Here is a 144,179-nt window from a genome sequence, read left to right on the forward strand (position 1 = left end):
ATAATTGGTTCATTTCGCTGGCACGGGGGCTGGGTGTATGTGCTGTCTTCATCATCATTTCATCCTCATCACAACTCGCAGGTCGCGTACGGGAGTCAAATTAAAAGATCTGCATCTGGCGAGCCGAACTTGTCCTCGGACATTCCCGGCACTAAAAGCCATACGCCATTTCATTTTATTTTTTCAGTACAGGGAGCAGCTATATTGGGGACTGGAATCGCGAAGAGTCGATTCAATATGCCTGGGGAATCGGGGTACCCGATTCTGGAATCGATTCCGGGTAACTACTAACACCATAGAAGGCAGTTCGGGTTTAGGAAAGGTTATTCCACTGAAGCTCAACTTATAGGAATCCAGTAAGATATAGCAGATAACTTGGATTCAGGAGGTCAAATGGACTGTATCGCGATTGACCTGTCTAAAGCATTTGATAGGGTGAATCATGTGAGACTACTTGCAAAAATTAGTGCAATTGGACTAGACAAAAGAGTGACTGAATGGGTTGCAATATTTCTAGAAAATAGATCTCAGAGAATTAGAGTAGGCGAGGCCTTATCTGACTCTGTAATAATTTAGAGGGAATTCCTCAAGACAATTCATGGAGGATTCCATCGATAGACATGTCGGGAAAGTGTGTGGAGGATAGGGTACCAGGGTAGAGTGTTATCCAGGAATTAGGTTAAGGCAAATGTTGAGGAAAGTGGAAGGGAAGGAGGAGGGAAAGGAGAAGGTGGTAGTGTTTCACGTTGGTACTAACAACGTAAGACAAGCAGGTATAAGTACCGACATAGTTGGGGATGTGTGGACCTGGTAAATGCAGCACGAGTGAAGTTTAAGGAAGCGGAGATTGTTATAATTGGAATACTCTGTAGGAGTGATTGAGGATTTAAATGAGACTATGGAGTGGGTATGTGGGAAACTGGGAGTGAGATTTCTAGATCCTGACGGGTGGGTAGGAGATAGGGATCTGCGCTCAGATGACCTTCACTCAAACCGCAGTGGTACATATAAGTTAAGAAATTTGTTTAGAAGATTTATAGGGAGGTATATTCCGGGAGACGGGGTGGCCTAGGGAGCGGTGATAAGGGAACAGGGAACTGGAAATCAAGTAGGGATGACATAAATATGTTAGTGCTCAACTGTAGAAGTATTGTAAAGAAAGGAATAGAATTAAGTAATTTTATAGATATATATTTACCAGATATTCTAATAGGAGACGAATCATGGCTGAGAAATGATATAATGGATGCAGAAATTTTCTCACGGAACTGGAGGGTGTATCGTAGAGATAAGATAGGAATGGTAGTGGGGAGAGTATTCATTCTGTTGAAAAAAACCTTTTAAGCTACGAAAAACTTAAAGATGACAAACACGAAATTCTAGGGGTAAGGCTCATATCTAAAGATAATAGGCAACTTGATGTCTTTGGAGTCTACAGACCAGGAAAGGGTAGCGCAGGCGCTGATTCAAAATTATTTGATAAGACAATCAGCTATGTGGGAAACGATAAGGAAAGGAACGTGATTGTAGCGGGTGATCTCAATTTACCAAATGTCAGTTGGGAAGGTAATGCAAACGACAGAAATCATGAAGACAAAGGGCAAAGAAGTTAATATGGGAAGGGCATTTGATTCAGAAAGTGATGGAACCAACCAAGGGGAAGAATATTCTGGATGTGGTGTTGGTAAAACCAGATGAGCTCTATAGAGAAACCGAAGAAATAGATGGTATTAGTGAGCACGAGGCTGTTTTTGTCGTAGTAAAATATAAATGTGAAAGAAAAGAAGATATTAAGATCAGGACTATTAGGCAGTAACAAATGCCTAATAAAATAGGCATGAGGGAGTTTTTAATAAGTAACCACGATCGGTGGAAAATCTATCTATATATATATATATATATAAAAGTCATTGTATGTATGTGGGTGGGTGGGTGGGTTTGTACCACATCTCCTCCCAAACCATTGGAGCGATTTCAACCAAATTTGATACACTTATGACCTGGTATTAGGAGCCAAACCGCGTGGGGGTAAGACATCTCAAACACCCCTGGAGGCGGGGGGACAAGGGGGTCATATATAAAAATAAATGAAAATAGTGTCGAATCCATACTTTTCGGGGTCGCTGAGATGAATAGTGACACCCCAATTTTTTTTAAGTCCACGTTCAGCCCCCTTTGGGGTGGGGGCGATGGAGGACTGATATATACAAATAATTGAAAACAGTGTCGAATACATAGTTTTCGGGGTCACCAAAGTGAATAGCGACACTGCGGATTTTTAGTTTCAGGAGACAAACCACGTGGGAGTAAGACACCCCAGGAACCCTTAGCTGCGGGGGGCGATGGGGGTCATAAATAATAATAAACGAAAATAGTGTGGAATCCATACTTTTCGGGGTAGCTGAGATGAATAGTGACACTCCGAATTTTTTAAAAGTCCAAGTTCAGCCCTCTTTGGGGTGCGTGTGAGGGGGGAGTGATATATATACAAATAATGGAAAATAGTGTCGAATACATAGTTCTCGGGGTCGCCAAAGTTAATAGCGACACTCCGGATTTTTTAGTATCAGGAGACAAACCACGTGGGGGTAAGACACCCCAGGAACCCTTAGGGGCGGGGGGCGAGGGGGGTCATATATAAAAATAACGAAAATAGTGTCGAATCCATACTTTTCGGGGTCGCTGAGATGAATAGTGACACTCCGCACTTTCTTAAAAGTCCTAGTTCAGCCCCCTTTAGGGTGGGGGTGAGGGGGGAGTGATATATATACAAATAATGGAAAATAGTGTCGAATACATAGTTCTCGGGGTCGCCGAAGTGAATAGCGACACTCCGGATTTTTTTTATCAGGAGACAAACCACGTGGGGGTAAGACACCCCAGGAACCCTTAGGGGCGGGGGCGAGGGGGGTCATATATAAAAATAACGAAAATAGTGTCGAATCCATACTTTTCGGGGTCGCTGAGATGAATAGTGACACTCCGAATTTTTTTAAAGTCCATGTTCAGCCCCCTTTGGGGTGGGGGGCTAGGGTGGAGTGATATATACACACATAATCGAAAATAGTGTCGAATCCATACTTTTCGTGGTCGCTTAGATGAATAGTGACATCCCGGGAATTTTTAAATTCCAAGTTCAGCCCCCTTTAGGAGTGGGGGAGGGAGGGAGGGAGTGATATATTAAAATAATAGAAAAGAGTGTCGAGTACTCTTCGGGGTCGCTGAGATGAATAGTGACACTCCGAATTTTTACTATCAGGAGATAAACCACGTGGGGATAGGGCACCCCAGGAACCCTTAAGGGCGGGGGGCGAAGGGGTGAGATATAAAGATCATCGAAAGTAGTGTCGAATGCATAATTTCGGGGTCGCTGAGATGAATAGTGACATTCCAATTTTTTTTTTTTAAGTCCAAGTTCAGACCCCTTTGAGGTGGGGAACAAGGGGGGTGAGATATAAAAATAATCGTATTTAGTGTCGAATATATAGTTTACGGGGTCGCCGAGGTGAATAGTAACACTCCGGAATTTTAGTATCGGGAGACAAACCACATGGGGATAGGACACCCCAGGAACCCTTAGGGGCGGGGGGCAAGTGGGTCATATATAAAAATAAACGAAAATAGGGTCGCTTAGATAAACAGTGACTTCCCGGGAATTTTTTAATTCCAAGTTCAACCCCCTTTAGGGTGGGGGCAAGGGGGAGTGATATATATATATATAATCGTAATTAGTGTCGAATCCATAGTTTTTGGGGTCGCTGAGTTCAATGGCGGCAGTCCGGAATTTTAGTATCATGAGACAAACCACGTGAGGGTAAAGCACCCCAGGCGCCCTTAGGGGCAGGGCGGGGGGGGGGGGGCGATGGGGCTGATATATAAAAATCATCGAAAGTATTGTCCAATCCATACTTTTCGGGGTCACTGAGATGGACAGTGACACTACGGAATCTTTTAAACCAAGTTCAGCCCCCTTCCGGGTAGGGGGCGAGATATATAAAATTATCGAAAATAGTGTCGAATCCATAGTTTTCGGGGTCGCTGAGATGAATAGTGACACTTACTGTATAATCTTTTTAAAATCCACGTTCAGTCCCCTTTGGGGTGGGGGACGAGGGGTGAGTATATATAGAAATAATCGGAAATAGTATCGAACCGTGCGAGTTGGCCGTGCGCGTAGAGGCGCGCGGCTGTGAGCTTGCATCCGGGAGATAGTAGGTTCGAATCCCACTATCGGCAGCCCTGAAAATGGTTTTCCGTGGTTTACCATTTTCACACCAGGCAAATGCTGGGGCTGTACTTTAATTAAGGCCACGGCCGCTCCCTTCCAACTCCTAAGCCTTTCCTATCCCATCGTCGCCATAAGACCTATCTGTGTCGGTGCGACGTAAAGCCCCTAGCAAAAAAAAAAAAAATAGTATCGAATGCACAGTTTTCTGGGTCGCTGAGATGAATAGTGCCACTCTGGACCTTTAAAGTCCAAATTCAGGCCCCTTTGTGGTGGGGGGGTTAGGGGGAGTTAGATATAAAATAATCGAAAATAATGTCACATCCATGGTTTTAGGTGTCGCTGAAATGAGGAGTGACACTCCGGTTGTCGTTTAAGTCCAAGTTGATCCCCAATTGCCAGGCGGGTGAGAAGGAGTCAAGAACAGAAAATATCCAAATGACCGAGATTAAGGATGTTTTTTGTACGTTCCAGTATAACTGTCAGCAGAACAAATATTACCTACTACCTGAAAAAAATACCGAGGGCGAAAGACACCCCTAGAAGCTATAGATGAGGGGACGAAATGTAATTATGACTGAAAATGACCGATATTAGTGTTGAATCCACACGTTTCGGGACTACGGAGCAATTTCAAACAAACTTGGTCACTATGACTTATTATCAGGAGACAAACTGCGTGGAGGTATAACAACTCTAGCACACCTACGACGGGGTGAGATGTAGAAATAATCGAAAATAGTGTCGAATCCATTCTTTTCGGGGTCGCTGAGACGAATAGTAGATGAATAGAAGCCCATTTTCTGCCTCCTTTCGCATAGCGGTGGGAAAAAGTGAAAAACAAAATTTCGAAAATGACTGAGAGAATGGACGCATGTGTGTATACTGGACCTACTGTCTGGAAAAATATACCTTAGGGGTAAGAGACTCCTAGCCCCTAAAGTAGGGGCGAAATGATAAATTAACCGAAAACAACCGAAATTTGTGTCTAATCCATAGTTTTCGGGGTCGCTGAGATGAACTGTGACACTCTGGATGCCGTTTAAGATAAAGCTCAGTCCTAATCGGCAGGCGGATGAGAACTGGCAAAAAATTGAAAACGTCCAAAGGGACAGAGTTTAAGGATGTATGTTTGTATGTTCTAGCATATCTCTCAATCAAACTTGGCATACACATGACTTACTACATAGAAAACATTACTGTGGAGGTCAGATACACCTAGCCCCCGCTGGTGTTCGGAAATGAGAGGGGCTGACGTGCAAAAATAAGGAAAATAACCAATATTAATGTCGAAATCCATTGTTTATGTGTCGCTAATACGAACTGTGACGCTGTGGATACCGTTAAAGTCCACGTTCATCCTCCATCGAGGCAGGAGCTGAGAAGAGCTTAAAAGTAAATAGTATGAAATGACCGAGATTAGTGTTTACTCGATAATTAAATAATCTAAAACTTGAAATCAGATACATCTAAAAAACTCTAAAACTACATAATAAGTAGTAAAATCAACATCTCAAAAAGAATTCTATAAGCATTCACTTCACACTTAACTAACTGGTAATACAAATATTAAAGGTAAACATTCAAAAACTATCCGGGCAACGCCGGGTACTAAAGCTAGTGGTAAATAAAAATCTAAACAGACTCTGCAATGGGTTTAAAGCAATTGTTGAGGAATGTGAAAATAGGTTTGTACCTTTAAAGGTGGTAAAGAATGGTAAAGATCCACTATATTATAACAGGGAAATAAAGAGACTAAGAAGGAGGTGCAGGTTGGAAAGAAGCAGAGTTAGAAATGGCTGTGGAAGTAAGAATAAATTGAAGGAACTTACTAGGAAATTGAATCTAGCAAAGAAGTCAGCTAAGGATAACATGATGGCAAGCGTAATTGGAGCCGTACAAATTTGAGTGAAAAATGGAAGAGTATGTATAGGTACTTTAAGGCAGAAACAGGTTCCAAGAAGGATATTCCAGGAATCATTGATGAACAAGGGGCGTGTGTATGCGAGGATCTTCAAAAGGCAGAAGTATTCAGTCAGCAGTATGTAAAGATTGTTGGTTACAAGGATAATGTCCAGATAGAGGAGGTGACTAATACTAAAGAAGCATTATAATTTACCTATGACAGCAACGACATTTGCAGTAAGATACAACTGTTGAAAACGAGAAAAGCAGCTGGAATTGATAAGGTTTTGGGGGATATACTAAAGACAATGAGTTGGGGTATAGTACCATATCTGAAGTACTTATTTGATTATTGTTTGCATGAAGGAACTATACCAAATTAATGTAGAGTTATTATAGTAGCCCCTTTGTATAAAGGAAAGGATGATAGACATAAAGCTGAAAATTACAGGCCAATCAGTTTGTCATGCATTGCATGTAAGCTTTGGGAAAGCATTCTTTCTGATTATATAAGACTTGTTTGCAAAATACGTAACTGGTTTGATAGAAGTCAGTTTGGGTTTAGGAAAGGTTATTCCACTGAAGCTCAACTTGTAGGATTCCAGCGATGGAGTCAAGCGGTCAATTGGATTGGATTGCGATTGACCTATCTAAGGCATTTGATAGGGTAGATCATGGGAGACTACTGGCAAAAATGAGTGCAATTGGACTTGACAAAAGAGTGACTGAATGGGTGGCTCTGTTTCTAGAAAACAGAACTCAGAAAATTAGAGTAGGCGAAGCTTTATCTGTTCCTGTAATAATTAAGAGGGAAATTCCTCAAGGCAGTATTATTGGACCTTTATGTTTTCTTATATATTCAATGATATGTGTAAAGAAGTGGAATCAGTGATAAGACTTTTGCTGATGATGTTATTCTGTACAGAGTAATAAATAAGTTACGAGATTATGAGCAACTGCAAAATGACCTCGATAATGTTGTGAGATGGACAGTAGGCAATGGTAGATGATAAACGGGATTAAAAGTCAGGTTGTGATTTTCACAAATAGGTGAAGTCCTCTCCGTTTTAATTACTGCGTCGATGGGGTGAAAGTTCATTTTGGAGATCATTGTAAGTATCTGGGTGTTAACATAAGGAAAGATCTGCACTGGGTTAATCAGATAAATGGGATTTTAAATAAAGGGTACAGATCTCTGCACATGGTTATGAGGGTATTTAAGGGTTGTAGTAAGGATGTAAAGGAGAGGGCATATGTCCCTGGTAAGACCCCAATGTTGCAAAGTTTGGGCTGGAAAGACTTGGGAGAAAGGAGACGAGCTGCTCGAGTAAGTGGTATGTTCCGAGCTGTCAGTGGAGAGACGGCGTGGGAGGACATCAGTAGACGAATAAGTTTGAGTGTTGTCTTTAAAAGTAGGAAAGATCACAATATGAAGATAAAGTTGGAATTCACGATGACAAATTGGAGCAAATACTGTATTCGTTTAGAGGAAAGGGAGTTAGAGATCTGAATAACTTACTAAGGGAGATGTTCAATAAATTTCCAATTTCTTTGCAATCATTTAAGAAAAATCTAGGAAAACAGCAGATAGGGAATCTGCCACCTGGGCGACTGCCCTAAATGCAGATCAGTAGTAATTGATAGCGATTGATAGTGATTGATAGAACCGAAACCGTGGTTTTGCACTCCCACAATATATACACAACCAAATTTAATGGGAATCTACTTGCCTTGATGGAAATCAATTTCTAAACCTTTTTTCTCATACGCATCATTTTGATACAAAATAAGGGGGATAACATTAATGGACCGTTTTTCGGTAACCGGACTTAACTCAAGAGCGGGTGCGTGTAAAGCCTGTTTCTTATAACTTGAAAACTAGGAGATACAGTATGTCAACCAAACTTCATATTTAGCATCCACCTGTCCAAAGGTACGTTTTGTCGTCCATGCTTTATTGGGAACCGAAATGGTGATTTTACTCTCCCACAATATATACAAGACTAACCTGACTCGAATTCGACCAACCTTGATGGATATTCATTTTGAAAACTTTTTTCTCATGTGCATTTTTTCGATAGGAGGATTAATAATGGAGAAATCATGAACGATTGGTTTTGCAGGCTATGTACAGCGGACATGGCCCAAAAGGTGCTGTACGTAGAGCAGATTTTTTATATATATAAATAAAATCGCAACGACCGTGTGTCTGTACATTGACTATTTTGGTGAAAGTTTCGTACAGTTACCTGTTTCAAGTGTAATAATGACTATCTGCATATTTGTTAGCTTTAGTTTCCTGAAAGTCCTCATTTTAACCACTCCCTCAAAGCAGAATTGAGGCACAGTCTGACACACGAGCTAGACAATTTAAATTTAGTAAATTATATGTCTTAGCTTGTAATCGATGGAAAGCTTCCAAGGTCCTTAAATATTTCATGTTTACCCCCGAAAAATTTCGGAATATTGAGGAAATTTTAATGTCCGTGCAGACCATTTCGAGGAATTTCACGGCTAAACGGTAAGTCGTATCACAAAACGGATCGCACAATCTCGGTTTTAATTTGGAGTGATCTACAACTTCGGTCCTATGACATTTTGTCGTAACTCTCTCCCTTATACGTTAGATTTGGCTGTATTTCTGGAGTGTTTGTAAATTTGGTGATTTTTACACGTATATATCATTGTTTGATACACTTATGGAAAAGATAGAGTTATCAAGTTTGGTGCGCGCATTGACACAGTAGAAGGCCATATGTGGACTAAATTTCATGATTCTAGCTTATACATAAGTGTGCAAAAATAATATGAAGCGTTAAAAATGTACCCAAATTTCACCCTATTCAAATTTTCGATCTCAGTTTAACCCATAAATATGGGAGATAAGGGAAATGTTTTCAAATCAAAATGTAGAAGAAAGAATGGCGTGTCTGATGGTGCAAACCCTTTGTTCATATTATGTACCGTTTAGGAGTAGTGAATCTCGAAGTGGAGGTCAGAACTCTTAAAGGATGTTCATGCTTATCTGTCATCTATATATATAAAAGCAAGTCGGTCTGGAGTGATATCCCCATGGCACTACAGCCCTAGAAGGGCCTTGGCCTACCAAGCGACCGCTGCTCAGCCCGAAGGCCTGCAGATTACGAGGTGTCGTGTGGTCAGCACGACAAATCCTCTCGGGCGTTTTTCTTGGCAGAGCGATCTATATAAACATATAAAAATGAAAATAGACGTGAAGTAATGAGGTACGGTACTTTCAGATATCTCAGAAATTTTAAACTTGGTGCCGGAGAAGCTGATGACCCCAGGATCCCTAGAAAAATCGAAAATTCTCAAAATTCCCTGAAGGGGGCATGCTGGCGGGTGCATCAAATTTTGGGCTCAGCTTAATAACGCAGTCGTATAAGTTATCCAAAGCGACAACCTACATTTTCGTGGGCTTAAACATTTTCAGGAATTTCCTCATTTTTATCCCCCTTCCCCCCATATCAAGTTGAGGGCACAATCTGCCAGACGAGCTAGAAAATTGAAATTTGGAGAAATTATACCTTTTAGCCTGCAACGGCAGAAAAAATCCAAGATGTTCAAGTTTTTCACCTTTTACCCCCGATAAATATCAAAATACGGACGCAATTTTAATGACTGTACAGACGTTCTTCTTGAGGTATTTGTTGGCTAAACGGTAAGTCGTATCACAAAACGGATGGCACAATCTCCATTTCATTTGGAGTGACCTACAACTTTGGTCCTATGACGTTTCGACGTATCTATTCTTTATATGTTAGATTTGCTTCTTTTTCTAGATTATACCTACATTTTGTTCTTTGTATACATATAATTCGTAGTTCGAATCACTTATACGAAATATAGAATCATCTAATTCTGCACGAACATCTGCCCACCCAATATCCGTACGGGATCCAAATTCTATGTTTGTAGCTGTCATATTGGTACCCGAGAGTAATCCACTGTGAGGAAAGCTTACCCAAATTTCACCCTATTCAACGTTTGTAACTCAATTTTACCCATAAATAGATGAGACAGGAGAAAATGTCTTAAGACCTGCCATTTAGACCGCTAAATGAGGCGTCTTATGGTACAATCCGTTTGTCGATATGATGTATCGTTTAGCAACAGTTAATCTGTAAACGAAGGCTTGCAATATTGTAAACATTCATATATTTCGTATGTCGATTTATATACTGTATATTCATTGACGTCGATTTGTAGCGATGTGGAAATGGTGTGTTTGCCGTTATAATTAATATTTTACATCGATGGTGACTCAGAACAGTAGGGCGTGTGCTATTGTAATCATTACTCTCCACATCGACTTTGACTGGCACGAGGAATGCGATCTTTCTCCAACTCTCTGTTACCAGCGTTAGTAAGGAGGGACTGCCATTTTAATTAATAATTCCCTTCTCGATTTGACTTGGCAGAAGTCAAGGGAGCATGCAATTTTGTTCAATACTCCCCTAACTGATTGTGTTTGGGAGTAGGCATGTGTGCCTGCCATTATAAACAAATTTACCCATCTATAAAGTGACTGGCATTAGGCATAGTGGCCTTGCTATTATAATGCAAACCCACCAACTCGGTGTGACTGTCATTAAGAAAAGGGGCCTGTCATTATAATGATAACAGCACAACTCAATTTTGACTGGCAATAGGGAAGGTGCCTGCTATTCTAATAACAACTCCTCAACTTTAATCTGTCTGGAAGTAGGAAAGGGCGCCTTCAATTTTAATGAAAACTTCCCAAAATCGACTGTGGCCGCACATTAGGTAATGGGGCCTTCCATTATAATGAAAATTTACCTATTCTATTGTGAATGGTAGTAGGTAAGTGAGCCTGCCGTTATCATCAGTACTCCGTAAATCGCAACTTACATTGGAAACAACGTATGAGAACTTCCCCCTGCTGTTTCTGGATAACGCTAAGAGAAATGCAATTTTAAAAAGTCTTATTCACTGCATGTACAGTAATTTACTTGATATCTGTATACAGTTTAGAATACCGTAGCGAAGCGCGGGTACATTTGCTAGTAGATTAATAAATAAGTTACAAGATTGCGAGCAACTGCAAAATGACCTTCATAATGTTGTGAGGTGGACAGCAGGCAATGGTATGATAAATGAAATGACGTATGGCTTTTAGTGCCAGGATGTGTCCGAGGACTTCAGCTCGCCAGGTGCAGGTCTTTTGATTTGATGCGCATAGACGACCTGCGCGTCATGATGATGATGATGGTGAAGATGACACATACACCCAGCCCTCAGGGCAGCGGAATTAACCAATTATGGTAATCGCCTTTGCTGGCGAGATGTAGTGTTTACAGTGCACTATGTCTTCTGATATGGGCTATATCAAATTTGTTACTTTCGTTGACCTGTCACAGTCTCATCCTTGGCTTTGACTATATGAAAGTGACTGAGGTATGAGTGATGCTAGTAATACCATTCCTTATGCAGCCAGTTCCTATTATGAATGGTGTGAAAATATCGCTCATAGGGTCAGTTGGTGCATACATTTCAGTGAGCTTGGCAGACTGATATGTAAGAGCAACTGCTGGCTCGGTGAGGAAAGCAACGGGAAACTACATCACTCCTCGTTTCCCTAGTACGCCTCTTCAGTGACGCCTAGGCTATTTATGACAGCTGTTGGCGAAGCTGCAGAGGATCAAACCAGCCTTCGGGCTGATTACCAACATACATACATGGTTATAATTACCGACCCTGCCGGGAATCGAACTCGGGACCCCTGTAACCAAAGGCCAGAACGTTTACCATTTAGCCATGGAGCCGGACACAATGGTATGATGATAAACAGGGTTAAAAGTCATGTTGTGAGTTTCACAAACAGGAAAATTCCTCTCTGTTTTAATTACTGCGTTGATGGGGTGAAAGATCATTGTAAGTATCTAGGTGTTAATATAAGGAAAGATCTTCATAGGGGTAATCACATAAATGAGATTGTAGATAAAGGGTATAGATCTCTGAACATGGTTATGGGGGTGTTTAGGGTTTGTAGTAAGGATGTAAAGGAGAGGGCATATAAATCTCTGGTAAGACCCCACCGGGATTACTTGACTCATGAACTGGAAAAATCCAAAGAAAAGCAGCTCGATTTTTTCTGGATGATTTCCGACAAAAGAGTAGTGTTACAAAAATGTTGCAACGTTCGGGGTGGGAAGACTTGGGAGAAAGAAGACGAGCTGCTCGACTAAGTGGTATATTCCGAGCTGTCAGCGGAGAGTTGACATGGAATGACATTAGCAGAAGAATTTGAGTGGTGTCTTTAAAAGTAGGAAAGATCACAATATGAAAATAAAGTTGGAATTCAAGAGGACATATTAGGGCACATATTAGTTTATTGGAAGGGGAGTTAGGGATTGGAATAACTTACCAAGGGAGATGTTCGATAAATTTCCAATTTCTTCGAAATCATTTAAGAAAATGATAGGAAACAATAGATAGGGAATCTGCCACCTGGGCGACTGCCCTAAATACAGATCAACCGGGCGAGTTGGCTGTGCGCGAAGAGGCGCGTGGCTGTGAGCTTGCATCCGGGAGATCGTGGGTTCGAGCCCCACTGTCGGCAGCTCTGAAGATGGTTTTCCGTGGTTTCCCATTTTCACACCAGGCAAATGCTGGGGCTGTACCTTAATTAAGACCACGGCCGCTTCCTTCCAACTCCTAGGCCTTTCCTATTCCATCATCGCCATAAGACCTATCTGTGTCGGTGCGACGTTAAGCAACTAACAAAAAAATTACAGATCAGTATTCATTGTTTGATCTTTGAAGCAGATACATAAACACGTGTAGCACGAATGTGTTCTGTAATGCGAGTTCGTTTTGGTTTATAAACAGATCACTCTACATGCCATGCCTGCTCTTTTTATAGTGCCCTGCAGTTATATACCTAAATACGACAGTAATTTGATCAGAATATATGATTCTCTGTTTGAAACTAATCAAATTATTTGGATTGACAATAAATAAAAACTTGTACGGGGGTTATGACACAGTATAATACTATTCTTTCAACAAAATACAATTGCACTAAAGAGACAAACTTAGCTAGTGTTAAGCAGTGATGAAAAAAATAATAATTCTAACATTCTCATAATAATATTTAGTAGTAGTATGAAATGTTCATCGCAAATTAAATGTAACGGAAGACAAGTGCGCTACCAAACAAGTAGTGTGCTTATTAGAAATGTGACTTAGTTTCACAGACTTTATACGTTTATACCAGCGATATTTGAAAACCACATTAGATGCAGATTAAAATAAGCATAAATAACAACGTCGATGTGTTTAAGGTTATTTACAGACTACAAAATTAAATTGTTATTTCATTATTATATGGCATAATTCATTCATAACAACCAATAAGACATTTAATTCTGCAACGATTGTGAACAACCGGGTAACTGACAGTGCACTTCCTAACCATTCACGCCTCTCAACCACGTACGGATATGCAGTCCATCAGAACAATTATAGTCGTTGTGCTCATTTTCATATGCTTATGTGTACAGGAAAATGAACCTTACATACCTTGTAGCATAGGCCTGCTGCAGAAATGTACGCATGATTCCCTCCCACAGTATAATGTATGTAAGGTTCATTTTCTGTACACATAGGCATATGAATATGAACACAAGGACAATTGTTCTGATGGACTGCATATCCATACGTAGCTGAGAGGCATGACCAATTTTAAGGAAAATAATGGTTAGGAAGTACATTGTGAGTTACCCGGTTTTTCACAATCGTTACAGAATTTAAGTGGATGTTATGCCAGACTATGATGTGTACAAAATAAGTAATAAATATTGCACGTTCGAATTTGCCACACTTATACATGGACGACTCACTGAGTGCGCCCAGCACACTCTGGTGACGTCATCGGGGAACTGATTCCTCGCATGCGACATTGAGTGCAGCCTCGGAGTCGTAGGAACCGATTCTCGCGATTCCAGGCGTCATCCGCGCACTTCACTATTGATAAGGCTGTGTGCCAAGTGACACAGTTCTCTTAAGTCCGGAGTTCTTATAGTAGCGTTTTTGTGGTAGTGTACGATTACATAATGGGCAGAAATGTGGAACAACGAACTAACGCAATATTTTGCGTTGAAATGGGGAAATCGGCCACAGAGATATTGAACATGTTTTGGCAAGCATTTGGCGATAAGTCAATGAGTTGTACTCTATGTTTCGAATGACAAAGATGCTTCACAGGTGGAGGAATATCCCCTGAAGACGAGAAGCAATCTGGAAGACCTTTCACGAGCACTACCCCCGAAAATGTCGAACGAGTTCGAGAACTTGAGCGCGGGAATGATCAACGACATTGCAGACGAACCGTACGAGTCGGTGCAGACAATCCTAACGTCAGAATTGAACATATGGCGTATCGCTTCCAAGATTGTCCCCCGATTGCTGACCCCTGAGGAGAACAACATAGCGTAGCAGTGCAGGTCAAGACTTTACGTCCCACTAAGTACTTGTTACGGTTTTCGGAGACGCCGTGGTGCCAGAATGTTGTCCCTCATGGGTTCTTTTACGAGCCAGTAAATCTACCGACACGAAGCTGACATATTTGAGCACCTTCAAATACCACCGGACTGAGTCAGGATCGAACCTGCCAACTTGCGGTCAGAAGGACAGCGTCTCAACCATCTGAGCCACTCAGCATGGCTGTCAAGATTTCCGTGAGCGTGCTGTCTTAAGACTGGTCTCGGATCTACAGGTACGACCCTGAAACAAGGTTCAACGAAGCATGTGTAATGTATTTGTGCCCGATTCGTCCACTTTAAAGCTAAATTTCATGTTGCTTATTATTCTAACTTTTTGTCAATGATGTAGGCCTAATGGCTGACTGCCGTACACACTTGCTCACAAAAACACCACCATAACAACTCCCGATGTTGACACAGCGATGTCTGGTGGTATACTGCCTTATCAAGGATGAACGTCATACAAACCCTGCTGTCTTTTTAATTTCTTTAAATATTAAAACAATTACTTAGCGGAAATACGCACAAAATGACATTCGATATAATAATTTTGTGTCGCTATTTCTAGCCGAGTGCAGCCCCTGTAAGGCAGACCCTCCGATGCGGGTGCGCGACATCTGCCATGTGTAGGTAACTGTGTGTTATTGTGGTGGAGGTAGTGTTATGTGTGTGTTGCATGGATGTTGGGGCAGCACAAACACCCAGCCTCCGGACCACTGGAATTTACCAATAAAGGTTAACATCCCCGACCGGGCCGGGAATCGAATCCGGGACCCTCTGAACCAAAGGCCAGTACGCTGACCATTCAGACAACGAGGCGGACATGTCATTCGATGCAGTTAGCCGATTCGTACAGAGCCACACCAAGTAGTGGGGACTCGCACAGCAGTGTGTGGATGAGCGATTACTATCTGCTGGCACAAAACGTTAGTTGCGCACTAAATCAGTTCTACGTAGTACAGTCATTAAGTTCTGAGGCTTGACGCCTGGAGGATAGGCACCCACACGACTCTGTATGTTGCACACGATGCTGCATTACACGGCGCACATCTACACAGAACCACATCCACCCTCAAAATAGTCCCCATTGGCTATTAACCACGTAAACAGAACCAAATTCACCCTCAAAATAGTCGTCGTTGGCCGTTATGCACGTTTGCCAAAGTTGGTATAGCTGCTGGAAGCACCGCTGAAAGGAAATACCATGTTTCGTCTCCAGTTATTATCCGGTTGAGAAACGTCGGATCATCGTCAGCACTACTGATGAGGTCACCAAAAATCGTCATGCGATCATCACGTTGGTCTTGTGACAGGATTCGTGGCACACTTGCTGCGTAACACGAGCCATGTTGAGGTCATCCGTCAGAATTTTGTGGCAAGTACCATGGCTGACCCCTATTGGTGCTGCGAGATCGTCTACCGATTGGGAGTGGTTAGCACGCACACAATGTTGCAACTTCTTGGATCTCGCGTCCCTTTCAAAATGTTTGTGGCCGACCAGTACGCACATCATCTTCCAAAATGTCCCGTCCTTGCACAAAACGTCGGTGCCACCTAAAATCAACACTGTGACCCAATGCGTCCTTACCGTAAACCTGCTATATCATTTCAAACGTTTCGGCAGCGGTTTTGCCTAATTTCTGACAGAACTTGATGTTTGCCTGTTGCTAAAACTGTGACATGTCAAGGTCCGACGGGCGCATTCAAATCACCGTCACACAAACGACCGTACGTCTGCTTCCATTGCATGCATTCAATTGTATCTTGGAGGGACAAGAGACGAACTGACATGCTACCATACCACTGCGCCACCTATGCGCCATAGTGCATCACAGCGCCATCATGCGGTCAGTCTCAGAACTTAATGACTATACTCCGTATATGCGGACAAGTCCATGTGCTGCAGTTGCTACGGAAGTGTTCACATTGACTCCTCGCGACTACATTAAGGGCAACAAGGCTTCATTTCACTCCCAATAGCTCAGTAGTAGTCATCCCATCCACTACCTTCCTTCTGCTTCTTCCTCCTCCAAGTTCGAGACCTCGAGGTTTGTGCCATCAGATAGTAATTTCACTTCTAGTAGGTGCTGTGAGAATGGGTACCAGGGGTATATTTTTTTCCAAGGCCACGGACAAAGGTATGATTCACCCGCTTGCCGTGCGCAATCGTCAGTGCAGGCAGTCTCGCTCAGTCAATGTGTCTGTGTAGTTCTACAAGTGTTTTTCTTTCTTAAAGTGTATTACAAACTATCCACTTCAAGTCCGTATCGATATGACAATAAGAATCAAAGAATTATTTAGCCACCTAATCGATACCTTTATTTGCCTTTGGAAATTTTATAAAATCATTAGTAGTACATGTTTCGACTACTTCGCAATTGTCATCAGCTACATTCACGTATGGTTAGGTATGAATAAGGTAAAAGTAAGCAAAATATTTCTCGTATTAGCCTAGATATATTCTCACGGGAAACTTAAACTTTTTGTCTTTTGGAGGAGAATGTCGGTGGTGAGGGGGAAGGTTGGACGGGTGGGGAAGAATGCTTAAAAAGTGATTAAAAACTTGTCCTTACCTACAATATTCTTAGAATTGTTTTATTAGTATTTTAGTTAATAATAAGTTCTAGTTATACTTAAATTACATCTCAAGTAATTAGATGACAAAAAGTTAATAGGTGTGTTTTCAAATACGCTTCCGAACAGAAGCTTAGAAAGAGACTTAAAGGACGTTTTTATCTTCTTATTGGAAGAAAATTTCTAACAATATTCTAGTTAAGGACAAGTTATTAATCACTTTTTAAGCATTCTTCCCCACCCCTCCAAACCCCCCAACCCCTCAACGTAATCATACTCCCCCAAGAGACAAAAAATTTTAAGTTTCCCACGAGAAAATAATCACACCGGACTTTTATTTAATTGTAATACTTGCGTAATTGTTCCTTTAGTGAAAGTTTTATTGTATAGTACTGAATCAATGTCTCAAAAAACTATTATTACCGCAGTTAAATAGGTAAACTGTCACCCTTTACTATTCTGTCAAAATTCACTCAGAGAGCATCGTTTTTAATTTTGCTGTCTGCAAACTGTTGCCCCACCCCTCCTGGAACTCAATTGCCGCTACTGTCTGCTAGCGCATTACAGACCTAGTCCGGGAACTTCTTGATCCGAACTTGTATCTTCAAAGTGGTTCCGCTTCTACTTATTCTCTCATTCCTGATCCTGTCTCTTACTGTATTATGCAGTACCTGCTTTCATGATTTTCAGTCTTCGGCAAACTTTCACATACTTACTGTATATTAGAACTGGGGCAAAGACAGTTTTGAATATTTGGTATTGCCTTTCCTTTAATTTTTTCCTCCCTAGAATAGTTTTACTAATCAAGCAGCAAATTCCGCTTGTCTTCTTAATCTTCTTAATTTTGTTTGATGTATTCTTGAATGTTTCCTATCGGCAAAGTTCGTTCCTTACATCATAACTAAATAACCAGAACTTGCTCATATTTCATTTTAATTTATTTTATATACATTTTATTTACACAACAATAATGACAATAATGACTTTGCATTTTCCAAGGAGTTTTACTGAAAAAATTACAAAAGGTGCTCAAAATGTGTCCCACCTGCTTGTATACACAAACGTGCACGTCTTACAACATTTTCACGCACTCGCCGTAGCATATCAACAGTCACAGAGGCAATAGAAGATTTGATGCTGTCCAATAGATCATCAACACTTTTGTATGGCTTCTTATAGACTACATTTTTTAAGTGATTCCATAAAAAGAATTCAACGGGATTTAAATCTGGTGAACGAGGTGGCCAAGCAACTGACTCGTTCTTTCCAAACCAACCACCAGGAAATATTGAAGGTAACTCTTTTCTAACAGCCTTCAAACGATGGACAGGGGCACCATCCTGTTGGAAACATATCTTGCTGCGAATTCCAAGTGGTAGATCTTCCAGAAGTTTAGGAAGAACTTCGGTGATGAAGTAGTTATAATATTCTGGAGTTAACCTATCAGGTAATGTATGTGGTCCAATAATACAGTTAGATATTACTCCAACCCACAAATTTGCTCCTTTACGCTCTTTTATGCGTTGCTGAACTACAGAGTTTGGGTTCTCAACAGTCCAATATTGTGCACTTTCAAAGTTAAATATGCCCTTACGTGAAAACATGGCTTCACTGTTCCATAAAACACAGTCAAGAAAGTCAGGACTTTCTGCATTTTTCTCCAGAAGCCATTTACAAAATTCCACCCGGCTTTCATTATCTTCAGACCTAAATTTCTGTCTTTTTGTGTAAAGGTAGGGGTGTAAGTTTTCATACTTTGGTGATAGATGAGAGGTACAATCATTTTTCATCGCATCTTCATTAACCAGGTCCCATATCTCTTCTTTGTTTCCCTCTTCGCCACTGACTACCTGTGTGTCAGTATTCCGACGACGTGATGGTAGCACCTAAAGAGCAACAGACAGAAAACATATTAATAGTTTTCTAGAAGATATATTTCTTAAGTAATGGCAAATGAACACTGACAAAGAGTAAGGTTGTGTTGTTTGGAACATCACAGCATGTACAAAATTATCGAACTGTGTAATTAATTAGAAAGATGTATATATATATTTAATTAGTGGTACGTCATTTTTAATTATGTTTTTATATATATATATATACATATACATAGAGTATTTAGTCATCCATTTAACATCATCATCTCATTTCTTTGTACCACGGCTATAACGTATTCTGAATGAACGACTTCTTGAGTAAAGTATTACATCATTCTTATTAATAGCTTGTAGTAAATTTCCAGTAGTCTGAGGTCAGGTGACCAAACTCACCATGCTAATCTTAGCCCATTACCAGGAAATGTACAGACGTGTTTAAATTGTTAGACTAAAGAATATATTTTGAATAATCCTAAGTTCCATGGTATAAAAATAGGAGAGAAAAGTATAATACCTGATTATTTTTACTGGTTAATTCATTCTTGATTGATACCAAGACATTTCCCTTTCAGGCAACTCACCGATCAATATATTTTATCACGGTTGGCAACAGTTGTCAGAATCCCTCCAAATTGTATGAGTGTAACCTTGCAGTGCACATGCTTTGACATTCCGTTTATGGTGTTATTTTGTGTTTGTCTGGTGAACTTAGGCTTGGTTTTCATTTTGCATACCTCTTGCTAACTTATCAACACATTATAAAGCCTGTGAACTTGATTTTGTTTAATATAAGGATAACTCTTCAAGAGTGAAAAAGAAAGTGAGGTTATGGGAAGGAAAAAAGACATTTCACCTAGGAAAGCTGCAGTTGTGGCTGCACTTATCGCTGAAAACTGTTATACACAGCAGGAAATAGCTAACAAAATGAAAGCATCACAGAAAACCGTCAGCAGAATCAAACATTCAGTCCAGGAAAGTGGTAAATACGAGGCAAAGAGAGCAAACAAGTGTGGACGCAAGAGGAAAATGACTCCGAGAACAATGAGACGACTTGTGAATATGGCAACATTGAATCGTAAACTTACGTCTACTGACTTGAGCCATCAACTAGAAGGTTTTGGTGTTGAAGTGTCTCCTGTGACGGTGAGGAGGAGGTTGTTTGAAGCTGGTTTAAAAGGATACCGACCAAGGAAAAAACAGAAAATCACACCAGCAATGAAATCCAAGAGACTGCAGTGGGCCAGACAACTTGAAGAGTGGACAAGTGAGGACTGGGCAAAGGTATGTACAATTCACTACAGATTAATGGGGATTGCATTGCAAAATTAAGAATTTGTGCTCCAAATTGTTATGCAAATTGTGATGTCATTCCAGAAATACAAATTTGAATTTTGGAATTGTTGAGGTTTTCTGTGCTAATATTATATTAGCATCATTTTTAATTTCGAATTCTGTTCATATCCTTCAGGTATGCTTCAGCGACGAATCTGTGTTCTCTGTGATGGAAGAAGGCAGCCAGTATGTTCGTAGGAGGCGAGGGGAAGCCTTCAAGTCCGAATGCGTGCAACAATTTGTGAAGCATCCCACATCAATTATGGTATGGAGTGTGATGTCTGTGAAAGGGCCTGGCAGATTGCATATTGTAGAAGGGACAATGAGGCAAGATCAATATAAAGAAATCCTTGAAAAGGAACTCTTTCCCCAAATAAGTGAGTGGTTCCCAAATGAAGATAGCATTTTTATGCATGATGGTGGGGCACCTTGTCACAAAGCCAAATGTGTCTCCAAGTTTTTGGAAGAAAAGCAGCTGCAAGTGTTACCCTGGCCAGGGAATAGCCCTGACATGAATCCTATTGAAAACTTGTGGGCTATTGTCAAGCAAAGGATACGAAAATTCACAATAATCACCAAACAAGATCTGATGAACAAACTACAGGAAATTTGGTACCACGACGGAGAAATGAAAAACTCATGTGAAAAGTTAATAATTACGATGCCAAACAGGATAAAGTTGTTAATCTCGTCGCCATAAGACCTATCTGTGTCGGTGCGACGTAAAGCCCCTAGCAAAAAAAAGTTGTTAATTAAGAACAAGGGCATGCACACCAAGTATTAAATGTACAAATGTAACATGTATGTGGATGTAATATTGTAATAAATGTAAATATTTAACCAAAAATGTCTTTAGTCTAATAATTTGAACACGTCTGTACATCATCAAGCTTGCAAGAGACCTTACCTCTTCCATATTCTGAAGAGACAGTTAAAGCCTTGTTAACGCCTACTTTTTGAAGTTCACTACATGACGCTTTGATTGCCAGCAAAAGTTCAATCAATGTGAATGGACATTATGCAACAAGATGATGGATATGAGAGGGGATAGTACATCAGATCTTACTGGACCATGTGATATGGTACAATGAGGGAGATTTTGGAGCCTATACACATCCACGACAAGAGCTGGAGAGGGGAATTCTAATCTATTCTATCATTACATTGGAGGGCTGTATGTCTTGATATCGGAGAAGGTCTTAACTGCTGAAGATTTTAACTTAGTTCAATTTGCATCTGAGTAGAGCACTACTCAAAATTACTCTCACTGAGACCTGATTATCTCAATGACGAGAGTTAAAGTCAACGAGAGACTGGTTATGACTGGTATAGGAAAGGAGAAATGCTGTCATGTATTTAGTTACGCTACAATTCTGTAAAACAGAATAGAAGTGCATTCTCTCCATGAACGTAACCCAAGGTGATTTTTGCTATTGAAATTAGGACTCATTACAACTTTATGTAAGGAGAACTGTAGGAAGTGTTTAAGTCAGGAAAGTCATTATTCAATTAGTGAGCTATGCACGAATCAGAAATAGGACTGGTAACGACAATGAGAGATGACGACACCAGCACGAGAGGTCAATCAAACATCAGCTGCTACACAGATCGTGTCCAGATAACAGAGTCTACAAATAGTGAGCTAATGGCATAAATTACTGCAAGTCTCCGTGCAACAGTTCAGTTTATTCAATTTTATTTCATTCAATATTTCTCTTGCTTCCGTAAGTTCAGAGTTCGTAAAGACGCTGTCACATTTTTCATCCTAATAAATAGTTATTTAATTGGTTATTGCAGAAATTCTTAATAACGATCTTTAATTTCCAAGTTAGTGTGTACTTAATGGATAGTGTTCCGTCACTCCACCTCTGGGAGTATTTAGAGTCTCGCTACCTATTATTATTATTAATTATCAGCTATCATCTTCAAGCCATAAGTTTGAAGGCTGGCGCCCATGGGATATTGTATATGGAGACGTATATGAGCAAGTATGTATTTTGTTTTTGCTACTGGCTTTACATCAAACCGACACAGATAGGTCTTATGGTGGCGATGGGATAATAAATAGTTGGAGCTGGAAGGAAGTGGCCATGGCCTTAAGTAAGGTACAGCCCCAGCATTTGCCTGGTGAGAAAATGGGAAACCATGGAAAACCATCTTCAGGGCTGCCGACAGTGGGATTCGAACACACTATCTCCCGGATGCTGGTTTTCCATGGTTTCCCATTTTCACACCAGGTAAATGCTGGGGCTGTACCTTAGGTAAGGCCATGGTCACTTCCTTCCAACTCCTAGGCCTTTCCTATCCCACTGTCGACATAAGACCTGTCTTGTCGGTGCGACGTAAAGCCACTAGCAAAAAAAAAGAAAAAGAAATAATAATACATACATACATACATCATTATAGACTGTTTTGCCTTTCAGCATTCAGTCTGCAAGCCTCTGTGAATTTACTAAACGTTGCCACAATCCTCTATTTGCAAACAGTGCTGTGGTCGCATTTAGTTCTATACCTCTTATCTTTAAATTGTTAGAAATTGAGTCTAACCATCATCGTATTGGTCTCCCTCTACTTCTCTTGCCCTCCATAACAGAGTCCATTTTTCTCCCAGGTAACCTATCCTCCTCCATTCACTTCACATGACCACACCACCGAAGCCTTTTTATGCGTACAACATCCATCAAGTTCATTCCTATCATAGCTTATTTTTACTAGTGGCTTTACGCTGCACCGACACAAATAGGCCTTATGGCGACGATGGGATAGGAAAGGCCTAGGAGTTGGAAAGAAGCAGCCGTGGCCTTAATTAAGGTACAACACCAATATTTGCCTGGTGTGAAATGGGAAACCATGGAAAACCATCTTCAGGGCTGCCGACAGTGGAATTTGAACAAACCTTCTCCCGGATGCAAGCTCACAGCCGCACGCCCCTAACTGCACAGCCAACTCACCCGGTAACTTAGCCTTTATCTCCTCATTCCAAGTACCCTCCTGCCATTGTTCCCACTTGTTTGTACCAGCAAACATTCTCACTACTTCCATGTCTGTTACTTCCAATTCATGAATAACATATCCTGAGTCTACCCAGCTTTCGCTCTCGTAAAGCAAAGTTGGTCTGAAAACACACCGATGTAAAGATAGTTTCGTCTGGGAGCTGACTTCCTTCTTACAGAATACTGTTGATTGCAACTGCGAGCCTACTGCACTGGCTTTACTGCACCTTGATTCAATCTCACGTACCACATTAACATCCTGGAGAGCCTCTGTGGCTCAGGCGGCAGCGCCTCTCACCGCGAGTTCCATGCTTCAAATCCCGGTCCCTCCATGTGAAATTTGTGCAGGACAAAGCAGAGGCGGGACTGGTTTTTCTCCAGGTACTCCGGTTTTCCTTGTCATATTTCATTCCAGCAACACTCACCACTATCATTTAATTTCATCTGTCATTCATTAACGATTGCCTCAGAGGAGTGTGACAGGCTTCGTTAGCCGGCACAATTCCTATCCTCGCCGCTAGATGGGAGGGTTCATTCATCCCATTCCTGACTTGGTCCAAAGACTGGAAACAGGCTGTGGATATTATCTTATCATCCTGGAAGAACACACATCCTAAATACATGAAATTATCTACCAGTTCCAGCTTTGTATCACCAATCTGACATTCAATTCTGTTGAATTTCTTACCTACTGATATCAATTTAGTCTTCGAAAGGCTTTCATACCATACTCATTGCACCTATTTTCAAATTCTAAGATATTAGGCTGCTGGCTTTCGGCTCAATATGACATTAAGACCAAGCCGTCAGCATAGACCAGACTGCTTACTACACTTCTACATTACTAAATCCCTGCCCGCCTGTCATCCGGCGGCCCTGGGTTCGATTCCCGGCTAGGTCAGGGGTTTTTAATTGTAAATTATTAATATTCCTGGCCTGGGGACTGGGTGTTTATTGATATAGATGTTGATTCCCATGGGGAATCTGAAATATTTGTCCTGAATGAGTAAATTTATAATACCAATATAAATGGTCCGTTATTGGACATTATAAATTTTCCACCTAACTCATTCTTGGTTGCCAGCGTTTCGCCCTCGTGTGCTAGGGTGGGCTCATCAGTTGGTACCTAGCACACCTACCAATATGCTGGCTACTGCATACCGTAGAGGCCACTGCGTAGACTAACTGGAGCCACCGGCAGTGCCAATGCACTTAGAGACTTTGTCTCATTACAAAAAATTGATGCCTGCTTGGCCATCAGATGATATAGATGTTGATTCCTATGGGGAATCTGAAATATTTGTCCTGAATGAGTAAATTTATAATACCAATATAAATGGTCCGTTATTGGACATTATAAATTTTCCACCTAACTCATTCTTGGTTGCCAGCGTTTCGCCCTCGTGTGCTAGGGTGGGCTCATCAGTTGGTACCTAGCACACCTACCAATACCCCATAGGAATCAACATCTATATCATCTGATGGCCAAGCAAGCATCAATTTTTTGTAATGAGACAAAGTCTCTAAGTACTGCCGGTGGCTCCATTTAGCCTACGCAGTGGCCTCCACAGTATGCACAGCCAGCGTATTGGTAGGTGTGCTAGGTACCAACTGATGAGCCCACCCTAGCACACGAGGGCGAAACGCTGGCAACCAAGAATGAGTTAGCTGGAAAATTTATAATGTCCAATAACGGACCATTTATATTGGGTGTTTGTGTCGTCCTTAACGTTCCTTTCCTCACATTCAACACTCTACACTTCCACAATTCCAAATACACGCAGGTTCATATCATATGGTGCAAGTGGGGGCAAAATATCTCTATAGGTCGACGCCCCAAACAAATAGCATTTAAAAAAAAACTAAATCCCTCCTTGCCACTTTATACCTTTCAGCAGATGATCCGTGAACACTACGAACAAAAAGGTGAAAGATTACAGCTCTGTCTAACCCCTGTAAGTACTCTGAACTGAGAACTCATTCTACCATCAATTCTCACTGCAGCCCAATTGTCAAAATAAATGCCTTAGATTGATTTTAATAATCTACCCTTGATCCCATAGTCTCCCAGTATGGTGAACAACTTTTCCCTCAGTACCTTGTCATATACTTTCTCTAGATATACGAAACATAAACACAACTGTCTCTTCCTCTCGTAGCATTTTTAAATTATCTGATGCACACTGAAAATCTGATCCTGACAACCCCTCTGTGGTCTGAAACCATACTGGTTTTCATCCAACTTCCTCTCAACAACTGACTGCACCCTCTCTTCCAAGATGCTGGTGAATACTTTGCCTGGTATACTAATCAAAGAGATATCTCCATAGTTGTTGCAATTCTTCTTGTTCCCTTACTTATAGATAAGTGCAATTACAGATTTTGTCCCATCTGAAGGTACCTTACCAACACTCCATGCTAATCTTACTACTATACAAAGCCATTTCATCCCTGCCTTCCCACTGTACTTCATCATTTCAGGTCTAATTTCATCTATTCCTGCTGCTTTATGACAATGGAGTTTATTTACCATCCTTTCCACTTCCTCAAGTGTAATTTCACCAACATTATTTTCCTTTTCCCTATGAGCTTGGTTATTTGCAGCACCACCAGGAAGATTTCCTTTTACATTGAGAAGAATTTCAAAATATTCCCTCTGGTTCATGCGTTCATGAACGTACCATTTGTTGATAACTTTCGCTGTTTTCGGTACCTTTCCTATTTCTCTAAATTTATGTTACATGCTGTTCTTACCTTAATTACTTTTTTTGATCTGGCTACTTTTTGTTAATTGATTATAAGTTTCCTTCGACGTGCACTCATGTCACAAGCTTAACGAACTCTGTTCGTATATTTTCTTTCACTTTTGCGCTGCCCCACGTCATTCCTTCTTAGGTTTTTGATTGGTTGCAGCATTTTAACATGACTGTTTACGTCACTGGCAACTTTTCTTTTGATTGGTACCGAAAGTGTATCCTTCCGCGCTTTCTTGTCCTTTCATTGGTTCCTTTCGTTATTTGTATTTTGTACTGATTATATTTATAAATTGTAAATTTTTAAAGATATTCTTTCTGGGTTCCCTTTTTCTTACTATTTAGTTATTTTTTGTTAAGTTTTCCATGCACAGTTTGTAAATTGCTCTTGTTAGTTTTCCAGTACTATGTTGCGTCGCATCTGGAATCTTCCTTTATGCTACTGAAGCGACATGCCTGCCTGTATGCTTCGCCTTATCATTCCGGATTTGGCCGGAATCGCCGCTGGTGTTCTGCAGCAGCTGCTATGCTGTACTTCTATTAGAAACATATTTACTTCGCATATGGACTAGCTACTTTTCTTCAGCGTGTATTCTTTGCTGCAGTCAATTCGAGGTCATTTACCTCGCTTTCTTTGCTCAGGTCTGGTTCGCTCCAAGTATGACTGCCAGCCAGCTAGCCGCACTGACGTGGCCCTGTCAGCCTCGTACCTTACATTTGAACATGAAAACAACACCAGCTTAGGGTCTGGTTCTTGCTCCAGGATCTACTGAATTATTTTTATGACTGTTTTAGCTAATTGTGTCCATAGACACATTTTATCCAGATGTCGGCTGGATCGTCTACAAACTTATTTAACTGCAGCTCTTAAATGAATAATGGAGTTACTGAACAAAAGGTAATTTTTTTCTTTGAACTCACTACTCCCCGGCGGAGAATTGTGTGCTAAATTCAATTCCAGAACTGTTCTGCTACAGTGTAAATTTCTCATCAAAATTTCCTACATTTAACCTTGTTATTTTGATAGCTTTAATCTTATTAATTGCTCATAATTATTCAACTTAATTCGGTCTGGTTTTTTAACCAGCCTTCAAAGTAATTCAAGTATTCAGATATTGTACTCTGATTTTCACAGCTGTCGTAAGACAACAGTCTTACTTATTTACCTTTTATTCGCACAGCCTGTGGCAACCTTTCGCTCAAGGCCAAGTGTTGAAATATAATGTTAAAATATTAATTATTGTTAAAATTTTCCTAATTATTGTTATTTCTATATCATTTATGTAATAAATTTGTAACTGCTGATCTCCTTTCTTATTTCCCGAGAAACCTTGGATACCGCTTCCGGCTTTTCCACTGTTTTCTCCATATGGTGCCATGACCAGGATCAGCAGATTTTTCTTTTTTCCCTATTTTGTACTAATTTTGATTCCTTACTGTTTCAGAAGATTGTTTTAAAGTCACTTTCCACTGTTCCTGATGCAGCCTGCAGTTGCCCCAGTTAACCCGGATGCCAGCATGCCGCCCGAGGACAAGCTGATACGAGCTCGCGCTGCCTACAAGGGACAGTTAAGCCTGTTTCGTAAGTTCCTTTCCAGTTGGGAACACGAAACTTGCAATGTTGACAATCTTGTCCAAAGGTTGAAAAATTATGAAGTGGCGTATAGTCGTTATGATGAAGCCCAAACGAATTTAGAAATTCAATGCCCGGAGCAGTCTGTAGATCGGGAGGAGGTTGAGAATCTTTATTATGAAGGGCATGCTCAAGCGGTTCAAATCATTAGATGGCTTACTCATTCCTTGAAGCAGGAAGAGTTTTCAAATTCCACACCCCGTTCAGGATTGCTAAAAACTCCTGATAGTTCTGCTCAAGTCTCTTTGCCTAAAATTCAGCTTCCGCAATTTTGCGGTAATAAAGACGAATGGGATTCCTTTTTTGAATTATTTGACTCTTTAGTTAATCAGAATGAGACACTTCCTGACATTCAAAAATTTCATTACCTTCATTCTTCGGTACAAGGTTCCGCGTTGAAACTCATTGAGTCTCTTTCGCTTACAGGTGATAATTATAAAGTTGCTCTAGGGTTATTGAAGGAACGTTATGCGAACCCCCGTCTGAGGATACATCGACATATGCAAGCCTATTTAATTTACCTGCTATTAGAGTAGATAAGGTTCAAACATTCAGAGCATTATTGGATGTTGTCGAATTGCACGTTAAGGCTCTGGCGATTTTGAATCAACCGGTTGAACACTGGGATATGTTTTTAGTGTATTTGATTTCTTCCAAATTTGATCAGGATACTTTAGAAATCTGGGAATCTGAGATTTCCAATTCTCAAACCGTTACTTATAAAACTATAATTCAATTTTTAAAGCAGAGATGTCAGATTCTTTCAGCTGTTGATTTTCAAATGAATGGCCAGCCTGTAAAATTGACGAGCAAAATTTCGCCGCCGTCAAAGGTTTCCAAATTCAAATCATTTTCAAAACCTCAGGTGTTGAATGTTCAGACCGAGCTCTCGAAATGTGGATGTGGTTCAGAGAGACATTTGTTGTATTTGTGCCCTAAATTTAAATCGATGTCCATAGATGACAGGAGGTTATTTCTTCAAGCGAATAAGCGTTGCTTTAATTGTCTTTCCAGCAATCATTTGCTAAACAAATGCAACTCTACTAATTCTTGTAAATATTGTGGCTCTAAACATCACTCTTTAATACATCGCCACAACAAAACAGGAGTTAATACTTCATTGACGGACTCTGCTCAAGATAGTATTCCATCTGCTAGTGCACAAACTTTTACTCAGGGTTCATCCTCTTTGAGAGGTTCTCAAGTATTGCTTTCCACAGCTGTTGTTCAAATAAGGGATTTGGGAGGTCAATGGAACTCGGTTCAATGTCTGTTGGATAATGCTGCCACTCACGATTTTATTAGTGAAAATCTGATAGAGAGGCTGGGATTACAAAAAATTCCTACCGATGTGGAAGTTACAGGCATAAATAACAACAGAACATCTTCCACTAGTTTTGTGAGGATTTGTATAAGGGATTATGTTCAAAGCAATGTACTGTTTAATTGGAATTGTTTAACTATGAAAGTTATCAGTAGTAACACACCTCATCTTTCCTTTGATATTAAGGACTGGGCCATTCCCCCTCAAGTTAAATTAGCAGACCCTAACTTCTTTCAGAGTGCACCTATAGATCTTTTATTGAGTGCTGATATTTTTTGGCAAGTATTATTACCTGAGAAGGTACAAATTATGCCTAATGTGTTTGCCCGTAAAACTAAACTGGGTTGGATTCTTACTGGGCGTCTTCCTAAGAATTCTATGACTATTAAACCCCAATGTCATTTTGTTTCCGCTCAGGAACAATACAATTTGGAAAGGTTTTGGAAATTGGAAGAATGTTCTTCAGATAGCCTTCAAATCTCTCAGCAGGAGCAAGTTTGTGAACAACTTTATAAACAAACTACTTTTCGTAATTGTGATCGTAGATTCGTGGTTCATCTTCCTCGTGTCTCCAATCCCTCTGCCTTAATTAATACTAAGCCTCGTGCTCTTAAGACCTTGATGGCTACTGAATCAAAATTTAAAAATGATCCCTGTCTCAAACTTCAATATACTCAATTTATGGAAGAGTATGAAGCTTTAGACCATATGGAAGTTGTAAAGAAAATTGAAGACACTAGCGTTGTAGATTCTGTCTATCTTAATCATCATCTTGTTTAGAAGAGTGAAAATGAAAAATCTAAGAAAATTCGAGTAGTATTCAATGGTTCAGCCCTGGATGATCAAGGAATTTCTTTGAGTGATACTCTTTTGTCTGGTCCCTCTATTCAAGTTGATTTATCTATTATCTTGTTGAATTTTAGATTATTTCCTGTCGCGGTGATGGCCGACATTCAGCATTGGTATAGACAAATTCTGATTGACCCCGCTCAACGCGACCCGCAAAGGATTCTCTGGCGCGATGATCCTAAGAAGCCGCTAAAGGTCTTCAGGTTAAAAACTCTAACTTATGGATTAAAACCTTCTGCCTTTTTGGCGATCAGGACTCTTCACCATCTTGCCGAATTGGATGGTCATCTCTTTCCTCCTGAGGTAAGTCAGGCGCTAACTACGTCCTTTTACGTGGACGATTTCTTGTCTTCTTTTTCTTCAATCTCAGAAGCTACCCGGGTTGCTAAGGGTTTGGTTCAATTACTTGAAGGTGGTGGATTCGTATTACACAAGTGGTGTTCCAATCACGACAAATTTCTAAATGTCTTTAAGGATAGAGATCTGATTAATAGTTGCGTAGAATTGTTTAAGGAAGAAACTACTATCAAAGCTCTCGGTGTATATTGGAGTCCTAAGCAGGACATTTTTACTTATAAATTGACACTCTCCGCGGAGTCACCTACCACTAAACGTCAAATCCTTTCGGAAATTGCAAAAATCTTTGACCCTTTGCAATATTTAGCTCCTATTATTGTCTTGGCTAAACTTTTTATGCAGGAGTTGTGGACATTGAAAACTACTTCGGATGACATTGTTCCCTCTAGTTTTCTTCAAAAATGGATTAAATATAGAGACAGCCTTCATGAACTTTCTAATATTCTCATACCTAGAGTTCTCATTAAGCATCCCCCTGCTGATATTTTGGAACTTCATTTGTTTTCTGACAGTTCTGAAAAAGCATACGGGTGCTGTGCGTACCTTGTCTCTAGAAACGAACCATTGTTTTCCAATCTTGTGTCTTCGAAATCCAAGGTAGCTTCTTTGAAGGTCGTTTCATTGCCTCGGTTAGAGCTTTGTGCTGCCCTACTCGCTGTAGAATTGTCTGTTAAACTACTTCAGAATTTAAAGGTCCACATTTCTCAAACATTTTTCTGGACTGACTCGACTATCATTTTGTCTTGGCTTGCTAAGCCTTCATATCATTGGCAGTCTTTCGTGTCTCACAGAGTTGCTAAAATTCAGGAACGAACTTCAGTGGACTCCTGGCGTTACGTTCCCACTTGTGAGAATCCTGCTGATGTGATTTCTAGAGGTTGTAGTCCTAAGCGATTAGCTAACCTTGCTTTATATTGGCATGGTCCTACTTGGCTTATTCAATCTACCTCTTCTTGGCCTAGCCATCCTAATTTAGAGTCTCTTGAGCAAATTGAAGCTCGCAGAACTTTAATTTCTGCGCATGTTGCTATTGCAACCTATCCATTGCTTCACAAATTTTCCACTTTTCACAAGCTCGTAAGAGTTATGGCTTATGTTCTTAGATGGAAATTTTTTGTGTTAGATCAACCTTTAAGGCCTCGAGAATTTCTAACTGCTTTGGAATTGAGAACAGCTACTAATAAAATCTTGTTTTTAGTGCAACAAGAAGTATTTTTGGAGGAGTTTCGATCGCTTAGTAAGGGCATTCCCTTGAAAAAGGGTAGTGAACTTTTGGAGTTGTCTCCTCATCTTGATCACGATAATCTTTTACGAGTAGGTGGTCGGTTGTCTTCTTCCATTCTATCAGAGGATAAGAAGCATCCCATCATCTTACCCTCTAAACATCATGTTACTAAGTTGATTATAAGACAATTTCATTATCAGCATTTGCATGCCGGTGCTCGCACCTTGTTGTATCTTATTCGTGAATATTACTGGATCATTAACGGGATTCATGAGGTTAATTGTGTCATACGTGATTGTGAAAGATGTTTTCGTGCCAATCCTATCCCTTCATCTCAGCTTATGAGTGATCTACCATCATTTAGATCTCAACCTTGTCGCCCTTTTGAGTTTACCGGTGTGGATTATGCAGGACCATTTTCTTATAAAACCAATCCTCTAAGGCCTTCTTCTAAGACTTTAGGTAAGGCTTATGTTGTTTTGTTTGTTTGCATGGTTACTGGAGCTATTCATCTTGAGCTTGTTACCAATGCTTCTACTTTCTATTTCTTAGCTGCTTTCTCTCGATTCTCTTCTCGTAGAGGGTTGCCCTCAGAAGTTTTTTCTGACAATGCTAAAATATTTTGTGGAGCTTCTGAAGAATTAAGGCGAGCTATTGCTTCTCCTTCAGCTCAGCAAAAAATTCAAAATTTTGCCTACTTAAAAGGATTTAAGTGGAATTTTATTCCCCCATATGGACCCCATCACGGAGGCCGATGGGAATCCTGTGTTAAGCTTCTTAAGCATCATTTAAAGAGAACTTTTAATTCATCTTTTCTTTCTTATGAAGAATTTAATTCGCTACTTGTTTTGATTGAAGGTGTGATAAATTCTAGGCCGCTCTCCCCTTTGTCTCAAGACCCCCAAGATCTTCTTTCCCTTACCCCTTCACATTTTTTGATAGGACAATCCATGGTCTCCTCTCCTCCGGCGCTGCTCCGGAGACTAGATTTATCTTTGCCAATTTTGTGGAGGAAGGTAGAGGCTGCTCGTGATAGATTCTGGCAACGCTGGCGCCTGGAATACCTGGGGCAGCTTCAGGTAAGGAGTAAATGGAAATTTGAGCAACCCAACATAAAGGAAGGCGACTTGGTTCTTTTGCGGGATCCAAGTCCTCCTTTAGTATGGCCATTGGGCAGAGTTGTTCAAGTTTTTTCTGGACAGGATAAAAGGATTAGGGTGGTAAAGATCCGCACTAGTAATGGATTCTTTGTTAGACCCATTACGTCAGTGTGCCTTCTACCTCTTGATAGTTCTTGACAAGTTTGTAATCTTGTTATTGTAAGCCCCGAAAGAATATTTTTTTCTTTTTCTTTTCTTTCCCTCCCCCCAGTATGGTTCATGCGTTCATGAACGTACCATTTGTTGATAACTTTCGCTGTTTTGGTACCTTTCCTATTTCTCTAAATTTATGTTACATGCTGTTCTTACCTTAAATACTTTTTTCGATCTGGCTACTTTTCGTTAATTGATTATAAGTTTCCTTCGACGTGAACTCATGTCACAAGCTTAACGAACACTGTTCGTATATTTTCTTTCACTTTTGCGTTGCCCCACGTCATTCCTTCTTAGGTTTTTGATTGGTTGCAGCATTTTAACATGACTGTTTACGTCACTGGCAACTTTTCTTTTGACTGGTACCTAACGTGTATCCTTCCGCGCTTTCTTGTCCTTTCATTGGTTCCTTTCGTTATTTGTATTTTGTACTGATTATATTTATAAATTGTAAATTTTTAAAGATATTCTTTCTGGGTTCCCTTTTTCTTACTATTTAGTTATTTTTTGTTAAGTTTTCCATGCACAGTTTGTAAATTGCTCTTGTTAGTTTTCCAGTACTATGTTGCGTCGCATCTGGAATCTTCCTTTATGCTACTGAAGCGACATGCCTGCCTGTATGCTTCGCCTTATCATTCCGGATTTGGCCGGAATCGCCGCTGGTGTTCTGCAGCAGCTACTATGCTGTACTTCTATTAGAAACATATTTACTTCGCATATGGACTAGCTACTTTTCTTCAGCGTGTCTTCTTTGCTGCAGTCAATTCGAGGTCATTTACCTCGCTTTCTTTGCTCAGGTCTGGTTCGCTCCAAGTATGACTGCCAGCCAGCTAGCCGCACTGACGTGGCCCTGTCGGCCTCGTACCTTACATTTGAACATGAAAACAACACCAGCTTAGGGTCTGGTTCTTGCTCCAGGATCTACTGAATTATTTTTATGACTGTTTTAGCTAATTGTGTCCATAGACACGTTTTATCCAGATGTCGGCTGGATCGTCTACAAACTTATTAACTGCAGCTCTTAAATGAATAATGGAGTTACTGAACAAAAGGTCCTTTTTTTCTTTGAACTCACTACTCCCCGGCGGAGAATTGTGTGCTAAAATTCAATTAGAGAACTGTTCTGCTACAGTGTAAATTTCTCATCAAAATTTCCTACATTTAACCTTGTTATTTTGATAGCTTTAATCTTATTAATTGCTCATAATTATTCAACTTAATTCGGTCTGGTTTTTTAACCAGCCTTCAAAGTAATTCAAGTATTCAGATATTGTACTCTGATTTTCACAGCTGTCGTAAGACAACAGTCTTACTTATTTACCTTTTATTCGCACAGCCTGTGGCAACCTTTCGCTCAAGGCCAAGTGTTGAAATATAATGTTAAAATATTAATTATTGTTAAAATTTTCCTTATTATTGTTATTTCTATATCATTTATGTAATAAATTTGTAACTGCTGATCTCCTTTCTTATATCCCGAGAAACCTTGGATACCCCTTCCGGCTTTTCCAATGTTTTCTCCACCCTCCACCTATCCAGTCCCTGGGATCTATTATGAGTTCACCTGAATTACCCAAAACACTGTTTATTTCCTTCTTCCTTCCCTTCCTAAGATTCTTTATTAATGTCCAGAAAGGTTTCTGTGCTGCTTGACCTAGCCTTTCCAGGTTATTACCCAAATCTTCCCACGACTTCTTTTTGGATTCAACGACTATTTGTTTTGCTCTGTTTCTTTCATCTATGTACAATTCCCTGTCTGCATCAGCCCTTGTTTGGAGCCATTTCTAATAAGCCTTCCTTTTACGTTTATAAGCTGCTCTAACTTCATCATTCCACCAATATGTTTGCTTTTTCCCATCTTTACACACAGTTGTTCCATTGGCATTCCCTTGCTGTTTCCACTACAGCATCCCTGTATGACACCCAGTCTCTTTCTATATCCTGAACCTGCTTACTGTCCACTGCTCAATATTCTCACTAATCATATCCATGTACTTCTGTCTAATTTCCTTGTCCTGGAGATTTTCTGCCCTTATTCGTATGCAGACAGATTTTACTTTCTCTGTCCTGGGCCTAGAGATACTTAGTTCACTACAGATCAGGTAGTGGTCAGTATTATCGAAAAATCTCTGAAAACCCTGTACATTCCTAACAGATTTCCTGAATTTGAAGTTGGTTAAGATATAGTCTATCATGGACATGGTACCCCTACCTCCCCATGTATAGCGGTGAATAGCCTTACGCTTGAAGAATGTATTCGTGCTATACTAGCACATAAGTTCAGCGAACGCTTCCCATTCCTATTAGCTTCCATATCCTCCCCACATTTACCAATCACCGTTTCGTATCCTCATCAGTTGGTACCTAGCACACCTACCAAGACGCTGGCTAGTGCATACCGTGGAGGCCACTGCGTAAGCTAATTGAAGCCACCGGCAGTGCCAATGCACTATGAGACACTTTGTCCCATTATCAAAAATTGATGCCTGCTTGGCCATCAGATGATATAGATGTTGATTCCCAATTTTCCCAATTTTTGATAATGGGACAAAGTGTCTCATAGTGCATTGGCACTGCCGGTGGCTTCAATTAGCTTATGCAGTGGCCTCCACGGTATGCACTACCCAGCGTCTTGGTAGGTGTGCTAGGTACCAACTGATGAGCCCAACCTAGCACACGAGGGCGAAACGCTGGCAACCAGGAATGAGTTAGCTGGAAAATTTATAATGTCCAATAACGGACCATTTATATTGGTATTATAAATTTACTCATTCGGAACAAATATTTCAGATTCCCTATGGGAATCAACATCTATATCATCTGATGGCCAAGCAGTCATCAATTTTTGATAATGGGACAAAGTGTCTCATAGTGCATTGGCACTGCCGGTGGCTTCATTTAGCGTACGCAGTGGCCTCCACGGTATGCACTAGCCAGCGTCTTGGTAGGTGTGCTAGGTACCAACTGATGAGCCCAGCCTAGCACACGAGGGCGAAACGCTGGCAACCAGGAATGAGTTAGCTGGAAAATTTATAATGTCCAATAACGGACCATTTATATTGGTATTATAAATTTACTCATTCGGAACAAATATTTCAGATTCCCTATGGGAATCAACATCTATATCATCTGATGGCCAAGCAGGCATCAATTTTTGATAATGGGACAAAGTGTCTCATAGTGCATTGGCACTGCCGGTGGCTTCAATTAGCTTACGCAGTGGCCTCCATGGTATGCACTAGCCAGCGTCTTGGTAGGTGTGCTAGGTACCAACTGATGAGCCCAGCCTAGCACACGAGGGCGAAATGCTGGCAACCAGGAATGAGTTAGCTGGAAAATTTATAATGTCCAATAACAGACCATTTATATTAGTATTATATTTTCTTATAGTATCAAAAACTCCTGTTATATTGCATGGTTTGGAAATATGTTCTCAAGAAACAATTCCAACTGATCTTGAGATTCTTTCATCTTGTGAACAATGATAATCTATCACCATTTGGTCACCCATGTGCCAGGTTCGATCCCACTGTTGAACATGCCAATTGTATATTACAATACCATTGTACATAACTCTTAAAATACTGAAGATAAAAATGTGAAACTTTACAAGTTTATTCATCTGAAATAGGACATTTCAAAGAAGTCATCAACATTTATTGGTGAGTTGAATTTTTGATTTTTTCTGTTTTGTTTTTGATTTTGATTTTTTGGTGTTTTAAAATTGTTTGGAAAATATTTATTTTCAAAATACCCAAAGGCATTTTAGTATTGTAATTTAGTAATTTAATTCAGCAGTAAAAGTGTCTTCTTGTTAAAATTTAATAAAAATTTCAAGTCGTAGTATAATATTTGTGAACTATATAGTCCAGAGAGCAAGAACCTGCAAAATTCTATATATCTGTCTGGCACTCTTGGCATATTGTGAGCACCTGGGCCTGGCACTATGAGGGTTAATACTATATACTGAAATAATATAAGAATGTGAAAATTCTCCTTCTCAAGATACAGCGGTGTGTATAACTCATTTCAGAGGTTAGGTTATGTACTTTCACATCTGTTTAAATTTCAGAAAGGCTGTTCCCAGTTAAGTTTATAGTGAAAAGATTATCATAACTTTCCAGGAAGCTTGAAATATTAATTGTTACAATTCTTATGCAGCTTGAAATATGTTTTCATAATACGAGCGCAGTAAACATAGGTTAGGTTTTGCCGCTGGAAGTAAGAAAATGGAAACGTTTGCCACAAGCCTCTGGAGTGATGCTGTTACAATTATTAAGAATGAAACTGAATATGCGTGTTCAGACTACAGTAGAACCTCAATTATACGTTCCCAGAAACTACGATTTCCCGTATTATTAGTTCAAATTATGTGGTGCCGCGAGCATCCTAATTAAATCACGTTGTAAAACTCCTGCATTATCCGTTCCTCGAAGAAACAATTTCCCGGATCAACTGTCCAGAAATTTCGGTCCCATCAACGTTAAATCCTCGATCATGCATTTTTCAAGAAACTGTGTCTCACGAAAGGACGGCTATGGCATACTTACAGATCTTGGTGTTAACGTCCCATCATTGCTGTAATTTGACGAAGTAACCTATTATACCATACTGGAAAAAATGATCAGCAGTGAACTTGCATAATGGACCATCTTAACATCACATTCAGGTGGTATTGTTTAGAGAATCGTCGGAAATCATAAAGTTGAGTGTGTCCACAACAACTGGAAGGAAACAGAGCGCATTTCGGCAGCTCTAATTTAATACATTCAATTTACAAAGTATACATTTATTATTCACCTATTCAATACCTACAGTACCACGTTTTGTGGTTAAATAATCATAAAAGATTGAAAAGTTGTAGACATGTTTCGCCCTTCTTATTGGGCATCATCAGCACATTAGCTAATCTTAAAACAAACAATTTTATTAAGAATGATTACACTATTGTTTATGAAAAATTGAGTTGAGGTATGTTGTGATATTAACATTTTTTTTTCTTTTACCTTTGAAACAGTAGTTAAGAAATTTGACATGATAGGTTGAACCTCCTTTTCAAATATTTAATTTTTAACATCAATAATTTCAATACGGAACAATAAAATTTTTATCTTTAAATGGGAAGTACAAGCACATGTTAAAATATTGTAGTATATTTTACAATATTGTCTAAAAAAATTATTTGTAATGATAAAAAGTTTTTAAAATCGGCATGTATCTGAAATTGAAATGGATCCTCTTTTTAGTGAAAGTCAGTAATATTTGCCGCGGTCGCTGCTAAGTAGATCAGAGGATGAATTTTTGTTTTAAATTATGGGTTCCAACTATTAAAATTAGGTTAAGAAGAAGCAGATGATGTATCTTCATTGAGTTGAATTGATATAAGATACACTCTGGTGTAATCGTTGAAATGGAATATAAGTTGGAGATTTATCTCTGTTTGAAAGTTATGTTGATTTTCACATATAAGTGTGGTCTTCCAGATGTAGGAATCTCGACGGATGAGTATCTATCTTTTTTTGTTAGCAGCGTTGGTCTTGTAAGCTCTACTTGAAGACGGAATGAGTTTCGTCAAATGTTGGTATTGCAAAACGTCTACATTATGTCCAGGATTACATGCTTATTTTTTTATTTTTTTTTATTTTTTTTGAGTGTATCGCCGAACAGGTTTTCGGCACTTCCCTCAGGGCACTGTATAGTCACTAGGCTTCAGGCAGGAATCAAAACTGCTCCTTCTTAAGTACCGGTAACACAAATTTAGTATTTTAATTTTATCGTATACGATTATGTTTCGGTATCGAGACCAGAACCTTACATACTGTACATACAGTCATGGGACGTTTTGGGATTGCCTATTACTATTTCGGTCTTAATATACGGTTGGGTATTTCACGTTTTTGTCCTAAAATGTTATAAAAACTGCAGTTGGTTTTTTCTGCGCACCTTATATTTAATAACTTTGTATCATTTCGCAGTCATACCGACTTGTGCAGTGAGATTCACAATTAAGTATTTATTTATTTTCCACCTAGTCGATACAATGATTGCTTAAGGCAATTTTTAATGGTTAAAAGTGGTACATGTTTCGTATATTATCAACATCTTCAGCCACATAACACTGTTTAGATGAAAAATATATAAATTGACAAAGTAATGCTTTAGAGGAAGTGTCACGAATAACCATAATTTCAGAATATCATTATTTCTTCTCTTTCCAATTTGATTGTGATTAGTGATGGGCAGAATTGAATATAATGCATTCGAGAACTTGAGTATCGATACTTACATTGAAAACCATATTCTCGAGTTCCTCATAGCCTTTAAAAGTCGATGAAGGCCTAATTTACGCGGTGCAAGATTTCCATAAACTGAGTACGAACAGTATACCAGTGACAAAATTACAATGGAAGATTAAAAAAGAAAAAAAAAAAAAGGAATTTTGCCATCATGCTGGGCGCTTTGTTCTTTATTTTATTAGATTAGAGAATTAAAAACTACTTGTGGTCGATTGTTGTTTGGCTTGGCGTTACAGGTGTTGGATTTTTCGAAGAGATTGGCTGATCAAAGTTGCTGAACTGAAAGAAGTTTTCAGAAGAAACTGACAAAGTTTTCCCGGTAAAAGTGAATGTAAAGTTTCGAGCTTTTTAAGTTGCATACTGGTAATTAATGTTTCAAGCTGGCCCCACGGTCTGACTTGTCTGCCTCTCACCCGGAGGGCCCGGGTTCGATTTCCTGCCAGGTCAGGTATTCTTACCTGGATATGAGGGCTGGTTCCAGGTTTATTCATTCCACGATTACCTTTTGAGGAGCTATTTAATGGTGAGATCTAGAGAGCCAGGAATAACTGCCGAGAGAATTCGTCACATTGACCATGCGTCACCTCATAATCTGCAGGCCTTCAGACTGAGCAGCGGTCGCTTGGTAAGTGGAAGGCCATTGGGGCAGTAGTTTGGTTTAGTTTAGGGTTTTTTGTAAGATTATAAGTATACATATTTAATTTTTGTAATATTTAGCCAAATAGTTGTTGGTTCATTCATTCCCGGATTTTCTGTTTTCCCGTGTTGTACTTTTTTTTTTTTCTTCCCTGTGGTCCCTCCAAAAATGGAGAATTGAGGTTTCACTGTATTGGAATTAGAAAATACCATGCTAATGAGTAGTAGGCCACTGTTTGGAACACATCTGCAATTCTTTTTTAAACAAACCGATTGGTGTTGCATATGGATTTTAATATGTTTTTGTGCGAGTTTGCTATCTTTCCCGACTTTTACGGAAAATTTTCATTCACTGACAAAAGTCTACTGTCAAAAGGACCCATGGACTCACCATTGTCAGGATTAATAGCAAACATATTCCTAGATAACACTGAAAACAATTTCTTAACCTATTAAGAGACGTACAGGGAGACCAAGCTTTACGAGGTGTGCTACTAAAGGAAGCTACAGAGCTGATTACAAATAGAGGATTATGGAAGCATTTAGTTAATTCGAAGAAGCTTGCCGACTGAATGCTAAACAGCGTAACAGTGTACACTGAAGATGTATGTATGAGATAATGATCCATCATCTAGCAACCACATTTCCTTGTGTATGTGCCTTGCAATTACTTAGAGCTTAGTTCTGCAAATAGCATAGGTCTGTTAATCTGAAGATAGTGCAAAGGAACAATTTGTTAGGCTGTACCCAAGCATGCATGCATTAATTACCATATACACTTGCATATTAGACCCCCCTTTTTTACCACTTTTACAGCCAAAACAAGTAAGGGGGCATCCAATGTGTGATAATCTCAAATTTTGTGCAGTGAACACATGACTTCTAGACTATAAAGAGCTATAAATAGTACATGTAAATGTTCTATACTGTTCTTTAACAAACCTATGAATGTATTCTAAGTTAAACTGGCTATTTTCATTGGAAGACATTATTTCTGAATTTAAAAAGACAATAAATGGTGAACACATGGCTTTTAGGCTTAAATATAAAGTAAATATGGGAAGACAGGCAACAAAAGCCATGTTGTTTGCAGATGATATAGTGATATGGGGTGATGATGAAACAAAAGTGCAAAAACAAGTACAGTGGAACCTTGGACTGCGAGCATAATTCGTTCCGAGAACATGCTTGTAATCCAAAGCACTCGTATATCAAAGCAAGTTTTCCCATAAGAAACAACTGAACACGGATGATTCGTCCGAAACACAAAAATATTTATTTGCATACCTTTTCTAAAACAAAATATAACGTAAAACAAATTAAAGTGCACTTTTCCTTACAGTAGAATCATTGTTGGTGTGAGGGAGACGAGAGATAACATGAGAAGAGTTACTGTGTAGCAAGAAATTCACTAACGGAATCACTGCCATCTGTTGGCTCACTGGAATTGTTTTCTTTTCGTGCAACTTTAACGAGGAACCTGTCCAGTGACTGTTGCTTTTGTCTCCTTTTGAGTATTTCATGAAAATGTGACATTGCATTGTCATTGAACTGATTCATTGCTCGCACTCCTACAGCCTTATTCGGGTGGTGTTTTTCTACAAAATTTTGCACAGTTTCCCACATTTTGCACTTCTCCCAAATCTCAGTTGAAGTGAGAGATTCCACTGACTTTTTCTCCTCCTCTTCCTCAGACGAGATCTCCAAAACCTCCTCCTATCGTTCGCGATGCAGGTCCATCAGTTTGTTGGTGGTGAGTTCCTATCTATGTTCTTCCACCAGCTCTTGCATGTCCACGTCATTCACCTCCAGCCACACAGTCTTCCCTAAGGACAAAATCTCATCGACAATCGGCGGCTCATTGTCACCAACAATCCCTTCAAAGTCACATCCAAGAACATAGTCAGGTCACAGCTTTCCCCATGCGGAAGTGAGTGTTCTCTTGGTGACCCCATCCCAGGCTTCATCGATGATCATCAGGCAGTTCAGGATGGGGAAATGATTTCTCCAAAACTCTCGGAGGGTAAGGTTTGTTCCTTCGATCGCTTCGAAGCATCGCTGAAATAGTGCTTTGGTGTATAGCTTCTTGAAGTTCGAAATGACTTGCTGATTCATAGGCTGGAGTAGTGTTGGGAGGAAGGAACTTAACCTTAACGAACTTGAATTCCTCCAATAAGTCGTCTTCAAGGCCTTAAGGCCTGGAGGATGAGCAGGATCATTGTCCATAACCAGCAAGACTTTGTGGGCAGATTATTTTCTGAACGGTATTTCTTCACCACAGGACCAAAGACCTCCTTCATCCATTCAACAAACGAACAGGGGAGGGGAATACGTAGGCCCATGTGACGCTCGTATTGGGGGACCTCACTCGCTTATCAAGTTACAATTTATTTTAAATGTTTGCTCATCTTACAAAACACTCGTAGACCAAGTTACTCGCATTCCGAGGTTTCACTGTAGATGTATGGAATCAAGAGATAGAAAAATTTGGGATGAAAGTAAGCACAGAGAAAAGTAAAACAATAGTGATGACAAGGGGAAGGAAGGAACGAAGGGAGAAAAGACAAAACTGAATGGTAAAATTCTGGAAGTGGTTGAAGTTTCAAGTACTAGGGAAGTGTGATCAAAGAAGATGGAAATATTACCGAGGAAATTGGAAAAAAAGAATACAACAAGCAAACAGCTTCTACCAGAGAATATGGGGTATTTTGTGGAACCAAGATGTCCCAAAGAAATGTAAGAAAGTTCTATATTCAACCTATTATGAACCCATACTAACTTATGCAGCTGGATCGTGGACTACAACAAAACGAGAGGAGAGTAGAATACATGCAGCGGAGATGAAATTCCTAAGAGGTATCGAGAGCAAGAGCAGAAAGGATAGAATTAGAAATGAAGAGATAAGGACAGGAATCTTGAAACATCAAGACAGGATAGAAACAACAAAACTAAAGTGGTAAGGGCATAAGATGAGAATGGAGAAGAGAGAGTGCTAAAAAAGCTTTTTCAGAATAGTTAACAGGAAAGAGACCACAAGGAGGACCCTGAAAGAGGTGGACAGATTCAGTGTGGGAGTGCATAGAGAAAAGGGGAAAAAAACCAGAAGATGTACTTAAAAAAGGGAGAGAGTGGTAGAGAGACAGGCAGCGATGGAGGTCCTTGATTCACAACCTGACCCAGGAAGCTGGAAACAGGAAATGAAGATGATGATGATAGTCAGTTTTAGTCAGTCATTTCATCTCATTAACTCCTCTGATGAGGTTTATGTCAGGAAGGGCATTTGGTTGTAAAAAAAAAATCTCTACGAAGATTCGTCTCACTTCATACCTGACCCCCAAGGAGAAAAGGGATAAGGGTATCTTAATATCGTATTATGCAATATTAATCAAAAGAACTTAATGGCCAGTCATTTGTCTCTGTCAACTGAACAGTAGGCCTACCACACAGTAAATGTGATCACGGCTTTCATTTGAATTATCGTCGTCTTGTGCCCCCAACTTCCCTGCTACCATTCTAAATTATGTCATCTTCACTGCCATCTCGTCAGCCATGCACTGCCATCAAGATCCTGTCGTTCTGAAACTTGTAAAAATTGCTTCAATCCCGACTACAGAGTCCAAAAGGTGAGAATCTATTCACAAATGGTTTCTGGAGATGATGTCTGTTATTCCCAGTTGGTGTATGTGTAGCAGAAGCCACCCCTTCCGAATAAAGCCGTGCTGAAGAAAGCCTGTTATGAAAAATGGCACGCCCACTCGAGGGTTAAAACACGAGTAGTAAAGACAACACAGAAAACTTTAATTTGAGGGGTAAGGGTTTAAATGACCAGCACCCGAATTTAAGGAGCAATATTTCCATAAAAAATCTGCAGGTGGCATTTGGGATTATACGGTAATTAGGATGCTCGTGGGAGCATGTATTTTGAATAAATAATCCAGGAAAACGTTTCCAGCAATGGATAACCAGTGTTCCACTGTACTTGAGTTTTATGAAGTATCTAATCAGTCCTCTCTTATTAAAAAATCTGCTTAAAATGCAATGAAATTATATTCCGTACTAGCTGCAGTACCCGTCGTTGATGGGACAACCATATAGAGTGTGCAAAGTTATCTCCCCAGCTACTTTCCGCCAATATTCAGGCATGTTGTTTTACTTGGGATGCAGCAGTAATCCCATCTACCAGAGATGACTGGCAGTAGAAGAGACAAATCACATCACAACAATGGTCAATGTAATGTTATTGTTGACCAGTTTCATGAACTCTCGATATTGTAGGTCTTCACATTTAGTTCTCTTCTGATTCTGGGATATTAGAGCAGTCCTTCTTTCATGACATCCTCTTGTCTTATTCTTCAAGCGATCGTTTCTTTACAGTTTTTCCTCTTTTTCACAGTTATCTTCAGATTTTTCCTTGTCGATGTGGACCAATAACCACAGGGTTTTACACCTTAAGACAATCATGACAAAAACCCTCGCCAGTTAACAAGATTAAACAATATTTCCATATTAACAATGCTTGGTACTGATATGGATGAAGCGCTGGTTAATAGAGCAAACGCCTGAAAAGCCTTACATCTGATTATTTTCAAAATTCAGTACGGTAAAACTGTATAAGACAAAAGCAATTGGAACTTGTGTTCACTATAACTTTTGTTATGGTATGTAATATTTTTTGCTAAGACCAATAACATAGATATTTAAAAAATTAAATTTTAGGTACCTTCCCGACAGCTACCATTTTATTCAGAGTAAATAAGATTATTTATAGCTAGATTGTAGTGCCTCTGGGTGATTTCCGACAAAAGAGTAGTGTTACAAAAATGTTGCAAAGTTTGGGCTGGAAAGACTTGGGAGAAAGGAGACGAGCTGCTCGATTAAGTGGTATGTTCCGAGTTGTCAATGGAGAGATGGCATGGGAGGACATCAGTAGACGAATAAGTTTGAGTGGTGCCTTTAAAAGTAGGAAAGATCACAATATGAAGATAAAGTTGTTACCTCTTTCCCTGACTTTTCATACCAATTTTCATTAAAATCTATTCACCCATTTTCTCGTGGCTCGGCGCTGATATGGAGTTAGCAACAAAAATCGAAATTCACGAATATCTCTGTTATCATAGCCGGTACGGTAAAAATGTATAAAACATAAATGATCAGAAATTTAATTCTATATTATAACTTAAGAAGTATTTATTGATAGGGCCATTAATAACATACATGTTTGAAAATTATATTTTAGGCTTCCCATAAACTACCATTTCACTCAACGTGAATAAATTTATTTATAGATTGTAATGCATCACTTTCCGACTATACATACAATTTTCATTAAATTCTCTTCAGCCATTATCTCATAACGCCCTTACATACATACATAGACACAGACAAAGAGAAAGAAACGACGGAAAATTAAAAACTGCATTTCCTTGTTACTGTGGACACGAACAATACAGAAATGCCATTCTTTCTAAATTCTGAGCAATGTACACACAAAACTCTCATTTTATATATATAGATGTTATTAAGTCAGTGGAAATTAGATCATTATAGCTGAGTTTACTGGGGCATAGGGTAATTTAATTCTCATGATAGAAAGTTCTTTAATGATCTATAGTGCAACACGTGAGTTGGCTAGGTGGTTTGAATCACACAGCTGAGAGATGGTGGGGTTTTAACTCAACAGCCCTGAACATGGTCTCTTGTGGTTTCCCATTTTCACACCAGGCAAATCAAGGCTGTACCTTATTCAAGGCCACAGTCACTTCCTTCCCTGTCAAATACCATTGTTGTTGTAAGACCTATCTGTGTCAGTGTGATCTAAAATCAATACAAAAGGGGGAACAAAAAAAAAAAAAAAAAAAGAAAAGTAATGCCAATTTCTCTGTATGAACCTATGTGTAGTTTAGTCCCATTCCAGTTGCAGAATTTCAAAAGCTTGTTTCTGTTTCCATGCAGTTAAAAATTTGTTATGAGAATACAAACATTACCTGGCCAGTTTCTCGCACACGCCGATCCACGGCGAGGAAAGTGCGGGCATTTGGATGGCGGCGGTTAGGATACCGGCTAGCATACAAAGCTTTTGCTCGAAGACAACTGGTTTTGCATTCACCATACACTAAATACATGTCACAATACTCCTTGATAGTGAATTCTGATGGTCTGGAACATACAGAACAGCAATATTCAGCTTTCTAAGATACAAAATTAAAGAAAATCACCAAAAGATTCTATATGAAATTGTAGGTGTTGATTTGCAGAATATCTCTTAATATGAAATTTTTATGATTGTGCCTGATAAAGGAACTCCAGACTGGAAGATTGGGGAAGTTTTATACTGCCATAATCACTTAGCTCAAGACTAACAGATAATAATCAGATGCATAATCACAACATCATGACAGAGTTGTGACAATGCATGTTATGTTATGTTATGTTTTTTTTTCTTTCTTATATGTGTACTGTTGAGTCAGGGTTCAGAGATGTATGAAAGTACATTCATCTTCATAAAAACCAGAACACCTTGAAAGACTATAGTGATAGGAAGTTAATATTAACAGGACATGTGCAATAGTATGTTCTGAAGAAAAGATTACCATTTGAATCATGTCGCCCCTCAGGTTCAAGGTCCACATCGATATCTCGGCGCACCACCAGTGAGTGGTAAAATGTGCCTGCAGTTCTCCTTACCCCTATAAACTGAAGGTAATGGATCAGTGTGGCTTGAGCAGACATGCAGGACACCTCACAGATGTATGCAAGAACCATACCATCAAATGAATGAGTTTGAAAGAGAGAGCATTATTGACATGAGAGAACGTGATGCATCCACCCGGGAAATTGCTGCTCACGCGGGACGAAGTGTGTCGGCAGTGCAATAGGTGTGCACAGACTGGTTCATAGAAGGCTGCAAAACACAACGAGATGGGTCTGGTCGCACCACCCAGACCACACCCCGAGAATATCTACACCTCATGTGAATGGCATTGCAGGACAGATCTGCATCTTCCTCGGCTCTGGCGCAACAGTGGAACAGTGTAACACATTGTACACTATCAGGAGTGACAGTCCGTAGCCCTTTATTACAGTCTGGGTTATCGGCGCGTCATCCACTTCTCCGCCTACCTTTAACTAATGTGCATAAACATGCTAGACTGCAATGGTATATGGAACGTCATCACTGGGGTCAGGAATGGCAGTAGATAGTGTTTTTGGACAAATCCAGGCTTTGTTTGGAAATGAATGCCAAATTTTGGTTTGCCGCATTCAGGGGGAGAGGCATCACGTTAACTGCATTCACACAAGACATACAGGCCAACTCAAGGTCTTATGGTGTGGGGTGCTAATGGGTACAACCACAAATCACAGTTGGTGCATGTCCAGGGCACTGTGACCAGTTTGACCTACGTGAATGACATCCTGCGACCTATAGCCATAGCCTTCCTGCACGACACTCCAGACGCCATATTTCAGCAGGACAATGCACACCACATGTTGCTGCACGAACATGTGCCTTCTTGTTGTCAGAGATGTCAAACTGTTGCCCTGGTCCGGCCGATCACCGGAATTGTCACCAAACGAAAATGTATGGGATATGTTGAAATAATGGGTGCGGCACTGTGACCCACTGCCAATCACCAAGGATGAACTGTGGAACCAGGTGAATGTAGCATGGATGGCTATACCCCAGGGCGCAATTCACGCCTTATACGCGTTGATGCCATCACATATGGAACAAGTTTTCAGTGCCCATGGAGGACCCAGTGCCTACTAGGCAACAGGAGACATACTGAACCTAGGTGACTGAAATGCTAATTGTTTCTGCAGAACATACTAATGAACATGTCCTCTGAATATGAACTTCCTATCTCTAGTCTTTCAGGGTGTTCTGTTTTTTATGAACATTAGTGTATAAATCATTTTCATTTGTTATAACTTCACTAAAAATAAATCAGAAGTTTAGTGCTATAACAAATTTCACAAGCAATTTCCTAGATCTGTTATACATAATAGACACTCACTTCATTAAAAAAAAAGTCATTACCTGCTAATGCCCTTGCACTTCAAAAATGGATTTATTTTTCTGTATACTTCAGCTTGCAATAATAAATCTTAAATTAAAGGTTCAGGTACTGACATATTTTGATAACAATAATTTTTCTTGTACAACGAAGTCAAGGTTTAAGAACAGGGCTACGACTATCCCAAAGTATTATTAGCATATGCATCATTAATGTTATGTATCAGCCCTGTGATAGCTCCTTTTGGTACTTCTTGGAAGGGACTAGTGAAACAGCTGACCGGGGAGCTCCCAGTCGGCCTGGAGGGCTTGGCTGGCATTTCCATGTATTGTTCTCATTGGCTGGCTTACCTGTGAATTTCGTGGAGATTCAACGAGAATTTTCCACCTCTAGCCACTTTGCGAATATTCTGGTTCACATCACCCGAGCTATAAAAAGAAAGGCTAGCCATGGACCGTCAGTCAGTGTTGGTGCTGGACTCCGTGGTGCAGTCAGTGTTGGACTCAGTGTGTCGGGGTTCACTGGCTGGGCTGAGGGTGACAGAGGTGATGGGCGTCGCTAGTGTCCCACCAAGGTCTGAACGAGGAGCTGTGATTGTTGGTATCGGAGTGTCCAGAGAGTAGCTGCATTGAAGGTGGCGTGTGGAACACAAGACTGTGTACTACCCGAGAGTACTGTGTGCGTAGTTCGGTGAACTGAGGATCACCGTGAGGCAGCGAGGAGAGCCACTATCGTCAGTGTTAGGGCAATTCGATCTTCTTGTGAGTATCGTCCTGCTATTGAATCCTTTTGAGCTGTTACTGTTTAAGTGTTCACTGCATGTGACTGTGTGAATTACAGGAATGTCTCTAGAGTCAAACCAGGGAATAGTCTTGAAGTGTTATGTAGCCGGTAGCACTGTGTTCAAACCCAGAGGTCTATAAACAGCTGCTGTATGAGGTGACTGGTCTTGGAGAAGTGAAAGTAAGGATTACAGCCATCCCCAGGTAATAGCAATGGGCCGGAGGGTCTGCTATGCCAAAAGAAGAGAGACTTGTACACATTTATTGGGTCACCCTGAAATAAATTAAGAGCAATAAAACAGATGCTGTTTGGTATAACACATCATTGTAATCAGCATGAATCAGTGGACCAGATACCACACATTTCAACCACTGTCGGGAGCAATCCAGAACATTGACGCAAAGTGAATACACACATCTTTACGTTATCATCTTGTGTTAATTACTTCAAGCTAGTTGAGATCAGAGGCCACACTAAAATGGAGGGTCAGTTAAATGCACTCTTCAATATGTTAAAGAAGATGAAGAAGATGGAATAAAATCAAAAGATGTAGGAGAAGATCATGAAGATGGAAGAAAATTGAAAGGAAATGAAAGAAGAATGGAAGGTGATGCTGAAGACAATAGAGGAGGAGATAGCAAAAGACCAAAAGATGATACAAGAAGTCCAGAAAATGATGATGGAAATGTTGGAAGAAGACTATGAGAAGATGGAAGAAGGTTATAAGAAGATGGAAGTAACTCACGAGAGGTTGATGAAGGAGATAGAAAATGGCCAGACGGAGTTGGACGACAGCTATAAAGTGATGAAGGATGGCTGATAAAAGACTGCATATGACCAGAGTAAGATGAATGATGACCAGAAGAAGATGGAAGAAGGCCAGATGCCGGAAGATGGCAGAAAGAAGACCAGAACAACATGAAGGACAGCCAGAAGAAGTCGGAAGACCACCACGAGAAGACAGAAGTCGCTCAGAAGAAGATGGAAGACAAGCAGAAAAAGACAGAAAATGGCTATAAGGAGGCAGAAGACCACCAGGTGAAGATGGAAAACGGCCAGAAGAAGATGGAGGACGACCAGAAGAAGACAGAAGCCGACCTGAAGAAGATGGGTGACGGACAGAGAAAGGTTTACAAGGGTCTCCACGAGATAAAGCATATTCTGCAGTCCACTGCTCTGTCCTGAAGACCTTGTCCAGAAGACTGCAAGTTTTGTACCAGGAGGGAGGCCAAGCACGAAGTTTCCTGCCGAATGACGACCGTGGAGTTCGAAGGAAACCAGAGGTAACACCTGGATGGAAACACAGAAGGACATGGGTTTGTCACCTTCTCCTGGTCCTCCTGGCTTACCAGTCTGCAGTGAACAGGGCCACGAGATCTACTTCAGCGAGGACACTGTATGAAAGAGAGCTGTGCTGTCTGGCCGACCTGAGGACCATCCTGCCCCGACCGACCAGTACTGCCTGGATGTGATAAGGAAGAATACGAGCACAGAGAGCGATCAAGTGATGGCAAGGTACAACCAACGAGTTGACACCATGAGAAATCACGAGAACAACCTAGAACAGCTACATAACGCCGTAAGGAAGGAAGGCTTGTCTCTCGAGTACCAGAGGATGTGGAAAGAGACTTACAATGTTCTGGGAGGATTAAATGACGTCAGGTACCAAGTGTGATGGAGGCGAAGATGCACGATGAAGGTGGTGCATCTAGAGAGATGGGCGCCATACCAAGGAACAGCTGATAAGATAACTGATTGGAACAATCAGCTCTCAAAGGAGGGGAGCAATATTATGTGCCAGCACTGTGATAGCCCCTTTCAGTACTTCATGTAAGGGACTTGTGAGTCAGCTGACCGGGGAGCTCCCAGCCAGCCTGGAGGGTAACAGTTGGCATTTCCATATATTGTTCTTGCTAGCTGGCTTACCTGCAAGTTTCTTGGAGATGCGGTAAGAATACCGTATTCCATCTCTAGCCACCTCGCGAATATTCTGGGTCAAGTCACTCGAGCAATAAAAAGGGAGGCTAGCCACAGACCGCCAGTCAGTGTCGGTACTGGACTCGGAATCAGTGCTGGATTCGGGGTCAGTGTTGGACTCAGAGTGTTGGGGTTCGGTAACTGGGCTGAATGTGACAGAGGTGTTGGCTGTTGCTAGTATCCCACCGAGGTCTGAACGAGGAGCTGTGGTTCTTGCTATCATTGTGTCCAGAGAATAGCTGCATCAAAGAAAGCGTGCAGAATGGAAGAATGTGTACTACCTGAGAGTACTGTGTGTTTATGTATTTCTGTGGACTGAGGATTGCCGTGAGTCAGAGAAGGAAGCTGCTATTGTCAGTGTGATAGTAATTGGACCTATGTTAATACTCGCTGTTGTGAGTATCGTTCTGCTGTCGGATACTGTTGAGCTGTTGCTATTCAGTTGTCGACTGCATGTGACTGTGTGAACTACTGGACTGTCTCTGTAGTTGAACCAAGGAATAGTCATCATGTGCTATGTAGCCCGCAGCCCTGTGTTCAAATCCAGCAGTCTACACACATTTGCTGTATGAAGTGACCGGACTTTGGGAAGTGAAATTAAGGATTAGCCGTCCCCAAGTGTGTGTGTGTGTGTGTGTGTGTGTGTGTGTGTGTGTGCATGTGTGTACATTTATTGGGTCATCCTGAAATAAATGAGAATAATAAAACAGACGCTGTTTCATTCATAACATTATGTTTGGGTAGACTGATAATTTGATTTTAATTTGAGTTAACTTGTACTGTTTTCAATTCTTTTAGTAAAACACAGTGAATTACTGTAGTTAAGCTTACTTTGCTCCCATTAGTGACCTTCCTAATCGTTACTTATGAGACATGGTGTAAAGATCATAGGTCGAGTCTAACATTGCTTCCACAAACCTGAAGCAAGTTCCTCTTTTTCATTTTCCCTATCTTCCATTATTACCAGGTTGATGTGTAAGAAAGTTTGTGCAGCTCATCACTAGATTATTGTGAGCATCACTGGATCAGCATCAATGGCTACAAAACTGCAGTGTGGGAGGCAATAAAAACCATCACACTAATTTCCCACAGACTCTCCATGAAGAGCTAAAATGAACAGAAGTTCTTCAAGTGACCTGGCTGATACATAGTGGACACTGCTGCTCTCTATCTGTTAAGTGCTGTTAACAAAATCAGAGCATCAAATGCAGAGAACAGGATGGAATAAGAATCACAGACTGCTAGCAAGCAAAGTCTGGGACTGCACATTGATCAACTTACTACTGGTGTAATTCATTGAAATATTTATGAATTTTATGTCAATCAAGTGTTTCCAATATTGACTAACTAAAGAAGCAGCTTGTAGGAAACATGCTAGACTTTCCTATTACACCGAACATAAAGCTTCGACAAATAGTCTTTTAAATTTAAAGTTAAAAACTTCATTATTGTTCCGTATTGAATAGAGAAATAAGATGTACAATATAATAGGTTAGGATCCACCTTTCAATACTCCGTAATAAGATGGTAAGAAGTAGTTACAACCTGTTTAATGGGACCGGTTTCAACACATTTTAAGTGTCATCATCAGCCAATTTTCGAAGATCTTAAAACAACTAGCACATTGAATACAGGCAAAAAATTAACAATCTATCATAACGTAGCAATTCAGTAAATGTCTTTTACAATCTGCTTTACATCACACCGACAAAGAAGGTCTTATGGCGACGATGGGAAAGGAAAGAGCTAGCAGTGCGAAGGAAGCGGCTGTGGTCTTAAAGGTACAACCCCGGTATTTGACTGGTGTAAAAATGGGAAACCATGGAAAACCATCTTCAGGGCTGCCAATAGTGGGGTTTAAACCCATTCTCCCGAATGCAAGCTGATAGCTATGTGAGTCAAACTGCACAGTCACTTGCATGGTTTGAAAAATAGTAAACACTACTGGGTTTTGTTTTTAAAAACATCTGCACAGAAGGTTGGTGCTTCTGGAAAAATGATTACTACCGCAGCTGCTCAACACAAATTTAATGATGCACAATACACAGTCTAAGGGAAACAAAATATATTATACTGAAAGACCTGGTGTGGCCAAAATCATACCATGATTTATGTCTGGGAGAAAAATACTGATGTGCTGCAGTGTAATATTACACATGATGACCAGCATTATGGAGAATTACAGGAAGTCTTCGGTTGGCAAGGTGGTTTCAAAACTCCACCTGGTGCTGAAAAACATGTCGTCATATTACGCAATGGAAGTGACAACTGACTTCTGGTCAAAGGGCAGTCAGATTACCCTAAAGAGATGAATGCACAGCATTTCAAAGAATGGTTCAGAAGAGCAAATATAGTTGCCAGTACAGTAATTAACAAATCAAACATCCCACCACACAATGGTAGATCCAGAAACAAAGAGCCCACTACTGTCACAAAAAAAAAAAAAAAAAAAAAAAAAGGTAGTGCAATAGTGGCGGAGGGCAGCAATTTCACCCAATGCAGTAAATATAAAAACTTTACCAAACCAGTCCTCATAGACCATGGCCAGCTCTATTTTGGAACTTCTAGGAGGAAACTTGATCAGTTAACGGAAGAAGTTAAGACTAGGTGTGAAACTGATTTGGTTACCAGTTGCTCACTGCGAGTTAAATGTGATCGAGTTAGTTAAGGCCTAAATAAAAAAATTAAAAAAATTGCTCAAATTAATACCAAAAAAAAAAAAAGGGCTGATAAAGGCAACAGTATAAAAGTGACACCAGGTCTTTGTGAAGAAGGTTTGTGTACGGATACACGTGAACTCAGGCAAAATTGAGTATACCATAACCAAGATATTGAAAACTATTACAGGGAAAAAGATCATCTAATAGCAGAACTTCCGGAAATAATACCCAACACCACTGACCAACAAAGCTCAGATTCTCACAGTGACTTCAACCTGCAAACTGATAGGAATATTACTGAATATGAATAATAAGGAGTTTAAATCTTAACTACCTGTGTATATAATGCAAATATTGTAAACACCATAAGAATTAGAGCCAAATATTCCTACTATCATGATCCTACAAGTAACAAGAAAAGCTGAAGCAGATACAATAGTAGATAAAATATAATATTCCTGTTTACCGTACTTACCCGATTGTAAGCCAACAATTTTTTTACCTTTTACTTGGTTCACCCCCCGCATCTTAGAATTTATGCAATAGGAAAAATGTTCTGAAAATAACACCAAAAGCCGCATAAGTAAGTTTTTAGCATCATTTAAATTCATGCCTGGTTTCCTCAACAGTTGTTAAATAAATACTATCAGGTTGTTAGTTTACGTCATGTCAAAAATTTAACAACGTGAAATCTCAGCATAGAAGCAAATCAATCATTCACTACTGAACTGCAATTAGGGCAGTCACCCAAGTGGCAGATTCCCTATCTGTTGTTTTCCTAGCCTTTTCTTAAATGATTTCAAAGAAATTGGAAATTTATTGAACATCCCCTTATGAAGTTATTTCAATCCCTAACTCCCCTTCCTATAAACAAATATTTGCCCCAATTCGTCCTTTTGAATTTCAACTTTATCTTAATATTGTCAGCTTTCCTACTTTTAAAGACACAACTCAAATTTATTTGTTTACTAATGTCATTCCACACCATCTCTCGGGACATACCACTTATTACAAGTTATTATTCTCATAATTGTTCCGTACTGAACGTGACTTTATATCAAGAATATTACAGAATTATTTATTGAACCACCTATTCAATACATTCCACAATTTATGTGGTTAGATTTTCACATAGTACCTACTACAGAGTTCTATGGTACATGTTTCGCCCTTTGTTTAACAGGTATCATCAGCCTAACTCAATCTTAAATAATTAGTTGTGGAGCCTATCTATTCTCACAATGTGATATTAGACTATTAGTGTTGTAACACTGTGGTGTCTTAAAACTAGCAATACATAACATCTAAAAACATAGGCAGACACTGAATTTGTTTAAAAGTATTGATAAATAACAATTTAAAATTAAATTTCTCAATCTTAAAGTCAAAATATGTAAATTTCTGAAACAACGTCTGAAACTGAAATTGATCCCAAAATTTCTGAGACCGACACAAAGGAAAAACTTAAGTAATTTTAGGCTGAACAGAGTTCAAATCAAAGTGAATGAATATGGCTAAGAAACGAAATTAAAACTCTATATAAAAAGAAAACCCAATTAAATTTGCAACAGCATAGGACTCATTTAATAGTAGCTCAAGCTTTCACCCCATTAGAATGGAACTCATTCCAACAACACGTAGATTACAAATTCATGTGCTTACTAGATAGGAAACAAGCGACATTAGACAAGAAACTAACACAACTATTAGAGTCCCAAACACAGTCTTTTAAACAAAATGTTGAAAAAAAAAAAGCAATTCCAACAGATACTAACACTCCTACGGTAGTGAATTTAACAAATGCACGGTTTTCAGAGAAGATGGAGATCCTTAATAAAGGTCCAAAATATAATTGGCCTAGAAAACAAAAAGAAATAGACATTATCACTACTGTGGCCGAGGTAGAAGCAAATATTTCTAAACTCCCATATGAAGCACAAAGTGACATTAGAATTGAAATAGAAAAGAAATTACCTAGGTTAGCTGAGGAACTCAACATAAATATTGATCCCAATCAACAAACACTAATACAGAACACGAGAACAAAAATAGAAGACAATAATATTTTGGTTACAAAAGCCGATGAAGGAGGGTCAACAGTTTTTCTAGACAAGGACGCGTATATAAAAAAACAGAGGATTTTTTCAGTGATAAGAGCTACACAGCAATTAACAAAGATCCAAAAGTAAGAGTACAACAAAATTTAAAAACAATAGTTAAGAATTCAGCATGTGTTTTCACAGAACATGACCAACAAAGACTTATTAATATGAATCCCAGCATCCCAGTGGCAAGAGCCTTACCTAAGGTCCACAAAAAAGACATCCCAATACGTCCGATTATCCATTGTCGTAACAGCCCGACCTACAAACTTTCAAAATACGTCCATGGTTTAAAAAAACACTATGTCTTTAACAAAAAACAACCTCTAAAGAAATCAATTAATTTTTGTAACATTTTAAGTAAGTTCAGTCTACAACCGAACCAAGTAATGTGCTCCTTTGATGTCGAAAATATGTATTCAAATATACCGACCAAAGAAACTGTCAATATCATCCATGACAATATCTCAACAAATAGCGCCCTCAGAAATGTCACGAGATGGCAGAGCTAGACTGTTTTGGAACAAGTAATGCGCTCAGTGTGAATGTCATGAAATATATACATTTCTTTAATTTCGAATACATGGCTATCATGTGCATTTGCCGATAGATACGACTACCGTGCGCGCGACATTCACGTGCTCCCGGCTTGAGAGGTTAATAATATATTCGAATTTCAAGTCTATAGAAAACCCACACAATCCCCGATAACCATAGGGAGTTCCTCTTTACACCCCAGTTCCCAAAAGCAGACATCTTTCTACAGTTTAATCTATGGAGCTTTGAAAATCCCACTTTCTTGTATTAACTTAGAAACTGAACTGAACTATATAAGGAACCTTGCCAGAATCAATGGATATAAAGTCGAGATGGTTAATCGGTTAATTAATAAAATAAAAAATAAGTTGTCCACAAATCTCTTACCAGACAAACCTAATAAAACTAATTTTGCCACATTCACCTACAATAGCCCAGCCATTCATCAGATCGTGAACACCTCCAAAAAAACATAATGTTATTATAGCTTTCAGAACAGTGAAGACAACTCAAAATATATTTTTTAATCATAATAAGATCAATTATAACAATAACCGATATTCAGCCTCTGGTGTGTACAGGCTAACTTGCACACAGTGCAGATATTCTTATGTCGGACAAACTGGACGGAGATTCTAAACGAGGTATTTGGAGCATTATAATGCTGAAAAACATAACAAATAATCAGCTTTGAGCACGCATATAAGGGAAGAAGGACACTGTTTTACATCTATAGAAAAAAAATCTTACAATTATCAGAAATATAGGTAAAGGAAAACTATTAAATGAATTAGAAAGCTTGTACATTTTTTTGGACCAGACCTATAATAAGAATCAGAATCTCAATGATGATACTGAGGTCAGAAGTCTCTTACATGAAATGACGCCAAATTTATTGGAAGCTGTCAGTTCAGGTCATAATAATAAAATCCCTCTGATATTTAAATCTATAAGTTCGAACACTCCCTCCACCTCACCAAGCAGTAGGCCCGCCCTAGCTACTTCAAGTAACTCCTCTCTAACAAAAGCACTGACGCACACAGACCCACCTACCCCTTACCCCCTCCACGTTCCCAACCGCTTCTTCCACATTGATATAACACCAGAAATAGAAGTTTCAGACATACTAGCACTGCTGAAACAATAAGACGCACCTGACTTGTACGCTATTGAGCAAGACGCATTTTAAGCATAGGTATTACGAGAGATTCTTATTTATCACATAAACTACAAAGCCCTGTTCATATTTCGTTGCAGATAACTCACAATCTCTCTCGTGATTGCATAACTCTTCAAGGACATTGTATTCTCAAGTTCATCTTTATGGTCCAGGTGATCACCTTTAAAATTTAGCAGCAGTTCCAAAATAATATCCGACCACATAACTCTCACTTTTGTCAACTAAAGCTCCATTTAGTTTACAACTTGTTGACAACATTAGTGGTAAGACTTCACAGCACAGCTACTCCTCTTTTATAATGATGTGTAAATACAACAGACATTGGTCTTTCACTTTACAATATTACTTATCTAGACTCACAGAGCGTGCTGGCGCTATGCAGAAAATTGAATATCTTTGCACATCGCCATGTTGCGGGCACTTCAGTTTTGAATGCATGGTTAACACGTGGTGATATTTACAGTTTCTTGTGTGTTTTTCATGGTGATTCCTATAGATTAGCAGATATGTGGTTGTGTTATGTGATAAAGTGATAATCTGTAGTATTGGGAACTATCTTTAGTGATAAGTGCAAGCTTACATTGATTGGGGATATTAAAGGAGAGTAGGCCTAAGTGAAGCCGTAAGTGCGGAGTGGAGAAATATTCACGATAGTGACCTCTTGTGCAGCTTTCAATTGCACAAATCAGTATCAAAAAGTATCTGGTATTTCTTTTAGCAAGCGAGTAGAAATTGAAATGTTATAAAATTACCATAATCGAGAATGGGCTACAGAGTGGTGGATTCAGGGATGTATGGACGTGGCATTCTCAATGTTTAGGCTTCTTCTTGGCGTTTTTCATTTAACTACGGACAGTTCTTAAGAACTAAACAGCCATTCTGAAAAAGTGCACATTTTGTTCTTACAGACTGTGTAACCCGTATTAAAATTTCGATAAACACGGGCCTAGAATCCGAAAAATATGATTGATAAAGCTTGAAAATCCCATCTATTTTTAGTCAAATTATGGCTTCAGATTGTTAACAACTATCAGAAAAATGATTTATTGATATCATTATCCATGTTTTCACATCTCCTTTATAATAAAAGAATTGTTAAGTATGCTGTTCCAGAGAAGTTTGACTAGGCTGACTCCTACTTTGCACTAGGAAACACTAATCAAACTACCTATTTAAATGTTATATTCATATATGCTTAATATTCAAGCTCCTTTGTCTTCTTTCTTATGTGACTCATAATGTTCCTGTAATAAAAATAGTGAGAACACATTTTCATTTTTAATTTGTGCTCAGAAAATCTCCTTTCAGTTCGAATTTATAAAATCAGTAGGGCTAATATTGGTATTTAAGATGAGAATAGTATGAGAAGGAATTTTGCAACCTAAATGATATATTTTTCCTCTCTTAAATTTAACCAACTGGTAAAATTATATTTAATTCAGAGAAATTTACACTAAGCTAGGCATTCTTTTCATTGTTAGATACACTTAGAATTATGAGGTAGAGTAGCACTAGTGTAATGAGTTTTTTCAGGAAAAATATTTTCAAAATGTAAAATAATGTAGTGAAATGTGAATGACTGCTGGCTCCACCACTCTGTTCTGAAATATATCACATGAGGTTCTATTTATGAAGAAGAAGAATATATTGTGATAAATCAATGGGAGAATGTTCTGACATTGTACCAGGAATGGTTGAGAACAAAAGCAGGAGATAGAAATATATACATTTCTTTAATTTCGAATACATGGCTATTATTTTTAGACATATTGCTTACAGATTTCCATTGAATAAATCTGAACTTCTGTCGAAGTGGCTTGTTGCTGTTAAAAGAGACAAGTTTGTTCCAACTTGTTCGCATAGACTAGGTTCAGTTCACTTCACAGAAGTAAGTTTTTGGCAATCTGAAGGGAACAAAATTCTGAAAGATGATGCAGTGCCAACACTGTTTGACTTTCCAGATCATCTACAAAAGGTACTTGTAGTTCAAGTAAGTTGGATTAAATTTTGAATTCATTTTTTAAATTTTTTTAATCAATGATAAGGTTTTTCTTATGGTAGACCCAATAAGTCTAAATATTTTTATTTTTTTCAGACTGAAAAGGCTCCCTGTAGGATTTTTAAAAGGAAGTTAGATTTTGGAGAGACAAATGAACAGAATAACACCATAGATCCCAGTCCATGTAGCAGTTCAGTCAGTACTGTTACACAGTGCATTTCATCTGAGCACAATTATTTTAGTGCAGGAAGCCCCACAAAACTGGGCCCATGACCTCGATGTTAGGCTCCTTTAAACAACAAGCATCATCAAGCAAGCATCACCCCACAAAACATAAAAATCTCAGTATATCTCAGTAGATTTCATAATTGAAGGTATACTCATCCTGATATACTATTTCACATCCTGGAAATAATAAAAAAGAAAAATGTCATTCAGATAGAAATTAGTAAAAGTTACTTGTGGTGAACGCTGGGCATAGCTTTATTTTTTACAGATTTCTGTAGTCATGTACCTTTTCAACAATTTGTTCATAGGACTAAATAATACCTGCTGTGATTACTCATAAGAAAGAAAAGATCTGCCATGTAACTTTCATAGAAAACATTCTATTTCACAGGTTTTCTTTTTGCCAATATTACAGATTCTTGCTTTTGATACAACTGTTTGTAAAAACTGTAAATATTGAAAGAATTGATGGATTACTAATGTTCTCCAGTCTCCTAAGTCACAGGTAAAAGATTGTTTTTCTCCTCATGATCTGTAAATCATACTGAAGTTGTAAACTGCTGTGATTTGAAAAGGTCTTTGTATTTTCATGAAAACTTAACTGCTGAGTGTAGGATTTAATTGCATGTGTCTATTCCGAATATGCAAACAAATCAGTTACAAACATGATCATTACAGTAGTCCTAATGTGAGCTATGTATTCTTTCTTGAAGATTATTAATTTAATGTTCTCGTATACAATGTTTTCTGTTTTTGAAGAGTGTTCTCTAAATTTAAGACGTGTGTTTATCTACGTAGGTATATATTTACTATCATTAGTAGTGTATTTTTGAAGTCTTCTTATCCAGTTTTCTAAATGTTGTTTTATTACATCTGTTACTTATAGGCTAGCAATCCAAATGATTTGTGCAGATTTGTTCAATAACAATGCAAATGTGTTCAGTTTGTAAGCATAAGTATCATTTCCGTGTTATTACCATCTTAATTCTTGTATATTTATTGCGTGTATTCACGTTAGTCGGTGTAGGCTGTGTCATTTATTATTAATGAATTACGACCTGAGAATAACTAAGTTTCCCTGATGCTTGGAATGAAACATTTCCATACGGATCTTCTGCTTCTGCTTTCTAAAGCGGCACCTTTTTAACATTTTATTTTGGATGTATCTAATGAACATCTTTTCTTACCGTGTTATCCTGTTTAACATTAAGAATTTCATTCTTCAGGTTCTGTATTGAATCAAGATTCACAATAGAGAAATGGGAAATTTCTCTATTGTGTTATCCTGTATCGCAGGAATAAAAATAACCTGTCGACAGGTGTTTTCATTTGTGCGTAATTGAAGTTAATGCATGAATTCCATACTACGGTCTCCTCGGCGACCTGCGGAGTGCCCACAACATGGCGATACGTGCACGGACAGCTCTTCCCCAGTCGCACGCTACTGCGCAGCCAGCGGTGTAGGGCCTTGGTTTGCTTGCGGGTCGAATGTTCCCTCAGATATTTTGAACTTCAAGAACTGAAGGCCACACAAGTTTAATAGTCTTCTTCTTCTTCTTCTTTTATGACCACATAGGATCACTTTAGTCAGTCCGTCGTTCAGGTCTCTTTGAAGGGATTGTTCGGGCTTTGCGGTCCTCCCAGTACTTCTTCAGACGCTCCGATCTTCGTGCCTTTCCTCAGTTGAAAATGTGCGTGTTGTTGGTTTGTTTTGTGTAAGGGTAAAGCGGAGGTTTGTATTCTTGAGTTTTGTATTCAATTTTATCTTATTTTTGGTGTCTTCTGTTGTAAGGCCTATTTCCTTAATAGTCTATAAAATTAAGAATATCCATTTTAGTTTCAGACACGTATGTTTTTATGACTGACTAAGTGATAATTTAAGATTGTTATTTATCAATACTTTTAAACAAATGCAGTGTCTGTCTATGTTCGTAGATGTCATGTATTGCTAGTTTTAAGACACCACAGTGTTACATCACTAAAAGCCAATAGTCTAATATCACATTCTAAGAATAGATAGGCTCCACAACTATTTGTTTTAAGATTGAGTTAGGTTGATGATACGCATTAAACAAAAGGCGAAACATGTACCGTAGAACTCTGTAGTACTATGCAAAAATCTAACCACATAAATTGTGGAATGTATTGAATAGGTGGTTCAATAAATATTCCTGTAATATTCTTGACATACCACTTAGTTGAGCAGCTCGCCTCCTTTCTCCGAAGTTTCTCAGCCCAAACTTTGCAACATTTTTTTTTTTTTTTGCTAGGGGCTTTACGTCGCACCGACACAGATAGGTCTTATGGCGACGATGGGACAGGAAAGGCCTAGGAGTTGGAAGGAAGCGGCCGTGGCCTTAATTAAGGCACAGCCCCAGCATTTGCCTGGTGTGAAAATGGGAAACCACGGAAAACCATTTTCAGGGCTGCCGATAGTGCAACATTTTTGTAACGCTACTCTTTTGTCAGAAATCACCCAGAACAAATTGAGCTGCTTTTCTTCGAATTTTTTCCAGTTCTTGAATCAAGTAATCCTGGTGAGGGTCCCATACAATGGAACCATACTCTATTTGGGGTCTTACCAGAGACTTGTATGCCGTCTCCTTTACATCCTTATTACAACCCCTAAATACCCTCTGTACCCTTTATTCCCAATCCCATTTATGAGATTACCCCAATGAAGATCTTTCCTTATATTAACATCTAGGTACTTACACTGATCCTCATAAGGAACTTCCACCCCATCAACGCAGTAATTAAAACTGAGAGGACTTTTCCTAGTTGTGAAACTCACAACCTGACTTTTAACCCCGTTTATCATCATACTATTGCCTACTGTCCATCTCTAACATTATCGAGGTCATTTTGCAGTTGCTTACAATCTTGTAACTTATTTATTACTCTATGCAGAAAAACATCTGCAAAAATCCTTATCTCTGATTCCATTTCTTTACTCAAAGAAAACATAAATGTCCAATAATACTGATTTGAGGAATTCTCCCTTAATTATTACGGGGTCAGATAAAGCTTCGCCTACTCTTAATTCTCTGAGTTCTATTTTCTAGAAATATTAGCCACCCATTCAGTCACTCTTAAGATTCTTGCATTTCTTCAAACTTTTCCTCAGAAATGTTAGCTAACATGGTGTTAATTTTTGCAAGATTTATAAACAGTGTGAATCTAGAAACCAGTGGGAGAAACAACCAGTTTTTGAGTACAATCCGATGTAATTTTGTCTGACTAAGAGTACAGCTGTAAAACATATCATAATCGGCAAAAACAGGGTGCCTCAATATTTGAATCAAAATTCCCAGCTAAGAACGGGAAACTATTTTTACAGACCTCTATCATCCTTCCCACGCATCCCTTTGTGACTTGTCCCCACTTCAAACCATGCTCGGATACGGGAGTTATTAAATATTATATTGTTGTTTACAGAAACTGTCCAGCAGGATCATTAATCACTTGAGCATTAATAGAAAAACGTATCCCTTCCAACTGCAACATGTTTCAGCTCTACTGCCTCCCGATGATTGGAAAGCAACACGCTTTGCTCTGGGTGATTACATATAGCTCGTCTAAGTGGAGTCTTGGTAGGTGTGCTAGGTACGAACTGACAAGCCCAACCTGGCACACAGGGGCGAAGCGCTGGCAACCAGGAATGAGTTAGCTGGAAAATTTATAATGTCCAATAACGTACCATTTATATTGGTATTATAAGTGGAGTGTTCCATGCTGTGATTGGAGAAATGGCTCCCTGGCTAAATGGTTAGCGTGCTGGCCTTTGGCCACAGGAGTCCCGGGTTCGATTCCCGGCAGGGTCGGGAATTTTAACCATAATTGGTTAATTCCGCTCGTCCGGGGGCTGGGTGTATGTGTCGTCTTCATCATCATTTCATCCTCATCACGACGCGCAGGTCACCTACGGGTGTCAAATCAAAAGATCTGCATCTGGCGAGCCGAACTTGTCCTTGGACACTCCCGGCACTAAAAGCCATACGCCATTTCATTTCATTGGAGAAATGGCTTGGAATGAGATAAGGAGATGAATAAGATGGAGTGGAGTTTTTTTTAAATTAGGAAAGATCATAATATGAAAATAAAGTTGGAATTCAAGAGGATAAATTGTAAAAATATTTGTTTAGAGGAAGATAAATGAGGGATTGGAATAATTTACCATGGGGGACGTAAGATAAATTTCCAACTTTGTTGATAGCAATGAAGAAAAGACTGGGTAAACAACTAACAGGGAGTCCACCATATGGGCATCAGCTTTAAATGCAGATCACCAGTGACAGACTGATTCTTGCAAGCATACTATCTATCCATTACACCTAAAACACCAGCAAAACAGCATATTTTGTAGAAGATGTGGACATTCTTCTACAGAAGGAAATACAGTGAAGCTTTCTTAGTGCACTCCTCATTAACATGTTCTCCCCTGTAACATGTCATAAATTCAATGTCCCAATTCTCATCATATTAAATCCATATAAAATACATCACTTATCGTGTCACCAATTTTTGCTAATACTGCTTCTTCCTAACGCGGAAAATGTTATTTGTCATCCCTTGTGAAAGGAACGTGATTTCCAACTCGACCAACTCGTGTAATATCCACTGCCACAATTGCGTTGTACCGGGAAAAGGCCGTGACTTCCTGAACTTCATAAGATAAGCCGCAACTTCGGAGAGCAAGCCATTACCCTCAGAAATGTTCAGTTCTGCTTGCTGGTTAGTAACGAGATTGCTGAATAACAAGTGAGCCTGTTTGTGCTTGTGTTTTGCAACAATTCAAAACTTAGAAATTTATTTTGTGTTAGGTGGTGCAGTGAAGAGTAATGAATATTTGTCGCGTGATAGCCTAGTTATGGATACATACAAAGACATGAAATTCTTTACTAATGAAGACAAAATTAAAATCTGCCAAAAGGTGGACTAGCGTCTGCAACTTTAAGCGCGCACAGGTGGCGCAAATGTTGCACCTCGTACCTTCGAGTTTCGACTTGATCACTCGAGTTGGCTGAAGTTTTGTTGGATTCAAAACGGTGGCCAAAATCATTCCCCGCAGTTGCACATGATCGAATATAATCTCCAATTTACTGCTCCGAATTAAAAGGTTTTTACTAACATATGTTTCAGAAAGAATGCGATCTGCAATAATATAAATTTTTTTTTATTGGCTCGCATGCACATGTTTTCATATTTGTTTCCTGGTGATTTTCATACCTTTCAGTGCACTTGTTATTTTATAAACCCCAGCAGAAAAGGTTTTTCATATTTATTCTCTCATGTTTTTCACACCTTTTAATACTTTCCTCTCATCTTTAGAAATGGTAGATACAGTTTTCATTATATCCACGGACACACGACATAAAATGCCCTGGTGTCAGAAGAAATTATATCTAACATTTCCATATCCCTGCTGGATAGCTTTTATTCATATATTCAGTAGTACGTTTTCTCACTAAGCAAGTTCTTTTTCCTTGTCCCCTGTAGAAACGTCTTAATGAGGTTTTAGTGTACTAAATGATCTCTTCATGGATGTTATCACTGCAGAAATTCTACAAACAATTCTACTAACTGAAGCTTTGAAATAATTGATGATGAACCTGAATCATCTGATGGCAGGTGACCAACTAAACAATTAAATGGCAGAAAACGAATAGCTTATACTTTGTGTACTTCATTAACAACTTCTCTTTTTTTTACTTCGATTTTGATTTCCCCGGGATTGATTTTCAATCGGTGTTGACTTTTAATTGAATAAATATGGTAAACAATTTAAATTTCAAGTTATACGTGGTATTCAAATAGAGAAATGATGCATTTACTGTACAGGACACCTGTAAGTTAAGATACTGTTATGTGCCAGCCCTGTGGTAGCCACTTTTGGTACTTCCAGGAAGGTGCTGGTGACTCCGAAGAGCTGGGATCTCCCAGCCGGCTTGTGGGATGGATGATATGGATATTGATTCCCATGGGGAACCTGAAATATTTGTCCTGAATGAGTAAATTTATAATGCCAATATAAATGGTCCCTTATTGGACATAATAAATTTTCCAGCTAACTCATTGCTAGTTGCCAGCGTTTCGCCCCAGTGTGCTAAGTTGGGCTCATCAGTTGGTAAATGGCACACCCACCAAGACGCATGTCTAGTGCATACCATTCCCTATGGGAATCAACATCTACATCATCTGATAGCCAGGCAGGCATCAATTTTAGGTAATGAGACAAAGTCTCTCATAGTGCATTGGCACTGCCGGTGGGTTCAAGTGGACCACGCAATGGCCTCCACGGTATGCGCTCATCTCATCTCATCTCATCAGCTGGCTTACCTGTGGGTTTCTTGGAGATTCAATGGGAATGTTCTTCTTCTAGTCACCTCACGAAAATTCTGGCTGAAATCATCTGAGCTTTAAAAAAAGGGAGGCTAACTGCGGACAGTCAGTCAGTGATGGACTCGGGGTCAGTGTTGGACTCCGTGGTGAAGTCAGTGAGAGACTCACTGTGTTAGGGTTCGGTGGCTGGGCTGAGGGCGACAGAAGTGTTGGCTGTAGCTAGTATCCCACAGAGGTCTGAACCAGAAGCTGTTGTTGTGGTGTCGGAGATTCCAGTGAGTAGGTGGGCTGGAGACGACGGAATATAAGACTGTGTACTACCTGAGAGTACTGTGTGTTTGTGTATTTCTGTGGACTGAGGATCGCTGCTAGTGAATACTGTTAAGCTATTTAGTTGTTCACTACATGTGACTGTGCGAATTACTGGAATCGAAACAACGAACAGGCAATGTGTGTCCAGTGGCCCGTAGCCCTGTGTTCAGATCCAGCTGTCTAGCTGCTGTATGAGGAGACTGGACTTGGGGAAAGTTAAAGTAAAGATTAAGCGTCCGCAGGAATAGCAACTGGCTGGACCGCCTGCTGCACTGCAAGTAAGAGGGACTTGTGAATAGACTTGTAATTAGTAAGTATGGCCATTCATGGTTAATTAGAACTGTGTGCGCACGTACGCATTTAGAGGGTGATCCTGAAATAAAGTAGAGTAATGAAACAGATGGGAGTTTTATTTGCAACAATATTATATCACCTGCATTTGAGTATAAGCTGTAGTCAGTTAAGAATGAAATACTTGAATAAAATACTTGACTCCTACTTCTTATCCCCAGTTGAATTTAAGTCAAGATCATCTTCAACAGGATCATCTCCAATGGCATCTTCATCTTCAGAATTCTGAAAGTAAACAGGTAATTAATAATCGGAGTTCAGCATTGAAGAGGCTAACAGTACTGTTTACGAAGCCTCTTATTCAAACAACCAAAAGTAGTTTCCATCTAGATCTGACCTGGATAAAGAATAAAGAGTAAAAGAAGTCTATACTAAAGAAACAAGTACCAGATATCATCAGCATATAGCTTGAAGTATACACATAGTGTCCACAGAAATATTCTCTTAAGTTTCCATGACTTTCCCTGACCTACTAAGAAAAATTTTCCTGACTCACGAAAACTGAACGACAAGTTAATTGGCCGAACAGCATGTTTAACAAGGAACAAAAAAGAAAATTCCATCATTCACATAGCTGGCCTAATTCTCTCTCCACTTCCTGTTTTTTCAATTATTTAAGGAAAAACAATTACATTGATGGGCATTTCATATATATAAACAAGTTGTTTAAAGGTAACATGTAGGCCTAACATATACCTTTATCTTATAATTTCCAAGGAACAAAGTACAACTAAATTATTAATAGAGTACCGTAATTCAAATACTGTATGAAAATAAAATTATTTTACCACAGCAATCTAATACTATTTTATGTGGATTTAAAGCACTCTTGAGATCAAAAGCAATTAACTTGTGTTTCTAATACAGGTGAATATAATGAATTCCAATCAGTCTAGGTCTAAATTCAAAACAGTTTTCAAATTTGAGGACAAATCTAAATCTTCTGAGGAAAGGTTCAACATCTGGTAAAATACTTCTGAAAGCATTTAATTCTGCCATAAGTAGTGGAATCTTCATGGCTTCTCTTAGGTATTGAAGGTTTTTGTTGTTTTTTTTTTTTTTCAGTGTACTCTTTCACATATTTGTCAATGTGATCATAACTGATCAACACAGCATCCATTTTCCAACCATCTTATTGCAGTGAACTTGTAAGGGAATGTGGTGCTTGTTGTTATGTCTGTATATTTAGCATGTCAAGCAGGGCTATCTTTGAAAAAGATTGAGCAGAGATCTGAAAAAATTAAAGATTAGGTCTCGGGTTTAGCACTTGAAAATGATTTTCAAGTTTCTTAATAAAAATGAGGTTAACATTCAGCCCATCCATTGAGACTTGCAAAATACTGCCTAAAGGTAAGGAGAGCCCATGTATAAATCCATCTAACAAGTGATCCACAGTTGCCCTGCTTAAAAATACATTATTCCAATACCTTGTTACAACTTTTGAAGACTTGCATCCCTAAACCTTACGCACAAGTCCATTTGTCTTCTTTGGACAAATATGTCCAACGATTCGTCAAAACAAACAATATAGTCAGAGCACTGTTTAAGTCATTTTTCAAACTTTCTTTAAAATATGGGGCTAATCCATTTTTTATAACATAAGAAGCCTTAGTCTTGCCCATAGTAAAGTTTTGAGCAATTTTACTGTCTGGGAACATTGTTTTGAATACTGCAGAAGTTTCATCACATGGCTTCAGCCAATATGACTCATCTTTATTCACACTGAAAGTCTTTAAACTCGTTTGACTTGTTCCTGGCAATACCAATTCCTTTGTAGCTGTGAATGTAGAGCTAACTCTTGGCTGCGTATCTTCACGTGGAGATGGAGTAGAGGTATTCTTTGCAAAGAAAGACATTGTTGGCTGGGAAGGTGAAGTAGAGATATTCTTTGCAAAGAAAGACCTTGTTGGCTGGGAAGACTTAGCTTTCATGTATTTTATATAAGTAGGTCCTTTAGCATGAAAAGTGACTGCTTGTTTACCCATATTACTAAGATTGAATGATTTACAACACACTTTAGAATGCATCATTTACCAATATGTAAAACCAACAACTCAGTTCGGTAAATACGTTACTGTCTAGCCAAAGTTTATTAAATGTACACTGCTTGTTACCCATTGTCATAAGTTTCAAGAAAGCATCCTAGAACTGAAATAAAAAAGAATAACATAAAAATGGTTGAAAGAAATGATACAAGGGCACAACAAAAATTGTAAAATTGTTACACACTTCTTTTGAAAAAATACCTGAAAAAGAAATGCTACAATAGCCTGGGTTACAACAGACTAGAGCCTAAAATTATCCCCTGAAATCCATCATTGGGGAAGATTTCCCTGACTTTCCACAATTTTGTCTATTTCCCTAACTTTCCCTGATCAAAATTTTTTTCCCTGACTTTCCAGAATGTGGACACTATGATACAATACTAATGAGTTACAAGTTTGGAATACAACAAAAATTAAAAACACACATCAGTAAGAGAAAAACAAACCAAAAACAAAAACAAATGAAGTACCTTCCAGTATGAGAAATTCAACTATGTGAACAATTATTTGTGAATCTTTAAATTTCTCATATTTTAACACAGCCAGGAAGTGAAATTTAATCTGCACAACCTATAAGAAAAAAATCTATTTTATCTTCAAATGTAAATTGATAACTGTGATAAAATTCATAATTCACTAGCTGAAACCCATCACAACATGACAGTCAATGGGGTAAATATTTAGTGAAGGAGTTATATATGAGACATTTTTTGTACAATTACTTTCGGCAGTACTGCAACTTTAAGGATGTCAAAGGTCCGCACTCTTGACATTGCAACATATGCCATGGCTGAAAACTGCATATTCTAGAGCTTTATTGACCATGATACAAAATGCCAAGCGTATTGGAAATTGGTGAAACTTAAAAGAAAATGGAAATGTTTTATCTGAAGTAGTTAAATCATCATGATGGATTATAGATCTTTGCCTATTTTGAATGTACAGTGCAATTGATCATCTGCTGCGAAGCAAAATGGTGGCTCTTCCTCTCCCTAAACTAAAGCACTTTTTAATATATATGTTTTCTAGTGTGCACGGGACCATCGATGAAAAATGCATTCTTGACATTTATGTTGTTTTGTTGGGGCATGTCGAGGATTTCCTTAATATAATTTAAAGTTGTTCCATGTTTGCTATGAGCACAATGTCAGCCAAATCAGATTTGAAAATTGGCATATTACAATTTGCTTGCAGTAAGGTACAATCCTTCAGGTTTCCACGACAGTAAATTATGATACTGTGGATTGACTCACTTTTCTAACTACCAGACTGAACTCAGTGTTAAAATTATGACATGGAGAAAAGGACTTTTACATTTCTCTGACATCATTTCAAGCTAACCAATATAGGGAGAGCTACAAAGAGAGAGAGCAACATTGTGCCGAATAGTTTCTTCTCGACTAAGCAACTCTCTGCAACTATAACACAACACAGACTGGAGCAGATGACCAGGAAGGCAGCAGATGCGTGCTTGCCCCCTTCCACCTCTCCTTTCGCATCGTATGCCTCAGTGCTACCACAGTCCACATGGCCTTGAAGTACTGGCGAGCGTTTTTGCAAATCAGAATGACTATCAAAGGGTACCATGAATACCATTGAATAGGTGGACCCTTCTCTACCCTTTGATAGTGGTCAGTTGTCAATGAAACTCAGAAATCAGAATGATATACTTTTTTAATAATTTAAAAATTACAGCAAGAAATGCTTATGCTTTTAAAGGCACTCTGCAAATCTACAGGCCAAGAGGTGTCATCAAAATGATTTATGATGTCAATTGGTTCAGCCGTTTTCTCAAAATCGATGTAACAAATATCAGCCTCGTGTTTTAAATATATTAATTAACTTGAAGGTAATTGTAATATAAAAATCTGGCCATGAGTATTTCTGCTACAGAAATGAAGGAGACCGTACAGCCAGCAACTCAACACCCAGTATTAGGCGGTAGAAATTATTCTGACACCCTAGAGAGGCCAACAATCTTGGGTGGAAGCGTTTTTCCAAGAAGTATTGTGGATCCTTAGTGTCAATTAAATCCACAGAGCCCCTGTCCAAGATTATAGGCAAAGTCCATATTGGCAGTGAAGGCAGAGAAGACGATTTTGATAGTGTAGAAATGGCTTAAGTGACAACCCAGATTCTTAGTGCTGCATGAAAAGCATGGTAGTGTCTGACCCACAGGAGATGGCTGCCAAACCACCCCAGTCAACAGCAGACTATAATAAACTAATAGAGAGGAGCAGTGTCCATCATCACCAGGATGACCTATAAGAAGGTTGACTCTCTGCAGCCCATCACTGCATCAACATCAATGGCTACAATACTGCACAGTGGAAGGCAATGAAAACCATCACACTAATTTCCCACTAGACTCCCCATGAACAGAGCTAATATGAATACAAATTCTTCAAGCAACCTGGCTGATATATAGTGTCACCATGACGAATAGAAGAACAAGTGTGAGGACTCATCGAGTTCAAGCGCGCCCCACCAGGTAGCGCTAGAGTGGGCTATGTCCACAGTACCGATCACCTGGTCTTACCAATGGTGCCAGAGGAAACGTATTACTCCGTAACTGATAAGTATATACACTGTATTTTAAAAACAGTGAGAGATAGCAATTGCAATACCATGGTAGGGTACAATGGAAAAAATCATACACGAAAATAAGACCTACGACCTTCATCACATGTTGCGAAAAGCACAGGTTACTCGAGTGTACCTATACAGATAAATAACACATAATTCCCAGCATATTAAAACAAACGCACATAAAATATAGGTAATACTCTAGTTACCAACTCAGTTTGTCGGTTACATTACTTTCGAAAACTAAAGTGAAGATTTGGCGGATGTTTGAGATTGTAAATCTCGCCGGATTTCTTTCATTCTGAAGAAAAATCGGTACTTCAGATAATGATAAACAAGTTTGGAGATTATATACATAACATGTTGAAGACAACAGCCAGCTTCTGAAGGATCAACTGAAATGTTGTCTATGGAATCGATACAATTAAAAAATATATATATATTTCGCGCCACATCAATTTTCACTTCGGTTTTCCACTAATTATTTTCTCGGCCTGGAAAAGAATGTCACATATACTTTTCGAAGGGCGTGTTAAAAACATTTCATTATTGCTTGAACCGTAGTCTTTTATTTCGGTGAGAGCTGAAAATGTACTTTGATTATTGTCACATAAAGAATGGGCATTGATCGAACACTTAATTTAGAAGAGTGATTAACAACGTACTCAGCCAAATGGTACACTAAACACTTATCAATAGAAGAGTTTCGAACTGCGCTATCAAATTCAGGTACAGAGCTTTCCCAGTCTTCGGTATTTATTGCATCTTGAACCACAATTTTTTGCTTAATGGAATTTTCCACTGTCTTCTTATACATTTCCACATTCCGGGCTAACATACGCATCTCATTAACATACGAGGTCAAGATCGTCTCCCGTTTAGGTGCGCAATTTCCTCCTACATTTAAATCCTGCTTTGTAGGGACGTAGATACACTGAAGTAGATGCAAATGAAGGAAATCTCTCTTCAAAAGGTATTTTGGAAAATTAGGGAAAATGTGAGGCACTGCTCCTCGACGTAATTTCCATCCCACACGAGAGATGGCCACTTTTTCACCATTCACTATAAAATTATCTGATTTTACTATCAAATCATCAGAGAAATGAACTTGACAAATTCTACTATTACGCGTTAACTCAGTATCCTTTCGTGGAATAGCTCTGACCCATTTTTCAAATTTATTTCTATCCTTCTGTGGTGAAAAGAATCGCATATCAGTAACTACTTTACCATAGCCTGACTTACAGCCAGGCACAAAACAGTACGGCATGTTGAAATATTAATTTAATCAAGCCACATAAGATACGTGCTCTAAGTACACAACACGCAATGAACTGGGTTTAGGAAATGAGAGCAAAGAAAATTCAACTTATTGAGCGAAATATCTCGCACAGTAACGTCTCCCGCACTTTCCTATACCCGGCTTGCTGGAACTACTGGAGCACGTGTTGGACAGAATCGCTTGCAGTGCTTGCAGTGGCGGGGCCACAAACTACCATGCTATAACGGCTGAGTCCTCACACTTGGTTCTTCTATTCGTCATGGTGTCACATCAAGTCCAAGGTGAGTAGTGTTAAATTAGCTACTTGGCACCAAAGATAGACTCCCAGGCTTTGTGTGGTAAATATGTGCCTGGGAAGAGAGAACAGCTACAACAAACTGGAAAGCTCCAAATAATAGAAAATGACATGGAACAATATAATCTAGACTTACTTCATCTCTCTGAGACCCATTCGAAATATAATGGCTTCTTCAAAACCTACATAACCCTAAAGAGCATGTCATGTCAACTAAATGAACTAATTTGACCATGTTTGGTCCTGTAACATTGACTGTGAGAACTAAATAACACAATGGGTTCTTAGTGGGACTACCCTGTCAATATTTATTACATACACACAAAAAAAAAAAGTTAATCTACGTTATTCATACATTTCGAGAAAAATTAGATCATTCTCTTCATGAACAATCGAAAATTATACAAATGTCCATACATTCCAGGACCCAAAACAAAATTACAAAATGTCAATATATGATGATGTATATCTAAACAACTTAGCTTTAAGAAATAGAGTCTTTACAATGGTGAAAAGATGAGTGTATCCTCTTTATTCAACACATTATATATTCCATCATTAGACGGAGTAATCAAATTCAAACATGTTTCGGCTCGTGTGAGCCATCTTCATTGAAAGAAATGGGGGGGGGGGAATAAACTACATAATATAAGCTTAAAAATGCCAAAAAACATAATGAAAGAACAAATGAAAAAACAAAAGAGAGCCTAGATAGAAACTAAATTAGCAACAATATGCAATATTTACATCATCATCATGTGGAGCAAAAAACAATTCACTGCGACAGAATTCAGTGAAATAGGGGTTAATATAAAAACATAATTGAAACTAAAAACTGTGTTAACCTAAGAAGAAAAGAAATGAAAACAAATGATACAGATGGAAATGAACAACAATAAGTGCACACAGTGAGGTTGCAGACCTCTTAGTTTACAAAATGATACAGATGGAAATGAACAACAATAAGTGCACACAGTGAGGTTGCAGACCTCTTAGTTTACAAAATATGTGCACTTATTTTTCATTTCCATCTGTATCATTTGTTTTAATTTCTTTCTTCTTAGGTTAACCCAGTTTTTAGTTTCAATTATGTTTTTATATTAACCCCTATTTCAATGAATTCTGTCGCAGTGAGTTGTTTTTGTTCCACATGATGATGTAAATATTGTATATATTGTTGCTAATTTAGTTTCTGTCTAGACTCTCTTTTGTTTTTTTCATTTGTTCTTTCATTATGTTTTTTGGCATTTTTTAGCTTATATTACCGTATGTAGATTATTTCACACACACCCCCCTTTTTTTCACTGAAGATGGCTCAAACGAGCCGGGATGTTTGAATTTGATTACTCCGCCTAATGATGGAATATATAATGTGTTGAGTAAGGAGGATACACTCATTTTTCACCATTGTAAAGTTAAAACCATCAATACAGAATGATTCTAATATCTTGTAATAATAATAAATACAGTCTTATTAATATTTCCAAGAATGAATGTCTCAGCAACTTGGGAAGAGTGAAAAAAGTGAGCACCAAGATGGAATTGCACATTAATATGCAAAAAAAATTCCACGATGATGTCAACTGATGAAGCAAGTCTGCTTACCAGAATGCATTTGTTCTAGGAAATAGAGCATGTTACAGACATGTTAAAATGTACTTTGGTTCAGTCGTCTCTAGTAAGGGAACTTCAATTCTGAAATCAAGAGAAGAATTACCATAGGTAAGAGCACCATGATACAACTGTCCCATTCATTGAAGGATTGTTTTATCACTATAAAACTAAAAATGAGGAAAGGTAGAGCTACAGTATTCCCAGAATTCATCTACAGGGCAGAATCATGGACTCTTCATGTTAAAATTTTAAGAGAATAGCCTCCTTCGAAATGTAGAGTTGGGAAGAATACTTTATATACTGTGCCAAGCATTCTTCACAACTAATTTTATTCTTAGAAGTTTCATATTAAAAAATAGACTGCTGATATGCATTGTGGTTGGCCCAGTGAATGTAATGTATGGTGTGGCACATAACTGCAATGCTGTTAAACTGCATGCTGGCCATGTGATGAGCTCAGAAATGAGTTAGTGCGATGTTAAACAACCAGGGGAAAAAAAAAGCAAAGTAGCGTTCAGATGTTCAGGAAATGTCATATTTGTATGTGTTTTTTTTTTCAAGTCTTCAATTTTGGCTATTTGGTGGAATTAAGCATGAACTGGACACTTCTGAGAATATTTAGTCTTATTGCAAAGGGCATGTAAATGCTTATTTTACCATTTTGTTTTGTTTTGTTCATACATATTTCAGTCATTTTTGTTGTTTAAGGTCATATTTTGTGTGGAAAAAATGTACTGTTCTTTGAATGTGATGTTCAATGTTACTTGAGTACATGTGTTTGTGGTATTGTGACAAAACTTGAAGCACAGATCTCAAACCTGAATAGTTGATGCTTATTGTACTTGTCTGAGTTTACGTCACTAGTTCAGAATAAATTCCTTTTGATCAAGACTTGCAGTGTGGGTCTTTGCGTCCACTGGAATGCTAACCCTTGTTAAGAGAAAAGGGTATACTACAAGCACTTATGAATGAATGAATGTTATCTGTCTCAGAACATATGGCTCATAACCACTTCAGGTGGCACCTAAATTACCTTTCTCCCTTCACCTTTCTTAAAAATTGAAACAGATAATTTATAACGCCTCATAGTTCCCTTAACAATGATATAGCTGTCATAAGGATACCTAAAGATAGTGTTATAAAAGCATTAAACTAAGAAATTGTGTTAAGAAGTTCAGGGAGGAATGCTTCTTTACTGAAGGAAAAATCCTCTTTCTGCGAAGTGTGCAATGTTAAAGTGCTATACAATGTTTGAATGTCCAGCAGCATAGTGATACTGCTAGAGACAAAAATGCTGAGACGAATTGGGAATAAGTGATATGATTTTTTCTCCACATTTTACTTCAATTACGGTAAATTCATCATACCCTCAGTGACTGTCAGTTGATTAATTTGATAACTGATAAGATTTTGTTTGGTCTGAAGAAGCAGTGATGTGTTCTGTCACCAATGTGTAAGATTGCAACCTTCTTAGCAATTATCCCGCTTAATTGCAGGGTCTGCTGTTGTGCACTTTCTTTTTCACTTGATGCGGTCTTGTGCATCTTAAAGACAGCCTTTCGTTACATGCATGACCTCCTGCAGAGTGTTGAGCCAGCGCTTCTTGGTCGTCCTCGTAGTCTGCGGCCCTCAGGACTTAAGTTTAACGCCCTTCTCACAACTGAAGAACCGTTTCTGCGTAGCACTTGGTCATAACAAGGCAAACGATTCTTTTGCATTTTCTCAGGGACTGGGACCAAACCAAATGCCATCCGAACATCCTCATTTCTGATGGGGTTTAGTCTAGTGTGTCCCATTGCCCAGCGAAGCATCTTTATCTCCACGACAAGCAGTTGATATTCATGTCTCCTTGTAACTGGCCAACACTCGGTTCCATACAGTGTCACTGGTCTAATGATGGTTGGATAGATTTTGGATTCCAGATACATCGGCACCCTCTGATAAAAAAGGACTCCTGTGACTTGGTGCTACTTCTTTCCGGCATCGTTGATTCTGCTTCAAACGTCTGGTAGCGTGTCACATCTGATTGGATAAGTGATCCCAGATACAGTATTTAAATCGAGAGATGTTTTGAGAATCTCAATGCCACTGATGTTAATTGAGCCATCACTTTGTACCCCACATTCTAGGTACTCAATCTTCCCAACATTTAGTCAAAAGCTATACGAGTCCAAGGAGTTTTTCCCAACATTGGACTAGTTGTTGCAAATCTTGATGGGATTCACAAGCAACCATATCATCAGCACAGAGTAGAGTCCAAGGGTGTGGTGTGAACACTTTTGTGCTGACGGTGTCAAGACAGAGGATGAACAGAAGCAGAGATAGAGCCGATCCCTGATGAACGCCAACTTGAATGCAAAATGGTGCAGACATTCCAGCAGCACATCGGACAAAGCTGGTAGCATTCTGATACAGAAGCTGGATCCATCGAATATATATTTCTGGTACACCATGCAGCCTGAGTGCATGCCAAATAAGATCACGAGGCACCCTTTCACAGGCCTTTTCAAGATCCAATAAAGCTGTGAGGAGTGGTTTCTTCCTTTCATTGTGACATTCTATCAAAAGACGTGTTGCATGTATAGCGTCGATCATTCTTGTTCCTTTTGCAAAGCCACATTGGTTTGGGACAATGTGAACTATGTCATGAAGGCATGTGTCTAGGACATGGTTTTCCAAACTTGTTGTGTCTGAGGCCCCCCAGCACATAGCAAATATGTTGAAAGACCCCATAGCCACAGAACATAATACTGAATTCAGTGAAGAAAAAAACAGAATTTTGTAATGTTACCATGTAATGATTTTTTTCAGAAACCCAGTTTGGAGCAAGGATGTCCCTCAGAGAAGCAAAAGGGTGATATACAGGACGTACTATATACCTATTCTGACGTATACAGCTGAGACTTGAGTATGAGGCAGAGAGCCGTGAATAGCATACAGGCAAATGAAATGAAATTTCTGAGAAACAGGATAGGAGTGACAAGATGGGATAAGATGAGAAATGAGAAGGTTTGAGATATAGTAAAAGAAGAGCCACTACAGAATAGGATAGAGGCATCTAGACTTAGATGGTATGGACACATGAAGACAATGACAGAGGAAAGGATTACGAGGAGGGTGCACGAAATGGAGATAACAGGTAAACAACCAAGAGGAAGACAAGGGACAGGTGGATAAAAGGAGTGGAAGAGTGTGTACAGAGAAGAGGGGAGGAGAGGACTGGGCAAGAGTGACTAGGGAGAAATGGTGGGAAGACAAGAGGAGATGGAGAGGTTTATGTTCCAAGCAGACCTGGCCAACAGCTGGAAACTGCAGATGATGATGATGATGATGATGATGATGATGATGATGACGACCACGTTTGATTGTATTCATATAATTTAGGAGTAATATTTAACCCAAACCCTATGGCACTGCAGCCCTTGAAGCGCCTTGGCCTACCAAGCGACCGTTGCTCAGCCCGAAGGCCTGCAGATTACGAGGTGTCGTCTGGTCAGCACAACGGATCCTCTTGGTCGTTATTCTTGGCTTTCTAGACCGGAGCTGCTATCTCACTGTCAGATAGCTCCTCAATTCTAATCCCATAGGCTGAGTGGACCATGAACCAGCCCTCAGGTCCAGGTAAAAATCCCTGGCCTGGCCGGAAATCAAACCCGGGGCCTCCGGGTAAGAGGCAGGCACGCTACCTCTACACCACGGGGCTGGCTAGGAGTAATATATACTTTCCTTTAAATTTAAATAACTTCATTTACATGAAAATACTTTATAACTGCATAGAAATTATAAAACATTGTGACACTTGACTAATAATTACAACAGTCTGGATCTGGAAAGTTACTGAGAAAATTTGTTTGGTACAGTTGTTGGATCAATGGGACAGATGGTGCTGTTTTCCAAAGACCAAGCGTTTTACAAACATAGTCTCTGGAACTGAAGATCAGCCTCAACATTAGTACCATTTCTGTACTTCGTTCTCATTTGTGTGAGAGCAGAAAAGGTACACTCAAAGAGTTATGTTGACACAAAAAGCATTAAACACAATATTTCTTTTCTAGAAATTATAGGGTATAGGGGATGTAATGGATTTTTTTTTTTTTTTTTTTTTTTGCTACGGGCTTTACATCGCACCGACACAGATAGGTCTTATGGCGACGATGGGATAGGAAAGGCCTAGGAGTTGGAAGGAAGAGGCCATGGCCTTAATTAAGGTACAGCCCCAGCATTTGCCTGGTGTGAAAATGGGAAACCACGGAAAACCATCTTCAGGGCTGCCGATAGTGGGATTCGAACCTACTATCTTCCAGATGCAAGCTCACAGCCGCGCGCCTCTACGCGCACGGCCAACTCGCCCGGTATGTCATGGATCCAAAAGTCGAACAGAGACATGGAGTTGTGAGACAAGCTCTTCACAAGGCACTGCCAACTTGTACCATTTATCAGCCAAGAATCACATTTACTGCATATAAGTTATAGAACAGTTAAGACATATGTTCCTAAATTTAGAATAATGATCTATGAATAGTGTGTATACAGTGAAATTTCTCTCTATAATACTTACAATTTACATTATTATTGTGGACTCCTTGGATTATCGTCACAGCCTCCCTGGAATCCGCCGACCACAGTTTGGGAACGGGTGGTCTAGGACACGCTCGAAGATCTTTATTGTATGACAAAGCACACAAACTGGTTAATAGTTTAAGCGGTCTCTGACATCTCTTTTCCCTTTACAGATGGGAATCGTAACACTGGTAAGCCAACTAGATGACCTTGTTGAATAGCTCTGTCAGGAACGTATCTGCCTGTGGTCCAAACATCTTCCACACCTCTGATGGAAGGTCATCCAGTCCCGTTGCCTTTCCATTTTTTCATTTTCTTAACGACAATCTCTACTTCAGCAACCATGATGGTTAAGATTGCAATATTAATTAAAAATATCTTCAGTCTGTTGAGGTAACTGATGAAATGGTAACTGTTTGGGTGGTGAAGGTGCTGACAATATATTTTGTTTGTCCTTAATATGCCTCCTTTTTCGAGTATTCATTAAAGGTATTGACCCTTCTAGTTGTGGCGATGATACTGAATTTATGACCAAGACTAGTGGAATTAAAAGAACTAGTAAGGAAATTAAGTGAAGTAGCACAATATTATTGTACAATAAATAGTATCTTAAATATAAAAGAACTAGTGGCAAAAATAATTTGTTGGAAATGCATATATTTGGTCATATTCTTCATTTTAGGGTTATTTTTAGCTATAAGAGCATATTTGCCTGCATATCTGGGCAATTTTTAGGTCCTGAACATCTGAACCCTACTTATCAGAAATATAAAGAAGCAAAAAATAAAAGAATTGGATGTGTTTGTAGAGCAGTTGAAAAGTAACTGTTTTGAATTAAGGTAACATCATATAGCATGCTTCTTTGGATGTTTCTAAGATCATTATATAAAATACTTTACCTCCGATAACCGTCTTTCTCCAGTTGTCTGTGAAGACACATCATCAGAGCAAAATAAGGAAAATGGTTGCAGAACAGATGGGAATTGCTGGCCTTGATTTGATGACACTACAGTCTGTGGTGGTTGTGTAATTACTTGCTCCTCAGGTACTATTTCTGTTTCTTCAATTGGTTCCTCTTTTATCATTACCTCACTAGGGGGCAACGGTGGCACTTCTGGTATAGGTTCCCTCTCCACTTCATTTGGAGGAGGTGCCTGGAGTTGGGACTGTAGTCCTGATGGTAATGGTACAAAGGAGAATAGCTGAGTCTGTTGAGGTAATTGATGAAATGGTAACTGTTTGGGTGGTGAAGGTGCTGACAATATATTTTGTTTGTCCTTAATGTGCCTCCTTTTCCGAGTATTCATTAAACATATTGACCCTTCTGGTTGTGGTGATGATGTTAGTCTTGCGTCTGTCCTTAAACATTCCTGGAGCTTTAATATCATTGCTTGCGGTGGCCCAAACTGCAGCATTTTCAGTACTTTAGGTGGTTCCTTCGGTACAGCTCTCATCACTGTTGGCCTCCTTTCTTGTCCTCTCATTTCTGAACATGATGATAGGGATTGTATGATTGGTAGAGGAAGTTCTTGAGACAAAGGTTCCTCTTCTTTTATATCCATTTCACATACTAGAGACTGGGAAACAGAACACTTTTCCTCGCTCTTCAAGTCCATGTCATCCATCAACCATGAACTGGAATCTACTGGCAGAACCTGGGAGATAAACATATAAAATTCAATTTAGATCAAGTGAAAAAAAGTCAACAAATAAAGCTCTTTCTTGATATAGATAAAGACACAGGATAGCATAATATTATGCAAAGAAGTCACTGACTCAAATGGTTGAAATCACAAAAAAAATAGCCTAGGTTTAACTAGGTTTAACAAACCTAGCATCCGATCTTCCTCAACAGATAATTTTATGCAATTTATTGTCTTTGACTTTCACAATCTGTATGTAGTACATCATTATTATCATAATCATCATCATCATCCATTTCCCTTGTCCACCTCCTGCTGGGTGTGTAGTAAATATTGTCTACAAATCAGGCAGATTATCTGAGGGATATATACCAGGTGTATGCATAAGTCTTTTACGGTTTCACAACGAGATGGCGCCAGTGAACAGAATGCATCGTATGAATTTGACACATGTCAGTTTGTTCGTCTGACATTAACCTACCAACATATACAAGTTGAGTCCACCTAACACTAGCGTCTGTGTTGTATTGTTCTGTGATCATGTCGACGTTTGTGCCTGAAAAAGAACATTTGCGGCATGCATTGGTTTTCTTATTTAATCACAAGAAACAGGCTGTGGAAAGCATAGTTTGCTGGTAGAAACATATGGTGAAAACGCTCCATCAATTAGAATATGTGATGATATAGATCTTTATTCTCATAGGCAACCTGAAATTTTGTCCCGAATGCGTAAATTTACAATACCAATATAGGTGGTCCATTATTGGACATTATAAATTTTCCAGATAACCCATTCCTGGTTGCCAGCGTTTCACCCCAGTGTGCTAAATTGGGCTCATCAGTTGGTAAATAGCACACCTACCAAGATGCATGGATAGTGCATACCAAAAGGCCACTCCATAGGCTACTTGGAGCCACCGGCAGTACCAATGCACTATGAGAGAAACTTTGTCTCATTTTCAAAAATTGAAGTGATGTGCAGAATAGGGGTCTAACCACCAAAAACTGCATTATGAGTAAACTGCAAAAAACGTAGTTAAACCAAATTTAGGTAAAGTTTGTGCCGTTATGTGCAGATTTATAACTAGTATGTTGATTGAGACAATTAGACAGTCACCAACAACGTTCTAAAGAAATTATTTATAACAAAAGGACAAAAATGTGGAAGAGGGATCTAAGTGGCACACTTCTATTTACTCAAACAAGTACCGTTTATTGAGAACCGACTGATAGTTGCTCACACGGGCTCATTTAGATGTCATAGCGGATAGGTACTGCAACGTGGGCTATTTTATATACAAAAAAGTTTTATTTCTCCTCCTTTAATAAAAAGAAAACATCACAATATATCAAAAACATTGACCATGTTCATGATTGCACAAGTTTCGTTAAAGCTAAACACAACAAACATATACACTGACTGACAGAGCAAATGCAACACCAAGAAGGAGTGGTCAGAACTTTATGCCAATTGCAGGGTAGACTGACGTCACTGAGGTATGCTCATGATGTGAAATGCGCCGCTGTGCTGCGCACGTAGCGAACGATAAATGGGACACGGCGTTGGCGAATGGCCCACTTCGTACCGTGATTTCTCAGCCGACAGTCATTGTAGAACGTGTTGTCGTGTGCCACAGGACACGTGTATAGCTAAGAATGCCAGGCCGCCGTCAACGGAGGCATTTCCAGCAGACAGACGACTTTACGAGGGGTATGGTGATCGGGCTGAGAAGGGCAGGTTGGTCGCTTCGTCAAATCGCAGCCGATACCCATAGGGATGTGTCCACGGTGCAGCGACTGTGGCGAAGATGGTTGGCGCAGGGACATGTGGCACGTGCGAGGGGTCCAGGCGCAGCCCGAGTGACGTCAGCACGCGAGGATCGGCGCATCCGCCGCCAAGCGGTGGCAGCCCCGCACGCCACGTCAACCGCCATTCTTCAGCATGTGCAAGACACCCTGGCTGTTCCAATATCGACCAGAACAATTTCCCGTCGATTGGTTGAAGGAGGCCTGCACTCCCGGCGTCCGCTCAGAAGACTACCATTGACTCCACAGCATAGACGTGCACGCCTGGCATGGTACCGGGCTAGAGCGACTTGGATGAGGGAATGGCGGAACGTCGTGTTCTCCGATGAGTCACACTTCTGTTCTGTCAGTGATAGTCACCGCAGACGAGTGTGGCGTCGGCGTGGAGAAAGCTCAAATCCGGCAGTAACTTGGAGCGCCCTACCGCTAGACAACGCGGCATCATGGTTTGGGGCGCTATTGCGTATGATTCCACGTCACCTCTAGTGCGTATTCAAGGCACGTTAAATGCCCACCGCTAAGTGCAGCATGTGCTGCGGCCGGTGGCACTCCCGTACCTTCAGGGGCTGCCCAATGCTCTGTTTCAGCAGGATAATGCCCGCCCACACACTGCTCGCATCTCCCAACAGGCTCTATGAGGTGTACAGATGCTTCCGTGGCCAGCGTACTCTCCGGATCTCTCACCAATCGAACACGTGTGGGATCTCATTGGTCGCCGTTTGCAAACTCTGCCCCAGCCTCGTACGGACGACCAACTGTGGCAAATGGTTGACAGAGAATGGAGAACCATCCCTCAGGACACCATCCGCACTCTTATTGACTCTATACCTCGACGTGTTTCTGCGTGCATCGCCGCTCGCGGTGGTCCTACATCCTACTGAGTCAATGCCGTGCGCATTGTGTAACCTGCATATCGGTTTGAAATAAACATCAATTATTCATCCGTGCCGTCTCTGTTTCTTCCCCAACTTTCATCCCTTTCGAACCACTCCTCCTTGGTGTTGCATTGTCACTGTCAGTCAGTGTATTATAATTTGGGTCCACCTTATTCAGTACATTTTATGTATTGAATATTATAATTTGGTATGTATTGAATAAGGTGGACCCAAATTATAATAAATGTTGTAATCTTGGTTCAATACGGACAAACAATGAAATTTATTCATTTAAAACACAACAAAGGCACAAAGAATAATAGAATAAAAATTTAAAACAAACGAGTATAATGCCCAGAGGTGTAGTAAAATTAAGCAATCACCATACCATTAGACACAGTTCACATTTACAAGGACAAAATATCTTCATAGTAACTTCTTTGTTCTGGCAAGATATACTGCAGCATGTCAGTCAAGTCTTTCTTCTTCTTTTCCTCTTGAGGGGTAAGGACATGTGATATGCCTTAGGTAGTTCCTCCGGTATAATTAGGGCTTTTGTGGTCACATTCTCTCTTTTCAGTGAAAGTAATATGTGGTGTGAATTCACGGCTTGAACACATTGTGAGTTTTAAGCTCACGTATGGAATTACAGTCATCTGCACTTAACTGAAGCCACATTACTGTAGTGATTTTGAGGTGTGGGTCTCTCTTTATCCCTTTTTTCAACGTGTCCAGAATAAAGAAAATCATCTCTGCTCATCATTGTTACCTCCAAGGGTCTCAGAGTGCCAAATATTTCCAATAGTTGAGTTGGAATTTGCACTGAACTCAAACAAAGTTTCCTTTCCAAGAGGGCAAAGTCCCTGTCACACAGTAGAAAATAATGTCCCCATACAATGAATTCTTGTTCAGCTGTAGTGAAATAGTCTAACTGAATTAAGTAGAGCAGTAGAGACACAATCCACTAGTTGTTGTTCTGTCCAACACATTTGTCGGACCAACGGACTGATTTCCTTTCGGTATGAGGGGAAAGAATGGAGAAATGAAACCTCACATATTTTAAGAGGCAGGATGCAACTTCATTGGAACCTCTTTTTCCAATAGTCACATTCCATAAGAACATATTCGCTCCACCTGTACCTGCATTATGTTCTAAATAACCCTAAACCCATGGCACTTAGCCTAGAAAGCGAGCGCTGCTCGGCCCGAAGGCCTGCAGATTACGAGGGGTCATGTGGTGAGCACGAGGAACCCTCTCGGCTGTTATTCTTGGCTTTCTAGATGGGAGCCGCTATCTCACCTTCAGATAGCTCCTCAATTCTAATCACCTAGGCTGAGTGGACTTCAAACCAGCCCTCAGATCCAGGTAAAAATCCTTGACATGGCCAGGAATCAAACCCGGGGCCTCCGGGTAAGAGGCAGGTATGCTACCCCTACACCATGGGGCCGGCCCTGTTCTAAATAGCCAAAGAGAAATAATGCCTTGGTTAACAATATTCTTCCAATAGGCAAACACAAAACTCTTTTTAAAATTAGTTGGGACCAGGAGTTATGGAGGAATCGGCTATGGCCTGTTTGAAGGGGACTATCCATGCAGTTGCCTGGGAAACACTGCAAACCACGAGCTCGGTAAACAGCAGCACTCGTCATTGAGAGTTCGAAAACTTGTACTCGATAGTCTGACCAACTCCACTCCATGCATATAGATCCCTATTCCACGCAAACATACTCACCGGCTCTGGTACTTCTTTGAAGTATATGCCAATTAAGTATTCCTAAGATGTTTGCTCTTGACGTCTTTCCACTCATTTACATTATGTTTGCGTTTCTTAGTTGAATTTCCATGCTTTAATGCACTCGTTGTCACAAGCAAAGAACTAAGCTCCACCATCTTGGACAGAGTTAGATCCTTTTTCCGTGCGAGACAGTTGTTCTTCACCTCCCAGCATAGCAACAAGTTCCAAATTATTCCACATGACTACACCACTATGTAGGCAGGTCCATATAGATCCTTATTCTGGTGAAATCTCATTTTCAGAAAAATGTTGGATAGATCCCTTTTCAGCGCATTGCTTCAATCGATGCCTGCCCGGCCATCAGATTATATAGATGTTGATTCCCATAGGGAAACTGAAATATTTGTCCTGAGTGAGTAAATTTACAATACCAATATAGTTGGTCTGTTATTGGACTTCATAAATTTTCCAGCTAACTCATTCCTGGTTGCCAGTGTTTTGCCCCAGTGTGCTAAATTGGGCTCATCAGTTGGTAAATAGCACACCTTACCAAAACACATGGCTAGGGCATACCGTGGAGGCCACTGCGTAGGCTACTTCTAGCTACCGGCATTGCCAATGCACTATGAGAGATTTTGTCTCATTTTCAAAAATTGATGCCCGCCTGGCCATCAGATGATATAGATGTTGATTCCCATATGGAACCTGAAATATTTGTCCTATATATATATTTCGTATGGCATGAGGATACATTGTTACAATTTGGTTATTTACAAATATGTACAATTACACAAAAAACAGTTTCATCTATACACACAGAACAAGTACGTAATAAACAAACAATATTTATACATTTGAGCTCATCAATATCTGCATTTTTTTTTCTATCACTCTTACTGCCCTAAATTTTGGCCATTTTACACAGCCATGGAAACCACGATGCAGATGGGAACTCTACCCTACATTTTATGCGTTGCCTAGGCCACAGAGCTTAAATTGTTTATTTACACCTTCTGCCCTTACTTAGTCAGCCATCTTTAGAGCGGGGTTTTCGTTGCTACACGTCCGTAGGTTTAACCTCATATTACCCTACACGTGACCCCTGGGTGGTGCTAAGAGAGCAACAACTTTGGCTGCTGGACCCAAAGCTCTGCTTTGTGGATATCCCAGCAATTCATACGATTCATCAACTCAATATTTGTTCTGAATGAATAAATTTACAATACCAATATAGTTGGTTCGTTATTAGACATTATCAATTTTCCAGCTAACTCATAGTGCAATGGCACTGCCGGTGGCTCCAAGTAACCTACACAGTGGCCTCCACAGTATGCACTAGCCATGCATTTTGGTAGGTGTGCTATTTACCAACTGATGAGCCAAATTTAGCACACTGGGGCAAAACGCAGGCAACCAAGAATGAGTTAGCTGGAAAATACACTGTACAGGGACTTCCCAGAATAGTATTAATACAACATTAAATTTATGTAGGTATTTGTACAATACCATGACAGATGTTACATGCAAATTTTATGCAGTTATCATAAGCAAAGTCAAGTACACTCATTCAGGTCTGAAAAATTATTTCAATGGAGCATACAGATACACAGACAGAACTGAAGTTCATAACTGGTCAATATGAGCTACTGCCAAGCTCTTCACGCTCAAACTGCTTTGTCCAGGATTCCAAAGCTATTCCCATTTTTTTTTTTAAAATTTTTTTTTTACAATTTGCTTTACGTCACACCGACACAGATAGGTCTTATGTCGACTATAGTATATGAAACGGCTAAGAGTGGGAAGGAAGTGGCCATGGCCTTAATTAAGGTACAGCCCCAACATTTGCCCGGTGTGAAAATGGGAAATCATATGGGCTGCCGACAGTGGTGTTCGAATTGACTATATCTTCAATGCAAGCTTACGGAGCTTACAGGTGCACACCCCTAACCACACAGCCAACTCGCTCAGTATGCTATTTTCAGAAACTGTCCTCAGTGTTAAGCCATAAAGAAATTCCCATTGTATGCCATTAACATTCATCCAGAGCAGGTAGAGTAGAGCCCTTGGGCTACACCAATTGAGATATTGAGCTACTACCGAGGATCAGCAGCATCCAGCATGTTCACATTCCTAAAGGATGGGGTAAAAGCCGTGTTCCCATTTCAAGATTAATCAACAGTTGGCGATATATTAAATAAACATTTAACACTGTACGACTCTTCTGTACCTGTGCTACCAATGGAGGATGGTGGTAGGTGGGGTTTGTATGTACCGCCATCCTACATATAACCTAACTCTTAAAACCTTCAATCATTATGTTTAATATACTTTAATTAGCTTGCATTATATGCTAAGCGTATTGTAAGTTCGTATAACCTCAAATACATATTGCAAATGCGTCTAGGCTCAAAGTCTGTGCAGTCAAAAACTGTAGAAAACTCTGTAATATTCGTATATTAGGTATAATTCACTATCATTCCGATACATATGGAGGTTTCTGGAAACTTACTGTAATGATTTATTATCCGGATACATGTAGAAACATTAAGAATTCTGTAGATTGTGTCACTGTGGTTTGTTTATATGTAATTGAATATTCTTTAATCTACTCCAGTCGACAGGCCGGTCGAACGATTGTTCCTTGTATGTTTGGATGTGTTCCATTTAGAGTGTTGCAAGAACATTTCCAGAAGTCAATAGGCTGTTTGTCAAATGGTACATATATCGAGCTGACAGACTGAGAGAGTGTGGCTAAGAATGAGTGTTACAGTGAGCTGAGGATTTGGTTGATATCTGAAACTGTCAGAATCGACTTGAGTGAGAGGGTAGTCAGTCTTTCCTTGTGATGGTAAAGTGAATAATCAGTGTGTGCACTTGTTCATATCTACTTTCCAGAATCGACTGTGTGATGGTGAAGAGAACAATCAGTGTGAGGACTTAGTGATATCTGTACTTGTATAGTTGGGGACAAAATCTTTTGACCTCGCCTCACACCACTACCCTCCAGCGGCAGCCTGAAGTCTATCAGTGGCTTACAGGATTTACTACAACTACTGTTACCAAATCGTCTACTTCATTAGCACCAGACGAGCCAGAGCAGGAATAAAATATTTTTATGGAATTCATTTGTCATTTCAATATACTCTGAATTATTATTATTATTATTATTATTATTATTATTATTATTTTTATTATTATTATTATTATTGTAGCTTGGGAATTTAGACATGAAGAAATAATGTTAATACTGTATCATGGCGATCTAAAGTAGGTTATGAGGTTACAAAAATAGGCCCCTGAATACTAAAATGAAAATGACACATAATACTGGACTAGCTCAGTGATAGGGCGATGGGCTAGTAACCCGAAGTTGGGAGGTGCCGTGAGTTCAAATCCCAACGTCGGCTGTTCTTGAAATGACTTCTGTATTTTTCCATTTTAGCTCCACGTAAATGCCGGAACAAAGGCTGAAACAGCCGCAAGAATAATAATAATTTGCTGTTATTGTTGTTGCTATTATGATATCATTGTTAATGGAATTAATGATCAAATGACCCAACTTTATCCCATGAATAGGCTGCACACTTTGTAATGTAAATAATTTTGAAAAGTGAAAATAATACTTTATTCATACTGAATGAAGAGATAACTGAATTATTCATTACCGATCTTGATAGCTGCAGTCGCTTAAGTGCGGCCAGTATCCAGTATTCGGGACACACTGGGTTCGAACCCCACTGTCGGCAGCACTGAAGATGGTTTTCCAAGGTTTCCCATTTTCATACCAGGCAAATGTTGGAGCTGTACCCTAATTAAGGCCATGGCTGCTTCCTTCCCATTCCTAGCCCTTTCCTGTCCCATCGTTGCCATAAGACCTATCTGTGTCGGTGCGACATTAAGCAAATTGAAAAAAAAAAAGGTATTATTAATTATTATTCATCTCTTTTTTCTTTCTTAATCTGTTTACCCTCCAGGGTTGGTTTTTCCCTCGGACTCAGCGAATGTCCTGGAACGCGAAACACTGGGTTGAGGATACAACTGGTGAGGAAGACCAGTACCTCACCCAGGCGGCCTCACCTGCTATGCTGAACGAGGGGCTTGTGGAAGGATGGGAAGATTGGAAGGGACAGGCAAGAAAGAGGGAAGGAAGCAGCCGTAGCCTTAAGTTAGGTACCATCCTGGCATTTGCCTGGAGGAGAAGAGGAAAACCACGGAAAACCACTTCGAGAATGACTGAAGTGGGAATCGAACCCACCTCTACTCAGCTGACCTCCCAAGGCTAAGTGGACCCCGTTCCAGCCCTTGTACCACTTTTTTTTAAATTTCGTGGCAGAGATGGGAATCGAACCCGGGCCTCCGGTGGATGGCAGCTAATCACTACACCACAGTGGCGGACCATTATTATTCATAATTAGTATAATTATTGGCTCCATACACTTCAAAGAATTAACTCCGACTTTATGGTGTTTTGCATACCATAAAAAACTTAAATAGTTTGGATTATTGACATTTTTTTACTTTTACTTTATTATTCATAAATATTCGTTAAAAGGAACAAAAAAGGCATTTAATTTGAAGTGTGGGTCCACGGAAAGACTATTAATCATTAATCCTTGAAATGTCTTCTTATTACAATTTTATCTTAGTACTCGTCGTCTTACTCCTCAGAAGAATCTGTTAGCTGTATGCAAATCCTCTCACTGTCAAAAATGAACTGAATGTTCTTGTAGATATTTTCTCCATGTGGCTGATGTAATTTCTCCACTTGCCAGGTGTCATGAGCATACAGGCTTCCTTCAATGATTGAATAATTTCCTCCAATGGTTCCTTTCTTACATTTTTTGATGCGGTCCTCCATTTTATCTCCGGCCGCACCATCTCAATGGGATTAAAAATGTAGTAGTTTGGCAGTATGCGCAAGACTGTATGTCCATAACTGGTTGCCAATTCCTCTACAACATACTTTTTTTTTCCCTTTCTCCAATAGTGGCTGTGTGGTTAGAGGCACGCAGCTGTGAGCTTGCATCCGGGAGATAGTGGGTTCGAATCCCACTGTCGGCAGCCCTGAAGATGTTTTTCCGTGGTTTCCAATTTTCACACCAGGCAAATGCTGGGGCTGTACCTTAAATAAGGCCACGGCCGCTTCCTTCCAACTCCTAGGTCTTTCCTATCCTATCGTCGCCATAAGACCTATCTGTGTCGGTGCGACATAAAACCACTAGCAAAAAAAAATTTCTCCAATAGGCGTGTTCTCTGCAATAATTTTGAGAAGTACCTGAATTCTAGGAACAGGATGAGGGACAGGAATATTTTTATCAATCATATATAGAAGGATTTGAACTTTCTTCCAGGACTGATTGGGTTTAGGCTTAAATACATGGCTGTGGTAGGAGGTCTTGTCTATAACTATCACAGATGGTCCCTCTAAGTGTCGTAGAATCTTGTCTTCAAACCAGTTTTCAAAGATTTCTGATTTCATGCCGTCATGGTAATCCGCAGGAGCCTCCGCCATTTTAGTACGAGTGACTAGAAGAGCATCACTAATAAAGCCAAACCATCCACAGTAATGAATAACAACGATTCTGTCACCTATGTTGAAGGGGGTTATTACAGCACAATTGTCAGAATCGTCTGTCCAGTTCTTAATTTTGCTACAGTTACTGTAGAACCATATTTCGTCTAGGTATACATCGTATAACCCTAGGCCCAAAGATCTTGAATATCTTGAAGATATCTGTATCGCCAAGCCATTATTTCAGCTGTTTCAGCTTTTAAACACTTTTTAGGTATAGACAGGTACTTAAACCCCATCCTTTTCAGAAGACGACGACATGTCATCGCCCTACATGGAAACTGATAATCTTTCCCAGCTGGCTTCTGTTTCACTGATTCTATTAGGTCACCTATTATCTTATTGGAGATTTTCCATCCCTGTAATACTCAAAAACTCTTCAACAAAGCAAGTCCTCGGTGAAATAATCAATTTTATCAAATTTAAATTTCTGCTTCTGAATTTTTTTTAGTGGGGGTTTCATAGGTATCAACATCACTGATTCTAACTATTTTTTCACCGTAGTAATACAGATTCCTGTCACTTCAGATACTAAATTATTTGAACTGTTACCAGTTATGACACCGACATTTTCTGAAACACCTCGTAAGAAATTTTTTAAGTTTCTCACCAACATCACGTTTGTTTTTATAATTTAACACCTCTGCCAATCATATTTCTGTCACTTTTAGTTGGAGTTCTTGTTGCAGAAGGGGAAGATAATGAAGAAGAAGAAGAAGAAGAAGAAGAAGAAGAAGAAGAAGAAGAAGGAGGAGGAGGTCCAGGCAACTAATTAACTAATTTAATTCCGCTTCATTACATTGTGATTCTTGATTTACCCACGGCCGCAAGAAAACCGACATATTACTGCTCTTGCGCTAAACTAATAAGGAATAAATATTACAAATATCACTTATTCCATATTGTTGTATACAAGATCAGGTATACTGGAACACAACATAAATTTATTGCTTCAATATGACTTTATACAATATATACATGAATTTAACTTAAACTTTTCTTGAAGCTGAGTAAATTCGCAAGTAACTAATCTTGATAGTAGACTGAGAGTCTGTAGAAATGTACTCTTTATACACATTAACTTTATGTACACTCGAAGCTATCTTGATGAGATAGTCTATAAAAAGGTAGAGTTCATGATAGTCGAAAACTATTGGTTTTATAAGCGTAACTTTGCCATGAAATTTCCTACTAACATAATGCAGTTATTTCCATTGGCTTGTCATGAAATGACAGGAATATTCACAATTAGAGAATCTAATGTAGGTGTCAGAGCCTGAGTGAGGACTGAGGATGTGTAGAATACAGGCATCGGGACTCGACGTGGCTGCAGGAACGGGAACTGAGGCAGTGACCAGAGGTGAAACTCATACAACCAGAATTCAGTCCACCTGGCCGAGACACATGTTTAAGAGGGACAGCCTCCGTGTTCGACGTTCGGTGTAATCTGGTGCTGGACACTGGGGAGTCCTACTAAGTGGCTGCAAGGTGCTCCTTTTATAGTGCAGACTGACGTCACAAGCAAGCGCACTGGAGTAGTCTCGTAGAGTCTCGAATAATCCAAGCTGCGGCGTGCGCGGTGGTGGCTGGCGCAGAGCTAGGAGCGCGAAGGACACACAACACATATGTTACTATTAATAATGCTCACTAGGTGACTACACTGCTCTCAACATGAAGAAAGAGTTAAGACTGAAAACAGTGGTTTGGCAACCTCTCCATACCAAGCAAAGATCACTTGGAGCTCATTAATTCAGCAGGGTGCAGGGTGGGATTGACAGCTGGCTTCCAGCTTGCTTCCAAGAACTGGGGCCGTCATGTTTTGTCCCCAACTATAACAGAGCTATAAGAAGGTGGATGTTCTTTCCACCATATTGCATAAAGACTTGGCAGGGATGTATCCACAGGGCACCGGTATTCGCAACAACGGTCCCAAGAAGGCACTGTCTCAAGAAGACTGGGGCCTGGCTACATATGAGTCAATGTGGAGAGGGAAGACCGCTGCATAGCTGTGGTGAATTATACTGCATTTACAACAGTCACTAGAGTTTCAGTTGGCAATAAGTGTAACACAGAGAACTGTAACAAATCAAATACTCGAGGGAAAGCTCCGAGCCAGACGGCCTGTACTGGTCATGCCACTAACTCCGAATCACTGCCATCTGCAACGTCAGTGGTGGCAAGGTAGTGCTCACTGGAGGTCAGAATGGAGATCTTTTGTGTTCTCAGATGAGATTTACATGTAACAAATTTCATCTTTGGTTTTGTACTGACTTATATATAAAAATTATTAACAACTTTTAAATATTCTCAGATGAGAGCCGTTTCTCTCTTGGTGCCAGTGATGGCTGTAGGTTGGTAAGGAGGAGGCTAGGTGAGCACTTGGAACCAAGCTGTCTGTGGCATGGAGACACTGGACCTACACCAGGAGTTATGGTCTGGGCAGTGATCTGCTATGACAGCAGGGGCACTCTTGTTATTATCCCAAGAACCTTGACATCAGATTTGTACATGATGATAATGATGCTTGTTGTTTAAAGGGGCCTAACATCGAGGTCATCGGCCCCTAATGGTACGAAATGAAATGACAACAAAAAGTTCAAAATCATCCACTGACCAAATTTTAAAAAAATGTCATGATGAATGAATGGATGGACATGAACCCAAACAAAACAAAAAACAAGCAAACAAAAAAGATCATAAATATAGTATTACTGACCAAGGGACCACTTCTAAAGCACAATCCTGAATCAAGGATGCTTGATGTCTAAAGGGGTTCAAAATTCAGGGCTAAGGCCCCTCAGAATGGTACACATCACAAGTAAAGTAGAACCATGGTATTTGTCATGTAGGGGTACTAATCGAAAGTAGCGAAGACTCACGGTGTTCCACACAAGATGATACTACTCACAAGTATTGTACTTCGTACAGGTAACACAGACCTATGGTGTTTCTCACACAATGGCGCCACTCATAGCCAACGCAAACCGATGAGGTTCCTCACCTAGGTGTACTAGTCACAGGTGCCGGTATTCCCGTTGTATTCCTCACATAGTGGGTACTAATCACAGGCAATGCAGACCCACGGTGTCGCTCATATAGTGGTACAACTCACAGGCAACGCCCAGACCCGCGGTGTTGCTCACATGAGTATGACGCAAGGGTACTGGAAACCCACAGGAGAACCAACTCTTTGCTGCTACTAATCACAAACCTATTTCGTACCTAATATAGTGGTACTACTCGCAAGTACAAGCAACCCATGGTATTCCCCACGTGATGGTACGAATCAAAAGTAGGTTCATGGTTCTAATTCAATCATCCCTTGGTTGCCCCTTTTAGTCGCCTCTCACGACAGGCAGGGGATACCGTGGGTGTATTATTCGTCTGTGTCCCCCACCCACAGGGGGTAAAAGAGAGAAAAAAGAAGAAGAAAGAAGGGATCCGTCACTTCTACATATGAACGGACGAAGAAAAGCATGGGCCACGAAGGGCGTGAAAATGAAAGACTCCCTAGGCCTCGAATGCTCTAATACCGTCGGGGTCGGAAAAGAACAAGAGTTAACCAAGGGAGGTCAGATAGGGTAGACGAAAGTGAGGAGCCTGGCACAAGTAAGTGGAAGCAATGCCAGGACTCAGCTAAGGGCCCGTGGTCGCCAATCCACACTCCCAAGTTGAGAGCCTCTCGGGCCCTTTTTAGTCACCTCTTATGACAGGCAGGGGATACCACGGGTGTATTCTACATGTGCGTCCCCCACCCGCAGGGGTTATTTGTACATGAGACTGGTGACTGAACCGGATGAGCTGCCATTCATTCGCAGTATTCAAGAAGTGTTTTCCAACAGGATAACGCATCTCCTCATACTGCCAACATACTCTACAGAATGTCAACCAGTTGTCTTGACCTGTGAGATCACCTGAGCTATCGTCCATTGAGAATGTATGTGAAATTATGGGACGACAAATCCAGCATTATCTAATACCAGCAATAACCGTTGTTGATTTGACTGCCCAAGTGCAATAGGCATATATGTCATGTCATATCTGTGGTGTCAATTCATGCAGTAGCACGGGTATGGGATGGCTGGTGTGTTATCATTTATAGACCACTTTTATTGTTTTTTTACGTCCCACTAACTACTTTTATGGTTTTCGGACACAACGAGATGCCTAAATTTTGTCCTGCAGGAGTTATTTAACGTGCCATTAAATCTATCAACATGGGACTGACGTTCTGAGCACCTAAAAACTGTGCTGAGCCAGAGTCAAACCTGCCAACTTGGTCTCAGAAAGTTCAGAAAGCCATTCACGGGAAGGCTCCACATTACTGAAGAGACAGAGTAAAGTGGTAATCGTATCAATCAATCAATCAATACTGATCTGCATTTAGGGCAGTCGCCCAGGTGGCAGATTCCCTATCTGTTGTTTTCCTAGCCTTTTCCTAAATGATTTCAAAGAAATTGGAAATTTATTGAATGTCTCCCTTGGTAAGTTATTCCAATTCCTAACTCCCCTTCCTATAAATGAATATTTGCCTCAGTTTGTCCTCTTGAATTCCAACTTTATCTTCATATTGTGATCTTTCCTACTTTTATAAATGCCACTCAAACTTATTCGTCTGCTAATGTCTTTCCACGCCATCTCTCCGCTGACAGCTCGGAACATACCACTTACAAGCCAATAGGTACGTCACCGCAAACAGATCCCCCTCAAACACAAACCTTCAACTATAACACACGTAGTAAGAAGTCTACTGTTGCAAATACTTCTAACTCATAACGTTACAAGTTATCTTCGTCATCGTCAAATGGTAAGTGTACACGATTCTACTTCAATATTTTTAGAACATCTTTCCACACAATTAACTCTACGTTTCCTTTTACAGATTCCACTATTATATGCCCTTTCAACTAGAATATCAACAAACTCACGTTTTTGCAACATTTGAGCATTGCTTCAAATTTGAGATGATCCATAGAGATCCAATTTAAAACTGTTCTTCAACTATTCTACAACTTCATATCCTCAATGTGTTCTACAACTTCACCATATGCCTCTGACTTTCGTCTTTTATCTTCAAGATTATGATTAACTTCGGATCTCTCGACCAACCTTCTACTTTTATTCTCTCTTCTTTATTTTGAATATATACGATTTTTCGCCATCGTCTAATTGTAACTGCCAGACAGTCAACTTTATTTTTATAGCAATCTTGTTGTATAACAGTCTGTTGTTTTATCCATTGTACTTATTATAGCAGCCTCCTAATGTTAATTTTGTTAATACTTCCACCATTGTAACTCATCACATTGTATATTTTTAAACCATCATTGTTATTTTTAATGTTATTTTACTTCAAATCTCTTCAAGATTTTAAAAATTCATTTCATTATTACATGTTAATTAGACGCTTATTTTCAATCTAAGGTTAAGACAATGGCTGATGATGCCTTCACACAAGGCAAAACATGTACCACTATTAGTTAACAAATCTATGTAAATCATCCAAGACTAGACTTTGTATTGATTAGGTGGTCTATTTAATAAATAACTATCTGTTATTATTCCAATCACATACCACTTAGTCGAGCAGCTCTTCTCCTTTCTCTCAATTCTTCCCAACCCAAACTTTGCAACATTTTTGTAATGCTACTCTTTTGTCGGAAATCACCCAGAACAAATCAAGCTGCTTTTCTTTGTACTTTTCCCAGTTCTTGAAACAAGTAGTCTAATCCTGTTGAGGTACCCAACCACTGGAACCATACTCTAGTTGGGGTCTTACCAGAGACGTATATGCCCTCTCCTTTACATCCTTACTACAACCCTTAAACACCCTCATAACCATGTGCAGAGATCTGTACCCTTTATTTACAATCCCATTTATGTGATTACCCCAATGAAGATCTTTCCTTATATTAACACCTAGATACTTACAATGATCCCCAAAAGGAACTTTCACCCCATCAATGCAGTAATTAAAACTGAGAGGACTTTTCCTATTTGTGAAACTCACAACCTGACTTTTAACCCCGTTGATCAACATACCATTGCCTGCTGTCCATCTCACAACATTTTCAAGGTCACGCTGCAGTTGCTCACAATCTTGTAACTTATTTATCAATCTATTGAGAATAACATCATCCGCAAAAAGCCTTACCTCCGATTCCACTCCTTTGCTCATATCATTTATATATATAAGAAAACATAAAGGTGCGATAATACTGCCTTGAGGAATTCCCCCGTACAGCAGGAAGAAAGTATCATCCATCGCTGTTAGATTGCTATGTAAATTTGAAATATTTAACTTTGATGAAATTAGATCCACTATTTAATTTATATTTCATTCAAAATTTCAGCTATTATTTAAATTTAATTGGTGGTTGGTTTAACCTCACAAGGTGGGGCGAATTTCACTAATTTTGTATATAAGAATGGAGTCAATCTACTAATGTGTGAATCTGATCACTGTTTTTAAGTTTTTTAAATGTCATTTACAACAATATATCAAATTTTATTACAGTCATAATTTGCCAAAATAATAGAATACACCTCATTCTAACAGTAATGCCACACAAAACATTTGAATAGTTCCCAAACAAATCCAAATTACCTGAGTTTGGTAAAAAGATATACTTTCAACATTAAGGATGATTTGCTCAACATCATATACCGATATACAGTATACGTATACCACACCACACCTTCTACCTCCATATTACCTAACCACGATGTAGAGGAGCATGAGGCAAATGTCAGGCTGAGTGGCTCAGACGGTTGAGGTGCTGGTCTTCTGACTACAACTTGGCAGGTTCGATCCGGGCTAAGTCCTCCAGTGGTATTTAAAGGTGCTCAAGTATGTCAGCCTCATGTTAGTAGATAGGCTATACCGGCATGTAAAAGAACTCCTCCAGGACTAAATTCTGGCACCTCCAAAAACTGTAAAAGTAGTTAGTAGGATGTAAAAACCAATAACATTATTATCAGACAAATGAAAATAAAGGGGCAGACAAGGAGGAAAATCTGAGTGAGAAGTAAACGATTTAACCATCGTACAAATTTCCTATCAAAAGAGGGTTAAATATTTCGTGGGCAGTGTTGAAGAAGATAAAATTAAAATGGCATTTTCTTGAGAAAATACGTTGTTGACAGTAATGTTTACTTTGACTTTCTGGAAAATGAACAAGCACCTGATGCAGAAAAAAGCACAAATTGCTCAAAAAGTTGTGTCAGGATACTGATTTTCTAGTTGGTCTTTGAACCATATAAAACCTGCAAAAGTGCAATATTATAATTAGATATGGTTAGTGTCAAAACGGTGTTTACTATGGTCATGAATGAATTCAAGATGTTTGTATAAAAGTATAACTTAGCATTTCTGCAAATGAGGTACTGGTTGTCAACAGAAGTTACCTGCTCGATGTCTTAACTTCACGAGTGCTGCACATCAGAAACTATCTGCTGACAATGACAATTCTTGGTACTGCATATTACAATTCATTGTTACTGTACATCAGTTCATTTAGAACTCAAAACAATGATCAGCTACAGGATAGTTGTTAGGGTGCCGCATCAATATTTCCTTCTTCTTCTCTTCCTATCGTAAATGCAGTTGACCTTCAGCTACTCCCTTTAGCTTGGAGCTGGCGAATATGTACAGAGGAGTCTCTTACCAAGCTCTCCTGGAATATTTTGTTTCTTAAGCAGCTCATCACAAGATCTTCTCCATGTAGCTTTGGTCTTCCTTCACCAGCTGGTGGTTGTTCGATTTCCAAGGCTCAATGGACAGGATGGTATTCATTTCTTTGTTACACATGAGCATACTGATGCTGTTGGTGAGTATTCATTTTTTTCAATGATATCAGTGATGATCATTGGCCCTCATAAATGTTCGTTCTTGACCCAATCTTTGATGGTTACCCCCAATGACCAATGCAGTATTTCAGCAACATGCAGTTGGTGATTATGTCTGGCTAGCCTTGTTCATGTCTTGGCACTGCACATCATTGCAAATCCCACCATTAACTTATAGATCTTTCTTTTCAGCTGTTGACGCACAATACCCCAGACATAAACTTCCATATCCTCGCTCCAACACTGATCCGGTATTTCATATCAGTGACTGCTGTCAGCAGAATGTTGATCACAGAACCCAGGTTTTTAAATTCATCAATATTTCCTATTGTTGAAATATATGTAAATGATTGGATACACACCTCTTAATCAGAATCTCCTAATGAACGTGACGATGTGGGACAAGAGTTATGGAACATGACTGGTGAAAAAATAAAGCTTGTCTTGAACAAACATAATTTCAAAATATCCTTTTCGAAGTTTAGTGTGTGGGAATTACAGTGAAACCTCATTAACACGTTGTGAATTCAAAGTCCCGATTCTTATTGTATTAAATCCGTATAAAATCACATCACTTAACACGTCACAAATTTTTGCTATTACCACTTAGTACGATCGCATTTTTCCTAGCCCTGAAAATGTTATTTGTCATGCCTTGTGAATGAAACGTGATTTCTCGGGTAAGAGCCATTGCCACAGTTGCGTGAACACGGAAAAAATCCTTAAATTCATGAACACCGCATAAGTTGCACTTCCGGGGAGCAAGCCGTTAGCCTCGGGCATGCTCTGTTTTGCTTGCTGATTAGCAGCGAGATTGCTGAATAACAGAGTGAGCCTACAGTATGTACTTCACATTCCATTCAAAATTTAGAAATTTATTTTATGTTGACTGGTGCAGTGAAGTATAGCGAATATTTGTCACGTGATACGGTAGCCTATATCTGGATTAGGAACATACAAACATACCAAGAGTGTCATGAATTTTTGCTATTACTGCTTACTATGAGTACGATCACATTTTTCCTAGCCCTGAAAATGTTATCTGTCATCCCTTGTGGAAGAACCATGATTTCCAACTCGGGTAAGAACCGTTGATTATGGGAAAAGGCCTTCAATTCCTGAACTTCACAGGATAACTTGCACCTTCAGGGAACATGCCGTTAGCCTCAGGAATGTTCAGTTCTGCTTGCTGGTTAGCTGAATAACACAGTGAGCCTATTTGTACTTGTATTTCACATTCCATTCAGAAGTTATAAATTTATTTTTTGTTGAGTGGTACAGTGAAGTATAGCGAATATTTGTTGCATTGACTAGCATGGTGTATATTAGTCTTGTGACAGCCTAGTTATGGTTATATAAAATGTCGTGAAATTTCTTACTAATGAAGATAAAATAAAATCTGTCAGAAAGTGGCCTGGCGTCCACATCTTGAAGTGTGTAGAGGTCGCGAACGTTGAACTTGAACCTTCAAGTTTCAACTCAATAATTCGAGTTGGTCGAAGTTTATTCGAAATGGAGGCCAAAGTCATTCCTGCCAGTCGCACATGATCGAGTGTAACCTCCAATTTATTGTCAAACAGTATGGCCAGAAAATAATGTTTAATAACCTACTGGTCCAAAATAAAAGGCTTCCACTAACATTTGTTTTAGAAAAAGTGTGATCTGCAATAGTACTTTGATATTTTTAATGGACCCCATGCATATGTTTCCATATTTGTTGTTTTTCACAACTTTCAGTGCACTAGTTATTTTATAAGCCCTAGCAGAATGGGTTTACATATTTGTTCTCTTGTGTTTTTCATACCTTTTAATACTTCCCTCTCATTTTCAAAAACGGTATACATAGTTTACACTGCACCCGCAGATCCACGACATAAAATGCCCTCAGGGAGGAAAAATCTTATTTAGTGTTTCCATATCCCTGTTGGATAGTTTTTATTCATATATTAAGCAGTATGTTTTCTCGCTTAACACATTATTCTATGTTGTCCCCTGCAGAAACGTCTTAACAAAGTTTCACTGTATTTACATGTGTTGTTGTTTGAGTCATCAGTCCATAGACTGGTTTGATGCAGCTCTCCATGCCATCCTATTCTGTGCTAACCTTTTCATTTCTACGTAACTACTGCACCCTACATCTGCTTGTCGTATTCATACCTTGGTCTACCCCTACCGTTCTTACCACCTACACTTCCTTCAAAAACCAACTGCACAAGTCCTGGGTGTCTTAAGATGTGTCCTATCATTCTATCTCTTCTTCTTGTCAAATTTAGCCAAATCAATCTCCTCTCACCAATTCGATTCATTATCTCTTCATTCGTGATTCGATCTATCCATCTCACCTTCAGCATTCTTCTGTAACACCACATTTCAAAAGCTTCTATTCTCTTTCTTTCTGAGCTAGTTATCATCCATGTTTCACTTCCATACAATGCCACGCTCCACACGAAAGTCTTCAAAAACATCTTTCTCATTCCTATATCAATGTTTGAAGTGAGCAAATTTCTTTTCTTAAGAAAGCTCTTCCTTGCTTGTGCTACTCTGCATTTTATGTCCTCCTTACTTCTGCCATCGTTAGTTAGTTTACTACCGAAGTAACAATATTCATCTACTTCCTTTAAGACTTAATTTCCTAATTTAATATTTCCTGCATCACCTGCCTTCGTTTGACTGCACTCCATTACTTTTGTTTTGGACTTATTTATTTTCATCTTGTACTCCTTACCCAAGACTTCATCCATACCATTCAGCAGCTTCTGGAGATCTTCTGCAGTCTCAGATAAAATAACAATATCATCGACAAATCTCAAGGTTTTGATTTCCTCTCCTTGGATTGTGATTCCTTTTCCAAATTCCTCTTTGATCCCAATCACCTTCAGAATCGTAAATAGCTTGGTCCAATCAACATTATCGAATGTACTTGCATATGTATTGGTATTTCTCTACTATTTTCTATCTGCAGCATTTCCTTGAAGAGCAAATTATTCAATAAAAGGAAAGAAGAATAGATTATGGCTTCTCAAATACTGTGAAATGTATAGCACTGATAATGTTCCATGTTTGTATTGACTGACTGTTATTCATGACCATAGGCCATTACTGCAATTAGCCATGAATAGCAGAATGTTCGTAAGTTTTCCTCCTTACTCAAAAATTTATTTAATAAGCTGGTTAACTTGTGCAATGTTGTATTGCTGCTTTCATATCTTTTATCTGAATATTATCTTCTCAATGATTTTATTGATGATACTCATACAGCAACTTCAGGTACATCTGCTTCAAGGAAGGTTCAGGAATTAATACAAAATTTTGAATCACCTATAGCAGACTCTGCTTAAGTCTTTATTTAGAACTAGATAGATACCCGTGCTTCGCTACGGTTTTAAGCTGAAAGTTATTATTCAGAGTTTTACATTTTGGAGAGTTCACTGTTAGCTGAACCTGTAAAATACGCCCTCAGTTCGTACGCTAAATGGTTTCTAATCTAACACTCATTTCAACCCCATATGGAAGAATCTTAATATTTCAAACCCTATCTTATTTAACATCTAAGATGTAAAAGTGACCAACCTGTGAAATTTTGATTTTGTACGTCAAACAGTAATGGAGGAAGGAATTCTTTTTATAGGGGTGAATGTTTTAAAATATTTATTAACATATAGAATATAGAAGGCAACCCTTCATAAAAAAATCAAGTTTGTACCTGAAACAGTTTTGGAAGAGTCGATATTGTGTTTTTGAGTGTTAACCACCATCTAAACCCCTTAGGGCAGAAATATTTTGAAGTATATGATATTTTACACCTAGGACATTAAAGAAGACCCTTCTCGTAGAATTACAACTTTGTACATCACTCGGTTTTGGAGGGATGAATAATTTGTCTACAGAGCTAACTGCATTTAACACGTTAGGGGTGGAATGTTAAAAATTATTTCCTATTTCACACCTAGTATTTAAAATATATACTGCTATTTGGAATTTTGTCTTCGTAGATTAAACCGTTTCGGAGGAAGGAATCAATATATTTCTTTTCGCATCTTAACCCCCATTTAAATCTTGGACCAGTTAAATTTGTTTCAGTCCTTCTATAATGTAACACCTAGGATATCATTTGAAATTTTAACTTCATAATTCAAACGTTTTCATATAAATGCGTATTTTTGTCATTATCCTCACCCCCCCCCCCCAGTAAAAACCCCCTTAGGGGTGTATTGTTTTAAGTCCACTTCTTATTTTTATCTTCATAAAAATAATCCAACTCCTTTTACACCCCCCCCCCCCCCATCCCACCTCCTCCACCACAAAATACGTGTGTCTTTGTTTTTAAAGGAGATTAAAAATACCAATGTTTTTGTCTGTAACAACCTTCGCTTTTGAGATATATCCTCAAACAAAGACTTGGACTCATTTTTCAATTTATTTACACACACCCCCCACCACCACTTAATTGGATTTTCCAAAACAAAAGAATATGGTTTCCTTTATTTTCAAAGGAGATTCCAAATACAAATTTTCATGTCTGTAACATCTTGAGTTTTTGAGGTATAATTATCCTCATAAAAATAACTCAACCCCATTTTCAGACCTTTTTCCAACCCCCAACCCTTAAGAGTTTTTTTCTGAAACAAAATGTACATGTTACTTTACTTTTAAAAGATACTGAAAATATCAGATTTCACGTTTGTAATATGTTAAATTTCAGATATACTGTAGATATGCTCATTCTAAAAATTCACCCACTTTAACACTTCCTCCTAAGTGGATTTTCAAAAAACAAATTATGCGTGTTCCTTTACTTTTACAGGAGATTCCAAATACCAAATTTCACATCTGTAACATCTTCAGTATTTAATATATAAGTAACCTCATAAAAAGAATTCACAACTTCCTTCACTTCTTTTCACCCACCCACACCCTTAGGAGGATTTTTCAAAAAAATGCATGTTTCTTTAATTTTAAAGACGATTCCAAATATAAATTTTCATGTGTGTAACATCTTCAGTTTTTGAGATATAAGTATCCACATAAAAAGAATTTCACACACATTTCATTCCTTTTTACAACCACCTTAAGTGAATTTTCTGAAAACAAAAAATATGTTTCTTTATATTTAAAAGGATATTCTAAATATCACTTTTCAGGTCTATGATATCTTCAGTCTGGGAGATACCAGTATCATAATAAAAATAATACAACCCCTTAAGTGTTTTTTCGTCATAATAACAATTAACCTCCTTTTACACCTTAAGTTGATTCCACACATCCATCACACCTCCTCCGCCACAAAATACGTGCGTGTCTTTATTTTTAAAGGAGATTCGAAATACCAATTTTCTCGTCCATAACATCCTTTGTTTTCGAGATATATCTTCAAACAAAGACTTCAATTCATTTACACCCCCCTTCCACTTAATTGGATTTTCCAAAACAAAGAATACGTTTTCCTTTATTTTCAAAGGGGATAAATGTTACTTTATTTTTAAAAGAGGTTAAAAGTACCAAATTTTATGTCTGTAATATGTTCTGGAATTATACTATAGATATGCTCATTTTTAAATTCACCCTATTTAACACTTCCCCTTAAGTGGATTTTCCAAAAACAAATGATGCGTATTCCTTGACTATTACAGGAGATTCCAAATACCAAATTTCACATCTGTAACAAGTTAACATGTTACATTTTTGAGATATACTGCTGATATACTCATTTTAAAAATTCACTCCCTCTTACGTAGATTTTCCAAAAACAAAGACAAAATGTGTTTCTTTCTTTTTAAAGGAGATTCGAAATACCTATTTTCATGACTAACATCTTCAGTTTTTGAGATATAAGTATCCTCATAAAAGGTATTCAACCCCATTTTCACCTTTTTTCACCCCTCTTAAGAGGATTTCCCGTAAACAAAAAGTATGTGTTTCCTCAATTTTAAAAGAGATTCCAAATACCTATTTTCTTGTCTTTAAACTCTTAAGTTTTTGAAAACTAGATACAGTCATTTTAAAAACTCACCCCTCTTTTCACCCCCATAGCCATGGAATATCCAAAAATCGTCCCTTAGTTTTTTTTTTTTTTGCTAGTTGCTTTACGTCGCACCGACAGAGATATGTCTTATGGCGACGATGGGACAGGAAAGGGCTAGGACTGGGAAGGAAGCGGCCGTGGCCTTAATTAAGGTACAGCCCCAGCATTTGCCTGGTGTGAAAATGGGAAACCACGGAAAACCATCTTCAGGGCTGCCGACAGTGGGGTTCGAACCTACTATCTCCCGAATACTGGATACTGGCCGCACTTAAGCGACTGCAGCTATCGAGCTCGGTAATCGTCCCTTAGTAAGCACCTACATTGTAATATGAATGTGTCCTCAAAATTGCATTTCTTTATGTCCAGTAGTTTTGGCGCGGCGATGATGAATCCGTCAGTCAGTCAGTAATAATAATAATAATCGTATGGTCTCAGCTACCGTGTGCAGACATTTCGATTTGACACCATCTGGCTGTCTGCTCATCAATTTCGACGTCCCGTTTTACTCTAGGTCCGTTAGATGGCAGACAGAGTAAACCGGATCTCTCTTGGGCGTCTATGGCTGAGATTTAATTAATTTTGTCGGGTAAATACCAAATGTATCACCAGAGATCTTTTACATGCCGACATCGTACGACATAGAGTGTTGAATGGACTTTTTTCTGCCCTTCAAAAATCCGACTACCTCTGCCGGGTTTGAACCCGCTATCTTGGGATCCGGAGTCCGACACTCTACCACGGATCCACAGAGGCAGTCAGTTAGGACATGTTACTGTATTTTATATATACAGTATATAGAATGGCAACTGTGACTACTTCAGTCCCACACTGAACTCTCATTGTGGTCATCCTGTTATATTTTGCATGTTCCTATCTGTATACGACTTGACCTATCACTGCGTTGGTTTTTTTTTTTTTTTTTTTTTTTTTTTAAGTGGCACCAACACAGATTGAGTTCAGTTCATTGTCTGATCCTTTCCTTCACTGTCTTTTTCCATATCTGATCATAATGTTACATGGAGTAGACTTCGAGCAACCGACCGACCAATCAAATACTGATCTGCATTTAGGACAGTCGCCCAGGTGGCAGATTCCCTATCTGTTGTTTTCCTAGCCTTTTCTTAAATGATTTCACAGAAATAGGATATTTATTGAACATCTCCCTTGGTAAGTTATTCCAGTTCCTAACTCCCCAATTTGTCCTCTTGAATTCCAACTTTAACTTCATATTATGATCTTTCCTACTTTTAAAGACACCCCTCAAATTTATTTGTCTACAAATGTCATTCCACGCCATCTCTCCACTGACAGCTCGGAACATACCACTCAAAGACAAAGAATGTTACAAGTGTTTTAATTTCCACCTATGCAACACAAAGAGAGATCTAGTAATTAAGAACTAAATCTTATCATTAATTACAGGGACCTGTTTCACCCATTATAAGGGCATCTTCAACCTTAATCTCACACCTGTAAGATGAATAATCAGGATGCTGATTGTTCTTACACTTCGTAAAATGAGGATTCTAATGCAGGTGCTTGTTTAACATAAACTTATAAGAATGTCCTTGATTAAAACTGTGGTATCAAGCTGCATGTCACAAGTTATACAAGATTATATTCCATGGAGCACTGAATGGAACCTGATTTAATGTGCCTAATACTGATTAAGGGTGTAGGAAAAATAATTTGGAACATAAACAGCTTAACCTTTGATGTAGAAATGTGTTTTTTGAGAGGATAAGAAAAAGTAACACTGCTAGACTGTTGAAGTTGTTTAAGATGTTAATTTCATGTTAAGATAAGACAACAGTCTTCTTTAAGTTTGTTGTAGAAGAGAGGAAGGGTATTCAATTGTCTGTACTCGTATTTATCTTAGATCAAAGGAGCGAAAGTGGAAGGTATTTTGATGTTGATTAGAGCATGTGGTGTAATGTCTGTAACAAGAGGAGAGTAAGTGCTTAGGAAAAATTTAAACAGAAGGTGGGTTTAAAATAAAAAAACAGTGAGTGTATAATCACTTACCCCTTTATCTGCAATGATGTAAATTAGTTAAAGAAAAACAAAGTTATGTGTATGTTCATTTATCTCTTTGACTGTTATGGTGTTAACCATTTGCTTGGTAGCATTGAAATGACTGACACTTGCGCTTCTAGTGTTGTATCGATGTGAGATTGGCGGAGGAGGGTGTGGTGGAGGGGAGGGGGTAGACGGGGCATTGAGTTTATGAGTTATTGGTTGCGAGAGATTTGCGTGGACAGACAGGGAGGGAGTCATGTTTGGTTGCGAGAGATTTGTTGGGGCAGACAGGGAGGGAGTCATGTATGTTAAAGTAGTGGGGGTTCTAGAAGATGTTAATTTAAGATTTAAGAATGTTGCTTTGTTTTAAATTTAGTGTTTGCAATAATTGGGGTAAAACTGCATATAATGGATTTTTTACTTCAATTAAATCATTGAGGTTTAGATTTTTGTTGTAGTATTGGTCTTAATGTATATAGATGTTTTCAAGTTCATTCATCAATTTTCCTTTAACTACTCTTTTAATAATTGTAAGGACTTGTTCTATCGTGAAAATTTGTTTTGTTTGTTGGCATTATAGTGTTCTAAGAACCTAGTGTGAAAACTCTGACCTGTTTGTCCAATATAAGAGACGTTACATTGCGTGCAGGTGAGCCTGTATATGCCTGAGCCTGAGTAAATTTTTCTGTTTGAATTGACTGTGTTGTGACTGAAAAATAATTTTTGGTTAGTGTTTGTTGTCCTAAAAGCTATACTTGTTTTTTATGGGGTTCGAGACCTGGTGAAAGTTTGGATTGTTGTAGGTGAAGGTAACAAACTTGGATATTTTGGGTCTGTCTGGGATGAGGTTTGTTGTTAATTTTAATTTGACCTTATTGATTAAACGGTTAATCATTTCAGGTTTATACCCATTAATTTTTGCTAAATACTTTATACAATTTAGTTCTGTTTTAAGGTTCTCACGCAACCAATAACACATAAACTTAACGCCCCGCCTGCCCCCTCCCCTCAACCACACCCTCCTCCGCCAATCTCACATCGATACAACACTAGAAGCGCAAGTGTCAGTCATTTCAATGCCACCATAGCAACTGATTAACACCATAACAGTCAAAGAGATAAATGAACATACACATAACGTTGTTTCTCTTTAACTAATGTTTCCTTTAACTGATTTATATCATTAAGAATTATAAATTTCATTCTAATTGGCCCGTATTGAACTGAGATTACATATGATTTATTCAAAATTAGATTTTCCACCTATTCAATACAGTAATTTTTTCAATGCAGATGTTTACATTACTGTATATTATAATATGGTACTAGTTTCGACCCTACTCGGGGTCATCATCAGCCATGAATACTCATTTACATAATTAAGTCACACTGTCCTAAAACAACATTTTAAATGAGACATTATGTTAAAATAAATGATATTACGATAACTAGCTAAAAATGAATGTGTAAATACAAAGATGATAAAACAATATGATCTAATAGGCCGTTATGAGATTGTTATATTTAAGATCAAGTGCTAAAGTTGTGCCTCTTATATGGATTCTAAAAGTATTAATGTTTTCACATAGTAATGAACAAATAGAGCACTACTGTATTACAAGATCTTACAGAATATACTTCAAGGAAATAGTGGTCTCGAAGTGAACCTTTATCGTAAATTCTATTAATGATATGGCCTTAATTTGTCACTGTTAAGTCATACACTATTACAAAATGGAGGCATATATACATCATAAGAGTGATTTTGACACTTTTGGTGCTCCAAACTAATAGTCTAAAAGTGGATTTCTCGTATATCTATATATATAAAATAAGAGTTTTGTCTGTACATTGCTCAGAATTTGAAAAGAATGGTATTTCTGTATCGGTCATGTCCACAGTAACAAGGAAATGCAATTTTTACTTTTCCGTAATTTCTGTCTGTCTGTCTGTATGTATGTATGTACACGCATCACTAGAAAACGGCTGAAGAGAATTTAATAAAAATCGGTATGCAAAGTCGGAGAATAAGTCTCTACAATCTAGGCCATAAATAATTTTATTCACGCTGATTGAAATGGTAGTTTAGGGGAAGGCCTAAAATTTAATTCTCAAATATTTATATTATTAGTGGTCCTATCTTAATGAAAATCGGTATACAAAGTCGTGAAGTAAGTCGCTACAATCTAGGCTATAAATAATCGCATTCACGCTGAAAGAAATGGTAGTTTAGGGGAAGGTTTTAATTTAAATTCTCAAATTTTTATGTTATTAATGGTCCTATTTTAATTAAAATCGGTATGCAAATTCAAAAAATAAGTCGCTACAGTCTAGGTCATAAAAAATTTTATTCACGCTGAATGGAATGGTAGTTTAAGGGAAGACCTAAACTTCAATTCTCAAATATTTGTGTTATTACTGGCCCTATTGACAACTACTTCATGACTAAAGTTATATAGTATTACATTTTCGATCATTTATGTCTTATACATTTTTACCGTACCGGCTATGATAACAGAGATATTCATGAATTTGTTTTTTTGTGGCAAAGTCCATATCAGCGCCAAGTCACGAGAAAATGGGTAAACAGAATTTAATGAAAATCGTTATGTAAAGTCAGGAAATAAGGAACTACATTTCATAAGATGCCCTAATATCACAGAGTCGAAAGAAAGCTATGTGAAGGCCTACAATACCGAAAGCTCATAACATTGAACAACAATAACATTATATTGACCATTGTTTGTTGTGATGTGCTTTTTGTCTTCTGTTGCCAGACATGTCCGATAGACGGGATTACTGCTGTATACCGAGTATTGTTTTTAATTTGCTTAAGTCGCACCGACACGCATAGGTATTATGGCGATGATGGGATAGGCCTTTCCTATCCCATCGTCGCCATAAGACCTATCTGAGTCGGCGCGACGTAAAGCAAAATAGCAAAAAAAGGGATAGGAAAGGGCTAGGAGTTGAAAGGAAGCGGCCCTGGCGTTAATTACAATGCCCCAGTATTTACCTGGTGTGAAAATGGGAGACCACGGAAAACCATCTTCAGGGCTGTCGGCAGTGGTTTTCGAACCCACAACCTCCCGAATGCAAACTCACAGCTGCACGCCCCTAACCACACGGCCAACTTGCCCGGTCGTACCGAGTAGGCCTATAACAGCCTGCCTGAATATTAGCGGGAAGTAGCAGGGGAGTTAGATAACTTTCTTCTTTAGCATGCCATTCCTCTGGTTCATAAATTTCCTGATACTACTGGTATGTAACAAACTGGTTCATCATAGCATTCAAACTATTCAATCCCTATCCTGAGGCATTGACTGGGATGAGCAGTGTGCATATTTAACGGAACAATGGCAGAGGAGTGTTCACAGCTGTCTGTGGCCTGGTCATTCCAGCACTGGAACGTTGGACTGTTAGGTCGACACCGCCGTACTGTTCGTTAAATGTGAGAAAATGTGCGGTTTTCCATTTGAGCGATTATTTTATATTGCTTTTAATCCCTACATTCCTACTGACGTTTTTGTAGTGGCCTAAGTTAACTGTAGTTAGGAAAACCACAAAGACAGTTTTTCTGAGAATCCCGTAGCGAAGCACGGGTACATCAGCTAGTTCTATTGATAATTGTTAAGTTATGCATTGTTACAAATTGTTGGAATATATAAACCGTTGGAGTGAATTTGACATTTTAGGTGCTGAAAGTTCTCATTAAAGTTCTAATTATTAATATGGCCTTGCTGATAATGCGTTTGACGCCAGTGGAACCATAGCTGAATAACTTCCAGTAGAGTTGTGAGGAACTGATTTCAAGTATGTGTATTTACACATTACACATTAATTTTTAGCTAGTTATTGTAATATCATCTATTTTAACATAAAGTCTTATTTAAAATGTTGTTTTAGGACAATTTGACTTAATTGTGTAAATGAGTATTCACGGCTGATGAAGACCCTGAGTAGGGTCGAAACTATTACCATATTATAATGTAATGTACACATCTGCAATGAAAAAATTACTGTATCAAATAGGTGGAAAATCTAATTTTGAATAAATCATATGTGATTTACATCATTACAGATGAAGGGGTAAGTGATTATACACTCACTGTTTTTTTTTCCTTTTAAACCCACCTTCTCTTTAAAATTTTCCCAAGTACAGTATTTACTCTCCTCTTGTTACAGACTTTACACCACAAGCTCTAATCAACATCAAAATACCTTCGACTTTTGCTCCTTCAAGAGAAGATAAATACGGTCCTGCCCCGCGGTGTAGGGGGCAATGCGTCTGCCTGACACACGGCGGCCCTGGGTTCGATTCCCGGCTGGGTCAAGGTTTTTTTTATTGTAAATGATTAATATCCCTGGCCTGGGGACTGAGTGTCTGTGTCGTCCTTAACGTTCCTTTCCTCACATTCAACACTCTACACTTCCTCCATTCCAATTACACGCATGTTCATATCACATGATGCAAGTAGGGGCAAAAGATCTCTATAGGTTGACACCCCAAACAAATAGCATTAAATAAATTTTAAAAAGGTAAATACAACCACAGACAGTCGAATACCCTTCCTCGCTTCTACAACAAACTTAAAGAAGACTGTTGTCTTATCTTAACATATGAAATTAACATATTTAACAACTTCAACAGTCTAGCAGCTTTACTTTTTTCTTATCTCCTAAAAAAAAAAAAAAAAAAAAAAAACACATTTCTACTTCATTACAAAGATTAAGCTGTTTATGTTCCAAATTATTCTTCGTACACCCTCAACAAGTATTAGGCACATTAAACCAGTTTCCATTCAGCAATCCATGGAATATAATCTTGTAGAACTTGTGACATGCAGCTTGATACCACAGTTTTAACCGAGGATATTCTTATAATTTATGTTAAACATGCAACTGCATTAGTATCCTCATTTTACGAATTGTAAGAACAATCAGGATCCTGATTATTCACCTTACAGGTTTAAGATCAAGGCTGAAGATGCACTTACAATGGGTGAAACATGTCCCTGTAATTAATATGATAAGATTTAATTCTTAATTACTAGATCTCTCTTTGTATTGAATAGGTGGAAATTAAAACACTTGTAACATTCTTTGTCTTTGCGTACATTTCAATAAGGACCAAACACAAGAATTATAACGTGTAATATACCACTTAGACGAGCAGCTCATCTTCTTTCTCCCAAGTCACCCCAGCCCAAACTTTCCAACATTTTGTAACGCTATTCTTTTGACGGAAATCACCCAGAACAAATCGAGCTGCTTTCTTTGGATTTTTTCCAGTTCTTGAACCAAGTAATCCTGATGAGGGTCCCATACACTGGAACCATACTCTAGTTGGGGTCTTACCAGAGACTTATATGCTCTCTCCTCTACATCCTTACTACAACCCTAAACACCCTCACAATCATGTGCAGAGATCTGTTCCTAGGTACTTACAGTGATCCCCATAAGGAACTTTCACCCCATCAATGCAGTAATAAAACTGAGAGGACTTTTCCTATTTGTGAAACTCACAACCTGACTTTTAGCCCCGTTTATCATCATATCATTGCCTGCTGTCCATCTCACAACATTATCAAGGTCATTTTGTAGTTTCTCACAATCTTGTAAATTACAATATTTAATACTCTAACATCAACTGCAAAATGCCTTATCCCTGACTCCACTCCTTTACTCATATCATTTATATATAAGAAAACATAAAGGTCCAATAATACTGCCTTGAGGAATTCCCCTCTTAATTATTACAGTCAGATAAAGCTTTGCCTACTCTAATTCTCTGAGACCTATTTTCTACAAATATAGCAACCCATTCAGTCACTCTTTTGTCTAGTCCAATTGCACTCGTTTTTACCAGTAAACTCTCATGATCCACCCTATCAAATGCTTTAGACAGGTCAATCGTGATACAGTCCATTTGGCCTCCTGAATCCAAGATATCTGCTATATCTTGCTGGAATCCTACACGTTGAGCTTCAGTGGAATAACCTCTTCTAAAACCGAACTGCCTTCTATCGAACCAGTTATTAATTTCACAAACATGTCTAATATAATCAGAAAGAATGCCTTCCCAAAGCTTACGTGCAATGCATGTCAAACTTACTGGCCTGTAATTTTGAGCTTTATGTCTATCACCGTTTCCTTTACACACAGGGGCTACTATAGCAACTCTCCATTCATTTGGTATAGCTCCTTCAACCAAACAATAATCAAATAAATACTTCAGATATGGTACTATATCCCAACCCATTGTCTTTAGTACATCCCCAGAAATCTTATCAATTCAAGCTGCTTTTCTAGTTTTCAAATTTTGTATCTTATTGTAAATGTCACTGTTATCATCTGTAAATTTTAATACTTCTTTAGCATTAGTCACCTCCTCTATCTGGACATTATCCTTGTAACCAACAATCTTTACATACTGCTGACTGAATACTTCTGCCTTTTGAAGATCCTCACATACACACTCCCCTTGTTCATTAATGATTCATGGAATGTCCTTTTTGAAACCTATTTCTGCCTCAAAGTACCTACACATACCCTTCCATTTTTCACAAAATTTTGTATGACTGCCAATTATGCTTGCTATCATATTATCCTTAGCTGACTTCTTTGCTAGATTCAGTTTCCTAGTAAGTTTCTTAAATTTCTCCTTACTTCCACAGCCATTTCTAACTCTATTTCTTTGCAATCTACACCTCCTTCTTAGTCTCTTTTTTTCCATTATAATAAGGTGGGTCTTTACCATTCCTTACCACCTTTAATGCTACAAACCTGTTTTCACATTCCTCAACAATTGCTTTAAACCCATCCCCAAATCTGTTTACATTTTTATTTACCGTTTTCCATCAATCTTAGTTACAGTACCATTTAAAAACTCCCTCATGCCTGCTTTATCAGCCAACTTGAGCTTTACTTTATGTATGATTCGGTTTATCATCTCTATTTTATACCCATTATATAAGTCTAGTTCTTTTACGAAGTTGAGTTCCTTTGTTAGATTACTGGGTGAAAGGGAGATTTTGAAGGCCCTGTAAACTAGATTTCAGATTTTCAGTATGTGCCAGGTAACTGAAAAATGTTACAAGAGGAACAGACAGCTGTGTTTGTGTTTCATAGATCTAGAGAAAGCATGTGACAGGGTACCGAGGGAAAAGATGTTCGCCATACAGGGGGACTATGGAATTAGGGGTAGATTATTAAAATCAATCAAAGGCATTTATGTTGACAATTGGGCTGCAGTCAGAATTGATGGCAGAATGAGTTCTTGGTTCAGGGTACTTACAGGGGTTAGACAAGGTTGTAATCTTTCACCTTTGCTGTTCGTAGTTTACGTGGATCATCTGCTGAAAGGTATAAAGTGGCAGGGAGGGATTCAGTTAGGTGGAAATGTAGTAAGCAGTCTAGCCTATGCTGACGACTTGGTCTTAATGGCAGATTGTGCCGAAAGCCTGCAGTCTGATATCTTGGAACTTGAAAATAGGTGCAATGGGTATGGTATGAAAATTAGCCTTTCGAAGATTAAACTGATGTCAGTAGATAAGAAATTCAACAGAATTGAATGTGAGGTCAATAATTCAAGTACATAGGCTGAGTGTTCTCCCAGGATGGTAATACAGTAAGTGAGATTGAATCAAGGTGTAGTAAAGCTAATGCAGTGAGCTTGCAGTTGCGATCAACAGTGTTCTGAAGGAAGGACGTCAACTCCCGGACAAAACTATCTCTACAGAGGTCAGTTTTCAGACTAACTTTGCTTTACGGGAGCAAAAGCTGGGTGGACTCAGGATATCTTATTCATAAGTTAGAAGTAACAGACATGAAAGTAGCGAGAATGATTGCTGGTACAAACAGGTGGGAACAATGGCGGGAGGGTACTCAGAATGCGTAGATAAAGGCTAAGTTAGGAATGAACTCGATGGATGAAGCTGTACGCATAAACCAGCTTCAGCGGTTGGGTCATGTGATTGCAAGTAATCAGCTTCATTTTCCATATCAAATTCTAATCACAGAGACTTACAATAATTGAAAATCTTCCACCTTTTTTGATACTTTTTATTTGCTTTTTAGCAAATTAATTAATTATAAACAGTACATGTTTCATTCTTATTTGAGAACATCTTCAGCTGTTGTTTAGCTTAGGTGAATCACTAACTTAGCAAATAAAAAGTATCATAAAAGGTGGAAGATTTTCAATTATTGTAAGTCTCTGTGGGTCATGTGAGACGAATGGAGGAGGATAGGTTACCTAGGAGAATAATGGACTTGTCATGGATGGTAAGAGGAGTAGAGGGAGACCAAGACGACGATGGTTTCAGTTTCTAATGATATAAAGATAAGAGGTCTAGAACTAAATGAGGCCACAGCACTAGCTGCAAATAGAGGATTGTGGCGACATTTAGTAAATTCACAGAGGCTTGCAGACTGAACATTGAAAGGTATAATGGTCTATAATAATGATGTATGTATGTATGTACACTTGTAGAGGTTAAGACACACAAGTTCTATCATATCTCTTGTAATATTCTTGGTAAATTATACATTCTCAAAATTAATTCCATCATACATGAGGAAGATAAGTTAATCAGTCTTTTTCCATATATCTTCTCATCTCTTGTATTTTATTCACTAATGCAATTTCACGTACAAACTCTATGCTAATGAAGGAATGAAGATACTCCTCAGTTAAACTACTTTTGGACCAGAACTAAAGTTATTCCAGATCAACCTCAGCATAACAAAAAAAAAAAAAAAAGTTGATGAGTAACAATGTAGGCCTAGATGTTGTGACCTACTCTAACAAATGCTTTCAACAAATTAAGGAATGTAATGCAGCAACTATTCTTCTTTGTCTTTGCAGCTGTTCAATCAATTGTCATGATTTTCATAGTGATTTGTATTGAAGATAATTACAATTCAAATTAAGAAAGAATGGTCATTTATATTTGCAGCTCTTTATGAGTGAAGAGTTAATGAACGAACCATGCAATGAAACAAAGCTCCGTTGCTGTTCTGGGTAAATCTCTGCATAACTTAAGTTTTTTCTCAAATGTCCTCTCTATGATCCTTCTGACTAGAGCAATAATATTGTAATGGGGCACCAGTTACCTTAATACTTTAGGGCAGGGCCTCTCAGAGTGCATGTACCTGGTGCATGCACTGTGCACGGTGCAAAAGACGACTTTGTTTGGTTGACCCGAGTGCAGACCCCCACTCCTCGATTTGAAGCAATAGCGCTGCGTCTCTCTTTCCCCACGCCTGTCTCCCTCTGCCTCACTTGCTCCGTAGCGCTCCAAATCCGAGCCGAGTTGAGCTGAGCTTAGCTGAGTAGCTCAGAGACGAAGCGTTGGTCCAAGCCAAGCCGAATGGGACCAATGCACTGTGAACAGGAACTCTGCGCCTCAATTAGCATACGTGAGATTTTGGGCATTTGAGAGGCCCTTCTTTAGGGTCTCTCAATTTGAAAATCATGCCCCAAAAAAAAGTGCTATCTGATTCTTAGTCAGTTTCTTATCACTCTATCATCTTTCCCTGTCCAGCTCCATGGTCCAGAGGGTCCTGGGTTCGATTCCAGGCCGGGTCGCCTTCACTGATTAATTCCAATGGCTCGGGGGCTGGGTGTCTGTGCTGTCTCCAACATCCCTGTAAATCACATACCACACATAACACTATCCTCCACCACAATAAGACGCAGTTACCTACACATGGCAGATGCCGCCCACCCTCATCGGAGGGTCTGCCTTACAAGGGCTGCACACGAATAGCCACACGAAATTATCATCAACATTTCCAATACTGCAAAAGTTAAAAGAGATTTAAATAGCATCTATGTAGGAACCATTGTGTGAGAACTCTCAATTTAGGAAAAGCACTGAAAAGGTTTCCGTATTCTTACAGCCTGCACTTCCATAAAATAAACATCATTGTGCTTTTTTTCTGAATCATATTGGGAAAGATGATCAAGATAACAATTAAGTAGAAGGTTCCACTTGATCGATCCTTATTTATTATTTAGCCTTCAGCTAAATTTATGTCATTAAAAACTTACAGAACATGTTTCGATTGCTTAGCAATCATCATCAGCTGTTTCGCTTAAAGCTTAGGTGAAAAAGCATAAAACATTTCACAATTAAAATTAAAATGTGTTAGCAAGGGACGTTTAAGTGGTGTGGGAGGGTGGATGGGAGGGGGGGGGTTGTGTTTGCTGGTTAAGATTAAAATTATACAAATTAAAAACTATTCTAAACCAAAACATCTTTGATTTCATTCGTTGTCACTTGCACTGGTTCATTATTAAGTTTGACAGTTTTCCGTTAATACTCTTGCACACTTGTCTTGATGGTAGTGTGTTCCTTCTTTTTCTAGACCTTTCTTACTGTTCGGTGGAGAAGATTATGTAGATTGTTGGTCGAATTGTTCAGTTTTCATTTAGTTGGATAGTTTGGAGTACGACCCCTATCCAATTATTCGTTGTACGAATTTTATTCGGAATCATTAACTCGGGAAGTTTGGTTTACTACCCCTGTCCAATTCGTTCTTGTTCCGATGTTTACGTGTTTGTATCTGTCTCTGCCATCCTCGCTGCGAGGACAGTAAGACAGGTCTAGAAAAAGAAGGAACACACTATACCATCAAGACAAGTGTGCAAGAGTATTAACGGAAAACTGTCGAACTTAATAATGAACCAGTGCAAGTGACAACGAATGAAATCAAAGATGTTTTAGTTTAGAATAGTTTTTAATTTGTATAATTTTAATCTTAACTAACAAACACAACCCCCCCCCCCCCAATCCACCCTCCCTCACCACTTAAATGTCCCTTACTACCACGTTTTAATTTTAATTGTGAAATGTTTTATGCTTTTTCACCTAAGCTTTAAGCGAAACAGCTGATGATGATTGCTAAGCAATCGAAACATGTTCTGTAAGTTTTTAATGACATAAATTTAGCTGAAGGCTAAATAATAAAACAGTATCGATCAGGTGGAACCTTTTACTTAATTGTTATCTTGATTACACTATCGATACGGAATGAATGGAAAGATGATGTTAGAAAAGCAGCACATGCTGACATGCTACAAACAAGCAGAAGCGTCAAGATAATTTTTTATGGCAACACTGTTCAGTACTTCCAATACTGGTGATTCCAATCCAACTCTTCTTCTTGGCCTTTTTCACAACTTACTTGGAGTCAATACTTGACGTGGATTGTCCCCGTTTTACGGTCGGATGTCTTTTCTAATGACCCAACCTTATGTGGAGGGCAGTAACCACTATTGCGTGCTTCCATGGTAGAGTGGTAAGTTGAATGTAGATAGAGAGCAGTGCATTAAGAAAACAAACATACCGGTACAGTTCCCGAGCCAGGGGAATCAACAACACGCTGTTAAAAATTCCCGTTCCGGCGAGGAGTTGAACTCTGGGCCCTCTGAATCGAAGGCCAGAACGCTAACCATTCAGCCAAGGAGCGGGATACTCGTGATTCCTATTTCTATAAGATGGAAATTATATAGTTTTCCATATAGGCCTAATTATTTTCTGGATACCCAAGTTACATCTAACTTTAATAGCTGTATTTACAAAACGAATGGAGTACAAAATATAAATATCGCTACGAGCTGCCGTACTAAATAGTTAAACTTTATGACCTTTATAGTATAAGCGAGGATCGAGACTGTCCAAAAGCAAAGAATAGCACGGCCTCTACAGCCGTGGTCTACTCGTATAGAAAGCATACACTTCAACAATAACTCTACCTCGAAAAAAGGATTAGTAGTAACTAGGACAGTAACACATGAAATTTACATTAAAATGTAATCGTGAATAGTATTCTAAAGGCTATTTTTACAAACTTTAGAGAATCACGATTCAACTGAAGCGATAAAATACACCACCTGTCTACAGAAAATCGATCAGCGGAAATTGAAGCATGAACAGTCATTTAATAGAATAAAACTTACCTCTTCATATCAGAATTAATTTCAAAAAGAGGATTCACAAACTTCATACGCTCAGAGGTTAGGTCGTTCACAGTTCACAATATTAGAAGCAAATTTTTAAATTATGTTTAATTTAACTTCAAGAAGTATTGCTACGACCAACCAGCACAAACGAAATGCCAGACGAATGTCCTGGCTAATTATTATACATTATTTCAAAATAATTGTAAAAGATTGTTTTCTACAGGACGAATTCAACAAATGTTGACAACCGGTTATTTATTTTTGTTATGTTATTTGCAGTGTAGCCAATGTTATGTAAATAAATTTCCTGCGCTAACCAAATAACTTCCCACAGCTGGGCACAATCTTATAACATAGAAAAATTTTACAGAATCCTGTACTTCCCCGTGTAATATTCTAAAACTATACAACATAAATGTCTGCCCCTAAGTCCCTCTTCTTTATATGGCGTCATGGATTTTGAAACGAAATAGTTTATTAAGTTAATATTGGAAACTCTCTTGAAAGTGCATAGCTTTCCGACGAGACAGCGCCACTAGCACTATCTAGCGGCACGCAGTGTAAAAACGAACGGCGGGTGACTGCTACTTGTGGCTGCTATGACCAAATACAGTAGAGACAATACGCGACACCGCGCAACACTTCCGAATTTAGCCTTGTTAAAATGGGAGACAATTCGCAAGTGGCGCTCATAGTGGCGTGACCTGAAAATTAGCGCTAAATTCAAATATCAATGCAAATGCATATACGGAATTGGATAAATAAATTACGTCCAGAAAGAAAGTGTTACTAAGATATTAACTTCAATGTTGCTAAAGCAATTCTGTCAAAATTAATGAAAATGTATTTAACAGGTTGTTATTTAAAGACTGAAATTAGACACATAACCAAGATGTGAAATGGACTGTTGTGAAAGAGCTTGACCTTTCATCTATGCATTATTTTTTTGGCTTTAGTATTCCTACCTGAACTTCCATAGCTAGATTTTTTTTATCATTTAAAAACATTGTATCCTCACATTAAGACACTTGTCAATAAAAAGATCGGCACATTCCTTACACACGTGATTCAATGAATTTATATTTAAGAGCTGGACAATTTTCCTTTTAACTTGAAGCCTAGGCCCTACTAACAGAAAGAAAATCTATAAATTTACCCTCAAGAACATTCAAAATTTCTCTATAAGCAATACTTGCAATTACATTAGGGTAATGCAAATTTGCATCATCATATTGTTTCAACAAAATAGTAGGTACATTTCTTAAATCACTCATATTTCCTTCAGTGCTTGACAACGCATTACGGCATTGCAAATAGGGTAACTTGGAACACAATCAGCCACACACATACGCATATGCATTTTCTTGAAAACAATCAAAACCCACAGATCACACTTACAACAACACATCGGTATTGAAGTTTAACTGCTGCACTATACAATAAAAGGGCTGCCGACAGTGTGGTTCTAACTCACTATCTAGCGAATGCAAACTGATAACTACGTGACACAAGACCCGCAGCCGTTTGGTCGGTGATATACATTTTATATAATAATAATAATAATAATAATAATAATAATAATAATAATAATAATAATAATAATAATAATAATAATAATAATAATAATAATAATAATAATAATAAGTGAACAAAGTATGCAAATTTGACCTTATTATTTCCTTCTTTCTTAATCCGTTTGGCGTCCGGAGTTGGTTTATTCCTCGGACTCGGCGAGAGATCCCACCTCTACCGCCTCAAGGGCAGTATCCTCGAGGGTGAGACTTTGAGTTGGGGATACAACTGGGAAGGAGATCAGTACCTCGCCCAGGCGGCCTTACCTGCTATGCTAAACAGGGGCCTTGTTGGGGGATGAGAAGTTCGAAGGGGTAGACAGGAATTAGGACGGAAGCGGCCGTGGTCTTAAGTTAGGTACCAATCCGGCATTTGCCTGTAGGAGAAGTGGAAAACCACCACTTCGACGATGGATGAGGCGGGAATCGAATACCCTTCTACTCAGTTGACCTCCTGAGGTTGAGTGGACCCCGTTCCATTCTTCATACCACTTTTCAAATTTCGTGGCAGAGCGGTGAATCGAACCCCGGCTCCCAGGGGTGAAAACTAATCACACTAACCACTACACTACAAAAGCAAATACAGTTAAACCTGGTGATTATTTATTTTTATCTAGCAAAGGTTATACTAACCTCACACAACTGTGAATGTTCTGTGGGCTTTCACTTATCAGGTCGGCAATTTTGAAACCATTTTGCCCTCCTGTTCTTATCTCTTGGGAATATAAATAACCTGGTCCCTTTACACGAATGATTTCTACAATTTGGAGTGAAACAATAGGCCCCCCCCCCGCCAAAAATGCAAAGTCATCTCCGTAGAGGCCATGAAGGCCCCTGGAGGGCCGTATCCTCATTTTTGGTGTAGGCTGAGTGAACCTCAGGGCCATGTGCTTCTCCGGAAGTGGAAAACTTGTTTCCTTAATTTTGCGACTTCTTGACGGGGAATCGAACCCACGTCCTTCAGTTGAACGGAGCCCACCTTTACCACCTCGGCGAGGCAGCCCCTGACGCAATAACTCATGACAACTTAATCTCACTGCACTGTATAACGCACAATGGAGACGTTTGTCCCAATATGGCCGCTGTCGCAAAGAATTCTGGGAGCGTGACCAGACCTATGTATATACAAATACCGTTGCCTACGCTATAATACAAGGCCTTGAAACGCACTCATGGAAACGGGTGGAATCCTAGTCCACCATTCAGCCGCTAGGATCGCGTTCTTGCCTCCTTGCATCCGCATGGCCGTATATGTCAACAAGTAAAGTATATCCTAAATAAAAAGAACTGAATGTTTTTGCGAGTATTGACAGTACTTTATTTATAGAGCGGTTCTGCATTGGCTTGGATATGTCATTGAAGTTTCGAAACTTTCCTTTTGAGGGGCTTCTTATCAAGTTTCAAAATCTCTCTTCTACTTGAGTGGCTCGAAGCAATGTTGTCTAATAGAGGTCTCAGAAATTTTCATAGTAGAAAAAGAGGTGGTTTGTCGTCTTTACGCTTTCTACACTTAATTTCACTGTTGAACATATCTTTCGAAAAATACGTCCACCTTTTAGTAACTCTCTTCGGGGCAAGTACTGCGTAGCGGAGGTGACAAATTCCTTCGTTCACTGCAGAAGTGCCACAGACGATGATCTTCGGTGTCTGAGGGCTCCTCGATCTTGAAAACGAATAAGACGTAATGTTGGACTTTGAGTAGGTAGCTGGAAAGAGATATGTTCTAAACAGCCTTTACAGTCTGTTTGTTCTTTTGCCACACGAACCATAATGCCATTTTATTGCGCTTGGCGTCTTAGGTAGCTGAAGAAGGGCTCGATGTCATCATTTGTTAGGTTCCTCGTCAGTGCATAATGTAAATGTATACTTATGAGGTATTTTACGCAGGCCACAGTGGACTGGCTAGTCAAGATCCATGCCTGATACATTTCCCTCATGAATCTTTTTTTACTTTCTCTGAATGCATTTCAATTTTTTTAATATATGACAGGAAATCATTAATTAACCAACTGAGGCATTCATCTTCAGTACTAAAAGAAGCTCATTTGTTCTCATTTCTGAAATATGTTCCATGTGAGGTGTTGCAGACGTCATGCGCACCGAACAATGTCATAAAGTGCTGTACTAGTAAGGCTTGACATTTCTGCCGCTCAACTTCCGGCAATTCGAGAGACAACAAATCCCTAATTCTGTCGAGGTAATGTAGTAACTGCCCCTTAACCCACGCTAATTGGCCATGCGAGGGCTTAGAAGCACAAAAGGACACAAGAATGGCGTTAAATTCAGCTAACTTATCATGATCACGGCCAAAGACTCACGCAACTCGTCTGTAGTTAACACGGGTATGGTTATAGGTAAGTTAAGCGACTGTTTCAATAGGCTAGTGTCATCTCCGACATTGCCTGTTGGATTAATTTTTCGGATACGAAGTTCATAAACGAGTTCTGCTTTTCTCAAATGGAAAAGATTAGGAACAGTGCGAGCCATCCTGACGGTTAGAAGCAAGATTTCAAGCGATACACGAATCACAACTTTTACGGTGTTTTAGTTTAGGTATGATCACGGTTCACTTTTCTTCGTCCGCAGCCACGCTCTGCTACCAAAATGATACCGCTACTACAGCGGTTACACTAAACAAAAACTAAACACAGTAAAGGAAGGAAAGTAAGTGCAATTACACAGTACCAAAAACCACTACACACTCAGTGTAACATCAGTTGCAACTACGCGGATCTCCGCAGATAACAACTTTAGTAAATATCAGTAGGGCCAACTACATGTCAATAAACCAGGAAGGTGGGAAGGGGCTGGAACCTATCGAGGGCATGGACATGGCTTAGGTTGCAGTTTCAGAAATAATCAACCGTGATCCTTAATTTTGAAAAAATATTATTTACAAATGGACTTTACAAATTAATTCCGAACAATTTCAGTCATGCGGAAGGTACCGACACACAACTTGTGAATTACGAAATACATGTTCTGTGATACACACAACTATTCGACGTTCTTTGATAATGGCGTCCTATAAGTTCAAAGGTTCAACCAAACTATACATCTAGTTACAAATCCAGTTGTACAATGCAATTTAGTAGGTAAGAAGAAACGTAATACGCTATTACAATTTACAGTGAAGTTAAACGTACGGTACCTTTCAAACTCTAGCGTACATCAAATGACACGGACTACCAGAGGCAAAACCCTAAGGAAAATATATTAAACTACAATTTACATGTTTAGCGAAACAAGGAACGGGGAATGCATCGAAAACAAACAGGCAAGCCCAGCTGAAAAGCTAAGGCATCATAAATAATAAAGTGGCGAATCTAGGTGAGGTTAGGACAGACTCCTATATGAAAAAGCAAGCGAACATTACAGAAAATTTAAGCTGGAACGGAAATCAAGAGTGCTTACCCCCAAGGTGGCCAATCCCGGTAGCGAGACGACGTCAAAACTTCGGACAACCAGATAGACTGCTGACAGACCACAGACAGACCAAGACAGACCACGAAATGCTGCCTCGCTCCCTTTAAAAAGGTAAACCCTGGTCTTGGAGTAGCCAATCAGAACGCAGGATCCTGCCTATCGTCATCCAGATTCACCAATCACAACTCCTACTTCAGTCGCGAACTTTAAATAAGTTTCTCGAATACGCACGATCGCGAATCTTCCATTTCCAGAACAGATAGAACATACTTTCTAGAATACATAACCAACAAAAGGCAACACACCCTGTTCAAAAATTCGCGTCACAAATTTTCTGGACTGTTCCAGTCAATATAGAAATGTAATCTACTAGTTACAACCAACCTATGTACAATAATATTTCTTACACTGTACAGGTTAGGTACCTGAAAGGAATACAATTAAAATATTCTATCACCACACTTCAGATCATACAATAAGTACTACGGAAGGTTTACAAATAAGGTCTTCAATAAACATACTTTCCACTTCCAATACATTCTCCACCTGTGACATATTTTAAACTGTATTTAATGCTCTCGGGACAAACCACCTCCATACTTTTCAAACCAGAGATTGTTTCAGGGAAAAATACAATATTTTTAGCTCTTGCTACATTCATTTTCTCCAAATTTGTTGGGAAAATTATTTTTCTGGTTGGATTCCTAATTTAAGATTTCTGAGTTTGAAGAGGCCTCTCAAATGATTGCCGGTTACGGTAACATTGTTTACAAAAAAGTCCAGTGACAAATTTTGGGATCGCCTGATTCTTATGACGTAACTCGGATCAAAACCTAGGAACAGAAGCCTAATTTCATCACCTTGAAGTCGTATCTCATGCGTAATACCTCCTCTGTATAATGTTTCGAACATTGAACATTCACTGGAAACTTGTAAAACGAAATTTCACTACCTTTAATTTCTCGTGAATAAAGCATGACTAGAACTGCGAATGCTTAGCATCAGACGAATTTACATTCACAACCAACTCAGTTAATAAACACGTTTAAAGGCGCGAACCTGGTAGACAGGGGGCAAGAAAGCGATCCTAGCGGTCCGGCATTGAACTTCGGTGTGACCACTTCGATAGCGTTTTACGGGCTCTATTTCCAGGTCTTACATTATAACGTAGGTAACGACAAATACTTTAATGACAATACCGGACAGCTTGCGGTTTTCAGCCAGAAAGTCGATAGTGCTGCTACCTACATGGCTTGATGTGACCAACTCTTCGATTACATATTGCCATCTGCATGATTCTGGGCGCACTGGTCTTTTGTTTTTGATGTATCAATGTTTGCTCCTAAATAATCTTACGCTGCAGTTATATTCCAAGAAAAGTGTTATGCGTTGAACAAATTACCCAGCAAGATAATGGCATGAGAAATGATAAGGACCGCAAGTATTGAAGAAAAGTAATGACCTCGCTCCTGTGTTGAGGTTACATTCTATGCCCCTTGAAATCAATCAAATACTCTATTGAAATGTTAGTGGGACGTAAAACCAATAATATTAACAAATATGGAACTCTATTACACTCAAACGTGAAAGTCCACATTGTTAAATAGTATCAAAAATTTCACAATAGAAAACCTGGGGGCCTGTAGCATATTGGTTATCGCGGTTGTTGAAATTGAAGGTCATGAGTTTCGAATCCAGTCAGCTTTTTTCTGTAAAATAATAATAATAATAATAATAATAATAATAATAACAATAATATTTTTTTCTTTAGGTCCCACTAACTACTTTTACGGTTTTCGGAGGCGCCGAATTGCCAGAATTTAGTCCCGTATGAATTCTTTTACATGCTAGTAAATCTACCTACATGAGGCTGACGTTTTTGAGCACCTTCAAATACCACCGGACTGAGCCTGGATCGAACCTGCCAAATTCGGATCAGAAGGCCAGCGCTTCAACCGTCTAGGGCTCAGCGCGGAGTAAGAAAATTATTTCAATGTATTATTGGCATAGGCTTGAGCACCAGCCCAACTAATTCAATACGTGTGTATGGCAATTTTTCATGAATACATTTGTGAAAGAGACTTTAGGAATTTCTGAACACTTCTTCCTTGTCAGGAACATCGTAGTTCACTCATGTAACCCCAATATATATTATATATATACAGATTATGTAGGCCTATTTCTGTGTTTAGAGGTAACACAGAAAATTCAAAATACAGCAAAAGCGAGATAGCAGCGTGCGATGAGTTTTCCTATAGAGTTTGGGAAGATCGGCCGCACCGAAGAAGTACTAGTAGCCTACAGTAAAACGTCCACTACGGAATATTTTCTCGGTCCCGGCGAAGCTTACGGCGTTTTGTATAATGCGGAATCTCCTCAACGCGGAAACGGAAACGAAAAATGAAAGAATTCTTTAACATCTACTTGTACAATGCGGAAAATATTAGGAGCTGATGAAGTCCTACGTAAAATATTTGTGCATTTTTGGTGCTGGTATGATGAATATCATTATTTGGACAAACTAACTCACGCGTTTAGAGAGAGTGATAACACGAATGTTGGAGTGCTTGAAAATGCATCGGTAATATCCACCTTCTGTCAAGCAAGGAATGTTCCCCTACGAGCCAGACAACTTCATTCGAAATGATGAACAACTTACGACACACCAGATTTTCGAATCAGGTACAGACCTTCTAGCAGTGAGGAATGCCGACAAAGAGAAGGCGACAGAAGAAAGAGATAAGCAAGAAGATGAAGATCAAAACAAGATCCGAATCCACGAAAAGTCCCACAGTGCTTTTGTGACGTAAAACAATTTGCCATTACATCTAACTCTTCCCAATCGTCTTGAACTAATTACTGAGCTCAGGACTGCATTCAGAAAGACACGGTTAGAAAGAAGGGGAAATAAGTTTTTTTGTTTGATCTGTGGGAGAAAGCTTAGTGTTGTGAAGTATAGAGTTCCGTGATGGAAATAAGTTTAAGAAGCGTATATTCAGTTTTCTGAAATAGTATAATATAGCGTTGTTGGAGTGCCAAAATGATGTACTATGTATCATTCTGCAAGTAATAATAAAGCGTAGTAACAATAATTAACAAATAAGTGTACTACAGCACTACGTATATCAGTCTGAATAAGCGAGCGTAATTAGCAGGCAGGCACAGGTAAGTTCTAAGTAATATTTAAAATTACTGTTTTAAGGCAAAAAATTCCGATGTCTTGTGTAATGCGGAAAACTGTCTAATTCAGAAAAATATTTCGGTCCCTTGCGCTTCCGCTTTGAGCAAGTTTTACTGTAATAGTAGAGGTAGAGGAATAATAATAACAATAATATAATATAATATAACAATAATAATAAGAAGAAGAAGTCAAAATAATGGACCAAAATGCCTGTTCCTTAATTGCAGCTACTCTTTCCCGAAATCTTGGTAAATCATGGATGTTGTTAAGTTATCTCCCCCCTCTGGCGCTTTGGCTGAATGGTTGGCGCTTCGTGGCCTTTCTTTTTTTATGATACCTTCATTCTTCGGAGTGTTGAGCCTCTTCCATTTCCCTTATGATTAGTGTTAATAGAGTATGGTTGGCCAGTTGTACTTCCTCTTAAAACAATAATCAACACCACGGAATGGTCAGCGTACTGGCCTTCGGGTCAGAGGGCCCTGGTACAATTCTCGGCTGAGTCGGAGATTTTAATCGCGTCTGTTAATTCCTGTAGATCGGGGGCTACGGGTTTGTGTCCGTCTTAATACGCATCTTAAAATAAATGCAACACATCACACGAAAAACAACCACCTGAAACATGCAATAGTGAATATATATCCCTCCACATATGATTGGTGTTAGGAAAGGCATCCGGCCGAAAAACTAGGCTACGTCCATACAAATTGCTGTGCCAGGTAATTGGAAAAAAAGGCTAGAAAGAAGAGGAGAGAGTAGTTGTTAAATATTCCTCCCAGAGACTGGGTGGATCCTCAAACAAATTCTGGTTTTAATTTTTAAGAGACGGCTAACATAATGCTCGTTTGGTAGTTTATGAAGGAGGCATTTCAATTTTAAAATTTCATTCTCAAATTATTATGATTGTTCAGTTATTAAAAAAAAATATTTCCAATGAGTGTAGATGCATTCCTCTCAACTGTAGCACAGACAAGTATGCAGTTTACACCAACACGCTAGATGTCATCACCATCGCTGTTCGCACTCAACTCAATGCTGTTGAGATAGAGCTGTCCGGTATTGGTGTATTAAAGTATTTGGTATATAGAGCTTTGGTTGTTTATGTTCCCGCCAGTGCACATGTGTTCTCAAGTCCTCTAGCGATAGGAATATAATCCATATTTATACGCGTCATTATTTCTTTCCAAAGGCGAATACAATTACTGAGAAATGTAATAGGTAATATGGAAATATCAATCTGAAATAATATGGGATGGTGCTATAAATCATATGAAGCCAGTATGCAGAAAGTTACACATAATTTGAGTCGTGTAGTTTCAAAAGCCCCTATCTCCAAGAAAATCAGTTTTTCAGGAAGGGCAAAAAACTGCCATGACTGCATTTTACACTCCTTTTTAACATTTTCTTTACTTTTACTTTAATTAGCTCATATTGAACAGAATACACAAAATGTATGCAGTTTCATCTCAACATTTTTGTACTAGGGCAATATTTATCTTGAACATAGGGGGTTTTGAAAGTCACAGGTGTACATGGCGGGGTTTGAAAGTAAACATGGATATTGCAAACATACTCTTACTGTCTAATGCTCAAAGAAACTATGTTTACTTCACTTGTTAACATCTATGTAGCACACTGAGATGGAAAACGAATTGCAAACATGAAATCTATATATATAAAATAACTTGTCCTGACTGACTGACTGACTGACTGACTGACTGATTCATCATCGCCGAGCCAAAACTACTGGACATAAAGAAATGAAATTTTGGGGATATATTCATATTAAGATGTAGGTGCTCGCTAAGAGAGGATTTTTTGATATTCCGTCGCTAAGGGGGTGAAAAGGGGGGTGAAATTTTAAAAAGAGTGTATCTATATCTCAAAACTTTAAAAGTTTACAGATGTAAAAATTGGTATTTAGAATCTTCTTTTAAAATAAGGATACACGTATTTTTTTGTTTTCTGAAAACCCCAATAGGAGGGGTGAAAAAGGGTGAAAATGGGGAAAAATTAGTTGAATGCCTTCAATCAGGATACCGGTACTTATATCTCAGAAACTGAAGATATTACAGACCTGAAAATTGGTACTTTTGATCTCTTTTTAAAATAAAGAAACACGTATTTTTTTGTTTTTGGAAAATCCAATTAATGGGAGGGTGAAAAGGGGGTGAATGTTTAAAATGAGTGAATCTGTATCTCCAAACTTTTAAAGTTTGCAGATGTAAAAATTGGTATTTAGAATCTTCATTAAAAATAAAGAAACACGTATTTTTTTGTTTTCGGAAAATCGCAATAGGAGGAGTGAAAAGGGGTGGAAAAAGGGTTGAATGCCTTTAATGAGGCTACTTATATCTCAGAAACTGAAGATATTACAGACCTGAAAATCGGTGTTTGGGATCTCCTTTAAAAATAAAGAAACACGTATTTTTTGTTTCTGGAAAATCCAATTAAGGGAGGGGGTGAAAAGGGGGTAATATTTTAAAATGAGTGTATCTATATCTCAAAACTTTTAAAGGTTATAGATGTGAAAATTGGTATTTAGAATATCCTTTAAAAATAAAGAAACACGTATATTTTGTTTTTGGAAAATCCTAATAAGAAGGGAAGAAAAGGTTGAAGAAGGGGTCGAATGCTTTTCATGAGTCTACTTATATTTCAGAACTTGAAGATATTACAGACTTGAAAATTGGTATTTAGGATCTACTTTAAAAGTAAGGAAACACGTATTTTTTCGTTTTTGGAAAATCCAAATATTGGGGGTGAAAAGGGGGGGTGAATTTTTTAAAATGATTGTGTCTACATCTTAAAATAAAATTTACAGATATAAAAATTGGTAGTTAGAATCTCTTCTAAAAATAAAGGAACACATATTTTTTTGTTTCCTATAAATCCCAATAGGAGGGGTGTAAAAGGGGGAAAAATGGGTTGAATGCCTTTAATGAGGATACATTTATCTCAGAAACGAAAGATATTACAGAACTGAAAATTTGTATATGGGATCTCCTTTAAAAATAAAGGAACACGTATTTTTTAGTTTTTGGAAAATCCAATTAATGGCGGTTAAACAGGAGTGACAAATTGGGGTGAATTTTTTGAAAGGCTATATCTACAGAATATCTTGGAATCGTAAAATGTTACAGACGTAAAAAGTGGGTGTTTGAAATCTCCTGTAAATATAAAGAAACATAGGTGATTTGTTTTTGGAAACTCCACTTAAGGGGAACTCAAGAGGGGTGAAATTTTGAAATGAGAATTTTTACAGTATATCTAAAAAACTTAACATGTTACAGAAGTGAAAAATGGTATTTTTTATCTCTATTAAACATAAAGAAACGTGTATTTTTAGTTTTCGGAAATATCACCTGGGTGGAGGGTGAGGGTAAAAGTGACTGAAAATGGTGTTGAATTCTTTTAATTAGGCTACTGATATATCAAAAATGCAGATTTTACAGACGTGAAATTTGATATTTTCAATCTGCTTTAAAAGTAAAAATACACCTATTCTCTAAAAATCCAATGAAGCGGGGGGGGGGGGGGTTGTGAAAGAATTGAAAAATAATTGGCTTAATTGTATGAGAATACATACATCTAATAAAAACTAAAGTTATTACAGATGTGAAAATTCGTATTTGGATCTCCTTTAAAAATAAAGAAAAACGCGTTTTGGGCGGGAAACCATCTTGGAGGGCGGGAGTGTAAAGGAGTTGAATTCCTTTCATGAGGACACATAAATCAAAAACTGAAGAAGTTAGAGTCGTGATAATTGGTATTTAGAAGATCCTTTACTATTAAAGAAACAAGTATTTTTTTTTTCGGGAAAGTTCACTTAGGGGGGGGGGGGAGTAGTGTGAAATGAAGTGAAAAAAGTAAATTACTTTTATGGGGATACTTATATCTCAAAACTGAAGGTAATAGACGTGAACATTGGTGTTTGGAATCTCCCTTAAACATAAAGAAACAAGCCTTCTTTTAATTTTTTTTGGGGGGGGGGGTGGCGGTAAATAAACTTAACGGCGGTGGGGTGTAGAAGGAGGTGAGACCAATTGATTTTACTGTTATTAATGTACTTATAAGGATCCTCCGTTGCTCAGGCGGCACCGCTCCGGCCTCTCAAAGCTGGGTTCCGTGGTTCAAATCCCGGTCACTCCATATGACATTCGTGCTGGACAAAACGGAGAGGCGGGATAGGTTTTTCTCCGGATACTCCGGTTTTCCCTGTCATCAGCCATTCCAGCAAAACACATAATAATAATAATAATAATAATAATAATAATAATAATGTTCCGGACCTTCGTCAAATGTGCGGACCGCGCTGGCAACGGCTCCTGGACGGGTAATGACTAAGAATGCAGTCCGGCCGCGGGTTCAGTGCCGCCAAATCACCCAATATGACACCACGCCGGATCTCCTGAAGGATTTTATCCATATTAAAAATGATTAACGGAAAAGATGGCAAAGATTTACGGACCCAACTGACCAGGAGGAATACCTGAGCCTAGCCCGGGAAGTACGAAATCGATTGTTGGAAAGGAATATTGAAAAATGGGAGGAAACGTTCTGTAAAATAATAGAAAACGAGTCAGATCGGGAATTTTGGAGGATTCTCGCAGAAAACGAGTCAGATCGCGAATTTCGGCGGATTATATATCTAAAACAATAAGCATTCAATTATAAATTTCAGTATAATACCGTAGCGAAGCACGGGTATCTTGCTAGTACAGTATAAAATGTTTAAATGTTCATTGAGAATATGGAATGCTTTTGTCTCTGAAGATTAAAAACATAATCATATTATTGCAATCTAATACAACAAGGATACGGAATCATCTCTTAGTTCACAGTAATCTTCTTCCTCTTGCTCTTGTGTCGTACTGCAACGATGTTCAGCCTGTCGTGTTTCCAGCGAAACTTAAAACTGGAGATCTGCAAGCTCCCTCCATCTAGCCCCATAATGTTTCTCAACCAATCTGCACACATCCTTCACTTTTGCATTGTTTAATGGAACATTGCCTTTTTCGATTAACTCTGGAACCAGTCCAGAAAAGGTTTTGCCTCTCTTTAACACACTCTTTGGCTGGCCAAATGTGCAACGGTAACCTACATCCCCTTGTACAAATATATATCTTTTCTTTCGTTTTAGAAAAATTATTTTCGCAGGACTGAACTGAAAATGCCACGAGCCGACAGGTTTCAAAACATCTCGAACAGCAGTCTTCCTGTCAAATATTGGTACTTCACAACCAGGCTGGAGAAGCTTCCCATGTCCACTGAAAATATTGTTGTATACCTCTGGCTTAAGGATAACTTCTCTTTTTCGAACAACTTTCTCTATACGTGCAAACACCCTGTCGGGTGGTAAAAAGGAATGACCAACTATAGGAAAGTAAATTTCAACTTCTTTCACATTCACTGGTGCATATGGAAGCCACTTACTAACCATACCCACAAGAATACTGTTTTTATTTTGTCCACCGCATCCGTCTGCAAATAGGCGTACAATATATATTTTTTTTTTGTCCAGATCAATGCTGTTAAGAGCATGTAACAAGCAACTTGCAATTTAATTTGCACCTCTACGAAAGTCAGCTTCATTCCATGAATAGAACATCACATTTTCGTGCGTCAGTGATGTCTTAGAGCTTCCAAACACTACAGTGAATTTGTACACATTTATTTGCCTGCTGAAGTAGCACTTTGGTCATTTAGCTTGGGCAATACCATGTTCTTCTGACAATCAAAGGAAACAGACTGAATAGACTCATCTTCTTATCTTGAATATTCATAGAATGCACTGTATTTTAACTTGTGGACTCGTTTCTTGGTCTGCAGGGCAACTTTTGCAAGTTGTGATGTGCAATTTTTTAGTTCCTCGTCTAGTTGTGAGCAAGTTGAGCAAACATCAGTCTTCGGACTTCCGAAACCAATATTATAGTTACGATTCAAGATCTTCCTGAAGAAGGCGTGCTTTGCCTGCAATTCAGGTTCAACAGTAGTATTGTATTGTCTCCACATTTCTTCATGGCAGGTACATACGTGCCGCTGACTTGGTACGGCAATAGTGCGGCTCTTTAGCACGAAACGATTCAATAAATTTACAGATGGCCTCACGTTTTGGTTTATTGGCATAGCTTCTTCTGTCTCCCCCTCTTCTCTCCACAGGCATTCCCCCAGATTCAAAATGATGCTTTAGTACCCCTTGAATTCTGTCCTTCTTCAATAGGAGAGCTCCCATAAATGCTTCTCAGCAAACTGATACCATCGTTCCATTCCGTGTGAGCTTTTCCGGATCTGATACTGTTACCCGGCCTGCGTCTCGCCACTGGTATACAAGAAACATTCTTGATAATGAAACTATCCTGCTGCAGTTTTGATGCTGTAGAGAGGCCTTGGATTTATGGCCACACATTGGTGTGACAAGAGGTCTAGCCGACGAGGACATGTATAATAAACACCCTTTTCACTTACGAGAATGAGTATATTTACTAAAATATCAAAGGTATTTATGAATGGCCTGCGTCGAAAAAGAAAGGGAAGTTCGCTTCTCAACGTGACCATAGAAGGTAATATCAGAAGCTGCACAAAGCCACAATGGTACGGGCTTTCGGGAATCGAACGTGCACTGGCCGAGATTCGAACTGTGGCCATTTTTGTGAGAGGAGAACGACCGATCCGGCACAATACCGCGCGCCGACTTCATGCAGCAATACATGTTTTCTAAAGCTAATTCTAAAAGTGCAGTTTCTGATGCAGTTCTACAATTATGTTCACAAGAGAGGAACGTAATAACATAATGTTACTATAAGAAAACATACCTTGATATTTTTGCTTCCTTGCATTTCCACTGATGTTCGTTACGTAATTTCTTCCTACCCTTGCCAGGGCTACACTTCTCAATACATTTATGAGGTGAATCCATTAGTAATAGACAATACACGACACTGTGTCAACACAAATGCTTCCTCTCACTGTCGCGCCAAGAGCTCCTCACGCGCCTCACACATGGCCACGTATTGTCTTCCTATTGGCCGGCGGAGATGGCGGGTTATGTTATCTATGGCCGAGCGCAAGGCGTTGGAGATGGTGGAATATGAAGATAACCCCGTACTTTGACATTTAATTTCGAACGGTTAGAGCGGGTTTTGATGCGTACTAATAGCATACAGCGGTGGACATGTCCACAGCAAAATCAAATCAATCTTAATCTCCATTTTCATGAAAATTGGAGATAGGGAGTTTTGAAACTACACGATTCATTTATGAGTCTTGGTAGGTTATGGTTTCAAATAATCCATTCATTTCAGGCCAAAATTGGAGGTTATATTATTGTTAATTTGTGAAGCATGATTCAAGAGTTTATTAGAAATTACAAATGACTCAGTTATCTCATGACAGGCTTCAAATAGCTCAGTTTCTGGAATCAGGTGAGATTCAGGAGATCTTATTAGAAGTTGTTCTACCCCTAGATTCTGATACCAGTTTTCGATTGGTGATGACGAGAATGAAATCGAAGTCATACGAATAAGCATAACTGAACGCATATTTCTAGACAGTGATAACGGTATTGATGTGCCAAGGCTACAAAATGTCCAGAATTCTAGGCAACAGTCTCCATTCCTTGATAATGGAACATGTAGCTCTGTATCTGGACGTAGTAGTGCTAAGGTAACAGGGCCACTCCCTTACCTGCAGTCCATAAGGTAAAGAAAAGATCTCTGGGAAGGACAATGATTGTACCAAACAAGACCCTCAGTTCCTCGATAGCTACACTATACAAATTGATTAAAGTGATCCATACACATGTTTCCAGAGGAATTGTTTTATGCGATAATTTATGAGACTAACCGTTATGACTTTCGGGAATGGGAAAATCGTATTCAGGATTACAGCAAATCAGCTAAACACTTTCCTGGGAATGATTATTGTAATGACTTAAATTAAATTTCCTCAGTCAAGGATGTGTTGTTCATCAACTGCAGAAAGCATGTCAGTCAATATATTCGAGGATATTACGCGTTACATTCACTTTGTGAACAATGATGATAAAGATGATCCAATGTCTGATAAATTCTGGAAAGTACGTCCAATTGTTTCTACATTGCACCCGGCATTCTATGAAGCTGTTAATCCTAAACAACATCAGAGTGTGGATGAAATGCTGGTACCCTTCAAAGGGTGGAGGAACTTTAAACAATAATGGAAGAGCAAGCCAAAAGAGTGGGGCTTCAAAATTTGGATGATAGCTAGCGTGGATGGTTCTGTGCACTGTTTGAAACTTTATGAAGGAACCAAGTAACAAGATAGGAGTACAATAGGACCAACTAGGCTCTGCCATGGAAATGAAAGAAAAAATCACAATATACTGTATATACATCCACCCCTTTGCTGGAGCTATAGCAATTGGAAGGCATTTTGGTTGTAAGAACTATGGATTTGAACACAATTCCCGACATACAGACAAAACTTGTGGATGGGAAGTCGTTTCCACAAGGATCATGCACAATTGCAACGTCCTGTGACAATAGGACTGTAGTACGCTGGAAGGACAAGAGGGAGGTGCACTTGGTGCATAACCAGAGGAAGAAGTGGGAGGATGGGACAGGAAGGAGAAAAGACTGTATCTACTGCAAGACCGTTTCTTATCGGGGAGTACGGTACATTCATGTGTGGTGAAGACTTGATGAACAGAATGTTTGCCCACTATCCCTATGGATTTAAAAATAAAAAGTGGTATCTAGACGGTTTGTTCATCTCTAAATGTGGCTGTTATGAAGGCATGGCTATGTTACAGGAATCATACAGAAAAATCCTTAAGCTTACATTCAATTATTCATCTTTGATTCTCAGAGGGACCACTCCTCGAGGCAGAAAGAGAGGTCGCCTATCAACTAAGGGGGAAGATGAACAAGTTTCCAAGAAGAGGAAACCAGTAAAAATAGCTAATGGACAGTTACGGTATGATGGCAAGAAACATTACCTAAGCTCCATCTGTAAGGAATGCGAGAAACCAGTGTGCCCAGAGTGTATGGACGGTTTTCATTCTTTCCGAACTCTGTCATTTGGGTGAACAACAGAGACTGGATCAAACTGATTACATCCCTGTTAGACTCTGCCATGGCAATGAAAAAAAAAAGATTCAAAATATTAATTAAAAACGGTTATTTTGTGTTATGGGCTTATCTTCGTGGATTTTAAATACTGAGAATTCTTAGTGTTGTAGAGTGATAGTTTAAGTATATAAAGTGAATACCTTATATACGAATAACATGAACATTAAATGTCTTTAAAATTCAATATCATGTAGCCTATCTAATATCTGCATTTAACGCCTAAGATATTGGTTACCAGGTGCATGATGACATGAAATGGTGGCGGAATCCGTTGTCCCACTGTAGGTCTTTGGAAAAATCCTTCATATTTTATTGTTTTACGAGGAAAGACCACATAAGGAACATCTTCATACGCTGTTAGAGTTAAAGCGAGTGAAATATCTAGAAAGGTCCGACAAAGACGATTGCTCTGGTATGGCCGCTTTAAGCGCAGGGAAGGAGAAGGTAGAAGGGGAAAAAGTAGACCCAGACGATGATGGATGGATTGTGGGCAGGAGGCTCTCAGGGAAAATAAGTTTCGAGGAAATGTCATCCGAGACCGAAGGAAATAAAAACAATTTGCCAGAAGCTTCGACTCAGCATGCACAGGAGAAGAAGAAGAAGAAGAGTAGAAAATGTGAGCATTCTGAGCAAGATTTCATTTTTAAATTTTTTTCGGTGAACAAAAGTTAATTAATGAGAGAATAAGGTAAATTCAGCTGATATTATTAGACAGTGAAGTAGAGAGATTACGCATACCCGTCGTTACTAGACTCAGCATAGAGAAACGTGGTCGCTAGCCACAGCCAGAGGAACCGTAGTCGCTAGACTCAGCATAGGCAAACGTAGCCGTTAGAATCTGCCAGAGGAACCGCGGCCGCCAGACTCAGCATAGAGAACAGTAGTCGCTAGACTTACCTAGAGGAATCATGGTCGTTATTCTCAACTAGATAAACCCTGGATCCTAGCTTCAGAGGAACCGTGGGCGTTAATCTCCGCCACAAAATCCAAGGTTGCAAGATTCAGTTAAGAAAATCGTGTTTGATGTTAGGTCTGACACAATGCTAAACTCAGTTCAGAGAACCGTGTTTGCTGTCCAGTCTGACATAATGCTAAACTCAGTCAGGAGAACCGTGGTCGCTGTCCAGTCTGACACAGTGCTAAACTCAGTTAAGAGAACAACGCTCGCTGTTCAGTCTGACACAGTGCTAAAGTCAGTTAAGAGAATCGTGGTCGCAGTCCAGTCTAACACAATGTTAAACTCAGTTTAAAGAACCGTGCTTGCTGTTCAGTCTGACACAATGCTAAACTCAGTTAATAGAAACGTGGTCGCTGTCCAGTCTGACACAATGCTAAACTAAGTTAAGAGAACCGTATTGGCTGTCCAGTCTGACACAATGCTAAACTCAGTTTAGAGAACCGTGTTTGCTGTCCAGTCTGACACAGTGCTAAACTCAGTTAAGAGAACCATGTTTGCTGTCCAGTCTGACACAATGCGAATCTCAGTTAAGAGAACTGTGGTCGCCGTTCAATCTGACACAATGCTGAACTAAGTTAAGAGAACCCTGTTTGCTGTCTAGTCGGACACAATGCGAATCTCAGTTAAGAGAACCGTGGTTGTTCACTCTGACACAGTGCTAACCTCAGTTAAGAGAACCGTGGTCGCTGTCTAGTCTGACACAATGCTAAACTCAGTTAAGCGAACCGTGTTTGCTCGCCAGTCTAACACAGTGCTAAACTCAGTTAAGAGAATCGTGGTCGCTGTCCAGTCTGACACAATGCTAGACTCACTTAAGAGAACCGTGTTTGCTGTCCAGTTTGACACAGTGCTAATCACAGTTAAGAGAACCGTGTTTGCTCTCCAGTCTGACACAATGCCAAACTCAGTTAAGGGAATCGTGGTCGCTGTCTAGTATGACACAATGCTGAACTCAGTTAAGAGAACCGTGGTTGCTGTTCAGTCTGACACAATGTTAGACTCAGTTAGGAAAACCATGGTCTCTGTTCGGTCTGCCACAATGCGAATCTCACTTAATAGAACTATGGTCGCTGTCCAGTCTGACACAATATTAAACTCAGTTAAGGGAACCGCGGTTGGTGTTCAGTCTGACACAATGTTAAACCCAGTTAGGAGAACGATGGTCGCCGTCCAACCTTAAACAAAGCTAAACTTAGTTAAGAGAGTCGTGGTCGCTGTCTAGTCTGACACAATGCTCAACTCAGTTACGGGAACTGTGGTTGCTGTTCAATCTGACACAATGCTAAACTCAGTTAGGAGAACCGTGGTCGCTGTCGAACCTTAAACAATGCTAAACTCAGGTAAGAGAACCATGGTCGCTGTCCAGTCTGACACATTGCTAAACTGAGTTAAGAGAACCGTGGTCGCTGTCCGGCCTCTCACAATGTTAGACTCAGTTAAGAGAATCGTGGTCGTTGTCCAGTCTGACACAATGCTAAACTCAGTTTATAGAACCGTGGTTGCTGTTCAGTCTGAAACAATGCTAAACTCAGTTATAGAAACGTCGTTGCTGTTCAGTCTGAAACAATGCTAAACTCAGTTATAGAAACGTGGTCGCTGTCCAGTCTGACACAATGCTAAACTAAGTTAAGAGAAACGTGGTTGCTGTTCAGTCTGAAACAATGCTAAACTCAGTTATAGAAACGTGGTCGCTGTCCAGTCTGACACAATGCTAAACTCAGTTAAACGAACCGTGTTTGTTGTCCAGTCTGACACAGTGCTAAACTCAGTTAAGAGAACCATGTTTGCTCTCCAGTCTGACACAATGCTAAACTCAGTTAAGAGAATCGTGGTCTCTGTCCAGTCTGACACAATGTTAGACTCAGTTAAGAGAACCGTGGTCGCTGTCTAGTCTGACACAATGCTAAACTCAGTTAAGAAGACCGTGGTCGCTGTTCAGTCTCACACAGTGCTAAAGTCAGTTAAGAGAACCGTGGTCGCTGTCTAGTCTGACACAATGCTAAACTCAGTTAAGAAGACCGTGGTCGCTGTTCAGTCTCACACAGTGCTAAAGTCAGTTAAGAGAATCGTGGTCGTTGTCCAGTCTGACACAATGCTAAACTCAGTTTATAGAACCGTGGTTGCTGTTCAGTCTGACACAATGCTAAACTCAGTTAATAGAAACGTGGTCGCTGTCCAGTCCGACACAATGCTAAACTAACTTAAGAGAACCGTGTTGGCTGTACAGTCTGACACAATGTTAAACTCAGTTAAAAGAACCGTGTTTGCAGTCCAGTCTGACACAGTGCTAAACTCAGTTAAAAGAACCGTGTTTTTTGTCCAGTCTGACACAGTGCTAAACTCAGTTAAGAGAACCGTGTTTGCAGTCCAGTCTGACACAGTGCTAAACTCAGTTAAGAGAACCATGTTTGCTCTCCAGTCTGACACAATGCTAAACTCAGTTAAGAGAATCGTGGTCGCTGTCTAGTCTGACACAATGCTAAACTCAGTTAAGAGAACCGTGTTTTCTGTCCAGTCTGGCAGAATGCTAAAATCAGTTAAGAGAATCGTGGTCGCTGTCTAGTCTGACACAATGCTAAACTCAACGAAACCAACTGTGCTCTCCAGTCTGACACAATGCTAAACTCAGTTAAGAGATCCGTGGTTGCTGTCCAGTCTGACACAATGCTAAACTCAGTTAAGAGTATCGTGGTCGCTGTCTTGTCTGAAGCGATGTTAAACTCAAAAATCGTGGTCGCTGTCCAGCGTGACTCAATGCTAAACTCAACGAAGACAACTGTGCTCTGCACGCTGACACAATGATAAACTCAGTTATGAGAACCGTGGTCGCTGTCTAGTCTGACACAATGCTAAACTCAGTTAAGAGAACCGTGTTTGCTCTGCAGTCTGGCACATTGCTAAACTCAGTTAAGAGAATCGTGGTCGCTGTCTAGTCTGGCACAATGCTCAATTCTGTTAAGAGAATCGTGGTCGCTGTCCAGCGTGACACAATGCTAAACTCAAAGAAACCAACTGCGCTCTCCAGTCTGACACAATGCTAAACTCAGTTTAGAGATCCGTGGTTGCTGTCCAGTCTGACACAATGCTAAACTCAGTTAAGTGTATCGTTGTCGCTGTCTAGTCTGAAGCGATGTTAAACTCAATTGAGAGAACCGTGTTTGCTGTCCATCGTGATACAATTCTAAATTCAGTTAGGAGAACCGTGTTTGCTGTCCGGTCTGACACAATGCTAAACTCAGTTAGGAGAACCGTAGTCGCTGTCCAGTCTGACACAATGCTAAACTCAGTTAAGAGAACTGTGGTCGCTGTCCAGTCTGACACAATGCTAAACTCAGGTAAGAGAACCGTGGTTGCTGTTCAGTCTGACACAATGCTAAACTCAGTTAAGAGAACCGTGGTTGCTGTCCAGTCTGACACAATGCTAAACTCAGTTAAGAGAACCGTGTCTGCTGTCCAGTCTGACACAATGTTGAACTCACTTAAGAGAACCATGGTCGCTACCCATCGTGATACAATGTTAAACTCAACTAAGACAACTGTGCTCTACAGACTTACACAATACTAAACTCAGTTAGGAGAACCGTTTATCTGGGCTCATACTAGTATTACAAATGGTAGAATACTAGTGTTTGATAATACAGAACTCAGACACTTTTAGGTACACTTTCGAACCGCTTAGACAGCTTGCTCGATGGTTGTGGTGATGACGTGTAGGAAAACCAACCTTTTTTGCTATGACACTGGACAGCAAGCAATCCTCTAAATGCCGTGAACCCGGGGAACTGTGCTCTGTAATTTACCATTTAGTGGTAACACATATTATTGACTTTTCGTCCAACAAACTACGATTGTCTTGCCCTGGACGCCGGGGAGCCGGAATGCTGTCCCGCAGGAGTACTTTCACGTGCCTGTAAATATACCGACGCAATTCTGATGTGTTTTATCACCATCGAACACAACTGCAGTCAGAGAGGGCCAAGGCTGGTAACTTGGGCTGAGAAAGCCACCCCTCTACAGTTTGATCAACTCACTTCCGTTTCCACGGCTAAATATCTATCGTGTTTGCCTTTTTTCCAACAGGACGCGGACGCGATTCGCGGTCAATCCGGGGATTTTAACCTTCATTGGTTAGTTACGATGGTTCGGAGGTTGAGTGTGTCTTAAGCATGAGAATTCATCAAAGGTATGGCCCCATTCTCTCAGGCGTCAATTCGAATGACCTGCACCAGGCTTCTGCGGGGGCTACTCTCTATTATTATTATTATTATTATTATTATTATTATTATTATTATTATTATTATTATTATTATTACAACAATTTAGGAAGGCTCGGCTTGTGCCGGTAACATAATGGGCTGACTCGGCCTAAGCAAAGAGTCACCCTCTTGATAATGAAACTGTAGGTACATATATCTACAAATATTTACAACAGAAATAATTATAACATATACATTTATACAATAAACTTGCAGGTGATGTCACTAAACAACTTCTTATCTCCCCGTCTTGGGAATCTGTTCTTCAGTATTGCTGGATCTGCGGCCTGGAACTTCATGCTGTTTGGCGTGAATCAGAGGAAAAGTCGTTCCTAGAAACTTTCTCACAATGTGGCAGGTGCTCAGGAGGGTGGCTTTCTGTAGTTCTACGTATGTGTGATGATGCAGGTTTAATGTGGCCAGAGAACTGTGCAAGCTTTTTCGAATAACACCGGTACATGATATTACTATTGGAACTGTGGTGACTGATTCCAGTATTTCTATTACCAGTTCTGCGTATTTTGATATCATTGTGGCTATTGTTGTTTGGAGATTGGAGGTGATTTGGCAAGCAATTTCTATGAGGGATGCGGATCTTTTTGATTTATCGACTAGAATAATATCTGGCCTGTTGTTGCTGAGCGTGACATCGGTTATGACTTCTCGGTCCCATAGTAGTTTGTATGAAGAGTTTTCGAGAACGGGTGGGGGTGTATACATATTTCCAATATGCAGTTGATGACTGAAGAAATCCACATTTTACAGAAAGTTTCAGGTTAATGATTTTAGCTACCTGATCATGTCGGTGCTTATAATCGGTGTTGGCCAAGTGTGAGCAGCCAGAGATGACGTGCTGCATGCTCTCTGTAGTTCTCAGCCAGACAGGATACCGTTTATCACGGTGCCGTCATTTCCTGATTGTTCAAAGGAAACACACAAGGAACAAAGAAGCAGAACTAACGCACACAGGCTGGTTTCTCTTAAAATCTTCTAAGCGAGACTCTGTAGATGCATGCCGCACAAACAAAAGATTTATCATATTTAAAATACATTTTCGTCCGTCTCTGTAGTGGGATTAGCTGCCACGTCGGAGTCCCGCGTTCGATTCCCGGCTCTGTCACGAAATTTTAAACGTGTAACGAGAGCTGGAACGGGGTCCACTCAGCCTCGGGAGGCCAACTGAGTAGAGGAGAGTTCGATTCCCACCTCAGCCATCCCCGAAGTGACTTTCCGTTGTTTCGCACTTCTTCATCGGGCAAATATAAGTCCACGGCTCTGCCTTCCCACTTCCTTGTCTCTCCTCTCCAAACATCCCGTACCCCTACAAGGCTCCTGTTCAGTATAGCAGGTGAGGCTGTTGGGCGAGGTACTGGTCCTCTTCCTCAGTTGTAGCCAGAACCAAAATCTCACGCTCCAGGTCACTGCCCTTGGGGCGGTAGAGGTGGAATCCCTCCCTGAGTCCGAGCGGGAAACCACTAATGGATGGTAATCGGATTAAGAAAGGAAGAAAGAAAGAAAGAAAGAAAGAAAGAAAGAAAGAAAGAAAGAAAGAACAATACGTTTTCTATTACACAGGTCTCGGTGATTAGCAGTGATATGGATTCCTTGTTAACATATTAAGAGACATATAACCTTCATTTACAATCCCATGAATAGTGTCGTCCCAATGTTCAGCTTGAGAAATCTGGTAGGCAGAAAATCCTTTTCCCGGCTGAGTGGCTCAGGGGTTACGTCACTGGCTTTCTGAGCCCAAGTTGCCAAGTTCGGTCCTGGCTAAGACCGGTGTTCATTGAAATCGCTCAAACACGACAGCTCCTTGTCGATAGATTTACCGGCACATAAAAACACCAGCGGGAAAAAATTCGGTGACTTCGGCGCCTCCGAAAACGGTAAAAATCATTCGAGGGGCCTTACACCAATAATATTGTTTTTAGAAACTTCTTAAGCAACAGCTGTATTAAAATGAACTCACGAATAGGATTTTCGTAACGTCAATTTTGGATTGGGTCAATAACAAGCACTACAGAAATAATTATTATAATAAAAATTATTACCTACTAGTGACTTCGCTCGTGCTGTAGTGGTTAGTGCTGTTAGATGCCATCCTTGGAGATCCCAGTGCGATGCCTGGCCTTATCAGAGGTTTACAGTGACAGGAACTAAGTAGGATACGTACACGATAGTCACTCAAAATTTACGGCAGACCCGATAAAGTTGTGAAACTTCACGGAAACAATAAAATGACTTTCGCACTATTGAGGATAAAATGACTGGATAGAATTCCTAAAATTCTTCTGGTTACGGGTCTATGCTAAAGGCGATGCATTTGTAGCAGGCCTTGGTGGTTTAGGTGATACGTCCGAGGAAAATGAATTAGACATCGTGGTTAAAAGGGGAAGCCTGATCCCATTACTCTTACATTTCTAAAATAAACAGTGAAATGTTGTCAGCTCGTATACGGGCAACTGTCTGTTAGTGCTCCTTGTCAATCTTGAAGCTGAGAGCATCCAATGTTTGTTAAATATACCATGTTTCCGGTATACGAAAATTACCGAGCCCAGTTAGGTCATGGCTTAGGATAATATTTGTTTTTAACGAAGGGCTACATAAATTTATTCGAATAATATTTCGGGATAACGTTTATGAATTATTTACAAGTATACTAAGGAAACACAAGTAATTATTATGAGGTGTGACGCAGCTGTTCTGAAGCTGATTTCGGCATAATACGATCTGTTATTTTTCGAAAGGAACACACTTTCTCTTTCCCAAATTTAGGAAAGCAAATCATGTGAAATGAAGCATTGCGAGCAGCTCAATTCAGGGGGTACAGATATCTCAAATAGGTATCGATATGGATATGGAAGCGATGAGGCAGATGATGGCCACCTTACTGGCCGAACAGAAGGAACAAGTGCAGATTGAAAGTGAAAGGCAGGCGTAAATTTTAAAGGAACAAATGAATGAATGAATGAATGAATGAATGAATGAATGAATGAATCAATCAATCAATCAATCAATCAATCAATCAATCAATCAATCAATCAATCAATCAATCAATCAATCAATCAATCAATCAATCAATCAATCAATCAATCAATCAATCAATCAATCAATCAATCAATCAATCATCTGCATTTAGGACTGGCATCGAAGTGGCTGCATTTTCTTAAACCATTTCAAAGATCTTGGAAATTTGTCGAATAATTGTCCTCATAAATTATTCCTTTCTTTATTTTTCTTCCTGTAAATGAATATTTGCCCCAATTTAGGCTCTTGCATTTCTACTTTATCATCATATTGTAAACTCTCCTAACTTTATAAACTCTACTCAAGCTTACTGTTCATTCCACGCCATTTCTTCACTGGCCACTCTGAATATACCGCATAGTCGAACAGCTCGTCTCCTTACTCCCACGTCTCCCCAGCCCGATGTTGCAACTTTTCGTGACGCTATTCTTTGATCGGAATTCACACAGAACAAAACGTTCTGCTCTTCC

At 39.2% G+C, this 144,179-nt stretch overlaps 1 protein-coding gene across 3 annotated transcripts; it reads right to left on the bottom strand.

Moving 5' to 3' along the window:
• Positions 1-18,163: 18,163 nt before the first annotated feature.
• LOC136875783 (uncharacterized) lies at positions 18,164-118,417 on the bottom strand. Of its 3 annotated transcripts, XM_067149380.2 has the most exons (6): positions 118,178-118,417; positions 97,037-97,253; positions 79,588-80,343; positions 66,455-66,531; positions 45,805-45,976; positions 18,164-19,118 (listed from the first exon to the last, which is right to left on the bottom strand). In XM_067149380.2, the coding sequence occupies exons 3-6, from the start codon at positions 80,311-80,313 to the stop codon at positions 18,249-18,251; spliced, it is 1,845 nt and encodes a 614-aa protein (XP_067005481.2). In that variant the 5' UTR covers positions 80,314-80,343; positions 97,037-97,253; positions 118,178-118,417; the 3' UTR covers positions 18,164-18,248. The 3 variants fall into 3 exon arrangements, with proteins under 3 accessions (XP_067005481.2, XP_067005482.2, XP_067005480.2); XM_067149381.2 differs by lacking the exon at positions 97,037-97,253; XM_067149379.2 differs by lacking the exons at positions 97,037-97,253; positions 118,178-118,417 and adding an exon at positions 115,366-115,669.
• Between the last annotated feature and the right edge of the window lie 25,762 nt (positions 118,418-144,179).

Source organism: Anabrus simplex, chromosome 6, assembly GCF_040414725.1.
Source record: "Anabrus simplex isolate iqAnaSimp1 chromosome 6, ASM4041472v1, whole genome shotgun sequence".
Taxonomy (NCBI): domain Eukaryota; kingdom Metazoa; phylum Arthropoda; class Insecta; order Orthoptera; family Tettigoniidae; genus Anabrus; species Anabrus simplex.

Excerpts from the sequence above, each read along its gene's own strand:
- LOC136875783 (XM_067149379.2), bottom strand. Across the intron at positions 66,532-79,587 it reads GAGAAAGACGGTTATCGGAG|AATTCTGAAGATGAAGATGC; the intron begins GTAAAGTATTTT and ends GTTTACTTTCAG. Across the intron at positions 45,977-66,454 it reads AATTCAACTGGGGATAAGAA|ACCATCAGAATTCACTATCA; the intron begins GTAGGAGTCAAG and ends TGTATGTTCCAG.